The sequence below is a fragment of the Pteronotus mesoamericanus genome, unplaced genomic scaffold, assembly GCF_021234165.1.
Source record: "Pteronotus mesoamericanus isolate MK-2021 breed Mesoamerican mustached bat unplaced genomic scaffold, CSHL_Meso_final contig_347, whole genome shotgun sequence".
In the NCBI taxonomy this organism is placed as follows: domain Eukaryota; kingdom Metazoa; phylum Chordata; class Mammalia; order Chiroptera; family Mormoopidae; genus Pteronotus; species Pteronotus mesoamericanus.
The window spans coordinates 3,394,955-3,539,133 of NW_026555137.1; positions in this window are offsets into that span (position 1 = coordinate 3,394,955).

Below are 144,179 nucleotides of genomic sequence, written 5' to 3' on the forward strand. Positions count from 1 at the left end.
ATGAAAGCAGAAACTGCCGTCCTACCATGAGGGCGAAGGGAAGCCACAGGGCAGAATGAAAACCAACGGACTGAGTGCCTGCCACATGGCAGATTTTTTTTTTTTAACACAAACCCACTCAATCTAAAGTTACATGTTCTAAAACACTAAGAAAATAATGGCACATAACAACCAAAGACCGTGGTTCTGGAGTCAGATTACTTGAATTGGAATCCTCGCTCTGCTCACACACTAGATATGTAATGTTAAGCAAAACACTTATTTTCCCTCTTTTCTTTCTTTCTTTAAAATTAAATTTGTTGAGGCAGCATTGGTTGATAACATACATATTCTTGGCGTGCAATATTGTAATTCGATATCTGTATGCGTGCTCACCAATAAAAGTCTAGTTTTCTTATGCTGCCATGTATTTGACCCCATTTACCCAGCGGCCCGTCCCTCACCCCACCCCACGCCCCTGGTACCCGCATCCCGCTGCTGACTCCATGCATTTGTTTTTGTTTTGTTAGTTCATTTGTTACTTTTTTGTTTTATATTCTACATATGAGTGAAATCATACGGTTTTTGTCCTTTTTCATCAAACTTAATTCACTTAGCGTAGTACCTTCAAGATGCATCCATGTTGTCTCAAAAGGCAATATTTACTTACATGTGCTTGTTTCCTTATCTGTAAAATAATAACACCGATAAGGTTTGTAAGGGTTAAAAGAGTTAATATTGATAGGGCTGTTAGAACGTTGCTGACCACGTAAATGCTAGGCGGATGTTTGCTGCAACGGTTAATATAGGTGAATGTTTCCTATCGTGAAGCAATGCCTCATTCCTCACTATAATCTTAGGAGGTGCTGTTTAAGCATAGCATGAAAGCGAATGTTACGGCTGACTTAGTACCGGTACTATTAATAATGTTATTACTATTAATTGGTAATTAAGAGGTTCGCATCAATGGGACGATATTTAGAAAACTGCTTTCAGTGTTCCAAAATAACGTATCTGTGAGTAACTGGCAACACGTCGCGGCGAGGGAACGCAGGCCGTGCCGACCACACCCCGAGACATGCGACTCCACTCGGCGGGCGCCTGGCCGGCTTCCGGGGCGCGCTGCGGCTGGGCGGCGTCAGGGCAGGCGGGTGCCTGGGACGCTTGGCCCCAGTCCTGTCCCCAAGGCACTTTGGCCTGGGAATCGATGGTATTCAAAGATCCCAAAGATTACACATGAGCAGAGTAGGGTACAAAATGCTTTTTAAAATAAACCGACATGAGAAGAGTTTGCAGATGGATTCCAGAAAGTCATGAGGCCACAACGGTGCTTCTTATAAATATTAACATAAAACTAGAATAGGATCCCAGATAAAATCCCAGTGTAAGAATTTCCCTTCCATAAGTAGGTTCAATTCTATAAGAAGTTTTGCTGGATTCAATGAGCAAATGCTTCTGAATGCCAATGAATATTTAATTTCTGTTCTATTGAACTACTTGCATATATCATATAAAAATGTTTCACATATGTCAAGTTTATATTCTTTTATTTGAAGGCAATCCTTTTTTTTTTTTTTTAGCCCTACATATTATTTCTAAAGTGGGTCAAGAATGACAACTTCAAATAACTTGAAATATGTTCTCCTTCAGATGCCAAATAATGGCTGACACACAATTTTATAAATATACTTTTTTAAGTATGGAAATACACAGCTTTGTAGTAGATGGAAATGGAGTTGTAATGTTTTATAAGCAACTTTTTTTTGTTTATAATAGAACCGTAGGCAAAGGATTGTTATGAAATTCCTTCAGTATATCTGATATTTAGCACATTTGAACATTAATAACTTGTTCCTTTAACTCTTCTGTAGTCTTTTATGTATATGGATTAATTTCTTAACTACATAAAAAGAGATAATAACTATTTTAATAACAATAATGTATGAGTTGATACTTTTCTTGACTATACAGCAGAATTTTAAAAATGATTTAAAACCTTTAATGAAAAATTATATCTGCATTTAATATTCCTTGGCTTGTGCTCCAGTAATTACATTCATTAAAGTTTGAATTTCAAGCAGTATTGCCTGGATAAAATTAAGTAACCATTTTCTGTTATGTTTGTTTATATACTTAATATCCTTGGCTTCTCCCATTATTTCTTGCAATCTCCATTCAATTTTCTTTTATTTTATGCTTATCCATATTGTAATAATGCTTCGTGTACTTCAAAATCATACATAGAGCTGTTAGAAGGGTGGAATATTTATTATACATAGAAAAATAAGGTTTATATATTCATGAAAACTACTGAATTTCAACTTGATAAGAACTATGTCTTCTTTATAACATTTAAATTAATATCCCTTGGGATAAACAGCCCTTGAACAAGTAGCTGTTTTAAATAAAGGTTTACCTATTTATTTGTCAAATTCAGTCAACATTTTTCATTATTATACACATAATTCTTGAGATCCCATTTAAACATTTCTAAAGTAGCTTCTTTCTTCCATGGAGATGAGGCTGGGTGACGACCCCCGGCAAACAAGAGTCATCTCTGAAAATGAGTCAGGCTTATTTTTTTTTTAACCTACATAAAAGAAGGAATTGAGTATTTTAAAATTTCTTTCAGAATCTTGCCCCCTGCTGCCTCTAGCAGTGATACCTTGATCATATATTGTACATTCTACACTCCAGTACATGTGGGGAAAGGAAGACAAGAAAGGAAATACGGGAACAAAGGGAATTTAGATTGAGAAGGACGTCCAATAACCAAAATAATAAAAGTTGGGTATCTCCTCTAGTGACTTTTAAATCAGCTTCATATAGAGGAAACATGGTCAGGAAAGTAAGATTTTACTTATATGTAGAATCTAAAAAAAAAAAAGAATGAGCAAACAAAACAAAACAAGAAACAGAAGCAGAGATCAAACTGCCAGAGTGGAGGCGGGCGGGGGATGGGTGGAAAGGCGAGAAAACAACAGCCGGGAGGGCTGGGAGGCCTGGGAGCGGGGGGACGCGGGGGCACCGGACTCAGCGCGCTGAGCGCTGCGTCCGGCGGCGGAATGTCGAGTTGCTCCACTGCACAACTGAAGCCAATGCGCTATCGTATCCCGAATATATTTAAATAAAAATAATTAAAAATAAAATAAATAAAATGAAGAAAATTTATAATTTTATACCAGGCTTGATTCAAATACTAATTAAAACCTCTAACTTCTTTGGGCTTTTGGTCATTAAGCTAAAAAAACAAAAACAAAACAACAGAAATAAGACTAGAGACTAGAGACTGCCTTCCATGAACTTGCTCAAGCAGATCCATTCGTACTAAATTTTCCATCCAATTCTAATCTTCTACAATCTAGTTATAAAGTAATACCATCTTTAAAGGAGGTATTTTGCTACTTTTTTCAGTGTGATCATTTATGAATCATTACAACAGTCTTAGTTGTGTGACAGGCTAAATGAAATGTGAGACTTAGAATAATTAATCATATTCACCATAGCTACCATATTATTATTATTATTATTATTATATTTTGCTTCTGTACTACTATATCCACAGAATACTGTAGTTTCACCTTGGCAAACATCAGAAATGAGAGCTTTAAAATGAACAATGAGTTTGCATTCACTTTCCCATGATTTTGAATATCATTCAAAATGAAAAAATCTATTTGTGTGATATAATTGTAGATAGACCATTCCCAAATTAACAAGATAAATATAGGCATCACAGATAATGTCATTATAACCCAGAAGTTATTGTAAGTCATCTTCTAGGCTAGATGAGTGACTCTTTGTAAGTTCAGCAATAAAGGAGCAAATAGAAGTCCAATCTTTAGAGAATTTACCATGCAAATAAAATGTCCGATTTTTGTTCCTTTTTTTCTTCATTAAGTCTATGAGCAGATGAAAAAAGGTGAGCCACATACAACCAGATGGCAGAGATAAGGCAGTCTCAGGAGAGGAAAATCATCATGTATTTCATTGTATAGATGTAGTATTTGGTGTGATGGGCATGAGGCGAACGGTAGATTGTTCACTTTCTGATAATTGTTCCCTTTCCTATCAGTGAAAGGGAGGCATAAAACCTACTGCTGAAGGTTTGGAGCAGAGGTAATGAGAGACTCCCTTTAATCGTGGGGTTGTGCCTCCGGCCTCCCCACACCCCCACCCCCAGGGCCAGAGGTTCAAAGTGTCAGTGAAATGGACAGCTTTGAATTTTAGACATGTCGGCTTTTTAAAGGTATTAATCCTGTCGCATGAAAGAGAACAATGAAGAAAAATTTAAAAAGCGACTTGGTAACAAGTGAACAGATGTACCCTGCTAACCAGGATTCCATAACCTTTTTTAAAAAAGAAATTAAGTTGTTCATTTAAACTCAGTCAATGTTTGTTGACTAAGCATGTAGCTGTCTTCCTATTTCTCTATCTTCCTATATATCTTAATTGTATCTATGTCTATATCAACTAACATTTATTGTTTATTGCACTTTATTCTAAATCACTTTGGGGGTTTTTCCCCCTCAATTGATTTTATTTTCCCCATATAAACTTTTTTCAGCTGACGTTATGAGATAGTTCAAATGAGGGAGATAGGCAACTTTTATACGGTAGATGGGACGGACTGGAAGGTCCAGCTGGATCCAGCTCGCTGATTTTCACTTAGATGGGCCCCTTTTCCATGTTCTTTAACTTAAGACCAGTCTCTGAAAGGACTGGCTACACGGGAGTTTGGTTCCTCGCCAAGCATCATCTCACAGGGGTACATATTAATAAATTTACCTTGTTGCTTTTTTTTGCTAATAGTTTAATTTCTTTTTATTATAAAACCTGTTATCCCTTATCTTCAAATTAGAGTTTACTAGAAACCAGAAGGGTGATATTCTGTTTACCTTGTTCATGATATTTTCAACTAGTCTCAAAAGCCAATTGTGTTGATTATTGTAGCAGTTGCATTAGTATATTATTCAATGTTACATGCTTAAATTTTTTTACTGTTTCTCCCACAAATTGATTTTAAACATATCAAATAGTGTCCTTCTACTCTTAGTATTAAATTTTCATTAAAATGTATCAGTTTTGGGAATAGGTTTTATGACATAAATTAAAAGGAAGTCTATTTTATATTATACTCCCATATCCCCATTTATTACATAAAATTAATTCACAAAAGAATTAGAGTTCCTTAAAGCCAAAAAGATAAACCATGAAATGGACCATACCCATTAAATTTCTCAAAATTACGAAGATGCCAAATTCATTGGATAGGTGTTCACTCTCATTTGTAATATACTTAATAAGCCTGTGCTCCCCAAACAAAATCGTATTTTCAGCAAATGTTTGGGGTCCTGGAAGAGAGGAGTAAAATTAAAGAGGATTAAGGAAGTAATTTTGATATATTCTATGCCGATTCATGGGGTTTGGGTATGCGAAGTTCACCGGACTGATTTCTTAGCATATTTTAGCATATAAATCTTTGTGAATTACACTCAGAGTCAATACATCACCCACCCCTGTGAGGGAGCTTTTACGCACACACATATATAAAATAGATAATATAGTACAGATAATGGTATAATATGTACCAGTCCATATTATAACCATCCTATCACGTGCATACAACTACCACAGTAGTGGGTATGATCTGAATCTCATTTCTGATGTTATAATGCTACAAGAAACATTTCGTCCGTCACAGCTTGTTGAAAGTCCTGTTTGCTTAGGGCATATTTCAGCAATAGAATCCACGGAATAAAGAACATGATGAATTTCACAACACTAATTTGTAATACCAGATTGCATTCAGAATATTGGATTGATCTATGCTTCCTTCTGGGCTATCTGACAGTATCTTTTTACTGTACCTTTGCCAACAATGGTTTTTTATTACTATTTTTTAATCTTTGAAAATGGATGCATCTGGACTGTGAGGAGTTTTGTCTCAGTTTGGATGGGGCAATGCTGTGCTTTTATATACGTCTGGAAGTAAATACGATTTCTTCACAACTTGTTTAGTGTGTTCTTCAGAGTTAGGCCCTGTGATAGGCCTTCATTTCCTTATTCATTTATTACACAGGAATAAATCATGGTAACACTCTGCTTTTTCCCTCAAAATTCTTATTTCTTCCCTAATTATTATGAAATATCAGAATAATTTTGGTATTTGTGCAACCTGTTGTTGTTGGAAATAGGGAAAGGAATTAAGATACGACATGGGAGATACCAAGTGTAGCCATGTTTAGACAACAAGTGTTCGTTCCCACGTGGATGGCGCTGAAGGTCAAAATCCGCCTCCCGTTTCTCCAGCTGAAGGCACAGGAGCGCCCTCCCTTCTCCTCTCTCCCTCTCCCTCCGGCCCTCGACCGGCTGTCACCGCGCGCTCTCAGAATGGCCATCACCGCACGGCCCAAACCTGTCTCCTCTCCTCCGTTACTCCACTGTCAGCCGCTCTCCATCAAGGCCAGGTAACCTCCTGTCTACACTGCTTGTAACTAGGCTCATAGCCTCCCCTGGCTGTTTCTTAAAAATCTGTTTTCAGCCCCGGACACAGTTGCAGAGCCACCGTGGCCGCAGCAGACAGACCGGCTCCCCGAGGTTCTCGTCTCCCCACCTGTGACAGCCTGTAACTTCCTGCCCCGCTCCTTCCACGTTGCCCTGGGATTTGCTGTGGCCGCGGGAGTGTGGATAATGCGGGTGTGTCACCGCTGAGAGGCAGCTTGCAGAGACATCACGTGGCTGTACCACGGCCCTGTCCCCTTCGCTGCCAGGACAGTGATGTCCCGGACGGGACTTGCTCCCTCAGCCTGGATCTGGGAGTGACAGATTCTGTGTTTGTAAGCGGAAGCCTCGCTTAAATTTCAAGATACAAAACAAAAATCGTTGCTCTTCCGTTCCAGCCTGGCAAAGGTCTCACCCACTCAGAACGGCTGAAAATCCCTCGCTCGGGCCCCGCCCGTTCCCAGGTGTCACCTGCCGCCCCTCTCTCCTCGGTTCACTGTGTGGAAGCACAGGGACACTCCCGAAAGCCCCAGGACCGTCCGCGCCTGCCCTGCTCCTGTTCTCTTCTCAGGTGGTGTCCTGTCGGGTTCGCGCTCCCGCTTCGCTGGCCCCATTCTCTGTTCCTCGTAGCGCGCCTTAGTGTCGGGGTGTCCGTCTAAGGATGGGTTTCATTTTCCGCCCTCTGGGATCTGAGCTCCGGGAGGGCAGGGGCATAGTACGTCTTGTGCCCACGTGCCGAGGATCGAGCTTGCCCTGCAGTACGTACTGAATACACTTATTTTCAATGAGTCGGTGCCTCTGATGCCCCTGCCAAGCCAAGCTGGGTGCTAGTGGCAACGCCATTTCCCGTCCCTCGGCCTTCCCCCACGGTGTCCCTCTTCAGTGGGCGTCTTTCAGCCCGAAGTCAGAGAGCGTCACTGCGACGCTGTGGCCTCAAGTTTGTCCTAACACACATCATGTGCTACAGCTGCCTGTTCTTGTAGCGCCCTCCCCGCCCCCGCACGGGGGCGGGTGTGTTTGTGCAGAGACAGTGAGAGCCCAGTGTGGTGCTGAATCGCCGGAACCGACACTGGAAGGCTCAGGTTCAAGTCCCAGCGCCGTGAGTTATCAGATTAGGGCCCTTGGGAAATGCCATGACTCCCTTCGAGCCTCAGTTCCCCTGTCTGTGACGTTTAATCTGAGCCGTGACAGCAGGTTCCTTAAAAGTCCCCATGAGGATTCAGAGTGAATACGTGTACCGTGTTTTCATATACTACATGTTGCAAAAGTTTTGGTAAATAAAAAAAATTAAAGTGTCATATTTGTTTTGTGACTACAGTCCCTCGTATTTCACTGCTGAATAAGTGCTTCTTGAAATAAATTGAACAGAGTTTCCGTTTTTAAGTTTTGGGTGGAAACTCTGATTTCCCTGGTAATAAGGTCGCTGTGTTTTCATTCAGACGCCGACGCGATGATCGACCCTGTACCGGGGGCGGGCGGCGGGCAGTGCGGGATGAACTAGGGGGAGAGCGTGAGGGTGCGAATTTCACACACTGATTTCAGGGGCAGAGCCGATGACAGGCCCATGAACAGGATATGGGGCGGTGGGAGGAAGCCAAGTAGCCAAGGTGACTCCTGGTGTCTTTCGCCAGGTGTTTGGGCCGTGACGCCCTTTACTGAAAGGGGGGACGTCTTGGGGCGAGCACGTTCGGGAATGAAAAGAAGTGAGGCTGTTTTGGCAGCAGCAGGCCTGAGATTCTAGTGGGCGTACTTATGGGGGCCTCGAGGAGGCTCTTGTTATGGTTGTCAGGACGAGTCTCGGGGTGAACACAGGTTAGGGCATGGAAATCCCTAATCCCGCAGGGAGAGCTCTGGGCGAAGGCCCGACTGCCTCATTGGTATTCGACGATACAGTTTTCCAAGTAGAGGAAGTTCTTAAACCTCATTTATGTGAATTTTAACTAGTAAAGCCTTGTAAGGTGTTTCAAAAGTTCTACGTTTTGTAGCAGCATACAACACTGGTTTTTCAGTGAATAATTAAATTGGGGCCATAATAATTATTTTCCATACAAGTAAGAAAAATCCCTATTTTCCAGGGGGTGGAAAAAAATCCTAGATGCTGTCTTTTCCTCACTTGTTTCTCAGCACATCCCTGTCCATCTCTATGGTGCTCGGGGCTCTCATTCTTAGATAAAATTGTGTGGTGTCGATCAAGTGTAATTTCCATTTCTTTAACTCCCCACTTCTGGAATCAGTCTCCTGTGAATTTTTCAATTTCAGTTGCGGTCACTGTGGTCTGGACCACATCCAACTCACTACACATGCCTCCTGTCTCCTGCCTGCGCAAGGCTAACATGCGCATTATGCCAGTCCTTTGCCTTTTAAGCACAAAGATCTTAAGTGTGGAAATGACCAGAACTTTTCCTTTTGATTTGCAAACATTTGATGACAAATTCAAAATTATGAATGACCCAGTTTATTCTTGGCATATGTTTTCACATGTTTTCCTTCTCAATGATAATGAGGTCTTGGACCCATCGTGGAAAGTGTTTCAGGGTCTGTAAAAAAATAACTTCTAGTTATTTAAATACAAATAAGTGTATTCCCTTTTAGATATTGTTGTGGACATGAACTAACCCTTATAGTTGAGGACAATGAATATCCATCCTCATTTATGTGAATTCGACTCTTGATTACCCTTGCAAACCCGATGTAAAGTCTCAGGATTAACAGTCAGAAGCATTTTGTTTTTCCCCCCGAGTTAAGGTGGAAGGTGTTTAATATTTTAGAATGCTATTTTTTTAAATAGTGGTCAGAAAGGCGATTAAAGCTGCCCAAATTAAGCAACCCTGTCCCTTTGCAAGTTTATTATGTCAAATAGAGAATTTCTTAAGTCAATTCATCAAGAGTTAGATACCTGGAGAGACTATTTTTAACTGTTAAATTGGCTTTCTCATAGGAGATGGAGGAGAGTCAAGTGTCTTTTTATTTATGAATCAAAACCTCCAGTCAAATTCCTGATTTGCAGAGATTTATAGACAAGAAAAAAAAAACCTTAGAGACTCTCTGGAATTCCCTCTTATTCTCATTCCTTACATCTACTCCATCAGCAACGCCTACGTCCTCTTTCTTCAAGATAGTTCCCAAGTCTCTCTATTTTGCACCAACTCCACAGCTTTCCTGCCTTTCCATAGAACCATCCGTCATTGTTGGGACCATTACGAAGGCACCTCACTGGACTCCCTGTGTCCCCTCTCACACCTGTTTACATACCAGGGTGTGGCCGGAATAATGTTTTTGGACTGTAAACGGTTTACCACACGCCCATGACTTGAAACAACAGACAATTCTAATAGAGTTCTCCATCCTCGTGGCGCTTGGGAGGCCTGCGTAATCCAGCCCTGGCTGACCTTCGCCTCCGCCCCCAGCTGACGGCAGGGACGTGTCGGAGGTCTGTCCAACAAGCCACCACACTCCCTCCCCCAGGCTCTGTCACTGCACTGTCACCGGGGCTCATTGGCTAAAATAATAAGTACATAAAAACTCAGTGTTTTTCATGTAACAGATAGAAGGCTTTTTTCCCCATAGGAATCACGTGGTGAATTATGTTTACATAAAGTGATTTTTTTTTCTTCCGAACCACAGTATCTGACAGGTGCCGGTAGGGCGCCCTGAAATCACTCAAGCCATCTGCAATGGATCGATTCAGTATCAAACTCTAGAAATCATTAGATGGATACTGATTTTAATTGTTCACTGACTGTACTGGTGAAAGTATAAAGCGACGTTTGAAAACACTTCTCGGGGACCATACAGTGCGCCAAGGGATTTCACCCGCGCGCACAACCAGCATCTGTCTGGCCCTGCCGGCCCGAGTGCGCGCAGTGCTGCCTGGTGCCATCCACGTGGAGGCTCGGCCCCGAGCTGTGGACTCCGGGTGTTGTCTTCTGCTTTTGGTTTCTTTCCAAGGATTCGAAGCCAAGAATAATTGTGTAAATAACAGTGCCTTTACGGATCAGAAGGGAGATGGAATTCCGGGCAGGAACGTGCCAATCTTACACAGATAACCAGGAGGAAGGAGCACCCCCATCGTCACACACGGTAGATTCCACGACTGGCTCGTGGATCCAACTGCCACGTGGCAAGAGGCATGGTTTTCACATGGACAAATTTATTTCTATCTATGTAATGGCCTTTCTGTGTTATGCAAGAATAACCACGTAGCTTTTTGACCCAATAAACAACCTACTTTAAAGTGTCTGATCTTTGGATGACATAGCTTTTTATGATGCCAATGCAATGAGCTTCCTCATGTACTCTGTTTATATTTTATAAGATATAATGATGTCTTGTAAAATATTTATGTTTAACTCAATGCCGTATTGGAATATCAAGCAACTTCTTCTCCCTCTAATGAAGAAAATGATATTTACACTCTTATAAATGAGTAGAAAACAAATAATGTGGCCATTACTTGGAACAAAATCAAGTTACCTTTTTTGAACTAATGGATATTTTAGATTAAAATCATAAAATTTAAAACATGTGTTTTGGAAATTTTATAAGACCGTATTTTATGTTAGACATTCTAATAGAGTTGGTTTTCTTCTATTTGCAGTCTAGGAATCTAGTTTAATAAGTGTATTAGTTTTCCATGGCTGCTTTAATAAATTATCTCAAAGTTAGTAGCTTAAAACAACACCCATTTATTATCTCTAGGTTTGTATATGAGGAGGCCAACACGGAAGTAGATTAGAAAGATAATAGGAGGCCACAATACGAATTTCCAAAGGAGTCTGAAATTTGTGAAGGCCCAAAGCCCTTGTCATAAGCGATTTCTCTTTCGGCCACCAAGGGGTCCCACCGAATGGCTGAGTCCCATCACGTCCCACCTCCAGCTCAGGTCTAGCACAGGTGCTCCTGTGCCATCAGGTGGGTCCACTGACCTGGCAGGAGGGGAAGGATGGGCAGGGGATAGACGGTTACCTTGGCACCTGAATAACCTCAGAATGTTCTCTGGCTGTGCTGCTCTGAAGTGTCTGCTGTTTAGCTTGTAACCTTAGTCATGTCTCTTCACTAAATAAGAGCCTAATAGAACCCAAATAAATATGGTTCAGATGTTTATCTTACCTGCTGGGATAGTCCATGTAAGAGAGAAATAATACTTTAAAAAACTAGTAATCTATACTCTTATATAGAGGATCCCACTTCAGAGAGAATAAAATGTCAGTATTACAAAAAGGGGAAAGGAAAACACATTTAAAAAAATAATAACCCTAAATATATTTTCTGTACACAAAATCCCATATTTTATCTAATTTGTCCATATAATGTTATTTTGTATTTTATTTCATGTTTTCTTTCTTTTTGCCACATCAGCTCCACTTTTTTCTTCAACGCATAATTCATATTAAACAAATGCATGGTTTTGAGAGAGATGTCAAACATATACGATTGCGTAACCCACAGCCCAGTCGAGATATAGGATATTTTCACCAAGATACTGTTTGACCATAATCTTGCTAATTAATGACTCCATCCCTGTGTCCTATCACAAGAGATTGATTTTTGCCTTTTCTAGAAAGTCATGTAAATGATATCTTAAAGCGTGTGCTCCTTTGCTAAGGTGGTGTTTTTGAGATTCATGTTCTTCTGTATATTATCACTTTGTTCTTGTATTAATAAGTAGTAATTGTGAATATGCCAAAATTTGTTTCTTCATTCCCTGCAGATAGACAATAAGCTGTCATTTAGTTCCTGCCTGTTAGGGATAAAGCTCTTCTGAACATGTCTTTTTTGTGGAAATGTTCTCATTTCTTTCGGGCAAATACTTAGAAGTGATGGCAGGGTTGTAGGGCACATGTGTGTTTAACTTTAGAATAAAGTGTGAAATGATCTTACAAAATGATTGTAACACTTTATATTCCCACCAGCATCGATCCAGTGTCTGGTAGCTTCATATCTTTGCCAATATTTACTTTTGTCAGTCGTTGAATATTTATCCATTAGAGTGACTGAAGTGCAATACATATTTTCAAATACTTGGGATTTTCCAAATATCTGCTAATTTATGATTTATAACATACAATGGTGCTGCGAATCGAGAACACATGCATATGGATATTGGGAATATATGTAAATTTTTTATAACCCAGAACAGGGTCATTCCCAAAGTGACTGAGACATTCATGCGAACAAATCATTAGGAACAGGGATTTCTTCTTTGATACGCGCGAAGCTTAACCACCAACTTGACCAAATGGGCGTCTGTGGAACTGCCCGCCCCCGGGCGCAGGACAGGAGTGTCCACAGGTGAAGCTGCCAGGGTTTCTGTTACTCCACCCCCGCGGCTCGTCCTGCGAAACGAGGGCCTGTTAGAAGGCAGACCAGCGCAGAGGGTGGCCGCTGCGCACACGGAGGCGAAGCTGATCAGAACCGAGTGAACACGCTGTTAGGGCTTGTCCGCAGTTGCTCCACGCGCAGGCCCGTTTCTCCGTGGCAGAGCTGGCCAGGTGGCTGCGTTGCGCGCCCTTCTGTGCTTCAGTCTCGCGCCCTCGCACATCCATAATCTTGGCAGCTAATCAATGCTTGTCTGGAAGTCATCATCTGCCAGTCTAGCTGGTGCAGCAGGCCTGACGCCAAGGCCCGCGGCGGGTGCGGTGTCTCCCCGACCAGGGCGAGCTTTTCCTCCGCAGCCCAGAGGCCTCGCCCGCGGGTTCCTTGCTTCCAAACGCCCCGCAAAGCCTCGGACGCTAGAACGTGCAAAAGCGGCCTGGATGTCTTAGCTCTGGCCGCTCAGAACTGCTGGTCGCTCCCACGTCAGGATAACGAACAGCGGGGACAGGGGCCGAAGCCATCGAAACGGCCCTCCTCCATTCGCCAGCCACGGTGGGGCGGCGCCGAGGAGGCACAGCCCTGGTGCCACCGGCCCCTCCCCTCGCTGAGCTGCGGGTCCCAGTTTGCCGAGTCCCCGCGGCCCACTCTCCAAAGCAGCTGCGACGCAGAGGCGAGGGTCCCCGAGCTGGGTGTGCACGTTTCTCATTGCGGCGGTACCCATGTGTTTAAAGATTCCTATTTTATGTATGAGATTTTCCATCACATTTTTCAATTAATTGTGGTTTGTTGGAAGAAGGGAATCTTTAATATGTTCAGATTTCTTTTCTAATTCAGTGAGCTTTCCTATTAGTGGATAAATTTCCTCTTGATTTTCTTGGGAGACAAGCCTATTAAATGCAAACAACTGCAGTTTTCTCCTTTTACTTCTAAGAATTCTCTAACTGCACTGGGCAATATTTCCAACAGCAAATGACAACCAATGCCCTTATTTTGTTCAGAAATGTTTAAAACAATATAGAAATCAAATCCTATAGCAACACAGTTATAGAAAGAGAATGCAGAGGACAAAAGGGAATGAAAAGAAACAACTTCATCTCAGGAAATTAAGTTACCATACTTTCAAATAATATAAGAACTTCTACATTGTATCTGCTTAAAAAATCCAAAATAGCCTTCCAGAATCAATATCTTTACCAAAAAGTACCTTACCTCATAGTCACAAGTTTATTCGCCATACCTATATACCTGCTGATTCTGACTTTTCTGTCTATATTATCAATTATCACATACTCTTTTTGTTACTTCTGAATATTTGTGACCCATCACTAGGTTACAAAGTGTTCAGAACGATAAACAATGCCCTATAATTTTGTATTCACCGCAGAATCCAACTGTCTTGCACATAGTAGGTATTCAATGGATGGATGGAGAATATTGTTTGTTGCTTATTTTGCAAAATCTAAGGACAGTCACATTATTGTCATTATCAGCACCGATATCTTTCCATCTAAATATGTCAGTAAGCTAATTTTCTGTGATTCTAAATGGTTCTGCAAATTTCTACAGAAATAGAATCATGGAAAAAGGTAGAAAGTGTAGAAACTTTTGGGCACTATTGTCCTTTTTTCAAATGATCTTTTTTAAAAAAAAATGAGACTTACACAATATATTTTTAAATACTCATATCTAAATTTTTTTCCAAACCATTTATAAACTATTTCTATATAAAACTGTCCAGGGTATTAATTTTAATTGAACGATAAATAAAAGAAGTATCTCATAAGAAGAAGAGACGTTTACTTGGCAGAAGGCATTTGTATTTCCATGAGAGAAGGGATCAGGTTCTCTATTGCTCAGCAGTGTCTTTGTTTTGTCTTTTGATCTAGAGATTCAGGCTGTTCACCTGACCCTGTCAGTGCATCTGAGAGTGAATGGGCGTTAGAAGCAGCAGCCACTTAACATGAAAGATATAAGAAAAATGGGACCTATTGCTCTTCCTCGTACAAAAGACTCAGAGTCGAGAAGAGTATAAAACTTATCGAAATTCTTCAGAGTTAGAAACAACCTGTAACTGCCTTTCACTGACCTTATGACCTTAGAGATTTTCCTGACAAACTGCTTTATTCTGCCTTGTTTACACAAGAGGAATTTGAGTTCCAGTTAAAGTGGCTTGTCAAGTTCAGTAGCGACCAGGGGCTGGAAACCTCAGACCCCTGTCTGAAAGTCACAGCGCTGGTGTTCAGTGATGTCTGCGGGATACTCCTCACGCCTCACTCCTTCACGGGTAATCATACTTGGCGTTTGCTGGGGGGAAATCACTGTGTTAAGTGGTGTACCTGGATTATGTCATCGCATTTTCAAAACAACCTTTGATGCACGTACTGATAGACCACAGGGAGATGAAAACATTTACTCCAAGGACTTTGAGTTAGAATGTTACAAGGTCACATAGCTACCAAGTGGGAGAATTGAGTCACAAGCACATGAAGAGTCAATGACTTAAATATTAAAAGTTTAGAACTGAAGTATATCTGACTTGAGGGGTTTTAATATTAGTTCTTTGATTTGCAAATTCTTGTTACCTGTATAAATAATGGAAGAAGGCCTAAAAGCCCATTCTTTCATGACAGCGCTGCTTTGCGCACACGACTTGATCGGCACGGAAGGGTGTTCCGCGCTAATTCCGCGGGACACCGCTGCTGAACGTATGGGGGGAGCTGAGTGAGCGTAGGCAAGCCAGCCACAGAACCCGGCTCCTCCGAAGGCCTGACGCACACGTAGCATATGGAAGCGTTTTTGCAGGACAAGTTACTCTCAGAGAAAGACGCGTGATTTATAAGTACTGTCACATAAAATACGCATTTCCAAATGCTAGTAACCTAACACAATATATCGTACAGTAGAGACCACGCCCTTCCACCTCCTCCTATTTGTAATCACCTCTGAGGTCACGAACACACTTCGCGGTCGGATCCAGGTGAGTGCAGGTGTGATGGTGCCATTCAGGGGCTGGGTGGCCAGAGGTGAGGTGCCTGCGCTCTCCTGGCCTTCCTTTCCTGTTGTCTCTGAACTGTACATAACAGTAACTTCCGCGTAGGGTTGTTGTGAGATTCAAATCAGTTAATACGTTAGGCGGCTGGCCCAGCGCCTGGGTGGAGTGTCCTGGGGGTCCTGGGCTGAGGCTGGATCCCCAGGCTGGATCACGCAATCCAAACCACACAGAGCAGGGTTTCTGGAAAGTTTCGCCGGCCTGAGGGAAGGGGTGCTCAAGGAGAGGGACCTGGGGGGGGGGGGGGCAGGAGAGGGTTTATCCCGAGGGCCTTTGGGGGAATCTCAACAGGAGCTTGGTTCCAAAGCCTAAAGCATATCCTTTACTGCTCGGAATAGACACAGGGCAGACAGCATGTTTTGATATGCATGAGTCAGAAAACAGTGTAAAAGCCGAACACCCCCAAGATGCCTATTTACTTTTGCCTTGTTCTGTCGGGATAGAGTTGTACGTATGGTGCTTAAAATAAGGCGGCCGCCCGCAGAGGCCAGGGCGTGTGACGAGGCCGCGGACCCTCTCTGCCACCCGCTGCAGCGCGGGCGAGGGGGGACGGCCAGGTCGGGTCCGGGCAGCGCTGAGATGCCCAGCGTTGCGCTGAGTATTTCTCATTCCTCGTCCCTTTTAATCCTCACAGCAGCCATGTCCAGCAACACTTCACTCTCAAGGTAACAAAAGGAGAGTTGAGGGTGAAAGAGGGTCGAAAGCCCTTGTTGTGACCCTGGACCGCAGATTATGAAGCAGAAATTGAGCTCTGTTTTCCTCTGAAGCCTTACCCCTCCCTCCTGTCTGCCCTCCGTGGTCTCTTTGACACCGATGCAACCGTAGGTTTTCCTGATGTTCTACTCAAATGTAAAAACGTATAAAGGATGATTTTTAAATGACCTCGAGTGAACTGCTTATGCATTTTATATTTCACCAAGTAAGTAGAGACCTAAATACAACGCGTTCTCAATTATTAAGCACTAAAATTCCACACCCATTCCTGTGGGAGCTGTTTCAAACTGGGAGCCACTTTTCCCAGGGAACCCGTGTTACAGCTTGGGATTCAGATCTCCGGTCGGGACCCAAGGCTGGCGCTGCCGCGGGGTCACGGGGCCCCGGCCCCTAACAGCCAGCTTGAGGGCAGTTGAGGGGGACCCTGTTTTTTCATACACCAACTGCAGCGTCCTGGGGCTTGTCCTGTCTGCTCCACCCACACAGACATGCAGCGAACGGAAAGGGTGCGCCGATGTCAGGGAGGAGAGGCACAGAACCCGGGTGCTCACACCTGAAGGTGTGGTGGCCGTTTCCAAAATGTCCCTGTCGAAAACCGTGACTATAAAAATGTGAATATATCCCGGAGGATAAGAGTTAAAGATTTCAGAAAAAAATATGCGCCCTCCTTCAGCGAGGGGCCGGCTCTCTGTCGGTGAGCTGTTCATAGGGGGTGGGGGGTGGAAGACCACGTGGGGCTGTTTACCCATTTCAGGGGCTTCTGTCTATTTTATTATTACCCAGAAGTTGTGTCAAGTAAAACAGTTTTATTATAGGTTCCTAAATTTAGCTATTTCCTAGTGAAGGGACATATTGAGGCAATGGAATAGATACATAAAATAGGTGAGAAACGACTCAAAATGGGGGAAAAAAAATGACCTGAAGACGAGAGAGAACAGGCAAGCAGTTTTAAGTGCTGTGGAGTAAAGGACATCAGAGGCATCTGCTTTCTAACCAACGGGGACCTGCGACCAGGGCAGCCTTGCTCGGGCGACGCACCCCGGGCTGCTGCGGAAGCCTCCCGCAGCCCCTGCTCACGGACGGCTCCCCGGCCTCCGGCCTCGGCGGTCATCCTTGACCGGCGCTATTTAAGATCGCCCTGCATGGCCTCGTCCCCTTTCTGGCCCATCCCTGTCCCTGGAAATGCACACACAGTCTTTGCGGGGACAGTCTGGAAGCAGGGAGCAGGGCGGGAGGGGGGGCGCCATTCAGAGCCGTCCGTTCCCTTTGGACTGATCCCTTAGCAGCCATCAGCCATCCTTGCCCTCTAGTCTCTTCAGGCAGGAGTGAGGTGTCGGCCCACGAGGTGTCTCCGGTCATCAGCAAATGCACAGTAAGCGCTCCCAGAATTTGCAGGATGTCTAGCACGTCGAGGCGATGGTGCGATTAGGCTGCTCAGATCTCCTTCCAGATAATAAACTGTGCGGAGCAGGACTGAGCGACAGCCCCTCCTGCTGCCTTTCAGCCACGCCCAACGTTTGTGTCGAGGCCCCTGTGTCTCGGGCTCCTCCCGGGCAGGGGCGGAGCTCAGTGCGGGGGCCTAAGGCCGGTCCCTTCCTGCCTGACAGGGGATTCCTGTCATTAATTGGGGTTGCCAGATAAAACACAGGACACCCGAGGAAATTTCGGTTTCAGATCAGCAGTGATTCTTTAGCATAGGTATGCATGCAATGCTGGGGGAATAGTTCCCCTAAAAGGTATTTGTTGGGGGTCTGACACTGAAATGTATCTGTGTTCTATGTTTTTATTCGGCAAGTCTGCTTATCATGACGATAGCTGCTTGAGCAGCCCCGCCCTCCCGGCTGGAAACCCCTCCTTCCTGACCCTCTCAGGAGAGGCAGCGCACCCTAGTCTGACCGTTCGCCCGCCTGTTCTGTGGGGGACAGGCCTTGCCCCACAGAAGCTCTTACACTTCTTGCATCTTCTTCCCAAAGGGCCTGCCTGCACTTGACACAGAATGCGATGCAATCTGCATCCTTCTCTCTGCGGAACATTCCATTTTCACTCTGTCATGGGAATATTGAAATAGATGGCTGCTAAGGGTCATCCAGCTGGATCTCACATGCCTCTGTGTTGGGGAAGCATTCCAATGTTACTATATGAAAATGAACAGGAGACTAACTTGTCAGAGGCTGACTCCGTACCGCTCCTGGCTTCTCCTCACATCCCATGGAGACTGGCACCAGCGAAATGCTGCAAATGGTCATTAAATGAAGTGAGAAATCGGGTCACCTGTCCACGACACCATCAAAGCGGAGACCCAGGGACCGACTCTCGCTGCTGCTCCCCTAACGGAGTGCGGAGGTGGGAGAGCTGACTCGGACGCCCTGCTTCTGGGATGCCGGGTGGCCCCGCCTCCGGGCCAGAGCTCCAGTCTGCTCACCAGACTCGGGGGGAAGCGGGCTCCTCTCCGGTCACACAGCCCTCCCGTTCCCCACTCGAGGGGGACCTGTGTTGAGTCCTGAGGGACACTAGGTCTCTAGGGTTCCACATTGAATACGTCCGTGCGAAACAGGTGTAGTATTATTTTCATTTCCATTGGTTTTCTCCACTCAAGGCTTTTCAGCAGAAAATAACAATAATAATAATAATAATAATAATAATAATAATGTGTTCTATTTGGCCAACGAGGGATGCTAGACACAAATCAAGGGGCCTGAAGTTCAAGTCTCCCTCTGAGTGGAGAAAGATTGCCTGTGGCTGGTACGTCGGCCAGCACGTCCCTGGGCTGCTACGCAGCTCAGTGCAGTGGGGGTCATGGGGCAGGGGCGCCGAATCCCTGGAGACCGTGTGCTGCGTCCTCCCCAGCCCTGGCGAAGCCAGCAGCTCCGGTGCAGACCAAGCCAGCCAACAGAGCTGCCACCCGGGCTTGCCCGAGAAGATTACTACACTACTAAGTCTTATTATTATTTTAGGAAACAAACACGATGAAAGTGTTGCCCGCAATCAGATTTCTATCAGACCGACCACGTAATCTATAAGGTATCCACACTGAAGAGTTTTCGAGGAGGGAACAGACAATATGAAGGATGGAAGTAACAAACCTGTGCCCCGTCCATATCAGATCAGATGTTAAAGCAGTTGCTACGATGGGTTGGCTGCTGAGGAGCTGTCTCCTGGGACCCCAACCAAGCGGAGGGGCGGGGGTGGGCGGGGAACTGGGCATGTGACACTGTCTCAGGGATTGGACAATAAGAATCTGGAATGGTGGCCAAGAGGCTGCTCCTGGACACGAGTCGGGAGAAAACCATCAGAGGCCGGAGACAAAGCACCATTTGTCATTTAATGGCCAAAAAAAAAATTTTTTAAAGCCAGAATGTTGCCTGTGGCAACGTGGAAGGTAGGAGCCGCTCCATCCGTGTGAGAAGGCTTGGTGGGGGGGGGGAGCCCGGAACGCCAGTTGGCTTCTTGTCATATCATATGGTCATATACAGAAAGAAAGGGACGGTCTTAAACCGGAACCAAGCCTTTCAAGCAGAGCTGATGAAATAATAAGAACCAAGATTGTTTGCACTGGACAATCAAATATCATCACCCTTGGTCTCCCAGGCAGCGGAACAGCGTCACAATAGAAAGAGAGGGACGGCTACAAAGGGATCCAAGGTGGGTCTGTGGGACCTCGTGCTGATCCTTATGAAAGAAGCAAGGTGGTGTCAGCGGGCACCAAAGCTTTCAAAAACGCCCGAGAGTGTTGTCAAAACAGCCCACTTGTGCCTCAAATAGAGTGATGTCCTCTTGGACCCTCTGGCCCCAGATGCAACCCTGGGTGATGCCTGTACAAGAGCCCCCCGGGCTACCTTCCCTCCCCTTCCCTTCCATTCCCTTCCCTCCCCTCCCCTCCCCTCCCCTCCCCTCCCCTCCCCTTCCCTTCCCTTCCCTTCCCTGGACTTTTGCGCCATAAGAGTAACTGGTGTGAGCTACGGGCCGGAATCCTCTGTAACTGGAGGTGGGCTTTACTCTTGATTCAATTATCTTTCTATTTTGTTTATGAAGCACTAAATAACAACCACTTGCATTATATGCCCACCGTGGAAAAAGTAGGCAACGTCAAAGCATCTCGTGTTTTCCTTACAAAACCTGGGCGGAGTTTAGAATTATGTGAGAATTACGCTATTATTCCACATGGAATAAAGGAGAGAGAATGGATTTAGCTGAAAGATCTCTGTTGCTTTGGGGTGTGATTGTTTATCATTTCTCCACTTCATATCCTTTTTAAAATCCAAATATATATATATATATCTATAGATGAGTGTACTAATCTTTCAGAATAATAACGCGGGCCTGACCCCAAGCCCCATTTTTGAACTGGAAAATCGCCTTTCGCTTATTCTGGAGGCGGGGCTTCCTGGGACAGTCTACCCCCCACGGTCACACGGCCAGCGCGGGTCACTCGGGTCTCAGCGCTCGGGAGGAGGGGGCTCAGCCACTACCAGGTGCCAGGGACGGGGAAAAGGAGGGCACTACAGATGGTGCTCCTCAATCCGGGAGAGGCACGTTGGACCCAGACAACACGGAGCTTCCTGTGTTTAGTTGCTTGCGCCCTCACTGCCAGGGAGCATCACACAGCAGCCCCCGGCCCCACATCCCTGTGGGTCCTCTGGCTTAGTGGGGCACGCCCACCCTCACCCCCACCGAGCCAAGGTCGCCTTGCCCTCCGAGGGGGCTGGGAACAGCTGTGGCCTCGCCGTGGCTGGCAGGCTGCCTGCTCAGTGCTGCCAAACCCCCGCGCGCTCTCTGCCAGGGCGCTGAGGCCCGCGACGCCCCTCGCAGACAGACAGGCAGGCCGCGCCCTGTCAGCCCTGCCCCGGGCCGTGGATAGTGGCCCTGAGGGTGAGCAGAGCTTTCACACGGTATAGCGGGGACAACGGCGGCCCCCTCTGGTGTGACGCCCGGGGCTGGGACTCCCAGCAAGCCAGGCTGTTCAGAATCTACGCCCGGGAGCGGCTGCCCCTCACCAGCACAAGCTCTGTTCACCTGTCCACCACCTGCCCCGGGAGGCGTCCAGCCTCGCCCAGGAGCTGCCTCCCGAACCCGCGCCCCTAACGGGCACCGCGGGGTGAGCCCTGCTCCTGGCCGAGGCTCTCATTCTGCTGCCACCGCCCTCATTCCATCAAACCTCATTGCGTCGAACCATCATGGGGAAGAGACTGAGGTCTCCCTCCTTCCCCAGGCGGCGCCCCGCCCGATGCGAAAGCGGGCTCCTCCTGAGCAACACCTGGGCCCCACCTCTGTGCAGAGCTGGAGGGAGCTGGGCAGTGAGACGGAGATGCAAAGTGACCAAAAAAAGAAAAAAAAAAAGGGTTTCTAGTAGATGTGCCGTTGTATTGAAATTGACGTATGATTTCATGACACCTGGAGAGATGGAGCCCAACTGAGTCTTTTGTGCTCTGCGTGGGCTTCAGGTTTCCTACCTACGTCTGAAGTGCAAGAGAAGCAGACACTTAAAGCACCTTTTAAAGGTAGAGAGGATGTTGTGAGGGTTTCCTGCCATAAAACCTAGAGAGGATGACTGTGTTTCTGAACTGTCAGCCCAGCTTTGACTAAAACATTCTGGCAGGGTCCTCCGAATTGTCGCTGATAGTGGCCTTGCGTCTTCGAGCGGAAAGGGGGCGTTAAGAACTTTATTCCCAGCACTTGTCTGACAGGGTGTGGTGCCCCGCTTACAGCAAGAGAGGGTCTGATGCGCTGAACATGTGGCCCACAGTCTGACAGAGCGAAGGGGAAAGGGGGTGCCTATTTACATGTTCTGGTGTTTCCTTATTTCAAATCCCCCCCAACTTTGCGGGACCAAGTCAGTTACCTTCCAGCTGAGCACAAGAGAACAGAGGACCAAGTAGATCGCGTAAATTTCTGAGGGGCCCAGACCTGTCTGTGTCTCCTGGGTGGGGTGCTTTTCTTGCTGACTCATGCTCCTTGGCACACGTCTTGGGGGGGTGTGAAAGGAGGGGGCGTGCGTCCGCCATCCCCTGCACACAACCACGGGGCGATCGCTAGTGCGGCAAATTCTCAGGACACAGGGCGGTGGCCAGGGTCCTTAAACAACGGGATCGTGACGCGGTCACAAACAACGGAACGTCGTCAGAGTTTGGACAGTCATGGGAAGGCCTGTTGCCGCCACCAAGACTATTAGTTTCTTCCCAGCAGAAAATTATTATTTTTAAAAATGTGATGTGTTGATTGTAAAGCCCCCAGGCATATGTGCAAGAACACAAACAGCATTTACGTACCTATTATCTATTAACTGACACTACATTCGCCAGGCATTTGACACAATTAAGCAAATGCTTGACTGAACAGATGGGTCTTATGAGGACCCCTGAGGGCATGTCTGCATTAACCGTGCCGAGGGGGGTTAATGCACCCATTTGGCATCTGCCTGCGCTTTCCCATCAGCGTATTCGCTGCTTCTTGTGGTTGCAAATGGGTCCCTTTTTGTCCCAGAGGACTCAGTGTAAATGAATTGAGCTATTTCCAGTTCCTTCCATTTTTATCTTCTGTCTGAAATGTATCCCCAACAATAGGAGATTATGTCCTGTGATTATTATTCTTGTACTCACTTACTGGAAAGCAACCGAATGTTTTTTATTTGGTTTACTCATGGCATGAAGGACATAACAACACCCTCCTTAGGCAAAGGACATCTCCTCCGAGTCACTTGCTTTGGTTTGTCTGGTCTCTGGTGTCAAGTGACAACAGCTGGAGATGAAAAAAAAAACAAAACACTCAGATCTTAGGAGTCGGGAGGAAGAATTTAACATCATAATACCTGACAAAAGAAGTTCCGTCTTTCCCAAAACTATCTCACGGCCCCTGAAACAGAAAGATCGCCTGACAGACATGCTTAAGTCAGTGCTGGAGACCCCTTCCCTGTCTGTTGGTCATATGCACGTCGCTCTGGATCATGTGACTGTGCCACAGCAACTGGACATGTTTTTGTGATTGCTTTTCGCCGGGTCTCGGGGGCCCCTCCCAGCACTCCCCTACACGAGCCCCGTCCAGGGCTGGCTCTGGGGTCCTCACGCTTTGACGTTTTGTATGCCCCAGAGATGACGCTCCACCACGAAGCAAACAGGGATGGACGGGCACTGGGGGCGGTTCTATCGGAGGCAACGTGGGCTGTGCTCTCTGAGGCCTGGGTCGATCCATAGCTGCGTCAACAGCCGAGTCGGCCCGATAGGGAAGCCACCAGGAGCGAACCGCGCACACAGCAGGTGACGAGGCGAGAGTGTCCCCTTAAACGGAAAACAAACGCAACGGAAAGCACATCGTTTCAGCATTGCCATGCAAGCACCTATGCACCGCGTGTGAGGCTGGCTAAGCGTTCTGTCAGATCGGGCATTAGGAATGGGAATTAAGGTGGTTTCTCTGCTTTTCTCTCTCTCAAAAGACGCTGTCAGTGGTGTTGGACCCACACGTGCACTTATTAAGTGGGAGAGAATCTCACTCTGGGCAGATCCCTCATGACATTTCTTGCCACCGCCTAGGCTTTTATTTCCTTAATTTACTTTAAAAAATTTTGAAATAAAAGTAAAGAAAAACAACATTCCTGCACACTGGGTGTAAATACGACTACAAGATTTGCCTGCCCACACGGCCTGAGCCCTGGGTGCCCAGTGCGGTGGGGCAGCGCAGAGCGCATTTCGTTTCAGAAGCACACCCGCGTGTCACGGAGTGTGCATTTTAAATTTATGCTAATGCGCTACCAGCTAAAGGAGGAACAAGATTCCAGGGATATTTTCCTTGTTTCTACTTACTGTCCACACGACAAGGTACTTCCTACTGTTTGAGTATTTTTGGAATTGCTGATTCTAGGGTGAAGAGAGACATGCAAAGTTTCCTACTACAGCACAATTACTTGAAAAATCTTAGGTTCCTATAGCTTGTGAGTCACTCAGTCAAAAGTGACTGTATCAATATAACATTATTTTTTGCCACCCTGTGTCCTCAATGAATTTGGTTATTTTTCATGACTTAATACATAGAGCATAATACATATAATAAAATAAGTATCACACATTCATATGAGCACCTAACTTACCTAGGACGCGAGCAGTACAGTTAAATAGGCCTTTACATTTCCCTCCGCCACAGTAATTAAAAATGTAGCACAAAACAAAACTGGTCTAGCGGTACCCACGGTTAACAGTTTCATGTATCGCCTCTCAGCCTCCCTGTGTGTGTATGTTTGACTATTTAATTTACAAATATAGTTCATTCCATAGATACTGATTTGCTTTTACACATAACACTATATCATGGATATACTATATTGGCTGTGTATTATGTATTTTTGAAATAACCATTGCAATTCCCATCCTCGTCCACATCTCTCTGTCCACTAGTGCTTTCGCAGGGTGGATTCCTAGACGGGAAGCCAATGCTGACACTACTCCCTTAGCCTCTGTGTGGCTTTTGAGCTCATTGGCCCGGAACAGGAAGCCCGGGGCCCTGTCAGAGCGAGTGCCCAGGGCAGCCCGGTGCTGGGGCTCGGAAGACCCCCCGGCCCCGCCCCGCGCCCAGGGCAGAGGCTGCGTGCCCTGTGCCCACGCCCCGCCCTGAACCTCCATCAGTGTCGGTCACGGTCCCGGAGTGAGGACGGGGCATCTCAGAGCTCAGCCCAGCAAATCGCAGGCCGCAGGAGGCCGGCCTGCCTCGGGGGGCTCCCCGGCAGCGGGGGGCAGATCTGCCTCTGCTGCATCCTGTCATGTCTCCTGTTTTCTGACGGACGCGATGACACAGTTCAGACTGAATGAGCTCTTGGAAGAGAAGACACAATACCAGGCCGAAAGCATGCGTTTCTCCCTCAGCGGCTGTGTTATTATGAAATAATAGTAACATATTACCTGAACCAGGTCTTTTTCTATTAACATGTTTTCCTGTTCCCGGGGCTATATCACAGCAAAGGAGCGACAGCATAACATCACCTACAATACCCTTTCTAGAGAAGTTTAACCATGGTTTATACTCTCTATCTGAACTATATCACAAAGAAACTGGTTATTTGCGGGCAAGGCAAAATGTTTATTACGAGTCATTAGAGCTGGCTGCCTGGAGAGGAATTCCCTTCCGTATCCGTCACGGCTGGGTCGGCGGGGCGTGGATGGGCATCTTGGGGGTGCTTCTGGGAGGATTAGACCGGCCTCTCAAAGGTGCCAGGCCCGCTCCTGCAAAGCTAACCTATGAGCCGCGTTCTCTGCTGCTCGACCATGCGAGCACATTTCTCCTTTTCATTTATCACATTCTACACACACACACACACACACACACACACACACAGGAAGTAGAATACAAATTATATGTAAGAGTTCATGGAAACATTCTTGATTAGCTTTTCAGATAGTAATACCTCAAATCCTGCTTTAAAAAAAAACAGTGCTTTGTTCTACTCTAACTCCGATGGAGCTTTTACTTTTCCCATGGCCAGTTCTGGAGAAAACCCTCTGTTACGGAACCTGCCGGCATCGTCCAGTTTACGCTCAGGTCTGGATGGAAAGGCACGTCCAGGGTCGGCGGCAGAGACGCTTGCGGCCACGCGGGCTCTGCGGGGGGTCATGCGCAGGGGCTCGGGGCAGCGCTTGTGCGGGGGTCAGTCCCTGGAGACCCTGTCACATCCCTCGGCTTGAGGGCTCGGTCCTGCCCCTACCACTTCGATGTCAATCACAAAGGACAGGTCCCCGGGTCACCCACGACTTCTGTCTGCTACAAAGCTGAGGCCCCCTAGGAGGGGCTCTCGGGATGTACAGCGACGTGCCTCCCCGGCCCTCTCGCCTCGGCTTTGGTGTGGGGGGCCAATCCAGATTGCCCCGGGGACCCCTGACATTCCGAACCATCATCGATGCCGCCTCCTCCACTCTGTGCCCCCGCTCGCCCATCCCTCCCTTGTCCGCAGCAGCCGGTGCCCCTGCTTCCGGCTTGCCTGTCTCCTCCCGCCTCTCAGCTTCGGCCAAAGGGACCGTTCTCAAAGGTAAACATGATCCCGTGCTCGGTTACAAGGCAATTAATGATTAATAAAGTTAGCTTTCAAGTGCCTCCTCAGGTCTCCATGCTCTGATCTCTGCCTTCCTCAAAGGCTTCTGATTTTACACTGTGTCCTTACACATCCTTTGTTCCCATCTGAATTCGTTTATTGTTTCACTCAATAGTTAAATATTCATCTTCTTTTTTTTTTTTCATTCGGCAATCACTCATGGAAACCAATGGAACCCAGGAGATTTGCTGGGAGCGGAGGACACAGCAGAGAACAAAGCAGTCACAGTCCGTATTTCCAAGGAGCACGCGCTATAGTGAGAGGGATGGCAGGTAAAGGAGCCTCTGAGGACAGGGGAGGAAGTGACAGGAAGACTACGGGCACCTGCAGCCGGACTGGCCTCTTCACAGAAATGACATCCCTGTGGAAAGAAACTGGATCCTGGGCCATAAATAACGGGGACACGAGACCCAAGTATGAAGGGGACACCATCCCAAGAAGGGACAAGGACAGCAGGGAGACCAAGGCAGGGAGAAACCGGAACCCGGAGCAGTGCCCTGTCTCCCATTCGCTCCTGGGTCGACGGTTTCACGTTTCACAACTTAGTTCAAATGCCCCCGCCTCCCCGAGGAGCACTCGTCGGATTTGCCCCCGTCCGCTGTGCCCGCTGAAATCACCCAGCGAAGACGCGCAGCCTAAACTCATCCTGCGTTTCCCTCCCGCTGGGCCGGGGCTCTCCTTGCTGGAAGGGCCGCGTGCGCCCCCGAGGCTCTGCCCAGCGGCTGGCGCACGGTGGAGAGTGAGTGTGTCCTTGCTCAGGGCGAGAGGGAACACGTGACTGAGCAGCTTCGCCGAGGGGAGCATGGCGCCGTGGGCAATTGAGGACATCCCGTCCTGTGACTCTTACAAAACTGTTTCCATAGCTCCTGTACATCTGGAAGTGACAACAGTGACAACAGAGGCTTCAACAATTGATTGGTATCAGCGTCATACGCGTCCCCAGTTTAAACAATGTATCAGCCTGTCAGTCTCCCTGTCACGTCTGCAACGACTTAAGCTCCCCAAGTGTCCAGAGGCTGAGAATCAAATGGAAGAGGAAAGCACAATTTTCTTCCCTTCACGGACCTCCACAGAAACCAGAGAAACTCTTCCGCGTGGGTCTGCGGGGGCTAAAGTATTGCGAGTGCAGCCCCACGCGCGCCTCCAAGGCCAGCTGCGCAGGAAGAGCGCGCCCGGCGAACGGAGCCGCCTGCCAGGCAGGCTGCTCCGCCCGCCGCTGCTACTTCAGGGCAGGCTTGGGTCTGTTGAAACAAGCAAACTTCATCTGTTCAGAAATGACACATCTCACGCTGCCTCGCCCCACCCTTTGAACTCTTCAAAGATAGAATCGTCTTAGCATGTGAGTGGCTGGTTTCACATATATTAATAAAGTCCTCCCAGTAGTCTGCACGCATTCTTTGCATACATTTCTTACCCATGAATAGGACTTTGACATGCATTTAGGACCCACTGACCATGTGCTCTGCGTATGTGTTTAATCAATCATGGATCGCGCTTAAAACATTTTATTAAAGCACTACAAGGTCTCAGCCTAGCAGAAATTCAGGGAAAAAACACCAACCCATGGCACGGTTTCCATTTATGCTCTCTGGCCTTTACGAATGAAATTTTAAGTTGTTTAAAGTTGTATACTTCAACTTGTAAGTGCATGTATCTCCTTCGTGCTATGTGTGTGGTCTTCCGACGTCAGCCATCATGCACGAAAGCATTCTCAGGCCTGAGAGTGTCGTTGGAGAGTTTGCATCTCTCAGGAGAACACCAGTCGTCAATGAGGGCTGCACAGCCGCAGCCACAGCCGATGCGCATTGCAAACGTGCGTTTCACTGGCTGCCTGCCGGGCTTAGCTGTCTGAGTGGGGTGTAAGAGACTGGAACGGTGGGAATTCCCAGTCCAGGCGTGGGGACTATGGTGGCTTAGTGAGGCCATCCGTTTCCATCGCCCACACTGGATTTGATTCCGTTTCAGTCCCCAGAAGTTAATTTCTTTAAATACTTACATTTCTTAAAAGATATGTGTTCAGATATATTTAAAACACATGCATGTAAATATATTTAAAATATACCTATAAATACATGTTTGCCAAGTAACCACCCAGAGCGATGTGTCCAGAGGAGCCCAGGGCTCGGGACGGGACGCACCTGGTGGGCAGCCCACCAAGCCGCGCGGAGCCTCGGGGCTGCCGGACCTGACAGAACCCCATGCTTGCTTATCTGTTACCAAAATAACAATGCACCTCTCAAGTGACAAGGAGACACTGGCTCAAGTAACAGAACTAAATTACGTCTGCACGTCTTCCAAGTGCCCCCCAACTCCCAACTTACACATTTATAAATAAGCACAGAATTATCGATCTCATAGATACATCAAAGAATTAATTGCATAATAAATGTAAAATGTGCTTGAGCAGAGCCAGCATTTCATACATGTTATCTATCCTTAACAGAGGTAGAAATGGGAGTAAAAATAAAAGCGGGGCTTATATAAGGGGAAATGTCGACCTGTGTGCATTGCTCATGGGCCTCAATAAACGTGATATTCTGGTAAATCCACTGGGAAGGCCTATTGTGCCATGATCTATTGTTGGAGTTCCATCAGCTCTTGCACGGAAAGCACTTGTTTCTGCCTGGTACAGTGAGTATTCTCAATGAAATAGGTTCTCTAGCAAGAAAGGGCTCTTATCCGGAAATCTTTCTCTCCTATCTTTTTTCTAAAAGGAACGATGTTTCCAGATTTGAATCACAATTTTCTTATTTACCCCGTTACCTTTGGCACCGTCATAACCTGCACGAAGGCTGGCTCTGGGAATGCAGTCAGGAGACGCGAACAAAGCGCTTCACCTGGTTCGGCCCAGGAAACGGTAGGTACACTTGCACATACTTTAATAATTGTGCTTGTTATTTAAACAAGCGTATTTAAATTCACTTACGAAACCCTCAGGCTTAGGGAAAATATAAACTCAGGGAAATGTTACTGGAAATGCTCTAGTTCCATACATAGATGACCGATCACTAAATCAAAAAGTTTCTTTTTCCCTTTGTCCTGGCAATGAGGTTCAGAGAGACCGTCCCCTCTGTACCTTATTTCCAGGACCTGATTTCTGCTCTGCGTCCTTGTGTCTTTTCTCTTGCCTTCGCAGCTTCCTTCCCCATTGCCCAGGAACGGCCCTCTGCACAGAATCTTAAACCCCACCTTCAGGGCCCTGGCGTGTGCCTGCCGCCCCGGCTTTCTGTGGGATTCCAGCTGCTGGGTGTTCCGTCGCCTGGTTTAAGCTGTTTGTCTGAACAGGCCTGTTATTCTGAATTTATCTCTTTGACTCTGGCTGCTTATTTTATCTGCCAGATGTGCCATTTTTGCCTGACTGCACTGATTTTTGTGCAGCATTTTCAGGGGCTGGTTTAACGCCAGCCAGCCTACTTTCTGTGTATGTTTCTTCAGTCCCGCTTTTGTGCACATGCATACGCGTGTGTGCCTGTGGGGGTGGACACACACAGACGCCGACACGCACGCAAGCTGCCCGCTTTGCCCAGGCTGACCACCGCCAGTGCGGGAGCTTTTCGCGCAGCAGTAGCTGTCGGCACGTGAGAGCGCTAAGTTGAGATCCTTAGTGGGCATCGCAAGCTTTTTTAACACAAATATAGGTTAATTGTTTAATCTATAGGAAAAGATCTTTTATATTTATTTATGGAAATTCTCAGTTTAGTTTGAGAGAAGTGTGCGTAGTACTTAGTCTGCTCTCTGGGGCAAAGGGGAAACAAAGGATGCGCCCTGAACACGCTCTGGAGAGGGGGACAGACAGGGACCTGGCCAGACCCCCTTCCACTGCGATGCAGATACGGGCACCATTCCAAGCCAGCGCTGGGAACACCCCCTGTCTGGGGCAGCCAGATGCACTTGAAGCTCAGTTTGAAGGAAAGAGACAGAAGCAGGGCTTCTGCAGAATTAAATAAACATCACCACCCCAATTAGTCATTTTTTTCTATTATGAAGCAGGTTATGGAATAAATAGCAGTGACATTAAGTGCTTCCAAACTCCAATTGGATAGGAATAGTAACATCTCATACTGTCTTGTCGTTGCTAACAATTAGGTGAATGTTGATGGTGTCAAAAATTTTGTTTTTTAATTTACTGTTGGACTGTGAAAAAGGATGTGATTTTCAAAATAGTGGCAAAACTCTTTGCTAAATAAGTGTCAGCATGAAAAAGTCATGCATTTTCTAATATATGTAGACAGTTTTCGGTGCCGGGAAACATTTCCTCTCTATCCATACCTATACTCCATCTCTATCTCTGGATATCAACATGTCGTTACATCTCTATTTCTCTCTCTTTGTCATCTGATTTGGGAGAGACGCATCCCCAACAGCAGCATTCCTTAGACGCTCCCATGGCTCTATATCTTCACTTCAACTTGGTATTCTCATTTATTTGTTGCCCCCAGATGTTGGTATAAAATATCCTACTGTTGTAGTTAATGTACAGTTTTCCTTATCAATTAATCGCTTGTTCATGTTATTCCTCTACTGTTATATTGGGTTGACTTTTTCACATTGTTTTGTAATCCTTATTTCATTCAAGATAACAACCCAATATTAATTTTGTGTATTGCAAAGATCTTATTCTAGTTTGTAGCATCTGTTTTCATTTTCATTGCAGGGGGGTTATTTAATCAACATCAATCCTTAATTTGAATATAGTGGAATTTATCAAACTTTTCCTTATTTCATTTTTTAGTGAACTCTTTCCTGTCTTAAGAAATGTGTTCCTATTCCGATTTCGTATGCTTTTATGTTTAATTCTAAAAGTGAAGTTTCTCTTTCACCTTTAAAGGTTTAATTTACCTGAGATTGATTTCTGTGAGAATGTGAGACAAGAGTCCAGTTCCACTGTTTCCATATTGGATAACCAAATGTTTCAGGCTCTTTACTGAAAAGCCCATAATTTTCCAAACATAATAATGCAAGCTTGGTCCTAAATTAAGTCTGCATTAGTGTGAGTTTGATTATGGTCTCTTCATTCTCTTGTCATGGTTTGGCTTTTACATCCCTGCGTTCGCTAGTAAGTCCCCTGTGTCTGTTTTCTTCACCTTTTCACTCTTGTGAGAGACGCCTCCACGTCGTTCGCTGGAGTTGCAGCCCGTCCCTCTCTGAGGCTGGGGAGTGTGAGTCCCTCGCTGTGCGTGTGGAAGTTCATTGTGCAGCTGGCACGCATGCCACACCTTCTAGTTTGTAGCTATTACACACGATGCTGCGGTTTGTGCGTGTCTTTTTTTTTCTTATGGTCAGAAAAAAAGCATTTATTCTGTACTGATAAAGGGCAACCTCTTCCTCACTGTAGAATGACAACTAATTACTACACAAAGCATGATGGAGTTAGACAATCACGATGTCATAAATGTCACAGCGAGACCGTCTGCGCTGAAGGGGCATCAGAGGGGCTTCCCTAGGAGGGGCCGGGGGGATGAGGTACAGGATTCTGCCTGGTCCCGGAGCCGCTGCCTCACCAGTTACCACTAACCGCAAAGGAAAAACGATGATTATGCAGTGGCTGGCAACGATTTATCCAAGTGATCAAAGCCAGCCTCACCAACAAGGGACGTCCCGTGAGGCTGCAGGACCCCGGAGGACATGGCTCACAGAAGTCAACCCACACTGCACAGCTTGAATTTAAACACAGAGAAACACTGGGAAAGCCCACAGCGAGGGGAGTCTACGCTTTAACTGTGCTATGTTCTTCAAATACGTCAATACTACAGAAGACAGAGAGACGCTAAAGGGCCATGATAAAGCAGCATGGGATCCTGGACTAGATACTGTAACAGGAAAAAAACCCTGAAATTGAACAACAGATAAAATCAGAATAGGGACCATAGGTGTATATGTCTTTGGGTGAATGTATATATGTATTTTTCTGTATGACCAAGAGAGATAGCTAGTCCTTGCAGAAGTTGGCTTCAAATTTTAGCTTGTGTAGAAAATATACTTCCAGGACCATGAAATCATTTCACTGCCATTTGTGCTTTGCCGAAGGGAGGGAGGGAGAGAAGGGGAAGCAGGAAGATGAGGTCACAGGGGCAGTAACTTTTTTATGTGACTGCCAGAGGCATCTCTCAATCAAAAAAGAAAAAATGCCACTTGATAGTAAATCATTTTTAGTACATCTAGTCTGGATTTTTACTGTTACCTTTACTATAGTTTGGCACACTTTTACAGTCAGAAAACTATCTTCAGCCACTAAAAATGCTTTGTTTCTCAGCGCCTGGGCCTGTGGAAAGCCGGCACGCCAGCTCTTCGCTCTTCTGCCCAGAGGCACGAGTGCTTGATTTGGGCAGAGAGGAAGCCCTGAACCGTGCTCAAGAGCCGGGCTTCCTGTGGTCAGTGCAAGTTAATGGTGTCTGTGTTTGTTCAATTGTTTCCCTCGTGAACTAATCAGTACCAAATTCCACCTGATTTATAATTTCTCACGTACAAAGATTATTTACTTTACAAAATGACATTGTTTGTTAACATTCTCAGATGAGTTCGAGTCACCTTGTCTAATGCAGCGTAATGCTGGTTCAGATTGGCCACTTTTGGGAAGAGAGCGGGAAGCCACTCTGTCAGCAGCACAGGCTGCGGGCAGTCAGAGCCTGAAGACGAGGGAACCCTGGTGCAGAGGGCTCGTGGGGAACCCGTAGGGGCTGCCCTGTTCAGTCCCGATTGTCTGGCTGATGGCACATACAGAGGAAGAGTGTGCACATTTGTATTAAAATATTTTCTATTACTTAGTAAGAGATGTGCCATGATTTTACTGAGCCCACCAATTTCCAAGCTCAAATGAGAATCTAAAACTAGGATAAGCAAAGAAAGCAAAAATAAAGGATTATAAGAATTTAAATAAAATTTTAATTATCACTTTATTGTTGCCAGTTCCTTCTACATTATTGTTAATCATGAACTAATTTGCAATGATTAACATTTTATTCCATTTCAGGATGGCAACACCACATGCAGAATTGTCTTTGGAATTCAACAGTGATTATATGGATTATTATTTTCAAAACCCCAAAATTGTTGATTTTTTATTCTCACAGAAGAGTATTTATTTTACTCACTAAAATAACAACAAAAACTTTCTATTTGTGCCTCCCTGACAACTATAACCCAACTTATTGCCTATTGTTTTTTGGAATAATAGCAATAATTGTCAGAGTTTGGTGAATAAATGGGCTCATCATTTTTATCAAGAAGGCCAAGGATAGAACACAATCCTTCTAGAATTCTGCCTTTATTTCTGAGAAGTTTTCCCAAGTAATCCATGGAGTGCTGTTGGCAGTGCCTCTCACATGACCGTGCATTTGCACACACATGCACACACATGTTCACAGACATGTATACACACTCACACACACACCCCACACACTCTCCCATGAGCTCACACACATAGTTTATCTTAAGTTTCATTCTTGGCATCATACATTCTAGGAGTTTGGAAAAGTTATGATGGCATGTATCATACCACCATCCAGAGTATTTCCACTAAAATCTCCAAGTCCTCTGTGCTCTGCCTCCGTAGTAGCGTAGTGACACTGGAATGTAACATCTACTTAGTTACTGACGTCCATGATTAATGATACTGTAGACTGATCACTTAAAAAATGATGTTTTTCATCCCTTTAATCTTTTACTTTTAAAGCAAAATTGATTCACTTTCAGAATACATTGTACGTCTTATTTCTGATATACTGAACATAAATGGTATTTTTCTCCTAAGGGTTGCTGGTGATGTAGGGGTCTTTTTTGGGTTTAACCCACATCAGAGCAAGAGGTACGTGAATGCTTCTATTGGCAACTTTCTTTGAACAGAAAAGCTGGGTCGGAATGCCCATCCATCTCTCCGTCCCAACAGTTCATTATAATGCTTTTCCTGCTTGGTTCACTAGGTAGAGTTCCACCAGGCTCCGTGGACTCATTTTTTTAAATTGCAAGTTGAATCCTTCATAGTAAATCATTTTCATAGCCTACTTTTTCCCCTTTGGAGATTAAGGAATACAATTTTGACTCAGTTTGAAGTAAATAATCCTTTTGATGAGTAGATGAATCCAGCCAGCGCACTCCTTTGATTTTGGAGGTGAAATGGCTCCGCGGCAGCGGGCCGGGTTGACACCCAGTTTCATTACACGCCCTTGAAATGAAGGCGTGGGCAATTGGCACGCGGGTGCTCTGCATCCTTCCACACGTGCATTCAGAAGAGCTTTGCGGTCCCAGTAAGAGCTGACAGGATTTCAAGACATGGTTTAACTTGTACTAGATACATCTTTTCAATACGTACTTTTATACATACTTTTCACTGAAGCACGTATAAGCTTTCAGAATTTGTAGGTGTATGAATCTTCTTCAGAAAATGCAAAACTTTCGCTAAAACTGCTAGATGTTTAGAACAACACAAATGGATTAATAGAGCAGCAACATATTTTTGTACTAATTAGAAAAGTAACCTTTTAACATTTTAAAGGCTCAAGGTGACTGACTTCAGAGCTCTGCATTAGCAGCTAAATTAGGGGCTAATATAATTATGTGCTCATGTGCCCAAATATTAAATGTACTTTCAATTGCCTTTAGATTACATTTGAGGAAGTAGAGTTTAGTATCATCGATGAAACTATTGGAATATGTCTAGTTCAGTGTCCATAAAGTGACTTTATCAACTTGTACAGGCCCTCTGTGCTGTTTGTTTATAATTTAGAAGAAAATTTATGAAAATATTTATATTTATTTCATCTTCAAAACCGCATTTTTTCCTGTGCATATCAATAACTTTACTAATAAAAATGTTTGCTCTCCTTGGAAATTTGTTTATACCAAAGTATTACAATGCTTTGCCTATTCTGCTACCAGAAATATTTACTCGAAGTTTAGGAGAATGCGGGAGGATTATTAATATGGGCAGATGATGCAAAATTGCATAACTAAATGACTAAGAGAGCCCAAGATTATCCAAAATAACATAGTAAGGTATGTTATGACCCAAAAGACATAATAGACACTAGAGATTCACAGAAAAAATTCACCCATTTCTTTGGTCAAGAATATACTTTCAAAAAGCTGTGTTACCTGTGCGCTGGCCACCGTGGCAGCTGGTTCCACTTTATTTGAAAATACCGCCCAGGGGACCTGTACTCGCATGACACATGTCCGAAGCGGTCCTCTGATGGAGGAAGGATGGAACTTCACAGCAAACTTACTCCTACCATGGGCAGGAGGCGTGCGCACAGCGCCCGCGGGGTGCCCGCGGCCCCGGGGCCTGGTGCCGGCCTGTTGGCGAGGCCGCGGTGGCTCTGAGCCACTAACAGGCTGCCAGTGGGAGTTTCGGGTTTAAAAGAGTCTTATTGTGGAGAAGTGACTTATTTCCCTGTATTCCTTGGTCATTTGTTCCTTTAATTGGATTTCTTTATTGTCAAGACCATTTATCATGAGTAATGAAATGATATCCATTAATAGAAACTCAGGCTCTAAAGGCAGAAATAGACGTTGCAGCCAATTGTCTGTATTTTTAATTTATTCCATTGGAGAATCACTGAATTTAAGCCTTTATGATTCTGAGAATCACTGAATTTAAGTCTTTATGATTCTGAAAACACTGAATTCAAGTCTTTATGATTCTGATAACACATACACAATACTGTATGTATTATATAAATTATAGAAGACTATATATGATCGCAAAGGAACCACATTGCCCGACGTCAAATGCATTTCCTGGGAAACGTAACTTCCCACCCTCTCTCACACAGCAGCCTGTCTACCCACCAGGACAGAGGTGGTAACTAGGGGCTGCGTGAAAAGTACACTCTGGATGGAAGAAGCCACATCCCGTCCTGCCCTGGGAAGCCTCCGGGCACGTCCCCTGCAAGGGATTCCGCTCCCTGATTTATGGTCGGTCTGTGGAAAGAAGAGGGCTGGGTTAGACCCCTCGGCCAGCACTCCAGCTCCATGGAGCGACAACCAGAATTAAATAGGTTTGTTTAATGTTCCCCGTTGCTTATTAGGTGCCCAGCGGATACGCAGCTTTTACAGGCGTGAGTCCCTGCCCATAGGGAGCTTTAATTTACCTTGTTAACTTCATACTTGGGCACTTTTTTTCGGCGTGTCATTTTAATTGTGAATGAGGGACATACATCATAAAAAAGAATACAAGTGGGAAATGATAACAAGAGAGATCAATGTCTTATGTTTCCACCCTTTTCACTAAGCATATCTTTAAAATTACAGAAATACCGTGAAATAACAAGACACATTTGTAGTCGCTCTGGAAACTGACACAAGCAGAACAGTTTCGAAGAACCCTTGGCAAAGAGGAAGCAAGTGGCATCGTACTGCTGATGGCAGGGAGAGGGGAACAGGAAAAAACCACAGGCCAAGGTGTGTTTAGCAAATAACTTAGAGAGGTAAAAGCAATTCTAAAAGTGTTTAAGTTCAGAAAGAAAGGTTCAGGACCAACTGTCAGAATAATGGATTGGGAATTCGTTAAGGACAGATGGGTACTGTTCTCACCTTGCCACGAACAGCAAGCAGCTGTTAAACTTACTCTGAGGTTAAATTTTGAAAACTGCTTTCAAAAATGTAAACTACTGTCTGAGCAGGGCTCTGAATGTAAATGCTGGGGTCTGAGAACGAAGCAGAAAAGAGGCCGACGGAATTCCAGATCACGGCGAGAAGCAGAGGAAGGGAAGAGGAAAGGGGCCTCCGACCGGGCTCTTACCCACCGCGGCCGCCCAGAATCACCCGGGGGTGGGGGCATTTTCAGGGTGGAGGCCCAGCCCGGACGGAGCTCCCGAACCACTTCCAACGCCGGGGCGGGGCGTGCGGACATCAGACCGGCCCCGTTCTTCTATGACCATAGCACTGGCCTTCCATTATGGTCCCTCGAGAAAGACCCTCTTCTTCGCCCAAGATAGAGTCAGGAGAACTAAGACAAGACAGCCAAGAAGCCATATTGGAAGGGAACAGATCTGACATCATAAATATCAAGACACCAAATTCAGCAAAAGGGACTTAGAAGCAAAGCATGTACACCTACATCAGTCATTACCAGGAAACCCGAGGTTTCCAGGGGCTAAAACAGTGCCGCCCAAAGTACCATTTTTCTCTGGGGGCCTCTGAGCTGTGTCCTCTTCATTCTGGAACCCACATCAGAGGGTGGCGCCGTGGAGCGCCCCCAGGAGCCCACCTGAGGGTCATACTGTCAGAAGGGTGGGCGAGGGAGAAGCTGCCCCCCGACCTGCCAGGCCCCCTTCTCCTGCCTTTACTTGAGGGTGGTCTCACAGCTGGAGAAGCTACGTGTCTCTGAACGTTCCCTGCAGGCTGCCAGGCCACTGACAGAGAGCGGGGGACAGGCGCCCGCCCGGGCAGAACGATGGGACACCCCCGTGCCGCTGCCAAACGGCGGCACAAAGGCCGCGCTTCAACAAATACGTGGCTCTGTGGGGCAGCTTTTTGTTTGTTTGTTTGTTTGTGTTTATTAGGCCTACCCTTGTGAATAAGCACATTAAAAGATGTTAATTTCAAGTAAATTTAGTAATTCTAAAATAGAGCAAAAACACACAGGAAAAAATGTAATAGAAATGCTACTTGCAGTGACTATCTCACCTATCACATTTGATAAATTCATTCTAAAGAAAACCAATGATTATGGTCCTAAATACATTGGCACTTATAACAACAGAACTGCTATTTCAAACACAGAAATGAAAATCTTATAAAATTACATTATTTCAACTCATAATTTAGAGATGTAGTTTGAATTATGATTTGGCCATCTAAGCTGAAGTAGCCAAACACAAGGAGAAAATATAGATGCTAGAGCTCAATCGACTCGCTCTGCCTCTAACTAGTTGTATGAACTTGGTTATTAAATTTTCTTCTTCAATTCCCCCAACCAGAAAATGGCAATAACAACAGTACTCACTTCACAGGAATGTTTTTCAGACCAAATTTAGAAATTAATCTAAGACTAGTGCCCGGCACGTTGAAAACACTATAGGAGGCTTGATTTTTTTATCCTTATCTTCAACCAGTGGCCATCAGACAGAATCCACAGCAAATACGAGACAACGCCAACTCCTGAAACACTAACGGCAAGGCCACAGATATTTAAGTGTGCTCTTTCTCCTGTCCGATCATAGAACTATTTAAAACCCCTGTTCTGTATGTAGAAACACTAGGCCAGGACACCATTGTTCCCATTTAAATTTTGCTTCTAAGTGATTTTAGCTGATTTTTGAAGCAACTTATACAAAAATGGATCTGAAAATCACAAGCAGTTTTGGTAAGGCGTGATGCATGTTTTCTGAATTATTTTTGAATATAGTCCTTCAGCTCGGGCTTGACGGAGTTCCACAGTCACGGGCGGAACCTGGAAACCGAGAGCTGCCCAGGCCTGCTGCCTGGGCAAATGCAAGCTTAGATCTCTCTGCTAATTAAAATCAGCGCATTTGTATTTTAGAAGTGTTTTCTATGTCAGAGACTCTGCTTGGTTATGGGGCTACGGAGATATTCTCCTTACCATTAAGAGGCCTGCTATGCTCCGGTAAAATACAATCTTTACCTTGGTATTAACAATCATCCTCCACTCTGAAGGCTCCTACCTCTCCTTAGGAGAAGGTAGGAGAGAACGTAACAGCCACTGTACAGTGATGATCAGGAAAGTAAGACAACTTACAACATCAGAGTTTCTTAGACTCCTCCAGATTGTCAAGGACACAAAGAAACACCAGTGGCCAAGGCCTGGAGGGGGAGAAGCACTCCTAGGAGAAAAGAGACCGAAGGGCCTTCAACGCTGGTAGAAGGCGTCCTTCCATGATAAGACAGACAGGGGGGCGTTTTTGAAGAATTTGCAAAGCTTTCCGAGGCCCAGCAGGATGACAGAATCGCTAGGGACCCTGGCTCCAAAAAGAGGCTGCGCCCAGCCACAGCGCTTTCCCGGACGCCTTCGGCGGCAGGCCCTGCGCAATGCTCAGGCGGGCTACTGGAGGCCCAGCAAGGCCGGGAGCAGCTCCGGGGCAGGGACGCTGGCCCCCGAGGCAGTGGGGCCGCCCGCCACTGCAGGAGCAGGAGCGCGGGGACCTTGCGTGAGGCGCGGTCTGCCTGCCCAGCGGAGGGGAGGCCAGCAGGAGAGGGGACAATCCCCTGTGTCAGGGACTACGTGACAGAGCCCGGGGGCCGGCACAGACGGGAAAATCCCGAGTCAGGGCGGGCCACAGGCGTTGCTGCTGGGGTGTGTGGATGTACTCTGCTCCAGGCCCTCTCGGACCTGCCGTTGCTGTATGACAGCGGCTTGGGGGACCCTCCGCCGTCACTGCTTCCCGTCTGTCTGCTGCTGCTTTCTCTTCCTTCTTCTGCTGTTCCTGTTCCGCACGCTACACCGTACGTGCTCGACCCACAGTCTCTAGATAATTTTTGTCAGTCTCTGTTCTCTTTGCTTTTCAGATCTTGAGGAGTCTATTGTCCTCGAACTCAGACACGCTTTCATCACCTGTGTCCAGTAAGAGGCCTGTAGGAGGGGGCCGTCATCTCATTACAGGGTTCTCACCTCTAGCGCTTCTTTTCGGTCCGTCCGCAGGATTCCCTGCCTCCGCTCACGCCGGCCTCCATTAGAGGCCCGGACAGCAGCCGCAGTCGCTTTCCATCCCCGGGCTGACGGCGCCAACGCCCTGCCATCCCTGAAGGCCGGCGCTGCCTCTTCAGGCTGCGATCCCTGCCCTTCGGAAGACCTCGCCCACCTTCTTCTCGACGCCCTGGGCGGAAGGAACTGCTGCGCACCGCCCTTCAGCTCCACGGCCGCGTGGTGTGGGGGAGGGGAAGTGCTCGAGCCCCGTGATTAGGTCCCCACGTGAACCTGTGGCCCTGGACTGCGACTTGCTCCTGTGTTTCTCTCTCTCCTGTTCTCATGAGGCGCTGGGTGGCCAGCGCGGACTTGAGTCAGATGTTCTCCTCCCAGGGGAAGGCTGGACCTGGCTGGGACTGGGAACCCCCCAGCCCCGCCCCACCCGCCGCACGTCTTTTAGGCTCAGAGGGAACCCCGCAGGTCAGAGGCTGCGTAATTAGTTTCACCTGCGGGCGCACGTTATTAAGAAGAACAGAGGGCTCAACTGAGTTCCAAAATGGTTCCTGTCCCTCTCCTCCTGCTGGGAGCTTGTGGGGATCTTGCTCCAGCTCCTCGAAGTGCAACTCGCAGGTGCGAGGAGGGTGGCCCCGCTGAGACAGGTCCCCTTGGACTTTCTCATCCGGGGACTGTCTGCCCTGAGCCCCCGCGGTTTGTCTGCCGCAGATTGGGGCCCCCTGCCCTGGACGGTGCTGGCGGAGGGTTCGGCCCTGCGTTTGCTCCGGTGAGTTGTGATTCTCTGTGTCTGCCTGTCTGTCCCTCCTGGGTTGGGTGCAGTCATTTGCTCTGCGACCTTGACTCTCGTAAGGTGTTGCTTTTTCAGGTTGTTCAGTTGTGCTCGTTGTTAGGGCCGAGTGGCGACTTCCAGGCTCCTTACGTGGGCAATTTTAACAATTGTTTTAGATTAGCTAAGATACTTAATGGAATAATGTTTGTCTTTTTAGGGGCTATTTAACATATCAAAAAAATAAATAGTATGTGCTGTGCCTTCTTATAAAGAACTGAAATTTCTCTACTAGAAACAAAAATTTTGTGCTTTTCATGTGGTTCAGCCTAAATGAAATACATGATTTATTTTTAAAAAATGGTATTCAATTTTACTAGCCCTTTAAGATTTTTTTATTAAACACTTTTCATGGGCCTATTCTGAGCATTGTGATTAGTGCTAATATTACCATAATTTGAAGACTAAACTGACTTTTGGTGGCATTTCCAGTATTTTTATTTAATATTTTTTATTTGTAAAATTTCTATCTTGTCCTTTTTAGAACTTCTAGTTCTCCGCCAAAAATTTCTTCTTTTTCAAGTATTTCACATGCGTTTCTCGACCTCACTGAGCGTGGTTCCACTCCACACTCCTCCGAGGATAAGGGCACTATCCTGGCACTTAGAGCAAGTGCCACCCCTCAGAGCCATGGTCTCTCGCTGGCCTTTCCGGTGAGAAAGGCCCACGTTTTCCTCCGTTTTGCTGTGCTAGCTCTGATTGCTAGTGCGCGCTGGACCTTGCGAGTGTGACGTTGTGTGGAGTCTGGGTTTTGTTTTAATCCCCGGCGGATGTTGCCGGTGTGTTTCTGGAGGCGAAGGGCTGGCGTCCCAACCGCCAGGTGTGCCTCGCCTTCTGTCGCAGTGGTGGCCCCTTCAAGTCCCAGCTGTCTTCCCAGAGCCTTGGCCAGGGCTTTGGACCCGCCCGGTTGAAACGTGCGTAGGCAGGCAGCGCGCGGGGCGCCTGCAGGTGGATCAGATGTCGGCTGGGTTCTGCAGGCCGCCCGCCGGTGGGGGCCGTGCCGGGCGCAGGTGGCTCATGCCCTGTGCTGCCAGTTCCGCGCGTTTCCGCGCAGCATGCTGGCTTCTCTTTTTCATCTGTCCCTCCTCTAGGATTGCTGCCACGTACTCGGGGCTCCCTGGCTTTTTTCCATTATTCCCTGGCCAGAAATAGCCTGTCAAAGCCTTAGCTGCACAGGCTGTCAGCGTGCGACTCTCCTTTACCTGGTGCACGGCCGAGAGAAGAGAAACAGATTAACCAAGACGCCCCTCCCCCACCCGGACTGGGCCTGTGAACTCATCTGCATCTCCCATCTGCTTTTGTTTACTTTCGAGGGTGCGCAAGTCATTTGTTTTGCTTTCCTTTGTAATCTCTCCAGATTGTACCGCTGGTACTTGTGAGAGGGGCGGGTCCGCAGAGGCCAAGCCGGTGCCCCCACAAGGTGTCCGTTCTCGGGAGGGAGTAGTTCCTGGCTCCAGTGAGAGAGCCAAGCAGTGAGAAGGCGGCCTTCTGAAAAGCAAGACGCTTGAAGCTCTGGTTCCCCTGGGTCGAGGAGTCAGTCGACAGCACGGGGCTTGTGCAGCTGGGCGGGGTTCAGGACTAAACCAATCACACGTGGCAATTAGGTGGCAGGACCAGGTGAGCAGGCCGCGCCGCCCCGCCCTTGGCGGAGAGCTGGACTGGGCTACAGATGTTTGCACCTGCGCTTTAGAATTTCCCCGCATCTATTGTTTTTGAATTCGAGCTGCTGCTCTCTCTCCTGAAAGTTGAACAAACACATGTCTTTGGGAGCAGCTAGAGCTAAAAACAAAAAAGGTTTCTGTACAAGCAAACGTTCAAAAATAGACGGTCTCCGTAGCTGCTCCAGCTCTATCAGGTGCTCATAGGCAACTTTCTCCCTGACCAGAAAATCAATTCATTCCAATCCTGCGCTTTCATGTTTAGTAACTTACTGCTAAGAGGGGGTAAAAAGACAATAGAATTAATCTCTTCGTCAAGAGCTTAATCTTTAAGTGGAACAGTTGTATCAAACCGAAATTAATGATTAGGTTTCCGAAGAACTTTATTTTATTTGCTTTCTGACGGCAATAGGTTTGGCATCCTCTCTACAGACCCTGTTGTTCAACCTTTTGAGCCAGCTAAGTATTTTAAAACGCGCAGCAGTAGTACTTGGTATTAGCTGAGTTGTTCACGTCCATTCTCGGGGTAAAGATGGGGAGGGGGTGGCAGCGACAGTAAATACGGACCGCAGTCCCGTCCCGCAGCCCTCTGGGGACCGTCCTGCAAGTCCGCAGCGACTCCCTCGTCCCTTCCCCCTCTGTGTGTCCGTTACCCCCCTGCGCTGGGAGAGGGGTAACTGATTTCAGTTCAGTGTTTTGGCTCCCACAGGGACCCCTCTGCTCAGGTGGAGCGTTTTCGCCCTCATTGGCGGTATGGTTTCTTGAAGCCTGGGGTCCTAAAGTGAATAATTCTGTATAAAATTTTAGAGCTCTTAGAATCAGTCGCATTTGCCATTTTTTGTTTTCTAGAACACGGTGGAATTTTTTAAAATTTTTTTCTTATGACTAGGACACCATTTTTCATAAGAGAAAGCTTCAAAAATGTAATAGTTACAAATAGAAGAAAATGTGGGATACATGCAATGTTTTCACTTTTGACAAGGGTTTTTCTTCCTGAAATATAGCTGCTGACTATTCCATTAAAAAATAAATAGTATGAACAGTGAAGCAGTCTTATCTGGGAAAATAAGTAGGCGCCTGGGTGCGCACAGGAACTCGCTGGGGCCGCAGTGGCGAAGTGCCACAACCTGAGTGTCCTAACGGAAATGTACTGTTTTGCAGTTCGGGAGGCTCGAAGCCGAGGTCAAGGTCAGCCGGGCAGGTTCCTCCTCAGGGCCCTGAGGGTTGCTGTTTCTGGCCTCTCCTCATGTCCTGTGGTTTGCCTGTGTGCATTGCTATGTGGTTTTTTGCCTGGGTGACCGGTGCCTCTCCGCTACCTTCATCACAGAGCATCTCCGTGCATCTGTGTCTCTGTGTCCAAATGTGCTCTTTCCGTAAGGACCCCCCTCCCCACCCCCGGTCATACTGCATTAGGACACTCATTCGTGACCTCATTTTAACTGGATGATTCCCATGAAGATCTGTCTCCAGTAAGGTCATCTTCTCAGGTCCTGGGGTCGGGATGCCAACATATCTTTTCTGGGGAGATGTAATTCAACCCATAACAGCACTTCAATTTCAAAATAGCATCCACATTCAGGAGGTATGTGAGCTAGAGATTTATTTAGTAATCATCCCTTGCTTTTGTGTATTTAGGTAATTTCCAAGAATATAACAATTCACTTCTGTTTGTCTCTTACTCAATTCCTCCTTGTTTTAGGGAAAAGAAATACACTGCTATAAAATTAATACAGCATATTATTCAATTCTATAAGGGCTTATTTCAAGGAAAGGATAACTCATTTATTTTCTCTTTCATTCAAATAACAAATATGCTTGAGGACTCTGGGAAAACAGACTTTCACTTAAGAATTCAAAGGGCTCTTCCCTCTAGTGGGCTGGCGTCTCTGGACTTCAATTTTGCAAATTAAGTTGCTATCTAAGCGTGGGGGGAAAATCAAGGCTTGAATTTGCTAATGGTTGCACTTCAACAACAACAACAACCCTCATTTAGCAATGCTTTGAAAACACTACACACAGGCCTACAGACTCTGGATTTTCTCATTGTGATCTGAGCCACATACCGAGCGTGGAGCGGAACTGAGAGTCCCAGTCTACCTCTCTCTCCTGCTGACATAAACTATACATAGGCTTCTATACAGAAAGTCAGCCTCACCCTGGATAACAGTTACTGACATTTTACTGTTCTAAAGACTCTGATTAATACACAGTGATCCTCAGAGTGGATAAGAGAATGAGACATCACTATTTTGCCTACAAAGATAATGAATATGCATAAAAAGACCAGAATACCTCTTGTGATGATGGAGAAAAAGGTCTTCAAGGCCAAGATAAAAGGGGGTATTACACAGTCAGAAAAGGAACAAGTTCTATACAGAAATCCATGTGAATGAGCCTCAAAGCAAGTAACGGAAGATCTTAGCACCCAGTAGTACGACAGAGTCACAAACGGTAAGGGGAGTGTAGACTGTCCGAACAACCCTGGAAAGCCCTTAGGGGACATTTTTAGAACATATGTGCACTATCTGGAGAACACACATTCTTTGGGGGGCTCCCATTATATTATACCAGCTGACTCTGAATACCAGCATAGACTCTGTGCTTGGCTATAAGATAGACCTCCATACATTTAAAAGAACTAGAAATACACAATGTTTTCTGACCACAAGGAAGCCAAATTAGAATATGACAATAAGATATCTAGGAAAATCCAAGTGTCTGGAAATAATATGTTTTTTAAACAATCCAGGGGCCAAAGATGAGAACAAAAGAGATATTAGAAATCATTCCAAAGTGAATGGTAAAAAAATGCTGCTAATCCACATTCATGAGGTACTTAGGCAGGGCAGCTCACAGAGGGACAGACAGACACCATTTTTGATGCTTCTAAACACAGGGACCCAAGCATCCACCCTTCAAAGCTAGTGAAAGAAGAGCAGAGTGGGAGGAAGTAATAAAATGCAGAAATCAATGAAACCAAAAAGCAGACGCATGATGGAGAAATTTAACCAAGATAGGAGCAGAATCTTTGAAAAGATCAAAATTTACACCTCCCTAAAATAACCTGACCAAACAGTACAAGAAAAACCACAAATCAATAAATCATAAATAAAGAGCAAGTTTACCTCAGCAGAGAGAATGAATGCAGTATCATTATGAAAATAGTTTTGACCTCAAAACTATTTTTGAGAGAATCAAGGCTGCAGAATAGTCAGCTATCAATGTAATTGGTTTTTTCATTGTAAATACATCATCTTCCTTTTCTCTCTGAATGCTTTAGCAACGTCCTGTCTTTCACATGTATTGGTATAGGCTTATTCTGTTCAAAATTCGGAGGGTGAGCTATTCTTAGATATTATAATTTTATTGTCATCAGTCACTTTTTCCCCCAAATGCTGTCCTCCCCTATTTCCTCTGTTATTTCCTTTTGAAAACCTAGTTGTGCACTCATCAGACCTCCTCAATATCTTCTCATTTATATTCCGCACTTTCCATCTCATTTTCTCTGTGTAGTGTTTTTGTGTGATGTCTTCATGTCTACCTTTCATCATTTGGCTGTGAATATCTTGCTGTTTAAACTAGACACTAAAATTCTAATTACAGTTACTAAATTTTTATTTCTAAACATTCTATTTGTTTTTCAGATCTTTTTCAATTTTAGTAGTCTATTTTTACTCACACTTTCAAAATATTCTTACATATCTTTAATTTTTTTACTTTATGACTTTCTATGTACAGTTTTTACAGATAAAGGGCCATAATTGTTTTTCTTTTTTTAATTTTGCTGATGATTAGTCATGATGTCCCACATGACTGTATATTTAGTAATTTGTTATTGTCTGTTCAGGTTCCACTGCATTTTCTCTTTGGAGCGTCTTTCGGTCCCAGTTTTAAAACGTGCCTCTGCAGTGAGTATCTGTGTTTTCTTCTTCCAGCTGCAGAAAGACTATTCACCTGCTATTGTGTGTTGTTGTTTTTAAGTTTACCCCTTGTCTTATTTTTTTTCTGTTGATTCGTTGGGATGACATTGGTTAATAAACTAGATAGGTTTCAGGGGCCCGGCTGTGTAACACGCCACCTGCGTGTTGTACTGTGTGTTGGCCGCCGCAGTTCAAGGCCCCGGCTATCACAGTCAACCCCGTCTACCCTCTCCTACCTCCCTCTCCCCCCTCCCTCTGGTAACCTTCATGCTGTTGTCTGTGTCTATGAGCCTGGTTTTTGTTTCTTGGGGTTTTGTTTGTTTTGTTTTGTTTTTGGTTAATCCCTTCAGCCTCTTCAGCCCCCTCCCCTCTGACGGCTGCCAGTCTCCTCGCTCTCTGTGCGTCCGTTTCTATTTTGTTTTCTTTGGTTCACTCGATCCCACGCATGGGGAAGTCGTAGGTGCTTGTCACGCTCACGGCCCGTAGCAGAGCCATCTTGTACTCTTTCTCGGGAATAAGACTGCCCTGCAGTCGGGCTGAGGTGATGAGGTCGCTGATTCAGGCAGCCGTCGAGGTCGTGATAGGCCGCGGGCTCAGCCAGGGCCCAGCACCTCGGGGCCGGGCAGGGGCGGCCGCCCGGTGCGTGAGTCCCCGCTGGCAGTGGCTCTGGTGTCTTTGGGGAACTGCAAATTGCAGCTGGGACGAGGCCCATTGCTGGGGCCTGACGTTTACAGCGTCTCCCTCCTGTGTGTGTTGAGCTTCTATTTCCGCTCTTTAGGATGCAAATAGTGAACCCCAGCATCCCTCAAACCCAGCAGGTGCGCGTGGGAGGAAGTGACTTCCTCCACTCCCCGCGTCCTCCCTCGTTCTGTGTTTAGCCCGGGGTTCAGAGCAGCATCGCTGTTACCTTTGCCGGGGACGAAGTGCTGCCGCCTGACGCTGGACACCCTTCGGGTGCGTCTCCCTGCCTCCCATTTGGGTGGGACTGCCCCTCGTCCACATGAAAGCGTTTTCAGAGGAGCCCATTGCTGGATTTAATAATCGCGTGTGTTTACATTAAAAAATGCCTGCCATGCATAACTGTTGGAAAGCCAGTGGTAGGTTCTGGATGTACTAAGGCCGGAAGTCCAAGCCAGGAAGCAACGCTTAAATGGGAAATGCTGTGCAGGCCAGAGAAAGCCAAAACAGCAACGGCCTCCTTTGAACGCAGCTGCATAAGAGACTCACTTGAGAGCTAAACAAATAAAAATAAAAATAAAAATAAAAATAAATGCCGTGGCTCCACCGCAGACCAGCTGAACCTGGGCCCGTTCCTCCGTTCTGCTGAACTGCCCTCGCCCCCCCGCCAGGGGGCGCACCCGCATACAGCTCTAGCCACCGGTGGATGCATTTCTTATTCAATGTGACGCAAAAAGCGGGGTGGTAGGCGCTCTGACCTCTGCTCCAGGCGGCGGACCCGCGGCCGCGCCCGCGAGTGCCTCCCGGCTGTTCCTCGGGCTCACGGTCCTTTCCAGGCACACCATCCAGGCAGCTCCGATCATCGTGTTACGCATCTGCGGCAGAAAAGTATCAGCGAATAGCGACGACATCGTCAACTTTGCTCCCCTGTCTGACTTTTGAATCAATAAGAATAAGTGATCTTCCATTCATTTTAGCCAGCAGAGATTTCCGCCATAGCTCCTCGTCATTGCTGAAATTCCTCACAAGATCGTACATGTGACAAATGGAAAAATTCAGCCTATAACCGCAGGCTGATGTAAGAATTTTTAGGGGAATTTTAATTACCATGACATAACCACTCCATGCTCTGAAATCAATTTATATGCCCGCAGACGCACACAGAGAGGCCTTGTAATGAGTCACCCTGCTGGACTTTCATTTCCCAAAATGTTGCATCGGCCCCCTGCTAAAATTTGTAAGGATTATCTATTCTTGAGGTTGGTAATTCTGTATCCCACCGTAGTGGAGGGTGATAGAGGCAGGAAGACGTAAAGTAAGGAAGCAAAATGTACTTTAGAAATTATCATCCTGTTTGGAAATTCGCTGTTAAGTCAAATGGAATAAATAAGCAAAGTGTATAACCAAAGATTCAAAATAATTTGGCTCTACAATACTTCACTAGAAAATCACAGATTTCTTCTTAGGAAACTGCTAGAACTCTTAAGCAGATAAAAATGACCTTTTCAATGAATACATATTTAACTACTTGAGGCAATATTATTATGTGTGGAAGAATCTAACCAGCTTTTTTTATACTATTAACTTAAAATAGCCTGCACCTTGTTTGTCTAACTATATGTCATTGCCTGAAATTAGCTATAATTTATATACTTGCAAAGTATATGATAAAACTTCATATTGAGTCTTCGATGATTGATATTTTTAAGTAGTGAGAATGGAGGAAACTCACATGATTTTTTACATTATGAAGTCTGGCTACATTGCTGGACCTGTTTCATAGAAAGGCTGTGATCAGAGATTCCCTTTAGAAAAACCCGTCTTTCTCTATAAATAATCGCTATGACCCTGACTGGGTATAACAAATGCTCTTCTGCAGCCAGTCGGCAACTCTGGTCTTGCCATGGGTCCTGGGCCAGAGACACCCGAGTTACCTGCTGACTTGCATTTCCCCCAGAGATACACAAAGCTGTTTGTGATTAAATATCAGTTGAAATTGTTTTCACATAAATAGCTAGTAGTTTACTTTGCAAGGGTAAAAGTGGTAACCAACCTCATATTTTCAGTTGAAGCTGACATCAAAATCCATGTTTGAAATTTGCTAACCAGAAAAACTTAAGAAAAGTTTTTTAAAAGCTGGTTGAAAAAATAGAAGCAAATAAAACACTTCAGCCAATTCTTGCTAGGAAAGCATTTATCAATGAAGTTCATAGCCAAATATTTTTCTCTATTTTCTACAGTGATAACTGTGGTTTGAGTTGCCCTTGACTAATTCTCAAAATAGGTCAGCTACTGTTTGATTATTTAAATTTAGCATAGATTGCATATTTTCAACTGATTTTTGTTTTCTAGATGAATTCCAAGAGAAATAAGATATAGAAGTTGATACACATAAAACTGATTTAGGAATGCTTTTTGCTGTCCGATCTATCATTATATAATGGTGTATATTTTACTAGGGTATACAAATATATGACTGTTTCTTTCTAGCTTTTGTGAGATATAATTCAAACAGCATTATGTAAGTCTAAGGTATACAACGTGATGATTTAATACATACGTATGTACTGTAAAATGATTACCCCCAAAAGATTAGTTAGCACATTCATTATATCAGATAAGTACAATTTCAAAAAATTTTTTAGCTGGTCATTCTCTCATTATAGTTTTAATTTGCTTTTCCCTGACATGCTTATTGGCCAGTGATATCTTCTTGGTGAAGTCTTTTCAGATTATTTTTAATTAGGTTCTTTGTCTTTTTCTTACTGACTTGTGATTTGCGTTACATTCTACCCAACACACCACGTGTGTAAATGCACTGTATGTATTTGGTTTTCCTAAATACTCGAATAACTTATAGCACGCACATGATTGCATCTCCCGGGCACCCTGCCAGGCGCTGAGCGTAATGCGGTGAGGACCCTCAATGCCATCCCGGCCTTGGGGGCGTGGAACGAGGGCCACTCCACAGACAAATCAGCACTAATTACAACGCGTCCTTTAAAAATGCCTGGGCTGCTCTTAGAATGGTTCCCAGCTAATGTGTCCTCGGGAAGGAGGTCCGGGCCTGACGTGTGTTGGAGGAAAACACAGCGCCGCACTGCAGCTGCAGCCTTGCCGTCCGATGGGGAGGGCAGGCCCCGGGCCGACGGCGGCCCGCTCTGCGCGACGAAGGGCGACTGCGGCAGGGATGCATGCAGGACGCACGCACGTGGGAGGGACAGCAGGCCCAGTGCGGATGGAAATGTTATTCAGCGAGGGGATAACAGCTTAAAAGGATTTCAGACACGCTCAAGACAGTTCCTGAATGTCGAATTTTTATCCGTAGCCTACTTCTCAGCTTTCCCAACTTATTGGATCTACTTTTGGGAAATCTCATTGTCTATAAACTTTAGGTGTTCAGTACCATCTTTCTGGTGGGCTAACAAAAAACACGGGGCGCTGGCCTCAGGCACCGTGCTGTGACTGAAGTTCATGGGGTCTGGGGTGGTGCGCCTACCACCAGACGGCCACGTGCACCGAGCAGACTATGTTAAAGGAATTCCCGCTGGTCTAAATAGATGTGAACGATATGGGTTATTCACTTCAGGGTCTAACATAAGTTTACAGGGTGTTTGTGTCGGGGGCACTAATGGCTGCTGAATAAGGACAGCATTCTTATATATTTAAGGGCCTTTGCTTGAATTCTGCCAACCCCTAAAGAAATGCATGCATGCAACATGCAAGATAAACTAGACCCTGGATTAATCAACTGGGTAAATGCACAACCATTAACTTTTCCACACAAGGATAAATCATCAAAAGCAGCCATAGTTTTGCTTTCTTGATGTCTAGTATGATGAACTGTAATTTGGTGACTTTGAAAAGTAAACTATTCGCCACTGGGGGACCAGCGTTATTGGGGTTTTGAGGCTGTGTGCTGTTTCCCTGCATCTGGAAGTTCTTTAATTCGGTCATGCCAAACTGAGGGCCATATTCAAAGAAGCCTCTCCTCCCGCTCGACGTTTTACATCTGGAAGCAATAATTTCATTATGTAAGATTTCAAGTCATATGAATCATCGTGTAATAGAATTAAAGTGGAATTAATGTTATATGAAGAGAATCTTCTCATTTAAAAGGAGAATTGCCTCCTCAATTCCATGTTTTGAAAATATTGAGTAGTTTTCTAATTCCTTGAAGAATAAGATATTTTTATTCTAAGTCCGTGAAATAGTAGGCAGGGGAGCATAAATAAAATATAGTTTCTCAATTTTAAATGTCAGCTCGTCAGTTTAAACCAGTGAAATATAACAAGCTTGTGCCATAAGGGCGACCGCTTTGAGTGCTTGGATTTGCATGTGTAGTCACGTGCTAGAGGGCGACGTTTCGGTCAGCAAATGAGGGCACATACAGTGGTGGTCCATAGGGTTATAATGCAGCTGGGTTTCCTATAAGAAATGGGGGAGGCATTTTTTCCTCTCTGACGGGAGCAGCACCTCCCTTCATGGCAGTGGACTCCCTGACATACACAGCTCCGAGTGTGGGGATCCCGCTCCCGGCCAGCCGGCCAGTGACCCGCGTTAGCCCAGAGGAGCCCAGGCCCCGAGCACCACCTCCTTGGAGGTGCCGCAGCCCCCAGACCAAAGCCTGCTGGTCTCCAGAGGAGGCTGCTGCAAATACCTACAAGGTGATAATTGCTCTCTTCACTCTAATGGAAGCCAAGGTGGGTTGTGAGTCAAGTTGCCCTTTTATACAAAGAGACGAAGAAGAAAGGAAATGTACAAGCAAGGATGCCATGCGGGTTAGTCGTTTGATGTTCAATTCATGCCATTTTGTGAACAACTTTAAATCTCTGTATAATTTGGAGTTGTTTAATAATCTATGAATCTTTATTAAAGTGCATTTCCAGGCGGTTGTCATTTCAAATACAGTCAAAAATCAGGGTGCTTATGGGACTTCTAAAATATAATTTTTGTTAGGCTCCAAACACGCTGTTCCAGAGAAAACAAGCCAGAATACTCTTTGAAACTTCATTTTGTGCTTACAAAGACCCATCTCTCCTAGAACCTGTGGTTCTGACGTTGCCTTTCTCCACCAGAGAACTGGGGTGGCTGATACATTAACGCTATGCGTCTGTGACCTTATGTAGGCAATAGAGCCAAACTTCTAGAGCTGGGAAAATTTAAAAATAATGATTTTGTTGAGCATCACTTTGCTTACATTAAGGGGTCATTTAAAAAATGCCGTTTCAAACGTACTGGCCAGTTTATAATTGTTTTCAAGGAGATGTAGAGCTCAAACGACAGCCACTGTACTTTTTCCCTTGGCAATTAAGCGCCCCAATATTCTTCTATATGATCAATGTAATACAAATATAATTCACAATTAGGGTTAAACCTTAAGCCTGTTAATATTCAAAATTCAAAACTATGTTTTTCACGTATTTATACCTTAATTGTTTGACATTAAAGTGTTGGATTTAATCTTGTTCTGTGGAGCAAGTTTTAGGGTAGCTAGAGGTTAAGGAATAATTATTTTATGGCTATTTCACATTTATATTTTAGATTTTCCTGACATAAATATATCTTTCTGCGTGTTATCGTATCTCTTAACTTTTCTAACAGGAGCCCCTGGACTTGGGATTCATTTTCTTTTGCATGATGTTTTTTGCCTTGAGACAATCCTTGGCTTTGTCAAGGATAACAGACCAATCACAAAAGCATCAACAAGCAGCTAAGCTCATCCCATTTTTGTTCCTGAAGTTATTTTTTGTACATTATTTTACTTTTTATCTGTTCTGATACCTTTTACAAAATTTAGGTATTTCTACTTGCCAGCCAATTACTCTCTTCAGGAGTCATTTGGTTTCTCATAAACTATCAGGATAATTTATTAAGGCGATTTCACGACACGTATGTAAAGTATTTTGTGGTTTTACATGACCTAATATGAACTGACTTTGCTATAAACTATCTTTAACTTTGAGGATTAGCTATTCTAGTGTATCTCATAACACTCAATAGCCATGCATAAAACATCTAATGATTATGCCGTTTGAAATCAAGCTTCAAAGATTGCGATTGAAATAATTAGAAAATGGGTGAAATATTTTTCTTGCGTGTTATATAAATTTTTTTCTTCCAAACTACTAACTCATTTCTGCAAAGTACTGTAATTGACACCACTAACGCATACCAGGTATCACTTCTGATTCTATCAAAGTGAGGATTTCAGCGAGTTGCCGGAATAAAATATTCTGATGCGCAGTTCCCGTGCAGAGCAATGTTTAGTTGGGTAGAGTGAGACACAGGGTTTCACTCTGCTGTCTACGGCAGCTGACGTGCAATAACTCAGGTGAAAACTGTGGTGATACTTGTGCATTGTTTTAAGACGCTAAATTTGTCCCAGCAATAAAAAAAAAAAAAAAATGAATACGGGGGCCAGTTTTCTATGTCCCATCATCGAGGTGTCCACGAGACCCCTCCTCACCCTCCCCGGGGGGACAGTCATCAGAGCCCCGCCCGGTTTTGGTAAGTTTCACAGTCAGAATGAGGAGAATGGGCCACACCCACCCTTTACTCAAAGGAAAAGACTGAATTAGATTCAAACAGGAGCATCAGATAGATAGATGGGAAAGGAGGCCCCGGCCTTTGCCCGCCCCGCCTCCCACGTCACCCCAGAAGCCAGGCCGGGGTCTGCATTATGTTTACCTCGTAAAAGCGCCTAATCGATATCCATACAATGGTTGGGATTTTGCGGGGGGTGGGGGGGATTGCATTGAATCTGTAGATCAAGGGGAATAACCAACATCTAGACAATATTGATTCTTCCTATCCACAAACTAGGAATGAGGAAAAATTCTAAAGAGAGATGATAGATTGCAAAGTCCATATGAATTGACATTGGTAGAATTTGATGAGTGATTTGATAGGTTGAGGGAGTTAGTTTTCTTCTTTTCGGTAAAAAGAAAAAAAAAAAGTGACATAGGATTCTTGCTTCCCATGGATTTGTACTTAGAGCAGAGGTGGGCAATTGAGAAAGAGAAACAGCAGAGGGCCCAGGTCCGCAGAGCATCCTGGCTGTGCTGCTTTGGAGGTGCCGTGGGGCGTCTGCTTGGAGAATGAAAGGCCATCATGGCTGCGTGAGTAGAGGTTTGGGGGCGAGGCCTGTGCAGGAATGAAAAATGTGCATTGTCAGTACATTTCCAATTTGTTGACCCATCTGAAGTCGGCGGTGTGCACACATGAAGTGGTTTTATTTTTATCCAGTTACTGCTCCATCCAGCCCCTAAGCTGTCCACGGAGCACTGACCTGGAGGTAACATGCGGGCTCATGTTCTGCTGCTGGATAGAACCCTTTCCACGAGCACCACCATCAGCCAAGGCCATTCTGTGACAGCGGTGGAGTGAGGCAAAGACAGGACCCTCCCTTCCCCTGGGCGAGCACAATAAACACAGCACGGTCCAGGCGGCAGAGGTGACCAACAACCCCTCCCGCGCCCCCTGCCAGCGGGCGCCTACTCCTCTCCTACAGATTTTGCCCTGCTCGGTGCGCTCTGCCTGCCAGTTAGAAAATTATTGATACGCAATCGCAGAACATTCATTCCAGGTGACAATATCCAATCCAGTGCCAAACCCTGGAAAGGAGCGAGAGAAAAATGAAAAGGTTTGAAATCTGTGAGAGAAAAAGCAGTAATTGATGCAAAAGGAATCTGGAAGAGAAAAGACAGAATGAAGGATAAAAGTGTAAGTTTAAGTCATCCTGGGATTCCGGAGCAGAAGGCATGAGACGGGTGTAGAAATACGCAGCTTTGTAAAGTGAATGGGTAACATATGGAAGGAGAGCGTTAGATGCTTTAAATTTTCTAAGTGAAACATTCAGATGAACAAAACCACTTGCTGGGAGGGAGAGTCACAGGCATTGAGTAAGAACCTCTGGTAACCTGATTAGGGTTAGGAGAAGGTACTGCCACCGTGAGGCCCTCAAAGCCAGATAGAGGAGTGGCGGGCGGGACCCAGGCTCCGCTGTGATCAGGAATCAGGCTTTTCATTGGTGCCACCTTCTATAGTCGTGGGACTTCCCACAGCAGCCGCGGATCACGTTACGTAGGAAGGCCATGTTCAGCAGTCCCCCTTAGGCAGGATGTTGCGTTTCTTGGTTTCAATTCACTCACGGTCGACTGCAATCCAAAAATATGTCATGAAAATTTCCAGACATAAACAATCCGTGTGTTTTAAACTGGGCGTCACCTGAGTAGCCTGATGGAACCTCACGCCGTCTTGACCCATCCCCCGGGGCCCGACCCGTCACTGGCCCCGTGCCCCCACACTCTGTGAGCAACCGCCCGCTGGGCACGCGGCCGTCTCGGCGGCCAGGTCCACCGTCGGTCACTTGAGCTTGTGTTCGGGTCACCCTGGTTGGCTTTAATCACGGCCCCGCAGCACAAGAGTAGGGATGCGGGCAATTCAGCGTGCCCGAGGGAGCCGTGAAGTGCTTCCTGGGAGTGAAACGGTGAAAACAGTTCAATAAGATACTTGGAAAGAGAGCACTTGCATGTAACTTGTCTTACAGTATCGTAGTAGAACTGTTATATTTTACTGGTGGTTATGGTTGCTCTCATACTGTGCCTAAAGCATGAATTAAACTGGATCGTAGTCTGTACACGGCTGGGCACTGGCTGCAGCCCCAGGCGTCCACTGCGGGCCTCGGGCCGCGGCCCCGCAGCAGGGACGCGTTGCTGCGCCGCAGTCGGGTTTCTCTTCATCGCTGTTTGTGTGGATTATAAGAGAAATAGGCCACGGGGAATAGCTCAGTAACACTAAGCAGGAATAACACAGCACAGAGGAAAAAGGAGAGGCAAGGCCCAGGGAGGGAGACGGGGAGGAAATACAGAGTTAGGAACCTGTGTTAGAAAGAGAAAGATGGGGCAAAGAATTGGGTGCGGACAAACAACCTTGGACTTTTCAAAGATAAGGGCATTGTTTGATTTTGTTGGCATTGTTTGTTAAGAAATTTTATATAAAGTTTTGTTTGCTGCATATGTGATTCTTTCCTAATATACCTATAAAACCTGAAGAATTCCTAAAAATTCAGTAAAATTTTCCCAAAAAGAACTGACATAATATTTAACTTTTTCCATATGATTGTAAATACGCCGGAGCAGTGATACAACACATGCAAAGAAGGTCATATTTCTTTGCTAAATGAGTAGTAAGAAGTGTAAAAACGTGGCACTTGGTGATGCTTGTTTTTTTTTTTTTCTGATGAGTCCATTGTGGCAGTTTTTTTCCCCGGCGGTCAATCTGGAACCTCTAGGCGACAAGGGAGATACTGACAGCGTGAGTGAATTAGCCTGCTTCTCAAATCACAGTGCTGACTTTTCTTTGTACAGTCCATGTCTTTCAAACATTATAAACTCGTATTCTATTTAAGACAATTATTACTGTTTTAATGGGACCTCATGAAAATAGTGTATTTATAAACCCTGCCATAAAAAAAAAAATTATTAAAATATGTTTAAAATAACAACCCCGGATCTTAAATTGACGGGATCACATTGAGAAAGCGTATTAATTCAGTGTCTTAAAAGACACGTTTATGGAAATTTCTGATGAAAAGCAAATGACGACGTTTCATCTTCATTGTGAGAGCTTCATAAATGACAGTTACTTTGTTTGTCAATGAGCTGGGGTCAAAGGGCAGCAAAAAAGAAATTAAATGGAAGAAAATAAAATAATCTGGTCCCTGGAATAATCTAAGAGTTAGTTTCTGAGGTGAAAAAGAAAAACTGCTCTTATTCAAAAGCACATTAACTTATTTGCATGTTTTCTTTTCTAAATCAAGATACAATTAACTCACTTTTGCATAACGAGGACATGTTCTGTTTGCAGTGATAGGACCCTCTATTGGAAATTGGGTCCAGGAATCTAATTTGCATTTTATTACAAAGTGACTAAATGGAAAATATATGCACAACTTAAAAAACTGTTACAATTTAGTAAACAAAATTTACTGCCTTATCCTAAATCTCTAGATCAATGCAAAAGACATTCACTTTTTATCCATTTTTGATTCTGGCACTCTTGGTACCATCAAGATAGGAAACATCAAGCTTATCCTTCCCTTTTTTATTATAATTTTTAAAAAGATTCTTCTGAGTCCCCCCGAATAATGAAATTTTTCTCCTCTCTCCACTTCCCTTTCAATGCCAAACAATTCATGCAGATTCACGCTGGTTGCCTTTAAGACTCTGAATACTGTACCCAAGTCTGCATTTCCTGACAAATCAATGTTTACAGTATTTTAACTATTCATTCAGAAAAGGAAAATAGTGCCTCTGGAATAGCTCCTTCCCACTCATTCTCTCCAATCTCCTAAGTCTATCTTCGATATCCTTACTTTTAAATTTAGAGATCAGTTTTTAAAATTATCTTCTGTACTATATATAGCCTATGCTTCTGTGATATCCATAGGTTTATCCCCAAAAGTTAAAATGATAGTGTTAATAATGTTTAATACTTCTCACTGTAGATACAGATAAAGTTCTTGGCCCACAGAGAACATGCATTCGAATACCACTAAACGTGTATGTTTCCATGAAACAAACAATTCTCACGCAGAATGAACTGACCTTTGAGCACAGGCCACTTGGATGCATCGGTACAACAACAGGGACCATCGTCACGCGGAACTTGACACCAGCCTTTCTCACTTCAGTCTGTGTAACGCCCAATTAAACACAACAGAAACTAAACCAAATGGAAGCTGAACAAATAGTTGTAAGCTAAAATTACGCACGACAGACGAAGCGTCACAAGGATTTGAAAGACTCTAGGACCCAGATGTTTGTGATTCAAGGCAGGACTGTTAAAAAAAAAAAAAAGAACGACCTCTGCGTTGCCTTCACACCGCAGACCGCGAGTCACGGGCACGCCCGCTCCCTCCCGGTCAGCGGGAGAGGCCACGCACGCGCAGCGCCCTAGGCCCCACGGGAGCAGAGCGGCCTCCCGGCTTTCTCAGGTGCCACTCCTGTCTCTCACGCTGTCCGCTGTCAGGCGACTGGCTTTCTCAGACAACGGCTGCGAACAGCTCCCTCCCAAGCCCCGCGAACAGCTGGGGAAGATCTCCACTCCGACACGTTGCTCTCCCGCTGCAGAGCGACAGAGGAGTCTCTGGTCTGAATGTCCATGTTCCCCAATGCACCTGACCCCTCGCGAGGGCTCCACCTCCTGACACCGTTGCGTTTGCCTCTGGGAGGGAATCAGGCCGTAGAGAGGGAGCCTCATAAATGGAATTAATTTGTTTCTCCAGTTCACTTAAAGAATTTTTCAATAACCTTTACAAAGATTAAATTTTATTCCATCGCATGCCATACCCGTTTGGTGTGTATGTAGACAGTTTCCTAACCCTTTTAGGAGGAACTACACATACCAGCCCAGACCAGGAGGGTCAATAGGTTACTTTGTCACTAAGTGCCCACAGCTTAGCAGTGGGAGTACAGAATGATCCATCCAGGACACCCCGAGACAGTGGGCAAGGGTGTGGAGCCATCAGGACCGGCTTAGGAGGTTCCCTGGTGTTTTCCTCCCCGTCCCAGGTGTCAGCCTCCTGCACAAGGGGGCCTTTGCACAGTGTTGGCCGTAAGGAGCCGAACCAGAGCTCCTCAGCCGCACCTGTAAGCCTCGCCTCCCCGGGCCGCTCGAGGATGCGTGCTCTCCTAAACGACATGTCCGGTCAGTGCAGTCCTTCGCATCTAGCAGTAGGATCGGTCTCTCTGTGCTGGACTCCCCTGGTTTTGATGCCCTTCATTGCCCTTGCGAAGGTCATAGTCACCCTTCACCAGCCATCTTATTTTTAAAAATTAGAATGTCCTCTTACTGAAATTAAGTATTTCCTATAAGGCATAAATGAATAAAAAGCATCCCATTTATTTACCATTCATTTTGAAAAATAATGCATGGTAATAGTCCCCTCTCCTACCAAGAGATAAACATCAAGATATTTTGGTATTTATTATTGTACATATTTATTATGCATATTTCCTGTATAAATTCTAACCAAACAATATTGTAATCACTGACAGTGGCTCTCAATTTTTCCTTTATTCTTTTTGTTTTTAGTCCTTGTTTTTGTTTTTTGTCTTTGACACAATGTGAAATAAAAGTTTGAACCATAGCCTTTCAATTCTCCCTCAAGTTTAATCTCTTTGTATATATTTGTCTTTTATATGTTCATAGCCCTTCCATGACATTTTCCCCATTTGTGGTACTTTATAGTAATGGCCAAAATTATAGAAAATCAGGCAGTTATTATTTATGTTCATCTAGTAGATGAGGAAAGTAAGGATTTCAAAAGCTTTATAACTTCCCCAAATCTCTCAGCTAGGAAATTGGGACTTGTGCTAAGATTTCTCTGCGTAAAATGCTTTGGGCTTAACCTGTGTTCTGCTGCTGCTTAGTATCTGACGGTTGTTTATGTGTCACCCTCCCTCCTTCTGAGGCCTGGGAGTGGGGCTGGCGTTATAAACAACTTTATGCACCCTTGGTGCACATCGCTTGTTTTGAGTAGGTGCCTCATGAATGTTACTTCCTTCTACCTATTAATCACTTAAATAAACGGCCTTCTCATGCTTTGTTGTTCAAAAGCTAAAGAGACCTAATAGTACTATTAATCAGAACAGAACTGTCAGGTCGCTCACGGGAGTGCCCTTCCTTTGCCAGGAGATTCAGGGCACGTTGTCTGCCCCTCTACACCGTACCGGAGTCTAAGTACTTGCGATGGAAGAAACACTGCATGGCTATTTTTAAGTTATTTTTACGAATTTCAGGTGTGGAACTTAAGAACTGTTCTTTAAAAATAATAAAACAATATTTATCGACAAGGAAAAAAAAATAAGGAACAACAATCTAGTACTTAGAAACAGACCACAACCACAGAACACAGAAACTCCACATCTAGGATCTAGAGGGAAATTATTTGACCAAAAGCCAAACAAGCAGGAATTTAAAACACGATCTTCCAGAGTAGGGGCTAATAAAAAACAAAAACCAAAAATATTACTAAGAAAGGATGTAGAGTCTTTACCCAGAAAACTAACAGAATAGAAAGAAGCCCAGCTATCTGAGATGAAAGCAAGAGAATGAAAAAAAAAAAAATGCGTCAAACTACACGTTAAAAAAAAAAAAAAAAAAGCTTAGAGAGCTTTGTGTTCACACACACGTGCAATGTTTCAGTTAATTAGAACTAGTGAATTACTACTGCAGATATCAAAACCACAAGTATATGAATGAGTGCATGTTGGAGAGGTTTTATTTAGAAAAATATTATTTAATGTTCTGGGGAAAGTAGGAAAATATCATAGATCCTTGCGCTGGATTTACGTTGTGGAGTATCTTGGCTGTGAAGGGAAGAGGCCAAGTTAAACAAGGAAATCGAGTGCGTGGCGTGAGGCTGAGTGACCAAGGCGTGAAGCACAGGCCCTTGCAGCTCACGACCTGGAGAGTCAGCGCAGAACAAGGACAGCCGTGAACTCATTCACGGTGTGATGGTAGCGGCCGGCTTGGGCTGCAACAGCGGGGCCAGGTGGTGTCACTGTGTCCTATGTGGCCGGCTCGCAAGCTGTAGCGCGGCTCCGAAGCGCCCCGAGGGCGCATTTACAAGGCCGCTGGGCTCTCTGCTTGGATGTCCGGATTCAGCGGGTTCGGGAGGGCACCCTGGCACCCGACAATCTAACTTCCCAGGCGATGCCAATGCTATTGGTCCAAGGACTGCACGCCTAGGACCACTGGTCTCCTCCTGTCCAACTGCACATGAGCGTAGGCACCACTTGAAGATTTTGTCTAACGCCCTTGTCCCACGGCACGGTTTCTCCCTCGTGCAGTCTCACTCGTTAGACGGGGGAGGCTCCAGCAGTCTGTGTTGTCTTCTCTACACCTCAAGTGGTTCTTGTGATGAAGTGAGCCCAGGAGACGCGGGTCTCAGTGCCACCCGGGGGGGCCAGGAGGAGAACCAGGTGTGGGGACCCTGTATTCCCTCGCTGTGTGTGTCAGCCACCCACGCACAGGCCAGCGTCGCTGGCACGTGCTGGCTGCTACCCACGCTGCACCAGCCCCGAGCTCTCCACGGGCCCACGGGGGTGTCGTGGGAGAGCTTTGAGGGGTGACGTAAGATGCTTGAATAAAGCTTCCTTAGGCATTCAGGCCTCGGGCCCTCAGCAACCAGAACCTCTGCTGGAGCGCCTACCCGTCTTTGGAGACAGAAGGTTCACGTGGTGGAAGGAGGTGGTTGGGTTGGGTGTTTTTCATTAGAAATGTCCTCAATTGATGATAAATCAGAATATGTATCAAAGCGAAGCCTGTGTTCTTTGGTGCAACTGCTAGTTAAAGAGACTTCTGTCAAGTGCTAGCGGCATTTGTTTTCTGGGTTCACGCACCTTTCTTTGCTACCTACAGAGCCGCTCTGTGAGACGGTGCAGTTCAGGGGAGAGGCGCCGTCTCCGTCTTGAATGGCAAGATTCTTACATATTTTTCTGCTTCTGATTTAGACTATCCTGAATATGTGGTGAATAAGAATCACTTTGGAAATAATTCAGAGTTCAAAATGTAAAATGGTACTTATGTGTTCTATAACTTGAAGGTATATTTTATTTTCTCTTGATTTGTGAGAACTGAATGCTGATTGAGGAAGAAGTTGCCGCTCCAAAACCCTCACAAATATGCTAGAAAATAGACTATTGGAAGTTGATTTTAAAAGCTGTATGAATGATAAACTGGAAACAGTAATGTAAATGGTCGTTAAATAGTCCCTTTCAAAAACCCGAAAATATGCATTATTTCTGTTTTCTCTTAGAGAAACCGCTGAATGGAATGTTTCTAACAGCTAGTGCGTAACGCGTGTTTCTAGTCATTCTTGCGCTTTGGAACGCCCCCCCGCCCCATGAGGCGCTGTCCAAGTGGACAGACAGAAGGCTGAGCAGACACAAGTGGCCCAGGATGCTGTGCACAATGGCCACATGGGTCTTCGGTGTAAATGCAGCATTTCCATAGTGCCTGCAAGAATAAGGGCTTTGTATATAGCACCATATTATTTCTATGGGAAAAGTATTAGTTTCTGAAGGAAATTCTCCATAAGTCTCAGGAATGCCCTTAGAGTCAGCAAAGAATTTTCACAAAAGGATGAATATCCATTTGAAGTAAAATGGCAGGATTTTACTAGGGAAGAATCTAAATCAGGAAAACTAGGGAAAAAAGTCTGAACAGCTCGTCACGTCAGCCATATAACCTAGAGCACTTGGACCACAAGGCATTCCATAGATGTGTATATTTTAGTAGTAGAGCAATATTTTCAAACCAACAGACACATGGTTAAATGGCTTATATGTCAAATTAATTATTCTGAGTGTGAGAATTCTCATTCTCTAAGAACAACATAATGCATGAAAATAAGGAAGCCAAATCTTCAGATGAATAATGTTACTAGGCAACTTGACGATAACCCTTAATTTACTGAACATTTTTATACACAACTGCAGAAACATACAACATTTTTGTCACCTACACAAACTGTCAAATGAATCCTATTCATACCCATAGGGCTGTCTGATTATGACCATTTTTTAGGCATGTTGACAATCTTTCCGTGCATGTACAAGACGAGGGCTTGTAGAGTCTTGGATTAAGTGAGAAAATGACTTCCAAGAGTAACTGGATTCACATCTAATAGTGAAGTCACTGGCACTGGAAACTGGATGAAATACGAGGGGCGGTTTTTCCTTGGGTAGCACAGGACCGGTCCCTTGGAGGAGAGACCGTCACAGGGCAAGGCCCGCGCCCGCAGAGAGCCACCGCCACAGGGTCTGGGCCAGGCAGGGGGTGCCCGGGGCTCCGGAGGCGGAGAACTGGGTACCGGGGAGTTGCAGGTTGCGTCATTTTTTTCTTCATCTTAGCAACAGAGAATCAGAGAACTTTGTGTAGCATCTGCTAACATCCTGCCTAACAAATGTGTTGGGGAGTTTACGGTGGAAAATTCCAGCATGTGGCAATCTTCCTAAATTATCTTTCAGCCTGATGCCCTGGTCTTAAGAAACGGGCTTCTTTATGGAGCTTCCCCTCTGCATCCACGGAAGCCAGGGTCGGCCCTGAACTCCACGGCATCTTGTCCCACCGGCCTGCCTACTCGTCCTATTTCCCAAACAATGAACTGAGCGTGAGGTCACCTACTTTTCTGCATCCTAAGTACGTCTATTCGTGCTCTGCTTCCCAAGGTCCTCCTGTTTGTTGCGAATCCTGTTTCTTGCTTTCGGACTGAGGCAAGGGCAGAGCTGTGCCATCCCGGCATCTTCAACTGCGGAGTCAGCCACTGAGCCTTCGCACCCCCGAACCTGCCTCATCCCAGGACATGTGTCCGCAGGCACAGCCGACAGTGTTTTCCACTTGCGATAAGAGTTTGGACATTTTTAAAAATATGTTTTAAGTGTTAACTACAGACCTAGCATCCTCGCAGTATTTTTAGGTATTTATCCCAAACAAACAAAAGCACATGTGCTGATACAAACACCAACTGCAGCTTTATCTATCAGAGCCAAACCCTGAAATCAGCCCAAATGTCCCCAAAGAGACAAACAGATCACCCAATTATGGTAAAGCAATACTTTGGCTTACTACTTAGAAATAAAAATCAGTTATTAATACGTGACTCAACATGTATGAATTTCAAAATTATTGCAAGGGAAAGAATACAGGCAGAATCATAATTTATGGTTGCATTTGTATAAAGTTCTAGAACATTCAAACAGAAAGTAGGTTAGTGGTTGCCTGGTGACGGGGGATGGGCGGAGAGAGCTGGAAGGAGGAACAAATGGGCAGGAGGAAACGTCCGGTGGGGACAGACATGTTCTGCAACCACGTTTCAGGGAGGCGTGTGTGCTGAAGGACACACGCGCAAACACTTGAAATGAGCGCAATTTTATTTTGCCAGTCATGAAAGCATTTCAGTTCACTCTCAAGAAAAAACTGTGGGGCCATGTACATGTACCAACTCAGGAGGCTTAAATATTGTTTGTAAAATAATCTCACTCATGTACTTAATCTTTCAAAGGTTCACGAATTCTCAATCACAGGCATCTCTGTGCAGGTATTTAGGGAGATAATGTCATTGATACGATACGTTTATTAAGCCCTATGAGCAATGTTAACAACAATTATACTCCTCAAGCTAATAGGACATTCGTGTTTGATGTTCAAATAATTTCATTATCAAGATGAATAATAGGATTGACTTTGACAACTTTCTTAATTACTGATTTTGACAGGAAGCCAACACTAATTAGAATTTCATTTTTTTAAAAATGAGTACATTGCAATCAGCCAAACAGCCTTCAGTTAAATCACAGCCCTAATATTGCCCATGTTGTCATTTTAATTACTGCATAATATATGTAGGAAAAGAAGTATTAATGTTAATATTAAAATGTTACTTGATAAACAGAGTAATTCATATGTGAATTTTTGGTAGTTTCTGCAAGTTCTGTGTGACAGAATAAGGTACGTGTCAGAGACAAAATCTATGTTGAACACCTCAGTCATATTTAAGAACTACCGTTTCTAAAGATGAGCCTTTTCTAATTATCTTAGAAGTAAAAAATGTTTTACCCTCCTGTGGAAATGGGACTACCACAGTCACCAAAACAAAAACCGAAAGCTGCTGTTGAGGCTGACCCGTGGGACGCAGGTCGACGATGTTTCCAAATGTCGCCTAGCGGATGGCATGGCCAGACAGGGCAGGCAGGGCTGACCTCCCGCGGGCAGCTCCTCTGAAACAGAACAGGCTCAAGCGAACGAGAGACCCTGCGGTCCCCCAGCTGGCTGGGTGGGCACGGCCTTTGTGTGCCGTCGCATCATACTCCTATCTGGAAAGGCCGGCGGTAACTTTCATCCTCCTGAGAAGCAGCGACATGCACTTCGGGGCCGTGGCAGGAGTCCTTCCTGTGTTTAAAATCACGGAAGGCAGCGGGCCAAGAAACGCCACGTGTCTCGCCGTCTCCAGAGGTCTCTAGGCGCCGTGCACCTGGCCGCCGCTCAGTCACGCCGTCCTTTCCGATGCTGGCTGACCGTGTGCTTCTGATGCTGGCGCACTAGCCCTGGTGTCACACCCTCTGCTCTCCGACGGCGAAACCTGTAATAGCATCTCCTGCTCTCAGCTCTGACCTGCAGAGCACACGTGCTTCTCCGTGATGCCGGCACCCGTTCCCCAGGCCTCTTCGGTGCACCCTCAGCTCGCAGTCCACTGGGAGGCTCACAGAGCACATCCACCGGGACGCGCCAAGTTCTGCGTCTCTCTCGGATGCTTCTTCAAGGTGCCATGATGGTCCTAGCGTTTCTACTTTACTTTCTCTGGCTGCCCAGGGCTTCCCTGTCAGCATTCTGCACTGTCGCCCGGTGCCCCCTCCTCTCTGGTGTCCCCTGGGGCACCGTGTCCTGGTGCGCCTTACTCTCCGTTCACTGGAGGTGGTTCCGCACTGGTGACGACCTGAGATGTCCTGTCCTGCTCCTCTTTTCCTGGATCCTGCTGGAGCCACTCTCTCCCACCTCCTGCCAGTACCTGTGGACCAGCCCCTGCCGGTCCCTGACGATGCGGTATTACTGCTCCTCTAGGCGGCACAGCCCTTCCTGCGTCAGGTCAGGCGGTGGCTATTGTGGTTATTGACCTCGTGGCCAGGAGGGGAAGGCAGAGCGGGTCCTGAGCGAGGCATGAGCAAGAGGAGCGCGCGCTGCGGAAGGTCCTGTGAGTGAACGGAGCCTTGGGCTCCAAGAGTCTCAAGTGCGTAGGCCCCGGTTTGCAATCCCTGGTCTCCAGGTCCCCCCGCCCCTACCCCCGGGACGAGGACCCTTAAAGGAGCTTAGCCAGCTGGCTGGGCTGGAGGATTCAGTCTTGGCTTCAGCTCCACTGCTCTCACGGTGGACTTGGGATGGACGGGGTCCATCTAAAGTTAGCTGGGACATAAAGGGATACAACCCAACGGGGGGACGTCTCATGAGTGAGAGGGAGTTCTGCCCGCACCCCAGCAGGGCCTCTGAGAGCCAGAGTTTGAGTTCCGGCTCAGAGCCTAAGATCACATCAAGTTAGAAATGTGGCTCCTCTCCAGATTCTGTGAATGTCGAATTTAGGGCAGTGTGAGGGGAGGTAATTCCGATCTGGCCAGTAAGTAGAAGAGGAAATAGAAACTTTGGTGACACTGAGGCCAGCCAGGACGCTTGTTGGACACTTAGCCACGCGTTTGAGTCATTCTGGCCCAAAATGAACAGGAGGAGCAAGACAGAACTAGAGCGCAGCCCCGCTGCAGCGTCTCGGACCAGCGGGGACAAGGCGGACACTCTCCACTTCTCCCAGGCCGCGGCCGTCGCTGCCTGCCCTTTGGCTGCCTGAAAACGTGGCTGCTCCCTGCTCTCCGTTCCCGGTTTCTGCACACCCGCGGTGTCCTCTTTTCGGGGGAGAGGCTTCTAGCTCACAAGGGGTGGTTATGCAGGAACCGGGGCCGAAGCACATCGGGCAGGTGAGGAATTCCAAGCCCCTGTCTCCAGTCTTGTATTCAGAGGGCTTCTCGTTGGCTCAAGGAGTGAAAGGAATAGGGCAGCAAGTGATTGGCTGCAGACTTTTGGACAATGGGGGTGGAGATAAGGTGGGGGCAGGGCTAATAATCGTTTACCAACAGAGAAGATACTACCTCGGGATCGAGGAGAATGATAACTATGAATCCTTTTATTGGAACGTATTATCAGTAGAAGACAGTGGATAAGGGACAACAGGAGATGATGTATGTGAGAGGAGGCAGGAGACACTAAAAGAACAATAACTTAATTTATTGTTCATTTCTTAGCCTGTTTAAGAAAATTAAATGGAATCAATCTATTATTTGATCAAGAACAGGATGCGGATACAGTGTCTTAAGATAAAAGAGATGAATGTTTAAACAATATTAGCAATTAAAATAAACAAAATGTCCATATTGAAGCCAACAGAGTTAAAAGTCTATTTCCTTTATTTCTTTATCGACTTCCCTCAGGAAAAAAAATAAGACCATAAAGTCAGTAATTGCATGAACATTTCCTTTTAATGTCATAGGGGCTGTTGAATTCTTAGCAACTGGACTGCCTTCCTGTAACACAGCATATAATGTGGACATAAATGTGATTGTTTTCTTCCTCTCTGAATATATATAAACTAACCCCATATTATTAATTTAGGTGACTGTTCTCATAAAGCAATTTCCTTTAAACTTTTTTTTAACTGAAGAGTTTCCTAGTAATAAAATTCTAGTATCTGGTATAGTTTAGAAAAAGAATGGTTGAGACTTGAGAGAATATTATTAACTTTCAGAAAGAAGTTGGAGTCGGTTATTCTCCTTGGGAAGATAATGGCTAATCACAGAAGGAAAATAAAAATTTTGTAAACTTCGTATTGGAGAAAACATAAAAACTCACAGAGAAGGGTGGAATGTCGTGCCCCATTGTCGATACTAAATGTGTGGTGAGGGCCTGTGCAGAGGACCCGTCCTCGGTGACGCAGATAGGAATGTACGGGCCTCCTCTGCAGGGGATTAGCGCAGAGCTGTCAAAGGCCGGTGTCCGCCCGCCCGGGGTCAAGGTCAAGGGCAAGGTGCCCGCACCGTGGGCCTACAGCCAGCCAGGAGACCAGTAGGAAGTGATGCCGGCAGGGGCCCTGGGGCCGGATCGGGTGGGGCGTTTCTGATTCTGTGTGAAGCGTGAGGGCTGGAGGATCGTGAACAGCGAGGAGGCCCCATCAGACCTGCGTTCGAAAGGTCTGCTCAGGCGGATGTGTGGAGACAAGATCGCAGCGGGGGGCACACTAGATTATCATGAGGGACAGGGGGCTATTGCATAAGTAGGTGGGTGACCACAAGGCCTTGGGTCAAGGTAGCAGTTGCTGACACAGGATCAGACTTGGGATGTTTCCTAAAGGCAGGTGACAGATACTCCTCCATTTTACCTGAAGCCTGAGAGGGAAGAGTCGAGACGCTTTCGGTGTGTTTGGCCTGGCGGCCGAGTCAGTAGGACTGATGTGTGTTGAAATAAAGGACTTGGGGATGGTTATCCAGATTTCTGTTTTGCACATGAAACCTTAGTAGAAGGATACATAAATCTATGGTTTGGGGAGACCCTGGAACTAGAGAAAAACTGTGGACTCATCAAGATACATATGGCATTAGAAGTCACAGAATTAATGCAGCTATAGAATTTTTAAATAAGTGAAATAAGACAGCATGCATTCACATATCTAGCTTTTTCCTTTCAATGTTATGTTTGGAGAGGTCTATGGTAATCTACTGTATTTCATATAATTTATGCAGCAATTCTTCAGTTAGTAAAGACTGTGGTGCTTATTAAAATTCAATCTTTATGATGTTAATAAAGATTTAGTCTTTCACGGGACATGCATTAGTATTTCTGTTACATGTATGTCTGGGGTTGGAATTGCTGGGCCTTCTTAGACTCAGTAGACCCAGCCAACTCACTTCCCAAAGATGCCGAACCAGTTTCCAGGGCGGCCATCAGGGTGTGTGCGTGCTAGTCGTTCTGCACTTTCAACAGCCATTCTGTCTCCTGTTAGCCATCTTGGTTGCTTTGAGCAAATATTTTAATTTGCATTTCCCTAATGACTAATGAACTTAAACACATTTCCATATGTTTCATCTGCTATTTTCTGACTTTCTTGTCGATGCTGCCACAGAAGTCCCTGTTTCCTCCCCCTGGCCTCCTCCCCCGCCCCGACGCCCCTCTGGCCCTGGCCGCACCCTCGTCCGCGCCTGCGGGTCAGGCACGCATGTTCTTTCCCAGAAATAGCACCTGTTTCGAAATACTCGTTCTAATCCTTTACCTATTTTTCAACTGTGGTGTTTGTTTTTTTCTTATTTTGGGGGGTATATCTAAGTATATAATCTCCTTTTTTGAATGTATGTCTTGCAGATATCTTCTTAAACCCCACGGTGTGCCTTTTTCACTGACTTCCGGTGATATCTATCAACTGTCTATCACCTGTCTCGTTTAACATAGTCCAGTTTATCCATCATTATTCCTTCCTCTGTGGCTGTTTCCTCATTAAAATATGCATTTGCTCCTGAGATCATAAGTATACTTTTCTCTGTTCTCTTCAATGAGCTTTATCACCTTAACCTTTGCATTTAGATTCACAATCCGTTGAAAGCGGATATTGTGTGCGGTGCGAGGACAACGCCACAGCCTTTTCCTCTTCTCTCACCCCCACCCCACCGTGCGGACGTCCCGTTGACCGCGCCCTCTTGTTAAAGGGGCTCTTCTTTCCCCGCAGCAATGGAGGGACACCTTTCCGTCTCTCAGCCGCACGGCTGCTTCTGGGGCGTCTGCTCTCCGCCTGTGTTCCATTGGTCCTCAGGCCAGTGCCGCGGCTTCAAGGAGGTTCTGTCTGAGGCCAGTCACACTGCCACTGACACTTTAAAATCAGCATTTCAGTTTGAAAATGCTTCCCTTTAGATTGGAATTCTGATGAACGTCGACACAGAGCTTGAGGTGAATTAAGATCTTTGCAATGTGGGTCTTCTCATGTGTCTCAGGCCATCTGCCTTCATTTACTGACGTCCTCTTCAGCTTCTCTCAATTGTTGTGTGGTTTTCAGTGTACAGTATTACAAATCTTGCTTTCCTTTTGTTTTTATGGTTTATACAATTATAGCAGTCTTTCTTTAATGCAAGTATGTACTCAGATTTTGTGTGTGCAAAAATGTCTTAATTTTACCTTCAGTTTTGAACGATATTTTAATGGAGTACGACTTTCCAGACGTAGTGACTAGCAAGAATTTAGGGTCAAATTTTAAACCCAACCCCTCCACTCCTAGTTTTTGTCACTGTACTTTTCAGGTCTAGAAACTGTTTTCTTCTTATGGATCCTAACTCTTCAGATGTGCTCAAAATTGTTATCTATTCTCTCGATCTTTCATTTCCTTGAACTTATTAATTGCAGCACTTTTGAAGTCCTTCAATATATAGATCACCAGTAGGCAAACTTCCATTCCTAGTTTTTGTTGTTACCTTTGTGATGTTCCCTTGTCAGCTTGGGAAAATTTGTATTAAAAGTCAGACGCTGTGTCTGAAGCTTAGGAGGCTCTGGGTGCTGGAGGAACCTCTGGGGAGATTTAACATGCTGATCATTTTTAATCTAGAGGCACTAGTGTTTTTTCATTTTAACTTTGTCAGAGATTATGTTCCTTTGTTTGCCAAAATTTCAAACAATAAAAATGGATAACTTCAGCAAGTGTAAATTTAAACAGCAAAGGAACATATTTTATTTTGATATATGCATGCACAATATGGAAATTAAGCAGCATAATATCTTCATTTGAAGTTCTACACTATTCTTTTATAATGCAATAACAAAAAAATGTATGTAGGGATGTCAAAATATATAAATATTTTGTTTTAATCTATCAGAAATAGCTTTAAATATTACATAGCATCTTAAAACAGTAATTTCATTGCAAGGTGTTTTTGCCTCCACCAAAAAAAAAAAAAAAGGTTTTCCTATTCACTGGATTCTGCATGGCCTTCTAAAGACCAGCTGCTACCTTCATTTTTCCAGGGGGAAGGGAGTCTGTGCCCTTGGTAGTTTAGCTAAGAGGCTTCTGGCTATAGACAGTTGAATTATCTACAAGACTGCCTTTTTAAAAATATGAGTTTGAACCCTATGATAACATTTTCAGAAGAAAGTCATTTAGTAAAGGAATGGGTCTGAAATCATCTAAGTACCTGTGAATTCTTGTGTTCTCAATCATTCCTAAGTGCCTAAGGAGCTTCCAAAATAAATACCAGTTGCGGGCTGGTGTTCATCGGTTCGTGGCTGTTTTAACTCCAGTTGACAGATGCGCTCTATGCATATATTGCCCATCGTATATGCATGTGTGTGTGTGTACACTGTGGCTGTTATAGTTTCAGAGGTGCAAAGACAACTCAGTCAATGTTCTTCAGAGCATTCAGTTTATCTAAAAGATAGTGGCAGAAAAATTACGTTAATTATTTTAAAGCTGCCTTTATTTGAGGGAAACTTAAACTGCCTTCTGCATTAAAGTGACTTTAGAAGTTTTCCACGTTTGCTGGAAGAACATACAGTTAAATAATATGATTCAGCTTGTTTTCAACTATTCTGTTTATAAATACTGTTACCAGGGTGATGCTTTCAGTTTAATGGAAACATCCTTTGACTGAATCAGGTTCAGGAATTAAAAAGTTCAGTTAATAGTAATTGATGCAGTGAATGACAAGACAGAGGTACCCTTCGCTTATGAGGAGGTCGTTAGTCATTTTTGTTTTCAGATGATAGAGTAGCTTTAATGGATTCCCAAAACGCATAATAGAGAAACAAATTAGGTTATAATAAATAAATGAGGATTATTTCCTCTCCAGGGCTTTTAGGAGAAAGGTAGCTGGCCATGGATGTTTTGGGAAGGTGTTAGTACATGACTATCCCATTATGAAAAGCCGAACAGTGCAATGATTAGGGGCTGAACATCAGAAGCAAGGCTGTCTTGGCTTCCATGCCAGCTCTACCCCTCCGTAGCTGCATGATTTTGAAAAAGTCACCCTGTCTTGGTTTCCTCCTCTCTACAGTTGAGGAAACGATAGTCCGGATCAAGGGGGTTAGTACTGGAGTTAAATTATTGTCCATGAGGTTCTTTGAGCAGCGCTCTGTAAGGGTTCGCTCTTCCTATCACGAACATCCAATATCAAAACAGCTTCTGAGGAGGACAGGTGATATATTCACATTTACATGTTCTTTGGAAGCAACAACAGGCTTCAATTTATTATTCTTATGACCCAAAACCCACTTCAAAAACGTGCTGAAAACGAACTTTGTAATCGCCTGTGCCGTCACCCTGTCTGTCTGCAGGCAAAGGTGGTTCTTCTGGAGAGGGTGTTGCAAGGGGCATTCAAGTCCAACCGCGTACGTCCCAGAATGAATGGCATTCCGCTTTGCGGTATAGAAAAGGCTTATGTTTCCAACAGTATGCGCAAGCTCAGTTTATGTCCTTTACATAAAAGTCGCCCCTCTGTCGTCTCCCACTTGACTGTTAATCCTGTGTGCAAGTGGCCCTTTGATGCAGACAATGTGCTTGGTGCTAGGGAACATTTGTTGACCAGGTGTACTCCCTTCCCTCAAAGAGGGGTTTTTTGGGGTGTTTTGTCTACTTTAGGACAGAAAGACACACAGTCGATGAAAACACAATGTGAGGAAAGTTGACAAGCAGATGTTCTAGGTGATGAAAATCTCCCGTAGCCTAAGTGGATAGGTGAGAAGTGTGCATGTCTCAACACTCAGAGCTCTACAGAGAAAATCAAAGCCTTCCACTGTGCATAAATCACACATAAAACTCTCCGTGCTCGGTGCAGTCACCGCCGTGAAGGATAAAGACGCGTCGTTTGCTCGCTTGCGCAGCTTTGTACCAGTTCTACCTTATTTTCTCTTTATGCCCACTCAACTCTATTCCGGTTTGCCTCGCAACTGTATTTTTCTTGGTTTGTTATTTTTCTGCTGTATTTCCTGCTCTTCCGGGGTTTTTTTCCTGTAAACTTCACTAAGGTCTAACTATAGGCTTAAATTTGATCATATGTTCTTGTGGTGGCTCCTAAGTGTACTGAGTGTCTCAAAGCAAAACATTGCAATGTAGTAAATACAAAAGCAGATACAAGAATTCATCCAATTTTTACCAAGCTACAGATTAATGAGGCAGACAAAAATGAGATTAAATGCCAACAGTGTAATCTTTTGTTTTTGAAATCTACTTTTCATAAAGTATAATTTTATATTAATATGTGGCAGGCTTATCACTGCTGTTTTAAGGATATTAATACATATGTGTCTTAAAATATTTGTGGTTCAAATTTACAAAATGGCAAATGGTATGTACATCCTACATAAACTAAATCCTTTTTGGAGACCCGGTGATTTTTATTTAAGACCAACAAGTTGGAGAGACACTAAATTAGGACATACAACAAAAAAATTATATAGATAAGGCAGGAGCCAGCATAGGAAGGACTCTGAGACTACACTGCCCTTACTGGTCAGCGTCTGGCGTCCTGGTTGCCAGGAAACGCCTTGTATCACTTAGGTGGAAGGAATAGTAAACCAAGGCAGGGAGGAGGGGGAGACGTGTCTCACCCGCCAACTCAGCAGCCCTGCGCCGGGTCCGATAACACTGCCAGGTGTCCCAACGTCACAGGAGACACTCGGTTAGCAAGGGAGGAGGGAGGCCTTGAGACTCTAGGGAGCGCTCCCACCGCCTGGGGGAGAAGGCCTTGGAGCTGTGCTGTCCGCCCAAGGCCGGCCACGTGGGAGAGGGCCCACAGTGCCCAGAGCAGCAGCCGCTGAGTAACTTTGGGGAACTGCCCCAACGTTCATGAACGGCCTCCTGCCACGTGTCTGTTTTTCAACAAGATGAACAACGGGAGTCTGGAGCAAAAAGAGGATTCGTGCTGACAGACCCCGCCCCCAGCACACCTAAGTCTGGGTGGCTGCCCCCCCTCAGGGAAGCTGGCACCGCACTTGCCTGTTATTCAAACTGTAACATTTTCACTCCCATCCCACCGACGGAATCAGCCCTCAGAACAAAGGACACGCCTCTTGGCGCACTGGGCCCCGGGGGCACTGTGGGTGCTCTGGCCACCCAGCCTCAGGCCTCCCGGGGAATCGCCACCCCCGCCGTGAGCTGTCCTGAATTTTGCCACCTGCCTTTGCCCTGAATCTCTGCCTTTCACCCATGGCCCCCAAATCATAGCAAGGCCAATTCATTTCCAGGGTAACAAAGCACTAACAAACTCTGATTGCAGGCTCATACATTTGCTGATCTGTCATTCTTTACATGGCCCAGCAAGAAGAACCAGGTCTCTCCCGTCGACAAACTTGGTGCCAAAACCCAGGACCAGGGAGGATCCCAGCCTTCACCTCCAGCCGTCGGGAACGCAGTGAGTGCGGCCTCACCCACAAGGCCATCTTCCCTTTCTCACCTCAGGGATGAAGGAGATGCTGCGCTGCGGGGGTGGGGCATTCAAACGTGCCAGGCCTACATTTGGAGGTAGAAACAATGAAATCTGCAATGAGTGCCTGGGCCCGGCCCGGGCTCCGAAGAAGATAGACGCAGTGCAATAGGCAATGAGTGCCCGGGTCCGGCCCGGGCTCCGAAGAAGGTAGACGCAGTGCAATAGGCAATGAGTGCCCGGGTCCGGCCCGGGCTCCGAAGAAGGTAGACGCAGTGCAATAGGCAATGAGTGCCCGGGTCCAGCCCGGGCTCCGAAGAAGGTAGACGCGGTGCAATAGGCAATGAGTGCCCGGGTCTGGGCCCGGGCTCCGAAGAAGGTAGATGCACTGCAATAGGCAATGAGTGCCCGGGTCGGGCCCGGGCTCCGAAGAAGGTAGACGCGGTGCAATAGGCAATGAGTGCCCGGGTCTGGGCCCGGGCTCCGAAGAAGGTAGACGCACTGCAATAGGCAATGAGTGCCCGGGTCGGGCCCGGGCTCCGAAGAAGGTAGACGCACTGCAATAGGCAATGAGTGCCCGGGTCGGGCCCGGGCTCCGAAGAAGGTAGACGCGGTGCAATAGGCAATGTGTGCCTGGGTCGGGCCCGGGCTCCGAAGAAGGTAGACGCACTGCAATAGGCAATGAGTGCCTGGGTCCGGCCCGGGCTCCGAAGAAGGTAGACGCAGTGCAATAGGCAATGAGTGCCTGGGTCCGGCCCGGCTCCGAAGACTAAAGAGGCACTTCCTCCCTCCGGCCCGAGTCCTCGGGCGTCCCCACGTGAGTGGGGGCCTTGCGGAGGTGTCTGGGGGTCAACCCCTGAGACGTGCAGGGGCCTCACAGGGAACTCCCATCACTGTAATGTAACTCTGGCTCGTCCGGGGACGTGCAACATAAGGGCTGGTCACCCGGCACTCCGAGCCCCCCTGGCTGTTCTAGACAGTCAGGGGAGAAACCGAGACACGGAAGAGAGGTGGGGGCACCCACAGGGGCACCGGCCTCTGGGAGCCCTACGCGCAAGCAGCACACTTGGACCCACTACATGGACTCCTTAGCCTCTTCTGCCTCCAAACCCGGCCGGGAGAAAAGCCAGTGTAAGTCGCTGGCCTGATGTAAGCTCGCAGCATCTCCCTCCGCCCCAGGTGGCTCCCAGCAACTCAGCTGGCACACGAGCACCCCTGGCGGGCACTGTGCAGAGGGGCAGGGCGGCCTCTGCCGGGAAGTGTCTTGCTTTCCCCCCTCAAGAAGTCGCCGCACCCGCGGGCACGGGTCGAGCAGTTAAAAGCCACAAGGGCGCTCGCCGCAACAAAGACTCCCGTGAGAGGATGAGCTGGGACGTGGACCGGGACAGAGCGCCAGGCCTCCCGCCAGCCGCAAGGAGAAGTCCACGCAACGCGAGGCACACTGTCAAAGCACTCACAGCCCCGTCCCCGCGGCACCGGCCCCCCTTAGGTGTAGTTCTTGGGAGGAGAAAGCAAGATCGCGGCCCTTAGGAGAAAGCCCTGGCTTTTCCAGGCCCTGCGCCCTTAACTAGACCTTTTCCTTCAAATGTGCCCCACTCCTAGGTCTTTCTATTTTTTAATTTATTATTTTATTGTTCAAATACAGTTGCCACCACTTTCCCCTGCCCCATTCAACTCTACCTCCCACCCGCAATTTTTCCCCACTTTGGCTTTGTCTGTGACACTTTGTCTGTTCCTCGACATGGCCCTTCCCTTTCTTTTCCCCATTACCCTCTTCCCCCTTTCCTCTGGTTATTGTCCGTTTGCTTTTTCAGTCACTGTGTCTGGTTATATTTTTCTTGCTCGTTTGTTTAGTTGATTAGGTTCTACTTATAGGTGAGGTCATACGGTTTTTGTTTTTCACTGCCTGGCTTATTTCACTTAACATAATGCTCTCCAGTTCCTTGCAGACTGTCGTGAAGGGTAAGAGTGCCTTCTTTCTTTCTGCTGCATAGTATTTCATTGTGTAAATGTACCATAGTTTTTTGATCTACTCATTTACTGATGGGCACTTAGGCTGCTTCTGGTACTTGGCTACTGTAAATAGCGTTGCTATGAACCTTGGGGTGCATAGGCTCTTTTGAATTGGTGTTTCAGTATTCTTAGGGAATAATCGTAGCAGTGGAATTGCTGGGTCAAAAGGCAGTTCCATTTGTACTGTTTTGAGGAAATTCCAAACTGCTCTCCGCGGTGGCTGCATCAGTCTGCATTCCCACCAACAGTGCACGAGGGTTCCTTTTACACCACAGCCTCACCAGCACTTGTTGTTTGTTGGATTGCTAACGATGACCATTCTGACTTGTGTGAAGTGGTATCTCATTGTGGTTTGCATCTCTCTGGTGGCGAGTGATGCTGAGCTTCCTTTCACATGTCTCTGGGCTCTCTGTGTGTCCTCCTTGGAGAGGTGTCTGTTCAGGTCTTTTGTCCATTTTTTTAATTGGATTGTTTGTCTTCCTGAAGTGGAGTTGTATGACTTCACTATATTTTGGCGATCAAACCCTCGTCCAAAGTATCATTAGCAAATTCCCATATGGTTGGCTCCCTTTTCATTTTACTGATGTTTTCTTTAGCCGTGCAGAAGTTTCTTATTTTGATGAAGTCCCATTTGTTTATTCTTTCCTTTATGTCCCTTGCTCTAGGGGATATATTGGTGAAAATATTGCTGCCTGGAATATCTGGGAGTTTCCTAAGTTCTCCTCTAGGAATTTCATTGTGTCATGACTTATATTTGTCTTTTATCCATCTTGAGTTTATTTTTGTGTATTGTATAGTGTCTCCCAACACTATTTTTACTCCATTTTATGCTTCTTCCCCCTTTGTCGAATATTAATTGACCATAGAGACATGGGTTTATTTCTGGGCTCTCTATTTTGTTCCATTGATCTATGTGTCTGTTCTTATGCCAGCACCAGACTCTTTTGATTACAGTGGCCTTGTCATATAGTTTGATGTCAGGTATTGCAATCTCTCCTACTTTGTTCTTCTTTCTCAAAATTGCTACAGCTTCGGCGTTGTTTATGGTTCCATATAAGTTTGTGAAATGTTTGTTCTATATATGAAATACATCATTGGTATTTTAATGGGGATTGTGTTAAATCTATAAATTGCTTTGAGTAGTATGGACATTTCGATGATGTTAATTCTTCCAATCCATGAATACGATATATGCTTCCATTTATTTGTATCTTCCTTAATTTTTTTCTCTAGTGTTGTATAGTTTTCTGGGACTTTAACAAAGCTATAGACAGCAGCACACTGATAGTAGGGGATTTTAACACCCCACTGTCAACAATGGATAGATCTTCCAAAGAAAACGTCAACAAGGATATTGTGGAACTGAATGACGCATTAGATCAAATGGACTTAACTGATATACATATAGGATCTTTCATCCAAAGAAGGAAGATACACATTCTTTTCAAATGCACATGGATCATTTTCAAAGACCACACAATACAACACAAAATAAGCCTCAGTGAATTCACGAAAGTTGAAATCATAACAAGCATTTTCTCAGACCACAAGGGCTTGAAACTAGAAACCATCCTGAAGGAAAAAACTCAAAAACATGGAAACTCATAGAGACTGAATAGCAAGCTATTAAACAATGAATGGGTCAATAATGAAATCAAAGATGAAATCAAAGTTTCTGGAAACAAATGGAAATGAGCACACAACAGTCCAAAACCTATGGGACACAGTGAAGGGAATTCTGAGAGGGGGGAAGTTGATAGCAATACAGGTCGACCTAAAAAAGATGGAAACATTTCAAATAAACAACCTAACTCTGCATCTTCAAGAACTGGAGAAACTACAACAAACAAAGCCTGGAACGGGTAGAAGGAAGGAGATAATCAAGGTCAGAGCAGAATTGAATGACACAGAGACTAAAAGAACAATTCAAAGGATTAATAAATCCAGGAGACGGTTCTTTGAAAAGACACACAAAATCAACAAGACTTTAAGCAGACTCAAGAAAAAAAGGTAAAGGATCCAAATAAATAATATCAGAAATGAAAGAGGAGAAATTACAACTGATACCACACAAATACAAAAGATTGCAAGAAACTGCGATGAACAATTACATGCCAAGAAATTTGAACACCCCAATGAAATGGATAAATTTGTAGGAAAATATAACCTCTCAACACTGAATGAAAAAGAAGCAGAAAACCTGAACAGACCAATAACGGCTGCCAAAACTGAAGCAGTAGTCAAAGTCCTCCTGGCACACAAAAGCCCTGGACTGGACAGTTTCACAGGAGAATTTTACTAAACATTTAAGGAAGAGCTAACCCCTGTCCTTCTTAGACTATTCAGAAATATCTGAGAAAAGGGAAGACTCCCAAACTCTTTTTATGAGGCCAGAATCATCCTAATCCCAAAACCAGATAAAGACTCAAGAAAGAAAGAAAACTACAGGCCAATATCACTGGTGAACACAGACATTAAAATCCTCAACAAAATACTGGCAGACCGCATCCAGCAATATATTAAAAAGATCATCCACCATGATCAAGTGGGATTCATCCCAGGGATGCAAGGATGATTCAATATTTTCAAAGCAATAAATGTAATACACCACATAAGCAAAAGGAAAGACAAACATCACGTTATCATATCAATAGATGCAGAAAAAGCATTTGATAAGGTAAATCATCCATTTATGATAAAAACACTCAGCAAAGTGGGAGTAAAGGGGGCATTCCTCAACATGATAAAGGCCATATATGGAAAACATATAGCCAACATCATACTTGATGGGCAAAAACTAAAATCTTTCCCACTAAGATCGGGAACAAGACAAGGATGTCTGTTTTCACCACTTCTATTCAACATAGTGTTGGAAGTCCTAGTCACAGCGATCAGACAAGAAAAAGAAATAAAGGCATCCAAATTGGAAAGGAGGAAGTAAAACAGTCATTGTTCGCAGATGACATGATAGTGCACATAGAAAACCCTACAGACTCCACCGAAAAACTACTCAACCTACTAAGTGAATTTGGCAAAACAGCAGGATACAAAGTCAATATTCAGAAATTGAAGGCATTTTTGTACACCAACAATGAAATATCAGAATCAGAAATCAGGAAAAAAAAATCCGATTTGCTATAGTAACAAGAATAAAGTGCCTAGGAATAAACCTCACCAAGGAAGGAGAAGACTGTACTCACTGCTTTTCCCCCTTCTCTGAGGGGCCCAGGTGCACCTCTGTCACTCCCAGGTCTGTCTGCTTTACAAAGTGACTGCTGTGTTTGTTTTTCCAGCCCAGCAGCCAAATAATCCCCTGAAACCGAGCCTTTGATCACTATTGAACAGAGGGAGGTGACGCTATTCTTACCTGCTTAACCCAAGCCTTGCATTCAACTTTAGTGTTAGATTGGGCTTGTCCCCACTATGCCCAAATTAAGGAGGGACTAGGGTACAAGAGGGGCAATCTCACCCCGTCCTAGGCTCTAGGGCTTAGAGATGAAAGCCAGATTTTAGCCCTGAGTGGAAAGTGTGGGCTTTTCCAGGTTCTCTCCTAACTATGCCTTTTCTTCACTCAAATTTGCTTTACTTCTCAGTGCCTCCCCTTTTCAGTTCATAATATGCTTCTTAGGTAAATGTTCGGCAACCTAATTAGGCTTAAGTTCTATGAGGCTTATTATACCTGTCTTAGAATGTTAAGCATGTCCATTGCAGAAAGTTCAAGTAAGTCGTAGGTGTTCTGTGGAGTTGAAGAATTGCGTAGGGGGAGGAAGAAAAGAGATATATGCCACATCCGTGTGTGGCATGGGGAGGAAGGGCATTGGCAGTAGAAAGGGAATAAAAGAAAAGGAAACGTGTAAGTCTTTGGAACACCGTAAAATTCTAGACCTAGGAGCGACGAGGTCCTCCCAACAATACGGTAATTAACTTGCTGCCCAAAACAGCAGGGTGCGAGCTTCTCCAACTCTGTTGAAGAAGGAGAAAGTATGACACATTTAAACTCAGACATTTTTCAGCTGTGCCGGAGGCCTGAGCCTGGGACCTCAGCCTGTCCCTGGCTCACACGCCCCTGCGTTTTGAAGAGAGATGGGCTTGGCTTTCCTCCTCAGGCGTCTTCTGTGTTTATTCCAATAGGCCCCAGAGAAGGGAGTGCCCGAGAGCCACGTAGGTGGCAAATATTTCGCCACAGTAGGGACCTCTCTGACTGGACTGAACAGTATTGTATCAGCCTCCAGTCCTTGCAGGAAATATAGCAAATGACTAGTGCTGTTCGCTCTCTCTGAGTCCTCGCTGGCGAGGAGCCAAACTTGCAAAAGCCTTGAGATCCACAGAAAAGGTCCAGTTCCATCCAAGCCCTGGGCTTCCCCCGTAGCAAAGGGGCTCAGAGAGTCCGTGGCAAGCTCAGTGCTCGGTCCTTCGCTGGCCAGCACGTTGTGCTTCCCGTCACGGGACGTCTCATAGCCTTGCAGTGGGAGGACGGGGGACACCCTGAGAGCCACAGTCGGCTCCTGGCTAATCAAGCGGGACGCCTTTGGGGAGCCCAGGAGTTCTAGTCTTCCTTCTCTCCTGTCGCCAGAGGCGTCTGGGAGCTTTGCGGTAGGAAAAACGGCGGACTCCCTATGCCCCGCTAGTTCGCTCCTAGAGCAGAGACGGGGGGTGCCCCTCCAAGCCCAGGAGTCCTGGTCTTTGTTTCCCGGGTGAGCCCCGGGCCAACGGGAAACACGCCCCCTACCCCCCCCCCCCCGCAGGATCCCACTAGGAAGCATCCTCAGAAACTGGGATGCGTTTGACCCTGAGAGTCTCAAGGAAAAGGAGCCTGATTTCCTTGTGTAACACAGCACGGCCGCGGTGTAAGTGGGGAGAGAGGGAGGCATGGCCTGAAAACGGGAGTAGCGATGGCGACGCCGAACTCCCAGGACATCTCTCCTGTCCGGGCTGGGCTAGTGGTCGGCGCTTCCCTACGTGCAAGCTCCTCTCGGGTTTCTCACGCTCCATCGTCGTGTTCTGGGTCAAAGGAAGTATCTTCTTTGGGGTCCGCCGATGACGTTCCAGAGGACGCCCTTTCCCGTCCCACGCCTGTCCCTCTGCGGGAAGCAAGGGAGGCCGCCCCTCCTGTCTCTCAGGGGGAACCTAGCGGCCTCAGAGCCCCGAGACCTCACCCCTGAGCGGACAACGGCAGCGTCTCCTCCAGGCTGCGCGCCGGCCCCCAGCCCAGCAGGCAGGAGGACCCCTGCCCAGGGGGCGTCCAGGGTGGAGCCGCGCGTCCCGGGCCTTCCGTCCGGGCCCTGAGAGGAGGCGCGGGAGCCGAAGGCCTGCTCGGGCCGCGCCCGTCTCAGCAGCTGACCCGCAGCGGCGCAGGGAAGGGCTAGGGGGCTCTTCTGAGGGTCCCTCACACTTCCTTGGTAACTTCCGTATGTTAACCCTCCCTTCGACAGGGCCTGGAGGGGCCTTTACAGAGTCCTGACTCCATGTTACCCTCCAGGAGGAAAACAGCTGACTTGGGAAGGGCCGGCCGACACGCAGGTCCGTCACAGGCTCAAGGCCCTGGTAACGCAAGGCCAGCAGCCGAGGGCGTCCCTGTTGCCGCTGACCCTTATCAGGTGAGCTCCCAAGCCCCCCACTCTCGAATCTCCTTGTCGAACTGGTCACCTCGGGATGCAGCGGTCACTACCAACACTGGCACCCCGGGCTCTGGACCTCTGTCACGGGCCGATGGAAGGACACTTCCCCCACCCCCTCGGACCCACGCACGGCACCCTGACAGGCGCTGACGTTCTCGCCGGCTCCCAGCTAGAACAGGGCGCGGGTTTCGTGGTTCTCCATAGGCAGAGTCTGCCGTCCCTCCCAAGCCTGAAGCAGCTACAGAAGACGGACCTTCGCCCCTCAGCAACCCACAAAGGGGTTTTTGAGAACCACGTCTCCCGGGGGGCCCTGAGGCAGGAGCCAGCGTAGGAAGGACTCTGAGACTGCGCTGCTGTTACTGGCCAGCGTCTGGCGTCCTGGTTGCCAGGAAACGCCTTGTATCACTTAGGTGGAAAGAATAGTAAACCAAGGCAGGGAGGAGGGGGAGACGTGTCTCACCCGCCAACTCAGCAGCCCTGCGCCGGGTCCGATAACACTGCCAGGTGTCCCAACGTCACAGGAGACACTCGGTTAGCAAGGGAGGAGGGAGGCCTTGAGACTCTAGGGAGCGCTCTCACCGCCTGGGGGAGAAGGCCTTGGAGCTGTGCTGTCCGCCCAAGGCCGGCCACGTGGGAGAGGGCCCACAGTGCCCAGAGCAGCAGCCGCTGAGTAACTTTGGGGAACTGCCCCAACGTTCATGAACGGCCTCCTGCCACGTGTCTGTTTTTCAACAGGATGAACAACGGGAGTCTGGAGCAAGAAAAGGATTCGGGCTGACAGACCCCGCCCCCCCCCACCTACCCTGGGCATCACATCTGCCAGGAAAGCTGGCACCGCACTCACCCGCTAATAACAGTTACATTTTCACTCCCATCCTGCCAGCTGTGTCAGCCCTCAGAACAAAGGACTGTCCCTCCTGGTGCTCTGGGCGCTCTCGGCTCTCTGGCCGCCCGGCCTCCAGCCGTCCTTACGTTGCCGCCCTGCTCTGCCCTGAACCTCTGCCTTTCATGCCCTCCCGCCCCCCGCCTTCAGCCTGGCCTGTCTGTTCAACAGGAGCGGGTCACTGATAAACACTGATGGCGGGTTCAGAGACCTGCTGATCTGCAGTTCTTTCCACGCGTCAGCAAGAGGAACCAGGGCTCTCCCGTCCACATGGAGAGTTACCATTTCCCTTCTACCCACCGAGAAATTAACTCCCAGCTAATTCTAGTCATTTGACCAGTGACGCTCAGAATAGAACAGAGCTTGGGTTTTGACCCAGGGTTTGATTTAGGGAATGGTTTTGGGGAGTAACGAAAAGTATAAAAATAAAGGAAAAGGAAATAATAGGTTGAAAACAGTCAAAGAAAGGGTGCATTGAAATTGCATCCTGAGGGAGAAGAGGGATTATGGGATCATGTTATTGGCCTGTGTCTGGAGTCCAGTGCGCTTTCAGCAAATGTCTCTCTTTTCCAATACTAGACTTATTCCGCTGACATTTTTGGAGGATGTTACTGTTATTGCTCTTTTTCATTTTAGATTCTTCTTTGCTATTTTCTGTTATTTTCAGTCTTTGCTTTCCAAGTCCGGGGAGCGACATTAGGCTCCGCTGCAAGAGCCGCCTGCTGGGGCTGGTGACGCCTCAAACTACGGAGGGCGCGACCTCTGCGGTCGCTCTGTTGCTTTTCTCTCCATCAGCTTCTCCTCCCTTGACACCCTCGCGGCCTCCTGGCTCGCGGCCGCCGCGCTCTGGCCGCTGCTGAGGATTCCCGTGCTGCAGCAGGTGCCTGTGAAATTTCAGAGTATTTCTCCTAATTCCGCACTTCACAATGCTGCTTTTCCCTCGAAAAACACTGACAGCATGTTCCATTGTCTTGACATCCTTCTGTCTTACTTTGGGAGTTCAGAATTCGCCATGGGAGATTTCAGGAAAAACAATAAGATAATGTTTGCCTCTGACATAGAGATATATGTTTAATGCATCGTCTAGGTTATATAAAAGGGCAGATCAGGTCGGTGTTTTCAAGGAGCTTACTCTCAGAGATGCGTAGACAAAGAATAAGTAAATGAGCGAACGTTTATTGAAACAAGTATGGTCACTGCCAACATGAACAAGGACTATTGTGAAAGAAAAACAGGAAACAGGCTGTGAGACAGGAGGTAGTAAGTTGCTCTTTTATAGGCAGGACCGAGAAGGCCCCTAAGGAAACGCGAACTGAACAGTAAACGCGAAGGAGCCGGTGGAAGGGCAGGGAAAGCCCGTGGTCGGAGTGGACCCCGGCGTAAAGGGTCTGTGAGCAGCGCTAACTGCGGCGCAAAGGCAGACGCCAGGGCTGCCAGGTCGCGGCGATGCCCGGAAGGGAAAACATCAGTAGCTGGATGAGAGCAAAGACCGCACGGGGCGTCGCAGATCAAAATGCGAAGTTCGACCTCGAATTGCAAAGGGAAGACACGGGGGACGGGTTACAGCTGAGAGAGGCATGATTGAACTTCCAGGCATAAAGGTTCCCCGAGCCACTCGGTGCGTCCGGGGGATATTACTTCCCTCTGGAGGGGACCCAGCGAGGGCCTGCCCCGGGGTGGCCGAAACAAAGAGGACGGGGGGGGGCGGGGGGCGGGGGGCGGGGGCGCGAGTCAGGCCATGTCTGGCGGGGGAGGCTTGCTAAGAAGTGGGCGAGGCGGGGCTCCTGGGCAGCGGGGCCGCTCAGCTGCCGGGTGGGAACATCCCCCAGGCGAGGCAGGGCGGCCTCTCCTATGCTCGTGGGAGCCTCTGCTTATTTTCCTAAGTATTTGTTTAAACACCTTGCAACTTACGGTGATTACTTTCACACCCTGGAGATACCTTTTCTGCTAATTTTCAGTAAAAGACATCCAACTATTGGTATATTGGAACTTTTTTTCCCCACGCTAATACGAGGCTTTTCAATCCTTGTCACGTAAAAAAAAAATGGTTCCAAGATATATTTGATTCTTTAGCACGCAGTTGAGATGTAGTTATCACTTGAAAACAGTCCACATTTTCTTTTTATTGTAATGTAGTTGCTATGGCAACCATGGGGTGGCTTGATATTTCACCTCCAAAAGGAAGCCGTGTCATTTTAGACAGAAGTGATGGGCCGTGCGGTTTCCCGGTCCCTCCGTCGGTGTTTTCTGCGTTGTTCCCGCGCTGCAGCGATGATCGGTAAATCCCGAATGCACAGGCCGACCTGCCTCTCTCTGCTTCGCGCTGCTGACCCGGGAGCGCAGGCCGGCCACCTGGTTTGACCACGTCGGCACCGCCGATCTCCAGGTCCTCCGGCTTCGCTTCTGCGCCGCGGAGGCTGCCGTGTGACCGGGGCCGGAGTCGGGCGCTGCGCAGCCACCGTGTGGCCAGGCGTGTGGGGACGGGGCACTGCTGCCGGCTCGGCCGGGACAATGCCGCCGTTGGGCTGCGAGCCGCCCGGTGACTGCGCCCCTGAACCGGACGCCGTGCCCCGGGGGCCCTCCGTCGTCGGCGAACGCGCGCTCACCTTGGAGCCCCTCCTGGAGGGAGCCCGGTGGGGGTCGTGCCCTCGGCCCCCCACCCGCATGGATGCTCCCCTCAGAACCGTGGCACCTGCGTTTATGCAGTGAGCGACCTCCCCGCGTCTCAGCAGGACCGGCTGCAAAGGAGCTGCCAAAGCAGTGGTGGTGCGTGAGGGCCCGGGGGCCCTTAGGAAAAGTTCTAGCTCAACTGCGAGGCCGCCTCTTCGCCCCCCTCCCCCCGCCCTTCTTGCCCACGTTCCGGACACAGGGGCCGCGGCAGGGACGCCCGCCTGTGCGCTCGGGCGGCTGGAGAGGGAGACGGGGCTGCCGCCCTCGCCCTGGAGCCCCCTCAGGCCCTGGATGTCGTGTCTGGAGAGGAAAACAAGACTCGGGTGCTGCTAAAGGCACCAGAGTCCCTGTGACGCGCGCCAAACACGGCGCCCGCGCTGCGCAGCTGTGGGCGCGGCCGCCTCCTGCGTCAGGCCTGCAGCTGACGCTGGTTCGCCCCGGGGTTTCGGTTCCTCGTTCTGCGGGGTTTACTCCGAATCCCTCCTTCGACCTTCTCGGCAGCTCTGGGAAGCAGGTTATTGTCCCCGCGGCTTCCGTGGCAGAGCCAATCGGTGTGGTGGTGGGTGGGTCGATGCTGCAACCCGCTGGGCCACCCGGCCAGGGGTCTCGTGTTTAACTGCGATAATAAAGCAAAAACAGTTGCCCAACGCACCTAAGGAGAATGGGGCGCTCCTATCGGTAATTCTGACTGCCCACCGCAGTGGCTATTTGGTTGGGACCTGTGTCCGCAGGATCCCCAAAGGTCAAGCCAGTTACCTTCGAGCGTCTGAGAGCGTACAGAGCCGGGAACGTTTCCCCTGTGACTCCAGGAAGCTTGGCTCTCACTGGTAACCACATGTGACGCTGCGGGAGGAGGAACATAATAATACGACAGAGAGGGGAAATTTCAGGGACAGCAAATTCAGATGCTACGCCGTGTCGTGGTGTCAAGGGGGGATAGTTCTTAGAGGTGACGGTGACGATGGTCTTTGGATGGAGCCTTAATAAGCTATTAAGGACCGTCAGAGGTAAGGACTTCAGGGCCCCGATTATTACAGTGACCTGATTCGCGGAACTTCCATAGGTGTTGCAGAAGTGTATTTGACTAAGGCAGTTTATTCAAGGTATTTGCGAGGTTGGGTGTGTGTGTGTGTGTGTGTGTGTGTGTCTGTCTGTCTGTCTCACCTGATCATTGCAAAAGGGTTAAAGAAAGCGGAGGAGAGGTGTGCTTTTCAGGGGATAAAGGCCGTCAAGGCTACATGATAAAGAGAATCTTTGAAGAAACAAAGAGGCAGAGAAGTGGGGGACAAGGAAGGACCAGCACATAATTAGTTCCTAAACGGGTCCTTTTTTCCCCTTGAGTCCTGAGGGTGAGGGGGAAAAAATGAGGAATTCAGCTTTATCCGTGGGTTGCAAAGGAAGTATATTAATGAATACGTTACTTTAGAAACAGTAAAACCCTCGCTTTTTTGTGAAAGCCCACAAATTTCCTTATTTTATGGTCCCTACGAAGGTTCGGGGGTTGGGGATAAACTGAAAGTCGGCTTCTTTGCCCCAGAGTCCGGCCCAGGGCTCAGCTGCGTTGGCCTCTATTCAGAGAAGCGTCCTAAGAATTGCAGGCGCCCCGAGGGGCTCACAGAAGAAACTCATCAGCCACAGTGGCCTGCCCGCTGTTGTGTGCAGAGTGGGCCTCCGAAGTTTGAACAATGATAGTAAAATCAATAGAAATCCCAGGAGTCGCATATTGTTACGTCTGCTCCCTAAGCGTTTGCGACGATAATTAATCTCCCAGTGTGCCGCGGACAGGATGGTCACGCGGCAACGAGGACTCCGCCGTGACACCTATGGGAAAGGTGCGGGTCGTCCCCGTAGGACGGCAGAGCTCTGAGAAGCTGTCACCACTCACAAAGGACGCGCAGACGCTTATTGCAAGGTCAAGCGACATTTAATTTGCATTTGTCCTGCACGGCTTTTGTGTGAGCTGGTGAGCTGCTGGGGTCTTTTAAAAATAAAAACCCGCGCTCGCGCCTCTCCCCACCCACTCTTTCCCGTTAAGCAGGACGTAGAATACACGTTTCTGCTCAGCATGTTCAACCTCAATATCCTAGCAGCTGACACCAGACTGTCCTCCCGCCACGTCGTCCATCAAACCCGCATTTGCTCATCTCTTGGCCCTTTTCACCGCTTGTTCCAACACGCGGTGTGAGGGGGAGTGTCTCTCTGTCACATGTCTAATGTGGGGGCTGAATCCCACAGGGGACTTGACAGACAGCAGGTCCTCCCTTCATGGAGCTGACCATCCAGCTGACAAGTTTTAAACAGAATCTCAACACGTGCCCCTGTGACGGACTCACAGCCGTGTAGGTAGTTAAAAATGTTAATACCGTGTGTGGAGTACAGACTTGCGACAGCTGTTTCATGTGACGTGCCATGGCGTTGTATGATTGATTCGTAAAACATTCCAAGTAAAAGCTGAGGCAGACAGTAAAATTCCTAAAAGTTTTCATAATCCATCATCTGTCCCTGTTCACATTTCTAATACAGTGCTATTCGTGTTCCTAACAGGTGTGCTGGGAGTCTGTCATTCGGGGTATTTGAACTGGGCGAGCCATGGCTCTGCCCCTTCAAGCTTACAGCAGAAATACCTCCTTTCTTGTGTTTAGACCTTCAACTTCCTCTTCCCCGTTCTCAGCACTCGAAGTGTTTTTACGTGGGGAGTCTTTGTGGATACCTTGGGAAGCCGACACACGCCCGAGGTGTATTTATTTTCCTCTTGGCCATTGTGTTAGGAGGGACCTCAGCTGGTCCAATCAGAATGAATCGCAAAAGTTTGCTTCACTAAGATGCTTTCTTTAGTTTAGAAAGATGGCGAGAAGTCCCCTCAAAACATGAATGGAGCCCAGAATCGGATGTTATCACAGCCGCCCTCTCAAACTGCGCCCAGAAATGCCAGCAGCACTTGAGTTTTCAATGTTACTCAATTCCTATCCTGTAACTCATATTTGTGGCGTCAGGACACTTGACTTGGGTTTTCCATAACTCATAACTGAAAAATTGTAACTGAGTTTCTACACTTTGAAAATGATACAGAGGACGTGTATGTTAGAGAGCCACGTGAAGTGTCTATAGGTGACGTTATATGTAGGGTTCGTTTCAAAATAGTTGTGATGAGAAGTTGTCGGTGAATATATAAATTAGGGTAGTTACAAACTGATTACTTCTGACGCTGGGTGATGAGGAATTATTTGGACATTATAATCTACTCTCTGATTCAGTGTTTGTTTCTGAACATTTCCATACTAGAAAATTTAAATATAAGATCATAGAAATAGTTTCTTTTTACCTTCCTTAGAAATAATCTTGGTTGTTTTTTTTTTTTAACTATAGTAATACAGGTGACTTGAGTACTGGGTTACATCATTTTTCAGATTAGGGTTAATGTTTGTTAATAAGATTCTCATACTTGTCAGGTTATTCATTACTTCTTTCCCCTCCTCTGTATTACAAAATTGATTTTTTTAAAAAAATCCTCCTTCTGAAATTTCCTCCTTTAATTTATAAAATCTATTCATTCTGACTAATCTGTTAACTTTTATACAAAGATCCTGCCTCCAGCTATTTGTACAGTATAAAATTGGTATTCGGTTTCTTAAATCTGCTGATAGAAAGTTCAGTCCCGGCCCTTGGTCTTGCGATGCCCAGTATTTCTGGCAGAGCCCCCCGTTGTTTTGGCCCGTGGAAAGCCTGCCACGCCTGTCTGCCTTCACCTGGGAACGCTGGCCGGCACCGGGCCACCGATCACAGCTTTTCTTGGCCACGGGGTGGGGGGTGCTTCCCATCCACACCTCCTTGCGCTCTGAATTCTGTGGTGGACTTTTCATGACGTATGGTTCTTCCTGAGATGAAGCTCGAACAGTTTATAACGGAACCTTAGGAAGAACAGCTTTGGGTCAATCACGTGACACAGAGCCCCTCAAGCCCAGGGCCAGATGGGGGCGTTCCACGGCCTCCCGGTCCAGAGCGTCCTCGCGGGGCCTGAGAACCCTGCCCGGCTCATTTCCGACCTCCTGCGCTTAACGGCCCAGCTGTGTGCTGTCGTCCCAGGCGACCGGAGCAGAGCCAGCTTCTGCAGGGGCCAGGCTGCCCTCGTTTCCGAAGACGCTGAGTGGCAGTTGCCCCAGCCCACGTTTCAAGGCGCCAGACCAGGCCCTGCTGCCGGACACGTGGCTGGGGTGGGAAGGTCAGGGAACCGGTGGTGGCCGGGGGTGCTTTCCCTTGCGTGCCTTTCCTAAGCGGTGCCTTTTATGGGCAGACATGGACACACGGCCTTGAAGACGATGGAAATAAAAATCCTAAGGAAGACATCGCAACACAAGATGATAAAATCCTTAGAAAATTCAGTCAAAGGCAACATCCGCCCCTGGCTCCCTCCTCTCAGCCCCCCACTCCAGCGCCTTCCTGCCGAGCCTGTCTGCTGGGCACGGACACTGGGAACTGGCCCGTCGAGGGGTTGTCGCCGCCTGGCTCTGGGGCCCGCGGGAACAGCCTTCTTTGGCCAGGGGCGAGGGTTTGGGGCGTGAGGGTTCGCCTGAGCCCGCTGCTCGCCAGCACCCTGGCCGCTCTCAACACGCTTGCTGCTCTCGCAGAGAGGTGGTCGCGGGATAAAAGCGTGGCTTTCTGGTGAAAACCTGTACCCGCTGGTCCCAGCCGCACAGCCGGCCACCCTCGCAAACAGGCCGCTCTCCCAACCGGCCCCACGGGACCTGGGGGCACTGGGGTCCGCGGCGAGGTTTTTCTCAGAGTTCAGAATAATAAGTATCAGCAACACCGAGTCATTTTTGTCCAGGCTGAGCTGTGCACAACCCAGGCTTTGGTGTCTGACAGGGTCCTCCCCAACGAGGCGACGTGTACGGTGTGCACGTGTCCTGCAGCCCCATTCAGAACACGTCCTAGAGGGGACAGGTGGTTTGATTTGAGACTCGGGTATGAAATTTGTTACTGGTAACTTCACATGATTGGGGTCAGAAAAATAAAGGCTAGACTTTTTTCTAGGGCTTATACAGTTTTTCCATGTATGTTAAAATGCTAGTATATTTGGATTTTAAGTATGATTGCTGATTAATGTCCTTCCCCCCTCCCCTCCCTTCCAATGACCACGTTGTCCAAGTGCCCTTTGTCTCTTAAAATGAGGCCACCTTCCTATACCTTATATTTAAATAAAATATACTTATAGGTTGTATATGTATGTTACTATACATATGCATTTTTAATATGTAACTATACATATGCATTTTAATATGTATATGCATATACATATGCATATGCATTTTTACCTATGTCTAGACTATCTCACCTGTCCTATTAGTCTTATGTTCCAATAGCAAACAGATAATTTTACTGTAGTTATAATACATTTTCATAAAAACAGGCCCCAATATTTACTATTATTACTCTCTTTAAAGATACTTTCTAATATTTTGGCTATTGATTGATGTTGTTTTTTATAAAATTCAGAATCAACTTATGAAATTCCAAAAACAACACAAATAATTATGGGTTTTTTTTAATTACACGTGCATTAAATTTATACAGAAACTTCAATCAAATTCACATCTCCACATTACTGAACTTCTCCAAGACAAGGTATAGTTTTTCATATTTTCATGCTTGATATAAACATTTTAACAATGTTCTCATAGAGGACCTATCAGTATAAACATTAACTATCTTCCTGAGCTTTGTTTTAATTGTAACATGTATATAAGTAACCTACTGAGTTTTGTGGATTAATTTTTAATGAACTGATGTAATAAATTTCAAATTACTATTTTATTAAAAGTGTTTATCAAAATAGGTAGAATTATATAGTAACATACATATATAACCTATAAGTATATTTTATTTAAATATGTATCTACTTATGTATAAGGAATACCATTGCATTTGAAGTTTTTCAGGTAATTGGTGATGAATTTTATTGATTATTATTTCAATAGAACTTTTAAAGAGAATCAAATGATTATAATATATACTTTGAATATGAATACACACATATACTACATGTATACTGTTCTTTTTTAAAATGTTTTCAATAATCACAACTGTATCAAAGGCTAGTTCTGTTTCTCTGGAATTTGTCATAGTGCTTGCAATATTTTTCATATTAGCATTCTTAATCATGAGTAAAAAACTCCTTGGAATGCTATTAATTGATATATTGATTTTGCCTAGTACAATTGGAATCTATTATCTGTGACTTAGTTCATACTTTTTTATTTATAGTCAAAGTAGATTGGAATGTAGCTGACATTATTTTGTAATCCGTTATTGAATTAGGAAATCAATATTGTGCTGGTTTTATCTCTCTGATGTTTTTGTTATTTTCATTAACTCCTGGAATTGTAGATGGAGAATTGGTACAGTCTATCTTGATTAATGGATATTTTTCTGTGATTAGTATTTTTTGATATGGGTAAACTGTTAGATGAATTAATCATCAACATTTTACATGTGAATTATTTGGTTATATTTCTTTTATTTTTTTAGTAATTGGTATTTCCCTAAAAATCATCCATAGCATGAACATTTTCAAATATGTGTTTATAAGTGAGGTATCATGACCTTATCGTTCTTTATCTCTATGCCAGTCACCATTGAATCAATTTTATTTCCAATTTTGTAAAATTTTTCTTTAGTTTCTTGCATTAACTTGCTTTCCATAAGTCTATATTATTATTTCTTTTTCCTATAATATAATCTTTGGCATATTTCTCAGATTTCATGCTATTTTCACAAATAATGTTTGTGTAAGCTTTGTAATTCCCTTTCCTAGGATTTATTTCATTATTGTACTACAAAAAATTTAGTTGGATGCTTAATTTTTATTCTTGTTTTGAAATATTGATAATTCTTAATAGTTTCTTTGTCCTTTTTTCAAAAACATATTCCTTGTTTGTGACATGTAACAGTGTGACTGCAATTTCATTCTACCTACTTTACAATTGCTATGTGGCTTCGTTGGCCTTAGAGCTGATCAGACTCTTGAGTGTAGTGATGTCATAGAAACGGCACAGCAGAGAGCTCCCAAAACCGTTAGAACCTGCCCTTTCAGATGTCTGTAGCGTCATCAAAACTGGGGTAACCAGGGGAGCCCTAATGAAGGAGGCGGGGGCTCCAGCCGCGTAAATTGGCCCTCCACACCGTCCACTGCCCGGCGCAGCTGGCTGGTGCTGGGCGTGGGGCGGCGTCAGCAGGGACAGCAGTGTGACTCTTGCTCTCACACGCTTGTCTGTGCACATTTTGATGAGTCCGGAGGCCAGTGTGGAGGCCGGGTCTGTCTCACCACCCTTTAGAGCCCAGCGGCTTTCCCAGCAGCAGTTTTAGCAAGTGGTTTTAGATACATCCCCCCTTCCCCCCACCACCCTGCAATAGCTTCCCGAAGCAAGAGCAGGCAGCAGTCAGATCCAGAGCCTGGGGGGAAGGGGCCTGGGAGGGGCTCTTGGAGGGATGAGTGTGGCTTAGAAGGGCTCCCATGTGCCCCAGACACATGCCCAGGGACAGTTCACACACAGAAGGGAGCAGAGAGGAGCTCAGGCTTCCACCAGTGGTTGGTGCTGGTGCCCGTGCAGACAGGAGGCGCAGCTGAGTTGTAGGCACTGGGCTCCCGGTCGCATGTGAGACTGGTCAAGGGCAACACTGTGAAGAATTCCTGTATTTTCTTCTCAGAGTTTTATCTGTTGGCATGTATCTTTAGATTGTTGATTCATTTTTAGTTCAAATATGTTAAAGTAGGCAAGTTAAAGAAAAAGGCTAGAAGAAAATATTTTAATGAAACTATTTTCTGAACATAAGACTTGTGAATATTCCGTAAAAAAGTTGGAAATGACACTCTATTTGCCCCCCCAAAAAATGTTAAATAGGCATTTCTTAATAATGCAAGAGATAGAGCAAGTTGCCTGCCCACAGTCTTTTACTCTTAATCGGATTAGTGCAGGGCACAGAGAAAATCACAGAACACGAGAACACACCATGTAAGCTCGCCTTCCGAACTCCCACGGCAAGTCGAGTGTTGGTTAGTTGGGCTTTTCATCATTTTCTTTTTCAGTTCAACTAAAACACTACACATGCACACCGAGAGAGACGCTCGGCCCTCGCTCACGGCCTTCCCAATACTGTCGGCCTTGTGCACGGGCAGTCATTCTTCCGACAAATGTGAACGCTGGCACGGAGATACTTGGTGCTCTTCTCTTCAAGTCAGCTCTTCAGACTTGCGAGTCCAAGGGTATGTAGCATCATAGTAATAAACCTTGTTTTTATAGTTTATCATTTATTTCATGTCTCTTCAGACATGGGTTAATATAAGATGCAGACTTATAGTAGATGTAATAAAATGAACATTTAAAAATGACCGCAGCACCTGTTGGGATGGCATGTGGTTTTTGGGGATTCTTTGAATTTAAAGATGTAATGTTCTGAGTGACCAGATGCCATCTCTCCAGATGAAGGTGTGCACGTGCCCACCCCCCGGGGGCTGGGCCCCAGGCTGCTGCTCCGTCAGTGGGCAAGATGGGCCAGATCCATAGTATATTAAGAATTTAAGTAACATCTCTACTTTCTGAGAATTCGCTGTACAGAAAATTGAGCCATTTTTCATAGGCCCATGTGAAAAAGGATCCTCATTAGTTAGAGCCTGTGCTAAATGTAATTGTACCAAAATAGATTTTACACAGATTCAAGTTAGAATCACATCCAGTCATTCAGGACACACACGGCGCTCTGCTCTATGATTTTGGAATGTTTTCAGAACAGAACAAACACAGAAACACTGTTCTGCCATCCCCAGTTGTCCTAATCACATTACAAAGTCAAGACGCATCCATAACCGTCATTAGTTTTAGGGGGAAGTGGAGTTGTGTCCTTTCATGAAAATCTTTCCCAAAATGGACAGGGAAATTCAGTGTGATGCGCAATTTGCAGGCACATAAAGCGCTGTCATTATCTCACAGCGTCATGCTTCTCATACCCGAAAGTGCCCTGAAAAATTGTTTTATTGCTGGAGAAAAGGCAGATCGACTTTCCCAAGTCATCTTTGTATTATTGAACTGGTCTTTCAAACACTTAACGTGGACACAGGACCTAGGCGCCTCTGGGTTCAAGGTCACTACAGAACCAGGAATCCAGAGCTCCTGAAAATTGAATCAAAACTAGTCACTTTGAAGGCGGCAAGGCGAGCGTTGGCGTGAGATATTGATCCAAACAGAAAATGCTGTTTGAAATTGGCCTTCGTGAGGGGAGCAGAGGGAAAGTACTGGGAGGACGCTGACCGAAGGCCCCAAAGGGCGCCGACCAACCTTGGGCTGCGCGGCTCACACGGAGCGTCTCCCAGGACCTCCTGGTAGGAAGCCCGGCAAGGCGCTGGGGCCTCTGGAAGGGGGGGTTCGCAGGTCTGCCCAGGGTGTCCTCCAGTTTGCCACGTCACGTGGGCAGGAGACCTTGACAAAAACAAGGCGGGTCTACGTGGGTGGCGGCAGGGTCAGGGTGCTGCACGTGCGGTTACCTTCTTGTTTGCTGATGCTCTGCAAAGATGGCCGAGCCTCACAGATTTAGAGGTGAGCAAGGATGACGGGGACTTCTCAGCCTGAGTCAGTGCAGCAGGCCGTGCCTGGGCACCAGCCGGACGAGGCGACAGTGAGGGCGTGGGTGCGGCCCTGGCGGTGACTCACGGAGACCCCCCTTGGTGTTTGGTGTCTGCAACGTTTCACCTTCTCGTTCTGCTTGTACTTCTCTGATTATTCATCCCTCCACAATGGGGTATCCCTTCTTATCTTCTGGAAGGGTGTTATCTCCCCAGAATTTGCCAGGGTCCAAATTCACTCCTCCTCGATGTAATTTACCAAGTACTTGCGTCTTACTCTTCCACTAATCTCTCTCTATGTATCTGTCATTCCAAAATTCCAATTTCCTGCTGGATTATTCTTCAAGAAAGCTTGAATACAATATGTTCAAAACGGAACTCACAACCTCTGAATTTTATTATGATTTTGTGTCCTTTTCATTAGCTGGCAACATCAGCCAGTCGGGTGCCTGAGTTACCTAGGCCTCTCGGGCTCTCTCCTGAACCCCTATCTTCTCAGCTCGGAGCCCTCGCAGCTCCTCCCCTCGTCTCCATTGCCGTTGCCCCGGGCGTCGCTTCCTCTGCCTCCGCAGCGCCGCACTGTGGTGCTCAAGATTAGCCTCTCTGCGGCTGCCCGGCTACCCAGCATCTAGGCCGTAGTGGGGGCCCATGCGATTGGAAGGTTTGTCCTGGGTTTGAGCGCCTTGGCACACTCCGCCCTGCCTCCCTCTTGGTTTTGTTTTCTGCCACTTCTTCCGTGGAGCTCGGAGGGGGAGCAAGAGTGAAGCGTGGGTATCTTTTCCCGTCTATACAAATGTACAGACAGACTCTCTGCTCCGAGGCTCCGCTCGTGCGCTCTCCAGGACCGCGGGCGTGCCTGGGACAATGTCATCTTCCCCATGTTTCCAGAAAAGGCAGGGCTTCCGTTAAGAATCTGGACCAGCTTTCCTCTTTCAGAAAACTTCTTCAGCCCTAGGGGGTCACCACGCCTCCTATTTGGTATTACCGATGGCCGGTACACTCAGAATAGGTCGTGGTTTTCTTTTACCAAATCTATGCAGTGATTTTTAATCATCTGTTTGTTTTTCTGCTCTTCTAATGTGGCGAATTCCTTAAGGACAGGTTACGTCAGAAAGCATGCCTTATTCAAGTTATAGAGTTTTTTTGTGGGTTTTTTTTTTTTGTCTTTGTGTAATGCAAGGACTAGTGCAGGCTCATCCAATTAAAAATATGAGTAGTTGAGTAGCCCTGGCAGGGTGGCCCTGTTGGCTGGAGCATCGTCCCGCACAGCAAAACGCTGTGGGTTTGAGTCCCCATCAGGGCACATGGCTAGGCTGTGGGTTTGACCCCCCAGTCGGGGCACATAAAGGAGGCAACCGATTGATCTTTCTCTCTGACATCGATGTTTCTCTCTTTCTCCCCGCCCCCCAGTCTCTATAATCAATACACATATCCTTGGGTGAGGATTTTCAAAGATAGTTGAATAAAATGAACAAATGCAAGGGGGTCCTGTCAGTGTCTGTATGAACCCATACGTGTGCACACACCGACATGCAGTGGGGCACCTGCCCGTGTGTAACTGACCCAGCGCTTGGCTCTTCAGACGCGGTACTTGTCAAATGACACCGTAGCTGTCTCTGCGTTGCCCTTTAGCAGAGGCAGCGGAATTCAGCGTCTATATTTAGCAACCTGGCTCCAGAGCCTGTATGACGCTACTTCAAGTTCATTTCCAAGTCATTTACTTCCACAGCAAGAGCGATTCTTTATGCCAATCCTGCCTTAACTTAATGCTTCCTCCAAAGCCAGCGTGGGCTCTGCACTAAGGATAATGTAGCATCGCCCTTATCTCCTGAGAACCAGCTATTGAATGAGTAATTGATGGATTCTTTTCCACTCTTTTGACTGAACATTACCATAATAATTGAAACAAAACTACTACTGAACATGTGCACTAAAATATATGTAGATATTGGTAATAAAATATATTTTGCAACCTTCAGGCATTATTATAACACATGTATGTAGCATTCCCAATAAGTAACTGATATTTAGCACTTCATCAAGACCAAGCTACAGGGTTCTCCCTTCTGAAAGTAACTATTTCATGATACCTTCTCTTCTGTTCTGAGATGCCAAAAAAGTCCATGTTATCAGGGATCTATGAATAGATAATATGATATACAGCTTATATCTTTCTACATTAAAATATGTTTGAGAACTTCATCTAGATTTCAGCCACACTTCCAGCTCTCTTTGGGGGCAGCAAAATTATGGCGACAAATTAAAATGCTACTGACTTTTTAAAAACAAGTATTAGCCAGGCATTGTTTTCTCCAAAATCTCAAATCATGAGAAATAAACGTTGACATTCTTTGACTCTCACTTTTCTTTACAGCTTTGCACTGATCCCGAAATAGTTCACATTAAGACCAAATGGGCATGATGAAACAAATATGAAAAATATTTTAACAAAAAAAAATTGAAAATGATAATAAGTTACAGAGTAAGGAGTTGCTTCAAATATATAATCCAACTAGACTTCTCTTTAGATATGTGTGTTTAAAATTATTTATAAAGACATATACATCATTTAAAAATATATAACTATTACTAGGTTAAAGATACTAGCTGTTTAATTATTCTTAAATATAAATTCCCGCTGCTTAGGTATCACTTTTTAAATGTTTTTTGAGATTTTTTTTCCTCCTGTGTACAATGTTACCATCTTTTGATATTTCAGTTTTAGAAACTTCGTTAACTTTTTATTTTAAAAGATGATCCTCTAAGTGGAACCTAATCAACAAAACAAACGAGGAAGCAATATATAACCAGGGACATTGAAATAAAAAACAAACAGTAACGGAAGCGAGGAGGAGGATAAGGAGGCAAAGAAGGGGAAGGGTCACCAGGGAACGTGTGTAAAGGACACAGGGACAAAGCCAAAGGGGGGCAGGCTTGAGGGTGGGAGGTGGGGGCGAGCGGGAAGGGGGGCGTGGTGAGGGGAAGATGGAGATGACTGTACTTGAACAACAAAAAATAATAGTTTTTAAAAAGATGAGGATTCCTCATCTATTATATCTAGGTCCACCGTTGAACCCCCCTCTCTGACCCCCCCATTATGGTAGTATCACCGTTTCCACCGCAAACAACACCGATTTTACATTAGGGTCATGTGACCGTCACTGCAGCTAAGACGCACAGAGCACGATGCTCACGCCGCATTTCCCTTCGACGGCAGAATCCACATTTCCCATCCGGCTCCCACGTGTCTGGTTGTCCTTCGAGCCCACTGCACATCTGCTCCCCAGGAATGTTATCTGTGGTTCTTTTAAAAGTAAAAATACACTTTAATGAAGCCTAAGCTTCAGAGACAAGTGGCGTGAAGATGTAAAGGCACCTCTTGATGAGTATCCGCACGTGAAACAGTCTCATGCAGTGAGCACCAGGTCAAGAGACAACAAACACCTCCTACATCCTGGACGTGCCCCCCACCCCACCCCCACCCCGTCACTTGTCTCAGCCTAACGTCTAAGTTCTGACATGAGATTAGGTTTATCTCTTTTGTACTTTCATAAATGAAATGAACTGAGAATATATACTTTTTTTTTTTGTTAGACTCTGTTTCTTGGAATTATTTTTGTGTGGTTAGGGTGTGTGGAACTCCAGCATGAACTTTGTACTGTAGAGCAGTCCATGGGGAGGCTTATCGCCCACAGTATTGATCCGTTCCAACGTCAGATGGCAGGTGGCCGGCAGGTGGCCTCCAGGTGTTGTCTTACTGGGAGTGGTCCTGGGTGGAGACGTTCAGCGTTAGCGTTCTGTGGTCTCCGCATCTCGGGGTTGCTGTTGAGAACTTACTATTACTCTGATTCCTGTGTTCCAAAACTTCACAGTGATTCACAGTGGTGTGTTTATTAGTTATGTGCAGCACACAGGAAGTGATTGTAGAAATCATCTGATGCAATTTGTTTGATAGTTTATGCCCATGTCATCTCTCCTTTCTTTGTAAATGTCTGTGACTGGATCCTGGGCTGCTTGGAATAATTCTTTGCATTCAGTGTTCCTTTCACTGATGTTTCACTGCTTTTTAATTCGTCTTCTCAGAAGATTTCCTTAATCTTTCTATTCCTGTTTTGAATTTTTTGCGCTCATATTTTTATTCCAAAAAGCACTTTGTAATTCTAATTATCTGGTTTTCTTTTTTCAGTCACTCCTCTGTGTTTTAAGGATGCAAAACCATCTTTTTTGTGTGTGAAACATATATATAAATATATATTAACTTCACGGTATTTTTTTTCTTTGTCCCCTCTTTTGTTTTTGGTCTTGACCTGTCATGGTAGAGACTTTTTACAAATATTTGTGATTCTTTCCTATTCATATTTAAAAATCATGTTGCTAGTTATGCTAATTGGAAATCCTTTGCGCAGGTCTATGACAGTTTTGTGTGTATATTCTTGTGTTGTTTCCAGAGGTTGCAGGCAACCAGCATGCTTAGCTGAATGTTCCCTTTTATAGGCTAAGTATGTGCAGCTCCTGCAATCATATGATAGACTCTACATTTCCTCATCGTTGTAGCTCATAACCCTTCAGACCCCACATTTTCGGTTCTCTGTGTTTTCCCACCACAACCGCATGAGGGGGGCCCCAGGCTACCATCCCGCACCCTCTCTGCCCTTCACCCACCCTCAGCCAAGCGGCTCCGATGTTCTTAGCTCCTTGAACAATGCCAACCTCTTCCCAGTTCCACAGCCTTTGTGATCTGTACTGCGGTGCTGGAATGCTCTTTGTCCCATCTGTCATGGGGGGGGGGGGCCCAGCTTCTTCCCAGCATTTAAAACCCACCTCAGCCGCCGCCTCCATGGGGAGGCGCTCACAGGCCTGCCAGCAGGCTCCGCTCACTTGGCGCTCCCGCGTCTCCTCCTCAATAGTTTTGGTAACGTTCAACTATCAGCTTTCTGGCGGCTTCCTCACTGATGTGCAGTTTCTGTGAACGCAGGGTCTGTAATGGCATTCAAAATTGTCGCTTCTCTAGTACTTCAATCACTAGGTTGCACATGGTAGGTGCTCCATTAATATTTGTTGAATGAATTAATAGATTGAGTGGGGTACTTAAACATGAATTTTTAACGCAAGGTTACAAACAATTCCCTTTTTATCAGTGGAGGTCTGTGGTGTGATATACTCTTTATAAGCTCTAAGTACGTTCTTTAGTTCTCTCACATTTATTCATCTGCCTTTGAATCACTCAATTAAGATATAATAGTCATGTTAATCTAGAATGAAATTGCCCACCTGCACCAGTATCCAAGCTACTGATTCCATGAACTACATAGAATTTCAGAAGGAAGCAAAATTATCAGAAAGTTTTTAATTTCCTTCCTTCATCATCATGGGTAGAACTAAGGTCAATTCTCCTGGCTTTGGGCCATGCGTCGGTTATAAGTGGCAATTTTCATCTTTGCCTTGTAAGCCGTATCAGCTCCAGTCACCCATGCAAATTCATTCTTGACTGTTTACATTCCACCTGAAGACATTTCGGGAGTCAGTGCTGGAGTTCGGGTCTTTGAACGTGTGACAGGAACATCAGGCACATTAGGGTTCTCACTGCAGAGGCAGATCTGCCTCGGGGCTGCCAACAGGTGCCAAAGGTATTGAGTTCTTTAATGTGCTTATATGTGCGACTTTGCAAGTGTCTCTCCATGTACTTCTCCTGTTGGAAGCCACGCAAGACCCAGTAATCTGAGGTAGTGTCTGGCTCGAGGCGTGATAGGCAAACATCACAGGGAAAACGAAACTCCGGCGTGCAGCCGTGTGCGGTGGTCGTATGTGGCGTGGGCGTGGCGGTGGGGGACGAGTGTGCGGCCCAGGGGAGGCCGCTGGCGGGAGAGTGGGGTCGCCTCGTGTGAGCCCAGGGAAAGCATAAAATCGACAGCTAGCGGGCCGAGGTCAGGGCTGGCAGAGACTGATGAGGGGCCCAAGGAAACCAAAATAATACGCGGAAGAGATGCAGAAAATAGCCTCGTTGCCTCTGTGTGTGGGCGCTGCTCGCCCCCCACCCCGGGCAGGGTCCACCCGAATTCTGCAGCTGCCTCCCCGTCTCCGCCACTCAGGAATCGGACACGGGGTTCAGGTCCTTAACCCGTCAGACAGTCCCTCGGCCTCCTATTTACCTTCCAACCTGCCAGTCAGTCGACGTGGCCAAGAGGACCCTCCTAGGTATTCAAATACCAACATCTGTTCTCTCTCCATCTCTCTAAGGGGCACAGTTCTTTAATAAAAATAATCGCTAGTCACTTTTGGTACATTTTAATGTGGTAGGAGTGGAATTTTTAAAGCCTTGAACGAGAATAACACATGGAAACACTTTTTTTACATTATCACGATCGCCCTCATCCTTTAAAAAAGACTGGGGCTCCGTAAGCCATGACGGTTTGCATCTTCTGGTTAAGGGAACGCGTGCGATTTTGTCTGGGGAACTTACCATGCAGAGAACAAGGCTGTAATTAAGAAACGTCTCCTGAGTGGAAGTGTCCCATCTCTCTCGCTTTTTTTTTTTTTTTTTTTTTTTGGCCAAATTAGAGCGCGTGTCCCTCCGAGCAGAGCAGCAGACGACGCTCTGCTCTCCGGAGCACTTCACGCAGAGCTGCGGGCTCGGGGGCAACGCTCGCGGGGCTGCAGGCGGAGAGAAGGGGTGCCACCCCGGCCTCAGACTCTGCGTCCCCGTAACTCCGTCTCGCCGCTCTTTTCCCTGTGGCTTTAGACTCTCCTATTTTGGGAGGGTCGGCAGTCATTTTGGCGCAAGGAATCTGTGCTATATGGTGTTTCAGTCCCGAGTCTAACGTTCAGATTAGAATAGTTCAGGGCTGTCATGAAATGAATTGAGAAGAGGTACATAATTTATTATATAAAAGTAATTTTATTGTAAGAAATAAGTGCTTATTTATTTAAAAAAAGACTTGTACAAAATAAAAGGTAAAATTTTCCAGCTCACTCCCATGTAGTCTTCCAGATATACCTGTTCATTTACATACACCTGCATTTGTGAACTGTGTATGCAAAACGAATGATATTATATATATGTAACTCATTCCTTCTAACATTCATTTAGGATTCTGCTGTAAGGACAAACTAAAATTTATTTAACCAGTCCTCTACTGATGGGCATTGAAGCCACTTCCCACGTTTTTTATAAACAACGCCAGAATGAATGCACTTGTACATGTTATGTACTCATGCAACCTTAATAGTAGACATGCAAGGTGACCACATAAGGTGTGTGCTGGGCCGGCTCGGGGAAATCAGGTATGTGTTCCCCTGAAGTGGAACTTCTGCGGAGTCAAAAGCAGTATTTGACACGCTGGTGGTGTCAGCCTTGGTCCCACCGATTTATAAGCCGCCGCCATCGAAGGGCTCCCGTTCTTTCGGGCTTTCCAAGTACTGGGCAGGACACTAATATGCGTTCTTGAATTTACATAAATCTATTTTTTAAAGTCACCGTGTAGCCATTGCACTTGATGATGTCACAAGGACACGATGTGGTGCCAGCGCACAACCAGCGACTGACAGCAAGGGGCAGTCTCGACGCTCCGCGCCACTCCCTGCCCAGCTCCTGCCTCACCCCTGTCCCTGCAGGAAGGCCGCTTCCTGCCCCAAGGAAGCGCTGGGAGTGCCGGCTTACGGCCTTTCCTACAAACACGAGGCAGAAAGGACACGACCCGTGCGCGAAGGCGAGTCAGCCGGCCGAGCTGCTGTCAGCGCTGTGGCGTGAGCTGGCCGGTGTGAGGGGCGGCTGCCGCGCCGGCCTGCGCTTCTCCCACGTCTTCCTCCTCGGCCTTGGCCTTCCCGTCGCTTGCTTCTGGCACGGGTCCTGATGGTGAAAACCAAAGCTAAACTCAGTTTGCTTTTTTTTTTTTCTGGAAACGTCTTATTCGGTCTCAATATTCAATGACATTTTTTATTTAGAATTTTACAAGAACACTGTTCATTTTCTTTTTACATTTCAGATGTTTATGTTTTTCAATTGCAGTCTGACCCTTCTCATTTGTTAAAAGTCTTTTCTCTTTTAAGAGAGAATATACCTTTTTTCCTGGTGGCTTTTATAATTTTATTTTATACTTTGATTAAAACTATGGTAGAAATTTATAGTGGTGGTGTTTTTATAATATTTATGCTGCTTCTGGAATCTCTAATATGCTGTTGAGTCCTTAGTACCAGGTATTATATTTTTCTACTCTTAGAATTTATAATTTTTTCTAGATTCTAAACACTATTGAAATTTTCCATACTTTTATGTATTTTCATCATTGTCTTGTTTCCTTGAACTTACTAACCTATCACTATTTTGAAGTTCCTGCATTCACATCTTTTATTGACTTGGTTTGTTTCTTGATTGTATAGTCTGAAGGAGATCATAAGGTATAAACTCGTCCTGGCGGTAAGACTCTGAAATTTTAGATAAAGGCGCCTGAAGCACTGCCACTACCTCGGGCCTTTTCAGCTCTGGGGGCGGAAATAGTTACGATGATCTGTGGCCACAGGCCCGATGGCCACAGGCAGGGTGCACGTTTCCATCCACCAGCCGGGACGTCTGAAGTCTGCTCTAAACCGAGAGCATTACAAGCATGTTCCCCGAGAGGAAGATCGGGACATTGTGAGCCCAGGGCCTGGCCAGAGACGTCTGCTGTGTCATCACGCTGACCCTTCTCTAGGAGGGACGCGCCTCAGGCTGGAGCTTACGGGGCAGGTAGTTGACTCCAGACACTGGTCAGCGTCGGCCCCCGCTTGCAAAGCTGGAGCACATTTGTGTGTCTCTCTCATGCCCACCGACTGCGCCTGCTCTCTGGAAGCCTGTCCACTGGCGGGAACGCTGTGGCCTCGTCCTCAGGAGAAGCCTCTGGTAGAGGTTGCTCCAGACCTGGGACTCTTTTTTTTGTTGTTAATTTAAACTATGGGTATGATCACGTTGTAAGTCTGCTTAGTGCTCTGGAACTTAGAAATGCTTGCTTTTTCTGGCATGAAAGATTTGGCGCTCAGTTACATTCTTTTTATATTTTTCCCTTCTGGTGGTATAGAAACATTTCACCAAGGCCTAAAGAGGGAATTTAGCCACAGCTAATACTTGACCAGAGTAGGAGAAAAAAGTTAACGGAAAGCAGATATGTGGCCCATCTATACATGTCTAAGCTTACTAAGGTTTTAAATCTGTCATTGGGAAAGGAATGTTTTTGAGAACTCTGGCAATAAAAGGAATTTGTAGTTAAAGTTTCGTACTTTTTCTATGAGTTAGATGGCGCCGCCACACGATCCCTGGTGTGAGCCTCCACGCTGGGCCCACCTCTGGGCTCCGGCACTCGGCGGCCATGAGCCGGTCCCTCTAAGATGGGTGCTTTCCATGTGCGTTTTAACTGGCTGAGGCCTTGCCCGTGAAGGAAAGTTCTGCGTTCTAGGGAGAATTTTATCCTGCAGGGACGCTTGCCTGCACCCTGGGGGTGTTCCAGAAGCAGCTCAGTTACTTCACTGGCGATCAGCACCCAAGGCCTCCTACTTAATGAAAGAAATACTAACAATTAGCTTTTCATTGGTGAAATCGGTGACTCGTGTGCTCGTCTCGTGAATGACAAAATGGCACCGTATGGATAAGATAAGCAGCAGTCACGCTCGGAGGGCTGACCGGGCCGGTCGGGTGTCGCCCCTCCGCCTGCCGGGGCACAGTGAGCCCTGCGGCCCGAAGCTTGCTCCTCCCTGGTCCTGTGCCTGGCTGTTGGGTGGGAGAATATCGGAGGGGAGAGTTGTCCAAAGATAGGGTGATGGAGCCCTGCCTCTAGAAAAAGATGTGTTCTCTTATTGAGCAAACATTTTGGTCGAGATAAGCAGGGTCACCTAGCAGGTCAGAGAGCTGGGAACTCTTCTGTGTCCGACTCTATGTCTTGGTGATACCAAAATTTTTAGTGGTTATACTTTTAACAAAAACAAAAGGTAGTTTAAAGGTTGTACTTATCACATTATTTTAGTTCAGATAAAAACAATGGTTATTCCAAAATTACTTATTTCACAGGGTGGAACTAAGGAAGATCAAGTACTTAACGTGCCCAGTAAAACGAAGGCATTCATGTGCTCTGCCAATAAGAAGAGGGATCGCTCATTACAGGGTCGCGTCCGGGAGCCTAGGCTGGGTGGGCAAAAATCAGGAAGGGAATTAGCGCAAGTGAGGTTTTGCAAACTACAGCACTAGAATAACCTGGCTTCATCTCACAGCCTCCTGAGACTAGTATCAGGAAGAAACCTCTTGAGTTGAGCCATCCATTTACCTGGGCACTTCCAGTGCAGTAACGAGTGATGGAGTCCGCCGTTCTCAGGTGGGGCAGGGACTGTGCTGGACCCACCAAGGACTCCTCCCGCGGGATGGCCGGCGCTTGCCTTTTCAGCCTAATGAAAGAGCGTGAAGGACTGGCCCTGGGGAGGCCTGGCGCCGCAGAGAGACACCCTTTGATCTTCTTCTCCCTCCTCCCCACCAGGGAAAGTGGGCAGCCGGCCCGGGGGGCTTGGAGGAGTCACTGTCTGTCCATAGACCAGGTGTTTCCTGTGATCCTTCAGAGCGCAGGCCAAGGGACAGCAAGGAGCGGGCCCTGGCGTGCCCCCTCCGCAGGCGTCACGGTGCGTGCGCGCTCCTCATGAGTACTGTCACTTGGTTATTGTTTGAGTCTGTCTGGGAGTCTGGGAAGAATAAAATCTCCAGTCTGGGTTTAGAAAATAGATCTTATCTCTGTGTACTCCGTGCAGAGCTTACTGGGGTTCTTAGCAATTATTCCGTGGAAATGTTAACGTTACATTTCACAAATTATGAAGCTTCTGAATATATATTAGGATGCTTTATTCTCATAAAAATCCATAAGTTTGTATAAATATTATTGAATTTGATCATAAATATTTAGCAAAATGTTGAAGTAAATGCTTGCATCTATATATTAACAGAACAAGGAATGTATAATACAGATCAGTTTTCCTCCGAGTATATTAGAAATTTAGAAAAGGTGGTTAAAATTTGTCATTTCACCCAAGTTCACATGATTTCAAATGCTCTTCGATGCTGTCAGCAGGAGGGTTAAACCTTGTTCATCAGACAGCCGCCACTTACCCCACTTGGGGGCTTGTGGTCTGGCAGTGAACGATACTCAAGTTCCCAGGGGAAAACAACGTTTTCCACAATGACTTCTCACACATGACAACCGGTGGGGCCACCTCTGCAGGACTGGAACACACAGAGCAGGAGGGCCCCCAGAAGCAAGTCTAGATGCCCGGCTGCGAGGCCCCCCTCTGCCCACCGCCCCCTACGCCTGGTGGCTTGGCAGGAAGTGCACTCAGACGGCCCTCTGGCTTCAGCCCGCTCGCAGGCCCGGCCCCGGCGCTCTCTGGTTCTCTTTCATGCCTCTGGAAGAATCCAAGTAGATAGACAGTGAGTGAAAATATACATGCTTATTACTCCTCTATAGGGTAATAGTGATTAAAATAGAATTTGTCTCTCCTTTGGATGAATGACACGCACCTCTAGAAAACATGTACTTTTACCCTAAACTGTATCCTAGAAAGTGAGATTAGATTTAGTAACAGGCCTGGAGGAGGATGCCAGTGAGAATTCAGGACTCATTGCCAGCACCGATCGCAGCGTCCTCTCCAGGACAGCGGGCGGAAACCACGTCAGAAATGTCGCACCAGGACAGGCAGATGACACACAGTAAACCAGTGCCGTGGTTGTATTACACTGGCCAGATATTCTTCTGTGTGAGTCAGACTGTATGGTTTCGCTGATGTTGCATATTCTTTGACTTGCGAGTGAGGTCAGGCACTGAAGTCGGGGGGGGGGCGACCGAGAGTCTGGGACAGAAAGGCCGCAGACAGCGAGCGCGTGGTAGACCTGGGTGCACGGCTTTGTTTCCCTTACGTTCCCACAGCTTGACCCTGGTTTAAGTTTCCTCTTAAAGTTCTAGAGAAGGTACCAAAGACAGAAAAATGTAGCCTTGGAGTGTGAATAATTCAAATACAAGTGAATTTTAAAGAAACTTAACACACACTCTACAGATTTATATTAGAAATGATAAAGTGGGAAGGAAACGTGAATGTTCAGCGTGTTAACCTGGGGTCTGGGTGTCGAAGCCGTACAAGGTGAGTGGCCCTGTGCGCAGAGAGGGAAGGCAAGAGCCTACGTTATCCCAACTACAGAATTTTTGCATTTCAGATTTTTCAACAACCTGCGTGCCTAAGGGTCGTACTGTAAAAGTGCTAACTGAGGCCTTTGCGTTTGTTTGTCTGCTTTCTGGAAGGCGGGCCTGCCCTCCGGTGACCACGGCCGCCCAACTCGGTCGGGTGACCTCCTCTGGACTCAGAGCCGCCCCTGTGCCCTCGGCGGGTGGGGGGTGGGGCACGGGCTGGCTGTGCGAGGCAGGAGAGTCCATCAGTTGGGTCAGAAACAGAGACTTCTTGAGAAAGACTTCCCATGTCTTTTCGGGGACACAGAGAACGTGGGTTCTGGCTTTATCCAAAACTTCAGCCCAGCTGGTATTTCTGAAAGAGGGCATGACCGTTCGTGCTGGGCACTAGAGGGAAGCGAAGGCTTTACTGTCCTAACGCCGAAAGAGCCCTGTCCCCCGTTAATGAGAGAGCTGTCTCCGGTTTTGTCGCACGTTGCTCTGTTTGTGAGGGTGGCCTGGATGCCTTCTCTGTAATGACACGCAAGCCTGGCTGTCCCCTCCCTTGTCTTTGATGACTGAAGGAGGGAATCCAGTTAGGATGGTCTTGGCAAAGGTAAACTTCCAAAGGAACCTAGTTCACCAACTAGTGTTTACGCAGGTTTCCAAGGAAGTCTGTCCCTGGGGTCAGAAATGGGGTTTCTTTTTCTCTAGTGGGCAAGAAGCGGCTTTGCGCACTGATTAAACGCGTGTTTCCCCCGATTTTCTTTACTGGAACCTCAGCCATGTTTTCCAAGCTTCCTCTCAGTATTGCCTTCCTGTCCACTATAACAGTGCCTAATTCATTAAGAGCGAGTATTTAAGGGAAAAAGCTTCTAAGGGAAAGAGCAAGAGACCACAGCCTGCCTGTCCAGTTCATGCTGCGCCGATTCCGGGCTGCCTGTGACACACCCTCTCCCCAGAATCAGAGACTGAGCGCGTGTTAATAAAATACGAAAACGCCTGCGACACCTGGCGGCCGCCCCTGCGCGTTAGGGAGCACATAGCAGGCCCTGCAGTCACCCGCCACGTGGGCTGCTTACAGAAAATAGCCTGCAGCTGCCGTCTCAGGGCACCGAATATCCGTTTCTAATTTCGAATATTTAAATAGCTTCACCCCCGCCCAGGGAAGGCACACGGCCGGGCAACGACGGTCGGCTGACCGCTCGCTGGGGGCGGGGCCCGAGGCCGCTGGGCACAGAGCTGGGAGCCGGCTGCAGAGGCGGAGCTGGTCCGGAATGTGCGCTGGCAGGAACACGAGGGGACGGAAGTGAGAGCCGCGCGCGCTGTTCTCATTTCCTCGTGGGTTCCTGCCTCCCTCCGCCCGAGCACCGCCGGTAGCCAAAATGCTGTTTCAGTGTGGCCATTTGTGATTATTATACAAGTTGCCATTGCAAAAACTCACATCTGTGCCACACTGAGAATGTAAATGCATTGTACAAGTATGACTTTACACCAGCAGACCGGCCATCGGAAGGGCGTGGTGGCACGAAGACACGTGTGGCCGACTGCTCCGTGTTCTCGCACAACAACTCTTTGTCCACCACAGGGAGCCTAAGACTATACGGTTGTACCTGTGCAAGAGAAAGAAGCCGAGGGGCACATCTAAAAATAGATGCACGGCCAGAGCTCTGTAAATAGACCGCACTCCCTGGGGGAAGTCCCGGGCTCATATACGCAGGAAGACTGGCATTAATCAGGCACATTTAAGAGAAGAAAAATTTAGTGTATATCTACAATAACAAAAACCAGAAATAACAAAATCTTAGAACCTTCGAGTCGCCCAGTGTTACTCTACTCTGTCCCTCCTACATCACTCGGAAATCTCAGCTAAAGGAGGGGCCGCACCCCCAACACTGCTGGTCACCAGTGAAGGGGCCGCCCCCCGAACGCTGCTGGCTGTGCCGCCGGAGGGCGAGAGCACTATGATTCCCACCCCGCCACCCCCTCCGGCCTCCGGCTAGAGGCGGCGCGCGGCCCCGGGCTCGCATTCCCGGAGCCAGGAAAGTCTTGGCCAGCTCTCAATGCACGTCAGTGAAATCGTTCGATCCTGCCTATACAATTTTTTAATTCAAGGTAAACCAAGGGTTTTCTTAACCCCAACATCTTTTTAAAATGACTATACAAAGAATAAAATCAATGATAATGTGAGAAATTTGGTACATTCTAATTGTATATAAATTATATGATTCAATGTGTTTTTGAAAAGCATGTGTATAAATGTACAACTACCATCACAACAGAAACCAATTGCCACACCCCCAAAACTCCCCTAGGGACCCCCATCTGCCTCTACATACAAAGCTGTGCCCAAATTACAGTGTGGCTTTACATTACTGTGGCTTTATAGCAAGTCTTAAAAACATGTAGTAAAAGTCTTCCAACATTCTCTTTTTTTCCCCCAAAGTTATTTAAGCAACTACATAAAGGCCCTTTTCATTTCACTATTAAAAAGTCTATAAAGAGAGCACTGACCCTCAGTCCTCTTATGTCATCTTGGATCTGCCTCCTTGGTGAGAATTTGCGACCTAATTGTTTTATTTTTCTGGAAGGAGTGATATGATTACTTATTTTTCTCTATATTCTTCTAATAAGGTGAATTACAGTAGTTTTCAAATCTAAAACCAACCTTGCCTTCCTGGAAAATGAACTCTACTTGATCACAATGTATCACCACATTTATTATTGCCGAATTCAATTTGCTGTTTTTTTTTTTAAAAGGATATTGGTATCTACTCTTTTCTTGTAATTTTTTTCCCCGCATTCTGTATCAGCCTCCTAAAATAAGATAGGAGGCACTCTCTGTTCTCTCCAGATGTTTGTGCAGGGTTGCTATTTTTTTGTTTCCTCAGCATATGATAAAATTCACACGTGAAACCATTGGGATCTACACTTTGTGGGAAAGTTTTTGTTTAAAAATAAATTGATTACTATGTATGATGTTATGAGATGAATTGTGTCCCCCCAGATTTCTTACATTGATGCTTGAACCCCCAGCGCCTCTGAATGTGACAGCATTTGGAGACAGGGCCTTTGAAGAGGTAATTAAGTTGCAATGAAGCCCTTAGACTTCCTCAAATATGACTGGTGTCCTTACAGGAAAAGCAGATGAGGACAGACACAGAGGAGAGACCATGTGGAGAGAGGAGACAGCCACCCACAGCCAAGGACAAAGGCTTGACAAGAGATTGTCCCTGCTCTGCCTTGTTAGGTCAGCACTAGCGCGCACACACGTCTCTCAAGATCTTCTTCCTATGTCAGCTGGGAGGTTTGTCTCTTTCAAGAGTTTGTCCATTTCATCCGAGTTGTCTATTTTATTGGCATATAGTTACTCATAATAATCTCTTATTTTCCACCTAGTGTCTCTGTAATCTATGGGAATACCCTTTTCTCATTCCTGATATTCGTAACTTGTGTCTTTTTTCCTCACCAGTCTGGCTACAGGTTTATCGATTTTAACTATCTTTTCAAGAACCAGCTTTTTCTCTCCCCTCTATTTTTTATTTCATTGATTTCCCTTTTTATTTTTCCCAACTTTTTTAAAGTGAATGATTAAATTGCTGATTTTAGACCTCAAGGACCTTGTACGTAAGACCTCAAGCACATAAGCATTAAAAGCTGTGAGTCTGCCCAGACAACGCTTTACAACTGCATTCGTGGCTTTTTGATATGCCGTGCTTTCATTACCATTCAATTCCACATATCTTCTAATATGCTTTTGGCGTCTCCTTTCAGCCACGGGTTGCTCGGCCGTGCTTTCTAAACTGGACTCTAATGGTTTCTGGGGTTTGGTCCGCTGGTCAGGTTCATCCTGCTGTGTGATGTCCTCCTGACACTGGACTGGACTTCATGCTCCATGGGATACAGAGAGTGGATCTGGTCCCACAGTGCCAGTTACACTAATCAGAGTGGCTTACTCATGGGAAAGTTTGCCGGGAGACTAAATGTCATAGAAACAATGGTGACTCTTGTGGAGACACGGTTCCCCGTGGGTCTCCCACGTCTGTGCAAAGCCTGTGAACGTGTCACAAGGTCGGGCTGCCTTTCCCGGGCCGTGTCAGCGCAGCCGACCTTGGCAGCTAAGACGGCCTCCCTGGCCACTGTGAGAGCGCGCGCCTCCTTCTGGGGCTACCTGCGGTCGCACGTATGCCCCCACAAAAGACGCAGCCTCCCCAAGCTCTGGGTTCCTCTCCGCTGACACGCCCACTGTTGCACACAGTTCTTCGCATCGCCAGAGGATGGAGACCCAGGACACCGACGCGCCCACATCCGGACCCTGTGACTCTGGTCGCTATGCCCGCTGCAAGCAGTGACCTGTGCTTTCCTCGGCCCCAGGAGTCTGGCGTCTCCTGCCAGCTTCCCCGGGCCGCCGCCGGCCGGCTCGGCAGCACACAAGGCGCGTGCAAGCGCCCCGCGACCCTTCGGAGCTCCTGACAGGAGCGCGTCGCCAATCAGCCTCATTTTCAAAGGGCTTGTTTGTGAGGTGCTATTGGCGTGGGCGCGGAGCGAGCTCAGCCCCGCTGCGGGGGACCATTCGGGGTCCTGAAAGGCCTGCCGTAGTGGACACCCGTCCCCCAGGGCCTCTGAGCCTTGGCAGGTCCCCTCCGCTGCCGCCTGAGCTCTGCGCGGGAGTCCCAGTGCCCTGACGCTCTGCCCCGCGGCCCCACCGCTGCGGCCACCCCCCGGGGCCTCCTGGCCTTGGCTAGACCGTGGAGCCCCAGCCGGGCCGCCCGCGCTGCCCTCCCGGACCCCTGGACCCGAGCGAGCAGACCACGCGCGCCTGCTCCCCGCTCGCTCGGGCCGGTGCTGGCGCAGACTGTGCCCAGTCCCGCACATGGACCGGGCACTGCGCCTTTGCTTCCGTTTTCTAGGCGATCGTGGCAGAAGGTCAGTCCCCCGACATGACAGCGAAATCCCGTGTCGCAGCAGCTGCTCCCTCAGTTTCCCCTTAAATGTCTTCTGCAGTCATTCAGCCATGTTTTCCGCATAGAACCTGTGTTTTCTAATTTCAGTTTTCTGTAGATCTTCTCCCTCCAAATACTCAACACAATGCAATTTCCAGCCTTCCGTCCTTAACATAAATATTGTTTCTCTTGCTACAAGTTTAAGCTCACAAATTATGACGTGTATTAAATAGTGTATCTTAACTATCTAAGCATTCTTTTAAATATGTTTTCCATCTAAAACTAATAATTTGCTCCAGTTCTATGAATAATCCACATTCTATGCTCCACCAATAATTCCTTTATTTTCTTAAATGAAGGAATACAAATTTAATTTAATGCTCTGTTCAGTTTAGACTCACTCTATTAAATTCCACATTTAATTTTCACAGAAGTAGCGCTAAAGCGTACGCTTTCATTAATTCAGCAAACACTTCCTCAGAATCCATGACGTGGTGCTGTCTATACATTATTAAGGGCACGGGGAAACGCCTGATTTCATCTGCAGTGAGCAAACAGAATGAGCTATCCATTCTTTCTGAGCAAAGATGAAAGTAACCTCATTTGACTACAAATATGTAACTTTTAACTTTGTCCAAGGGAGGCACTCACCAGAAACTTAAATCCTGCTTAATAGGAGAATGATAGTGAGTCTCTGCACTATATTACTTGAGAAAAAGTGTATTTAAATGGAAATACTTTGTCAGACTCTGCCATTATCAAAAGTCACCAGAGATCACCCTGTTGAAAATGATGATATCGTTTTTCACAGCTATGTCTTTCTTGTTCCAAAATCGAAGTTGGAAGCATCCATCTGAGCCAGGGTGACGGCCAAGGACTCCCGCCAACGTCAACTGACAACGCTAATGTTCCCTCCCACACGTTGAATGGCACCCCAGGGGAAAAAGGTCATCTGTGTTTCTACTCCAGCCACACAGCATGTTTTTCTTACCAGCAACTGTATTTTTTAAGGAAAAATATCAATGCTACCTGAGATTGAAAAAATAATTCTACGTGACTATCTTAGTTCCTAAAAGACAACTGCCACACAAATAGAAATGATGAAAACAATGCATTCAACACTAATGCATAGCCTCATAAAGCTCCTCATATTGAAAATCAGACGACCATGGAAGACTTGTTATTGTTAAAGTGTCCTTGCTACCCAAAGAAACCTACAGATTCAATGCAATCCCTATCAAAATTCCAAGGGCATTTTTCACAGAAATAGAACAAACAATCCTAAAATTTGTATGGAAACACAAAAGACCCTAGATATCCAAGGCAGTCTTGAGAAAAAAGAACTAAGTGAAAGGTATCACATTTCCTGATTTCACACTATAATACAAATTGCAATCAAAACAATATGGTATCTGGCATAAAACAAATATAGAACAATGGAACAGACTAGAGAGACCAGAAATAAAGCCACACATGTGGTCAAATAATTTTCAACAAAAAAGCCAATAATATAGTCAGAAAAGGACAGTTTCTTCAATAAATGGTGTTGGGAAAAATAGCCACAAGCAAAAGGGTGAAACTAAACCACTATCCTACATCATATACAAAAATCAACTCAGAATTAATAAAAGAGCGTAAGACCTGAAATCCTAAAACTCCTAGAAGAAAACATAGGGGGTAAAATTCTCAATGTTTAACAAAGATTTGACGCCAAAACCAAAAATAAACAAGTGTTATTGCATCAAACCAAAAAGCTTCTGTACAGCAAAGGAAGCCATCAACAAAATGAAAAGGTAACCTATGGAATGGGAGAAAATGTTGGCAAATAGATATCTGATAAGGAGTTAATATACAAAATATACAAGGAACTCATATAACTCAATAGCGCAAAACCAAATAACCTAATTCAAAAGTTGGCAGAGAACCTAAATATACATTTTCCAAATAAGGCATATGGGTGGCCAACAGGAACATGGTATTCAACGTCACTACTCATCAGAGCGATGCTAATCAAAACCGCAATGAGATGGCACCTGACACCTGTTAGAATGTCTATTACCAAAGAGACACCAAGTGCCAGCAAGACTACGAAGAAAAGAGAAAACCCTTGTGTACTGTTGGCAGGGATGCGAACTGGTGCGGCCACTTAAAAAAAAACAGTACAGTGGTTCTTCCAGAAATTAAAAACAGAAGCACCCTAGGATCCAGCAACCAAAATTCCAGGTATGTAGCCAAAGGGGCTGATACCATGGTCTCAATGATGTGCCTGCACCCCCACGTCACTGCAGCATCAGCACAACAGCCAACGCGTGGAAGCAGCTGAAGGGTCCACGGAAGGCGACTGGATGAAAAAAGTGGCACATTTACTCAAGGGAGCATTAGCCAGTCATGGAAAGGAGGACACTATTTCATTTGCAGCAACACGGATAAACCCGGAGGGCGCTCTGCTAGTGAAGCAAGGCAGAAGAGAGAGACGACGCCTCGCGGTATCACTTACGCCTTCCGTGGACCCTTCAGCTGCTTCCACGCGTTGGCTGTTGTGCTGATGCTGCAGTGACGTGGGGGTGCAGGCACATCATTGAGACCATGGTATCAGCCCCTTTGGCTACATACCTGGAATTTTGGTTGCTGGATCCTAGGGTGCTTCTGTTTTTAATTTCTGGGCGTCTAAAAAAATGAAGGAAGCTGGAGGTATGGGAGATAGGGAGAGGCGGGTAAAAGGGTAAATGCTGTCAGTTATATGATGAACAGAGTAGATAACACCAAACTCTAAGATGATTAAAATGTGCTAAGAAAGTAGAACTTACATATTTTAACTAAAAAAATAAGATGAAATAAAAAAAGAACATCGTCTTCCTCAGAAGTACTAGGACGACTGTGCATGTATCTGTAACACTCTTTTACTTCCCACTGTTGACCAACGATTCTCCCAAATGACAAACACATTTGTTCTATAAACAGATTAGTGCCTTCATATCAACTCAGTCTCCACTCTAGCTCTGGCCATGAAAGCCATGCTGTTTCCTAAAGCTAATGTCGGATACCACTGTTCTGATCGATGAGGCATTGACTATGTAAGTTAGCCGACAGGAAGCAACCTTAATTCCATGTTCTCACAAGGGATATCTTTAAGTGTAACTGTAGCTATAAATTTACACTGACCCAGTAGCTACCCACAGCTCTGTACCTGCCCAACCCTACCACAGGTGCCTGACTTCTGCAGAGCCGCCCTGTCAAAGAAGAAAGGAGTCCAAGTCCCTGGCCTTGTGTGTGTACCTCTTGCTTGTACCGGGCTCTGCACAATGAGGCATTGCATGTGGGCACAGTGCTACAGCCCCGGAGCGCTGTGTGGACCCACACTGACCGTGGGGGGAAGAACCAGATTCAACAGTCAGTAAACACTCCTTCCCTGGCCATTTTACTCTAAAAGGTTTCCTTTAGAGATTTCTAAATCGTTTTTTGTTTTGTTATTTTAGCCTACTGAAGTTCATCCAACTATTTACATTAAAGTGCCATTTTTGCTTCTTGAAATAAAACTTTTAGTGTAGTGGAAGGAACCCAAACCCAAAGATCTGGGGCAAGACTCCACTTGGACCACTCAGGGTGCACACTAAACGTTACCTACCCTCTGGGAGCTGGAACATGTCCTTAATCTGTAAAATGAGAAACCTGTACCAGGTGGCATCTGATTTATTCCGGTTTTTTAACACTATGCAAAATGGGCCTTAGAGTGAAAGCCACTGAAAACCTTTTAAAATGCAGGCCTCCATAGTAGCACTGTATCACAAGGGGCATTTATCCGCGACACCATGTCCCGGGCTTACTCGTCTATCGATCCAGCCATTGTTTAATCCCAGCACTTATTTATGAAGAATCCACTAGAGGTGGAAACGCCTTCCCTGCGCGGTAGCCCCCCCCCCCCCCCGTGGCCAGGGTGACCCCACGCGTGCTCCTGCTCGTCTCTGTTCCTGTCTGGGGCTGCCCCGCCCCCAAGCCCAGTCCTCACGCAGCCTCCTCCTCCCGAAGCCTCCTTTTTGGCGCTCATTCCTGTGGCTGGCCATTCCCTCAGTGCGACTAAATTATACTCAAGGGCTAAGAGGGAACCAGGATAAGAGTGAAATAAAGATCATAGTTACTTTTTCAAAAGTGTCCTGTGCTGAGAGCGCAGAGATAGATCCTTACCTACACATTCAGCGGACAAGGTCACCCACCGCAGGAGGCGAGCTCTCAGGTAAAGGGCGCTGGGCAACGGCAGAGCCCCGTGGGAGAAAACCAAAGCTGGCCTGACCTTTGCCACACATACATACGGAAATTACCTTAAAACGGGTCACAGATCAAAATGTCAAAGTTAAAGCTATAAAAAATAAGGAACAAGAGCAAAATTTTGCAGCCTTGCAGGTAGGTAACCAAAGATATTTTAGAGGTGACTCAAAATCTGTAATCTGTAAATCCACACTGATATATGAGACTTTATAAAAATTTAAAATTTTAGCCATTCGTTATATACTGCTGAGTAAGTAAAAGGTAAGCTACGGCCAGGGAGGAAGTATCCTGTAGATACTGATTGAAAGATTTGAATCTAGAAAATACAAATTCTTACAAATCAACAAGATGACAAACACCCAAGTAAAGAAGAGCAAAACATTTCAACGGACGCTTTGCAAAATAAGACCAAGTGACTAAAAGAATGTTAAAAAAAAAAAAAAGATGTTTAAAACTATATAAGAGAACTTCAGATTAAGCCACAACAAGGTATTACTACACACTCACTAGAAAGGCGAAAATCTACCAGATGAATGGAGACCAAGTGCTGGTGATGTTGCAGAGCAACTAGAACTTCCTCTGTTGCTGGCGGCAATGTAGCAGCAAACCCTCCTTGGAAGGCAGCCTGGCAGGGCCTTACAAAGTGGAACACACACTGGCCCTGTGAGCACCCAGCCATCCCAGTTCCTCAGTATTTACTCCAACGAAATGAAATCCTATCTGCATACAGACTTATACACAAATGTTCATAAGAGCTTATTGATTAGTCATGAAAAACTGGAAGCAACTCAGATATCGATCGATAAACAGCCTGTAGTATAGCACACAATGGGATATCTGTTACCAAAAAAAATGGCAAGCCACTCGTGCACGCATGTAAATTAATCTCTAAAATATGCCAACAAGTGAAAGAAGCAGTACCTGGAGATTAAGGCCCTATAATTCCATTCACGTGGAACGCTACGGCAGGAGACATGACCAACGGCGGTAGAACAGGGATTGGCGGCTGCTGCATACGGTCAGGACTGGGGCTGCCGGTCACCGGGGGAGGGACCGGTAACACTTCTCAGGTGACTTAAACATTCTAGATCTCTGCCGAAACGATGGTCACCTGGTATGTATCTTCATCAAAACTCACACATCTCTACTGAAGGTGAATGCAGTTTATGTAATGTGCATTATACATGAAACAGTTGGCATTTTAAAAACTAGAAATAAGAACGAAACTTCACCTAAATTAAATTAACATGTGGAAGAGAGATAATAGACATGAGGCTGCTTTTCTTTTTTCAGAACTTGCTGATCTTTGCTCTGAACTGCAAAATTTTCTTTGATTATTTACCCACCATAACTTCTTATACACCTTTCTACCAAGAAATTCTGTCTAGAAATCAAATTTAAGACCTTGCTGTTTGAAATGACTGAAAACCCTGTAAAGACAAGTTAAAAAGTGATATATGTATCCCAACTGGTAAAAATAAGATGTGTTCCATGATCTTAGGATAATTTTGTCCTCATATATAAAATTTATTAGATAAATGATTAAGTTTTTGACACACCTATGAGCAACGCCATAGAACTCCAACCAAACGACTAGAACGAGAGCAGTAACTTAGGATGGTGGACCCTCGTGGCACCGTGACTCTGAATACGTGAACAAGCCTCATGTTAGGTCCATCCAGGGCTCCCCCTCAGCACATCACTAAAGCCTTACTCCATAACGCAGTACACTCCATTATTTAAACATAGTAATAATGCAAGAGCTCATTTCATAGCGTGTCTGATGATGTATAGCACAGACATGGTTAAGTATTCATGGAATATACTGAACCACTGTGTCAGCCTTCTAGTGCTCTGTGACAAAAAGCCCAGAATAGAGGGGCTGAAAATCACCGCCCTTAAATTTGTTCTCAAGTCTGGGGTCAGCAACAAAGGCCGGGCAGGTGCTTTTGCCTGTCTCACCTGGGGTCCATGTATGATTGGCAGCACTTGTGGCTGCATGGTCTTACTTGTGGGGGTGTCCAGCCTGTGGCCCACGGGCATCCCAGTGTGGCCGTGTGTGCGGCCAAACAGAAAATTGTAAATTTACTTAAAACATGAGATTTTTTTTGTAATTACGTGTCACAATGTATTTCATGTGTGGTCCATGACAACTCTTCTTCTTCCAGTGTGGCCCAGCGATGCCAAAAGGTTGGACACCCCTGGAAGTGTCTTCCAGCACATGCCTGTCTCCCATGACCCCTCGCCTTCAAAGAGGCGCACTGGTGTCTCCGCCCGTGGCTCCTGCTCTCGTTCCCGTGGAACTCGTTGGTGCCCTGGCCGTTCGAGACCTGGGCTTCGAGCTCCAGCAAGGCCCTTGCTGCTCTAACTCACGGACCAAGGCAGGTTACAAGGTCGGCAAGGGTGGTGGGCGTGCAGACACGGACCCGCCTCTCCAGGGGAAGGCGGTCACAGTTGTGGCTCAAGGGCGTGTGGAGAGAGGCAGGGGGAGACACTGGCCATTGCAGGCCGCCTACACAGATACAAATGGCATAAGAGGTGACAAGAACAGAACTTCTGACCTAGGTACAGGTGGCATCTCCTACCCCATCCTGTACTGATCGCCTCTACCCGGCTCTCTGTCTTCTAGAATTAGTAATAGGGCCATTCATATTTCTTCCCTAAACATGATACCATCAGAATACAAAAATTTCCCTCTTCCGGAAATGATTACATAAAGTTACAGGAAGAATTTTTTTAAGTTCCACAAATACCAATTTCAGGCAGATTTAAACTTCAGACTTCAAAATGTAGAAAGGAGCAGCATAATGCATCCCAGATCGGGCAGAGTCCACAAGGAAAGAGGTTCAGGAGATTGTTGTGTGGAGAGTAGATTTCCAAAGGTGACAACGAATACACACTTCTTCTAGATGGCGCGGGGAGGGGCTAACCTTAGAGAATGGGGACTACATTTTTAATAAAGTGATGTCAAAATTAAGTATGTTTTACGAATTTTCTTCCATTTCATTGTAAGATCTATGCTGGTCTTACTCACCTGCACTCTCCGTTCCGGCCCGGAGAGCGGCCAGCCCCCGGGAGCCATGCTACGTCATCGTCCGACTGTCGGTGGCCGCTTGCTTCGCTGCCGCCCAGCGGCCTTAGCCCGCCACCCTCGGCCTGGCCTCTGTTTTTCCTTGACATATTCGCTACTTCGCTACTTCTTTTTATAACCGTCAGCCACCAACTAGTATTAACCCAGTCACAGGGACCGCTGAGGAGGAGTTTAATGACAAGTTTGAGAGCCTCCTTAGCCCGGCATTTCACATCCAGCCCTGTCACCTTCGTCACTCGGTTCATTGAAGACAATTCGCCATCCAGTCGTGGCCACTAATATACATTAATCACCTTAATCGCCCCATGTAGCTTGCTCGCCTTATTAACAATGAACGTATACAACCCATATCACGTGGGATTTGAGACCCTGTAAAAGATAAGTGCGGTTTCTTTATCAAGGGAGGTTAAAATTGTTCATTTGCCTTGTTTTAATCAGAATCAAGTATGCATGACAAGCTGAGGCCAATCACTGCTGCTCAGGGGGTTGATGAAACGCACTTCTTCCCACCTCAGATTGTTTGTTTTTCAGTTCATGAGGAGGCTCTCAGGAGCCGTGCACATACACTAGCCGCCCTTGACTCGAAGCCCCTGCATCAGCGTCTCACAGTTCACCAACGCTGAGGGGAAGAAACGCGCCCATCCCTCTCCCCACACCGCTGCTCGCGGCGCCTGCCCAGAACACACCTCGGCGTTTCGGTCCCAGGCTCTCTGCTCAGAGCACGTAGCCAGGAGGCCTCTGGCAGGGATGAATTTAGGTCCTGTAGTCCCGACGATGGTATTAAGACCCTCAGGAAAAGTGACGCAGTCCACAGACATGGTGTTTCTGTGACAGGTTGTGGGCACCTGGGGCACTCGGTGATCGGTAGTTTGGAAACAGAGAGAAAAGGGGTATTTCCACTAACAGTGGCCAAGGTCAGGGCTCAATGCCAATCTCTGGTGTCCTGTGCACCTGCCTTCTCATCTGTGAGCTGAGAAAAGTAATCAACATGGAGCTCACTCACAAAAATGACCCTTAAGAGCTGTAGAGATAAAGAGCATTCCAACTCTTGTAAAAAAATATTCTGATCATCTGAGATAATACTCAACTATCTTTCTATGAAGAGAGGTTGGCATTGAGACTTTCTACTGATCCTTGTGAATTTTAAAGTTTTTGTTGGCTTTGTTTTGCTTCTGTAACGTTGATGTGGACCTGGTTAAACTTATTTCAGCAAGCTCACACTCAGAGTAAATGAGAGCAATTTGCTTGATCTGGCAAAGTAACTGAATAATACAAAAACAATGGTTGATTTGATTGAAATAATCAAAAACTGAGGAAGACATATCAAACCAATAGTATTAAAAACTTAAACAGCCCCAGCCTTTAATTAATCAGCTTTTGAACAGAAATAATACAGTTAGAAGCAAGTAGTTCTAGCTACACACAGGATCTCCTCACATTCTCTCTTGAGAAGGAAGCAAAAATTATATGAGAATCTCAAATCAGAGAAGGACACAGCTAGCTAGCACAGACAGGTAACGCTGAAAGATCGAGAAGTGACCAATGACAAACGGGAGAAAGGTGCAGGACAACTCAAACACAAACACGCAATAGTTAAAAAAGCACAGGCTTCGGTGTAATACAACATAACCCCATATTCTTCAGCAAACTCCCATAATGATGATGTCATAATTATTCATCCTACAACCACCACCATTTATGGATTGGTTCTCATGTGTCAGATACCTTGCTAGGTGCAGGAACAACCGTATTTATCATCTTAAAAGGATGACAAACAAGTAGTTACAACACAGCGTCACAGGCGATGGGAGGCGGGTCCTCAGTGTCTGGGCGCCGGAAGGGAAGAGGCGGGAAGGAAGACACATTTGCCCATTTAAATTCTTTTATATTTAAAAGATAATTAAGATTTAACCAAGCCAAAGTTGGGAAGAGCAATCTGGCCGCACACACATGCTGACAGAGTGTGACAGAGACAAGTGCTTGACAACTAGACCCATGTGACAAGGGCAGAAGGCGGCGCGGTGACAGGGCCGGGCAGGGAGTCTGCAGGGACTGGGCATTCACAGCTACCTCCCACCCGGTAGAGCTGGGGCTTGACCCTGAGTGCTGAAGGAAGCCAGGAAGGGGGCCTCAGGGGGTTTCTCCTTAGTCAAACGTCTCCGAGAGCCTTGGGACAACTGTAGCAGAACAAGGAAATAGTCAAAAACAAAAAACAAGACAAAATGTAAGCAAAAAGGTCCCGACTGCAGACAGGACGGACTCCAGGTCCAGGGTCATCAGGGAAGGATCAGTAGACTTTAAGAAGGAGTGCGGCAGATCCAGAATTGTCCGTGTTAAATCTTCGGTGCCAAGAGTGTCGCCGCTCAGCCACTCAGAGCCCTCTGGCTCTTAGGAGAATTCACCGCCAGGCGCGCCACTTAGCTCTGCGGTCACGGGTGTAACAATCCCTGGAGTTAACAGGATTTTATTTTTGATTTTCACCCTTTACTTGTAAGTAAAATAACTCCCTTTATAGTAACTGAATTTTTGGCATTCTATAATAGTTTTATTTTTGTAAAAATATTAGGTGGCCATTAAAAAGATATCCTTTTCAAGAAGATGATATTCCATGACTGGCTTTGACCCTTGAACTAAACCAAAGCACTTCTGTGCCTTTAAAACATTCCTCCTCCTTTTATTTTTAAAGTCTCTTTCTTACTTTCAAGAATATATAGTGAAACCCATAAAACTCAAGCTTCCCGAATGCTTTTGTCCTTTGGAGCTTTTGCAATTGGAAGTGAAAGTGCAAGCCCTGGTTCCAGTTCTCACCCACCCTTCGCACGGCCTCCCCTCCCGCCCCGCCCCCGCCCCCGCCCCCGCCCCGTGTCTGTACTGCGGGGAATCACCCACACGCTCTGCCACCGCCCCCCGACCCTGCCGCACGGGGATCCAAGGACACCCGGCTGTCCCAGCGGCATAAATAAGCGCCCGGAGGGAAGTCTGGGCAGCCGAGGAGCAAAGGGAGAAGGGAACTCTCCAAGGAGGACGATAAAGTGGTTTCTAGGGAAATTTTAGGCGTGGCACCAGTTTTTCAGATATTACCACAATTGGGATTATTACAACTCATTGCCGTCCCACGTGATCCGCAGTCTGCATCCAGCAGTCCCTGAACACACATTATCCGGGCCCCTTTGTTTGTGTGCAGTGAAGCGAACATGCAGGCGTTGACGCCAGCGCGCCCTCATAAACCTGGGAGCATCTCCCGCGGAGAAGCCTGAGGCCATGTGGGTCACAGAAATAAGGGGTCAAGCAACGATGCTCCTCTACCCAGAAGCGCCACCGAGGAGCACCGCGGGGAGCTCTATGCCAGCCGCTCTTAGCCGACAGGGACTTTCCAGGTCCGTTTGGTTCATAAACAGACTTACTAAAAAACTGAGCTGACAAACGTCGACATAGCTGCTCTGGATGGGGCCTAATCAGCGCAGAAGCACTTGAGCATTAAGAAGGTGCCTGGCACTGCTAGGGTTTGTGTTTTTCCTGCATTAATTAAAAGTTGGTTTTCATCTAAGTATCAAAGAGAAAGAAGAGAAACAAACACTTTAGAAAATAATTAAGGTCATTGAAGGAGTCCTGTTATAGAACCTTCCTGAGATGTCGTTTTGAAATTTTTTCCAGTGTTTTTTTTTTCCCCCCTATGGAAATAAATATGATGGCACAACTTTTCCAACTTGATAAAAAGCATACATTCTGGAAACATTTTCTAATGTATGTGCATATTTCACCCCAATGTTTTGCTTTTTTAAAAAATAGGTCTAAACGACCATTTTTGTGGCAGAAAATAGCATTCTACACAATGAATAAAATCCAGACTTGGAGAAACAGGAAAAATGGCCCAGCTTCATGATCAAAACAAAGAAAGGGAGGGCATGGGGGGAGAGAGGCTACAGATTAAAAGATACTTGAGAGAGAGGACTAACCACCCTACATATAGACATTACCTGAGTCCCAGTTGGAACAAGCGAAAGGTAAAAAGTGTGTAAGACAAGCGAGGAAGCGAGCACTGACTGACATGAAACGGCACTGAGGAGTTATTAGGGTGGGGCATGAAGGGGACACCAACGGTGCTGTGGATATTTTGTATCATTTAGGGCTAAATACTGAAATGTTTATTAATGAAATGGTACGATTTCTGGCATTTGCATAAAAATAATCCAAGGACATTAAAGGGTACTGATAAAGCACACTGTTCATGAGTCGAACATGCCTGAAGGAGACGCTGATGAAGACATGGGGTTTATTATACTATTTCCTCTACTTCTGGAAATGTTTGACATGTTCAACAATAAAAAATATTTTTAAAACATATTCTAGTGCTAGTTCTGTGACTGACTATACACAAAATCATGAGAAAATCAGGTAACAAAAGTTAACCCTTTTTGTTTCCTTATTGGTAAAAAAATAAATGGAATCAGTTTAACTGACATTCATTTGATAAAGATATATAATATTCATTTCAACTCCAAATAATGTGATTTTCAGTTTCTCAAAGTTTGTCAAGATTAGTACCAAAAAACAGACCCATCAACTACTAACTCTACAATACCATTTTAAGAAACACTGAATAATTATTCATTGATTTGTTTGTTCATTCATTCAACTAATATTGAATGGTAGTCAATGTGCTGGAAGTAAAAACATGGAATTGTGACCTCATTGTCTAATAGTGTATAAAATTAACACAATTGATGCAGTGAGGCGAAACTCATCAACTCGAAGTATGTGCATGAAATTGGCCCTGTTTTTCTGCAGTATAAAAACAAAATTTTAGACACGTCCCCCCGAAAAACACCCCTCATTCATGGTAAGTCTCTCTTCTCCACTAAGAAGAGGCCAATTCTCTTTGTTGTTGGCCAAGGATGAAAGGACTCTTTCATAAACCCTGAAGAGTCCAGCCCTTGACCTTCGGGCGAGATGCGGAGGGGCTGCCAGGGACAGAGCGATTCAACAGCGGGTCTCTGCCCTCCAGTCCTCCCCTTCCTCCCGGTAGGAAAACGAAACCTTGCTGCCAAGGAAACACATGACCGAGGCAAATGGAAGGCCCTAGTACGGGAAACGCTGCTGAAGGCACACTGCAGAGGGCGGGCTCGGCCCTCTTGGGCACCAACACCCTCTGCGGCTGCTGCGGGAGGCGGCCCTGTTCTCGGGGACCAGCAGCCAGCACACAGGGCCTGCACAGGCCGGGTCTGAGCCGCAGCCCTGCGGCCTGAACCCAGGCCACGAGCAAGCAGGCCCCTGGGTTTGAAGATGCGCACTTACTGAAGACACATACAACACCGTTTTCTAACTCGTCGTGATTGTTGATAAAACAGGGTACATACTGATCCCCTTCACCACTCCTTCTTCCTGTCTGCCCTGACCCAATACACACCCCACGTGAGAACTTTAAAACAGTTGGTCACGTAGCCTAGCTCCTACGGCTGCCCGCACACAGAGACGTTCTCTGATTCCTTAGACCTTATTGAAATGCAAGACGTTCTCTTAGGAGGCCAAGAGACGTTACATCATCCTCACTAAGCTTGTTTTCCTTCGCTATTTTAAGAAACGTTTCTTTACAATGTCATGGCTTGTGGGTGGAGACAGGCATAAGTAGGGGCCTTGTTAAAAGCAGTGTGTGATAAACAGATTTCAAGAACTGGAGAGAGACATTAACGTGCATGCCTCACAGACCCGAATTACCAGGTGCGTCTTCCAGTGCCTATTGAAACTTCAGCTAACTGTTCTCATCCGCAGTCTTTCAAGTGTCCTTTTTTTTTTTTCCTCTGGGTGGATTGAAGGCTCCAGAATTTGTGGATATATTAGTCTGTATCATTCTCTACACTCCAATGTAGGTTAAAGTTGTGGCGGTTTCTTTAAAGCTTCTTTCGCCAGAGTCACCATTTGTTTCATTACTGCTTACAACACAGAGATGTGGAAAAGAAGGAGACACCATGCTTGTTCATTTTAATTTTAAGGAGTTCAGATGCTTGTCACTGATCTGATCTGCTCCACTCAGCCTTCCTTGACCCCAGGCTCTGCCAGATGTTCCTATTTTTCCTTGTTCTTACAAATTGCTGCCCTGTATCCATCCCCATCAGCACCTCTCCCCGGGACTCCTGATTATTCAGCACCTCGCTGTTCTACTAGTGATGCGCAGTTAACTCCTTCTGAGCAGAACCACTTATTGATGCAGAGAGCTGGGTGCAGAGAAGGGAACTGGGCCGCTGTGGAGCGAGAATGGTGCACTGACCTGTCATCCCAGGACCCGCCCCGACATGGGCTTTCTTCCTCTTCCTCAGTGGCTCTCCCACGATGGGGCTCATCACAGCCCCCGGAGAGCGTGTTGGACCACAGGTGGCGGGCCACACCTACCCCAGTATGTGTGGGACGGGGCCTGAGGCTTGCAGGCCTGATGAGCTCCCGGGGGCCCGAGCCACCGGGCAGGACCACACCTGGAGAGCCGGTCTCGGTGAGTCCCCAAGATCCTTGTCTCTTTCCTCTGTTTCCACCCAACTCACTCATTCTTACTGCTCTTTTCTCCTGGATCTGCAACACTTCAACAAATTCTAGTGAAAAAGCGGCCACACTCCTCCAAAAAGAATAAATAATGAGAATGATGGTATGAGATTTTTTTTTTTCAATAGAAATTGATAAGGTCCATAGACGATTATCTCAATGAAAAAAAGAAGCGTTCCCTACATTTTCTGTTGTTTACAGCTTCCCTGTTAAACAGGTTCGACTCCCCAGGAGAGCGGTGTGGCGCTCACAGAGGGCAAGGGCGCCGACCCAGGCGACTCCGCAGGAAGGCAAAACCAGGACTGGACCTCGGGGTCGGAGACGGTCCTGGTCCCTCAGCCCCTTCCTGCTCAGAGTATGAGCCTCAGACCTGCGGCACTGGCCTCCCCTAGGAACTTGTTAGAAACCAAGACTCCGGGCCCAGCTCGGATGTGACTGAATCAGCATCTGTATTTTATCAAAACCCGGAGAAGCACGCAGGTTGCAGGCAACATGCACTGCAGTCGGGGAAGCGCTCCCCCACGCTTCCCTGCATCCCTGAGGGCGACACCTTCAGGGACTTCCTTCCCCAGCCCACTGGAGCGAGGGTGTCGCCTTCCTGCCCCCACCTGCGGCTTTCTCGGGCTGGCCTGTGGTTTTTCAGGAAGCCTCGTACGTAGCTTAATTTCCTCCCCGCCAAAACAACGTGCAGGCCCCATTCTACCTGTCACGCTGAGACCTTCCGCACAGGTAGTTATTTGGAGATTAGAGGTGGGCATTAATGTCTTCAGGTGATTTTAATGCAACCACAAATGAGAGACCAAGGTTATGATTCTAACAGAAGACTGAATGATTTTGGCTTTAGCTTTTTTACTGGGGGTACTTCATCCTCCAAGGCGCCGCCCAAGGGGTCTAGCCTGAAGGCGCAGCCCGATAACACCTGTTTACGTGTATTAAATGGAACAGATACAACATGCAACTGTAGTTCATTCTTGAGCACTTTACAAATTAAGTAAAATTGGATTTATCCTCATTTTCAAATAGCATCCTTCACCAAAGATCAGCTCAAAAACCTTACGTGAACAAGTGTTATTTTTATTTTTCAAGCTAACAGTCTCAGACTAAGCAAAATGATACCAATATTTTGCCAGACAACTTCAAATAGGCACGCAGATCCACAGAGAAAATTAAATTTTCTGTCGCTATCTCAGGCTCATGACCCTCTCCCTCAACCCTTCATCGAAAATTGCTACCAAAGTTCGGTAACTGGGTCAGGGCACACTTGCTTGGGGGAAGAAAGACATATTAAAGAACATTCAATTATGTCTCAGACATAAGGAGCAAGCGAAGCAAATATAATATCCTGTCATCGGATCCAAGCATAATTTTCTGCTGCGCCCCGGCTTTCATCCTCCATTGTCAACGTGCGACTATCTTCCCTGACACTCACCAGGGACACTTAGACTCAATCGCCGGAACTCACTTTTATTCAGAATTTGTTTTGTCCTGTATATGTTATTTGTCCTGTCTATACAATCCGCCCTCCCAGGAGGCCAGCAGGGCTTCTCCGTATTCGTCCGCGATCGCCACGCTTCCAACGTCTGCTCTCCCTCAACGTGGCAGCTCGATTTCCCCAACAACCGCCGAGGACTTACCAATTTCACGGAGCTGCACGAGGTCACGCGGAGCCCCGCAGGTGAGAGCTGAGCGCCCCCTGAGGACTCAGCACTCGCTCAAGGTCAGCTGGAGAGGCGGGCGCGGCAGCCAGCAAGCCTCACCTCATCGCTCACGACTCCAGTCTGCCAGCCATTGGCTCCGTGCTGGCTCGACAGCAGTTTCCCACGTCGAAGGTCCCAAAGCACAGCCTCTTGACACACACGTGAACCTAGACGTGCAGGGAGCCCGAGCGTCCAGGGAAGGCCAAGTGCAAGAGAGACCGGCTCTGAATGCGAGGCCTCCGCATAAAGTGACTTGGCAAGGCTGACTTCGTAAACCAAAGAACGCATCTCATGACAGTACGGATCGCAGGGTGCAGATACGAATGTGGATACATACGGAGACTCAACATGCCAGGTTAAATTAAATTTGGCAATGGAGCTTGCCTCTCATCATTTCCATGAGATTTTTCTTAATAACACCGGTCTTTGGGTCAGTAATACCATCTCATACAGCCCTGTTAGCAGAAGGACTAAGAGAAAAGAACTGAATGTAACAAATGAGACAAAAGATAATCTATAAACAGATGATTCACCATGGAGCGGCATTCACGCACCGGGAGGCCCGCCTCCAGGGGTTACGGATATGCCCTGAGTGCTCCTGGCTGCCCCCTAACACCCGCCTATGAATAGGGCACTTGGGGTTTCGCTTTTAAATTTTGGCTCCTTTGTATTTTCAGTCCGCAGCCGTGTGCACCTGATACACAAACCTTGCGCTTCTGTTTGGTCCAACTCCGTGAAGGAAGCCACCTCCTTTTCTGTCGTGGACTCACATCACCTGCTCTACAGACACCACCACCCTTCCCCGTTCATCGTGACCTCCGATGCTCTCATTTCCCAGAGCTGTCCTGACCCTCTTAGGAGGAGCCTCTTTAGAGACTTTTTTTTCCTTTTTTGATTATTCTCCCCAACTGCGGGCACCTCCCAGGGCAGCACCGCGAGGTGATGCGGAATTAGAAGCGCATAATTTAAAGCCCAAAGTATCATCCGTTAGTCCCGCGTGAGCGCGGAGCATCAGGCTGGACCGTGCAGGCAACCTCAACGCTGACGGTCAGAATATTCAGGAAACAAGCTCCTGGCTTCACTACGTCGCAACGGTCCAAAGCAGCCTTTCCGCGGTTAGGCCATTGCGCAAAGACTTCAGAACCGCCACGGAGAAGGACGGGGCTGCCGCACATTGACAGCTGAAGGTGGGCAGGTGCCCGCGGGACTACGTGGGAGAAGCGAAACAGCAGCTGCTTGTTGGCACTTCAGGACCCTGTCACTGAGCATGACCCACATAACTGACTCTGTTTAGTCTCAGAAATTTTAAATCAAGGAAGGAACAGTGTCACCTCATCCCCATATTAATTTCATTACTCACCAGAGGCTGCAATAATGTGCAAGAGATTAGCTGTCAGATTACCCTAGGACAGAGCACGCACGATTGTGTTTCAAATCTACTGTGGGCAGAAATGGCGAGAGTCTGAAAAGCACGCTTACAGAAAATAATGAGTCCCATCAATCCTTCCACCTAATTCTCTCAATGTTAGAGTGTACACACTAACTATTAGGAGAGGCACTAAGGAGCCAGACGGGAAAGACTGAAAGGCACAGTCCTCTGCCATGAAATCTAAGTCACAAACGACGCTCCACTGTAACTCTCCTCACCTCTGAAACTGGATAATGATGCTCATTCTCCAGTGATGCTAACTCGTTCTCGGCCCAGCTACGTGATCGTGGACAAATGACCGCAACACGCCTGCCCAAGTGTCTCCATCTGTCACAACGCAGCGATGAGAGCACCTCTCCCTGCGGTTGTGGGGGGCACATGCAGTGATGAGCTACAGCAAGGCCACGGCACGGAGTGAGCGCTCAGTACACACGTATTATTGATCAGAGACCCGGGTGAGCACACACCCAAGGCACCTCCCAGAAGCCGTCTCTGCCACACACAATAGGCTGCCTACCAGGACACAGCCCGCCTATCAAACTCAAAGCCAGGGGTGTCCAACCTTTTGATGTCTCTGGGCCACACTGGAAGAAGAGGAGGCCTCTTAGGCCACACATTAAATACACAAACACAATCGAAAACTGATGAGCAAAAAAAGGTTTTAAGTAAATTTACGATTTTGTATTGGGTCACATTCGTAGCCACCCTCGGCTGCGTGCGGCCCAGGGGCTGGGCACCACCGCTGGGGCCTGCTCCCTGCTCCCTGCTCCCTGTTTCAAGCGCTGAATTATATTTGACATTTCCTGTAAAAATATCAGAGTAACTACATGGAAGCCAAACCCTCACACTCAGTGAGATGCTCTGAAAGGAAATAAGGTCTTCCCCATTATTATTTAGACAATACTAAATTTAAAATAGATTTCTGACAAATTTTTCTTGTATGATCTAACATTTTTGCAAAGTTACATTATTCAGGATAATTTAATGATATCTAAGAGGTGATGAATACCATTCTACATGGTTAAAATTCTACAGAACTTTTACTGACACTGGAAGATGGACTTTAGAATACTGAAGAAACGTGCGGGGAGTTTCAGTTAGCACGAACTGGGGCCAAATCCCTACTCTGCCTCTCACGGCCCCTGCGTTTCTAAGACTGTGTTTTCCAAAGGCGCTTCGACAGAACCCCCACCCCGCCGCACTCTTCACACAACGCACCTTAACACCCGTCTGACAAAACAATAATTTTGCTCCATTCATACTGACAGCTACTGTGGTCATTTTTTTATTTGACAATCTAAAGGGAAAGAGGTCAGTGCCTCTGACTAGTCAGGTATGGCACGTTTTTAAAAATTCTCATGGCACACTAGTTGAAAATTGCTGCTCTGAGTGACCGTGCTACCCAGCCAGGGCCTTACCTACCGCTCTCGACAGGTATGGGCAGATCTCAGGCAGACATCCAAAGAGCGTCCACACAAGGCGATGACGTATCAAGGCCTTTTTACACATCTTGGTTACTTTCACACATTCATCTCTGCTTTGTTTCTGCCATGTACGGGGAAAACTAGAAAAAGTGACGGCAACACCCCAGAAACAGAGGGTCAGCTTGTCCTGGGATCAAAACTAGAAACTATCCCAGTTAGGGACGCAGAGCCGTGATGTGATCCCAGGAAGGTCACAATTTCATGATACGCATTCGGGCTGCTGTATAGAGAGAGCTTTCTGATAGAATCGGAAGAAATGAATGGGTTTGGATTAAAAATGACTTTCTATATTTAGGACTGAATGTAGGTAAGTGTTATTGTTTTAAATTGTGTTCTATATATGCCCTCTGTTATATAAATCATTAATGTTAATGTTTAGCAAATTTAATAAAGAACTGTGAATTGTGAATGCTAAAAAATTTAATCATCCCCTTACAACACACATGAGACTGTTCAATGATCACTACCAACTGGATGCAATATATCGGGGCGGCCAAAAAGTTCGTTTAGTTTTTTTCTGTACGATGGCTCTCACGGTGCTTAAGTGTCCTTAACATCATTAGAAACAATTTTACTGCATTGTACTGTGGCAGCTGTCATATCAGCCTGCATTTTAAAAAACTTATCAAAATGGGTGAATTTTTGTGCAGCCATTTTAATACTGAAGATGGAAGAAAGTACACAACATTTTCAGTGTCTTATGTTTTATTATTTCAAGAAAGGTAAAAACGCAACAGAAACACAAAAAAGGGTTTGTGCAGTGTATGGAGCAGGTGCTGTAATGGATCGAATGTGTCAAAAGTGGTTGGTGAAGTTTCTAGGTGAAGTTTCTTGGCACTATCGACATTTTGGCCAAATAAGTCTTTGCTGCGGGGCTGCCTGATGTGCTGGAAGGTACTTAGCAGCACCTCTGGCCTCTGCCCCCAGAAGCCAAGAGCAGGAGACAGCCGACACGCTCAAAGTATCCAGATCAATGAAGTTACTGGTGAAAGTGAAAAATGTCTATTTTAAGAAAAAAGCTAAAAAGACTTTTTGGTCAACCCAGGAGTTAATTGTATGCCATGGAAATATGCATCATAAGTTAAACTCAGAAAACTCCTCAATTAACGTCATCAATGTCACAAATGCTGAAAAGAAATAATTTTTTCATAAAAATTTCCACATAGTGGAGTCATCTCATTCAACACCATTTCACATTCCTCTGGTCTATCCCCTAAATGAGGCTATTTTGAAATGCTAACAGCTTGTATTGAGTTTCATTTATTTGCACATACACACGCACACACACATGTTGTAGACATGCTCTACTTAACCCTTTCAATACATGCAGCGCTCCATAAATCTGGAAGCAAGTTCACATTACCCACTGATAGACCCTTTCACGCAGACACTGAAAATAGCACCAACATTACTTTTATCTCCAAGTCCAGTAAGTGCTTAGTATCTTTGACTGCCTTCCCTTACGCTATCATTTCACATTTTTGCCATTTCACCAAACAGCGGCTGTCGTCAAATCAGCCCGCTGTAACGTATGCTCCGAGACTAGCATGTACACGCACACGAGCAGTCTCGTCGGAGCAAGTCTTCCTGAGGCTGCGTTAGACGCCTGGAAGAGGGAACGGCCTCCTCAGTGAGAGTCAGCAGGGACAGCAATGTGCCAGCTCTAATTAGAAGCCTTCAAAGCGCTACCTGCGGCATCTCAGGGAAAAACAGCACTTTCAATAACTCACCGGCCATCACACACGTAAGTGGCGAGGGCGGCTGGCGAGGCGGGCGGCGAGAATTTGACCTCTCCTCAGCGAGGTCAGAGAAGCAGCTCATCCACTGAACTGGAAGCTTTTAGCGGAGTTACTGGAAGACAAAGCTACACGCTTGAAAGCAACCAAAATTGCCTGCTTCGGTTTTCTCAGAGAAGGTGCCTCAATCAGTTTGCTTTTGATTGACACTCCAAGCATTCCTACAGGACCACTAAGCAGTCACCGCTGAAATTCAGCGATGCCGCATAAATTTCTCCACTAAATTCAACACACACAGAAAACTGAAAAAGAAAAAAAATGCATTAGGTCCTGCAGAAAACATTAGAGGGTTACACAGCCTATCAAAGCCTATTTAAACATCCCTAGAAGAGGAAACAATAAAAGAGTTCGTGAGGTGTGAAAACAGCAGCCTCTCCTGCTCTGAGCTGTGCTCTACCGATGCCCCTTCCTCTCTCCATGTACCATCGCTTTTTCCCCATTTCACCGGAAGCTTTTGGTGTTAGGAAGTCTCAGGTCTACCTCCCACAGGAGCACGTTATTTGACGTGACCATGAAAACCTCCGTTCCTAAAAAGTGAATTTTCAATTAATGATGGTGTGAAAAGGTAACGTTCTGAAGAGTTTAGATGAGGTGGCTTTTTAGGTTTGAGGTAAACTTTTTCTAAATTAAGTGTTAACACTTATTCGGGGTGTCTCTCCTTTATCATTTTAACAAGGGTGACTATACAGATCAGAGTGACTAGGGGTAAGTAACGGTCCCTCAACCTACATTCTGTATCTCGGAAATACTTTTCAGTGATTTAAAAGGAAGCAAACAGAACTAGTCTGCCTCTAAAAAATCTGCTGTGAGTCATCGGTCATTTATTGTCTTTTGCATGGCGTCTTATACCAAATAAGCAGCAAATATGTTTCATGAATGAATAATAAAAAAGAGGCAGGTGACTGACTCATGCTACTACTCATCATGACAACGGACATATTCGCAAGAAACCCACCACGAACCCCTGTAAGATCAATGGCACGGTAAGACAAAGCACTAACGAATAGAAGGAAAAAACAGCATAAGTGAATAAAATGCACAATTAGGAACTAAGTAAGTAAAGCAATGACTGGGTATGGTCACTAGAATAATAGCTTTGCAAAGAGATGTACATCCTAAACCCCCAAAGCTCTGATGTTACCTTACAGTGAAAAAAGAAGGAAAGGAAGGGAAGGGAGGAAGCGAGGGAGGGAAGGCAGGGAGGGAGGAAGGAAAAAGCAGCATTAATTTGCTGAAGTAAGGATCTTGAGATGGGAAGGTCAACCTGAATTCTGCGGAAGGACCCTCTGTAACCCCTGGGATTCCTTCGGGAGCAGGGAGGAGGGTCGAATCAGAGCAGGCAGGGCGGCGTGACCATGAGCACAGGGGTCTGAGGGATGCTCTTGCTGCCTCTGAAGAGGGAGGAGGGGGACCAGGAGCCGGGCCAGGACCCTGGGACGGCAAGGACACGCACCCCGGCCCGGCGCTCCAGCACGAGTGCGGCCCTGCCAACGCCCTGAACGCGCCCTAAGCTTCCAACTTCCAGAACAGCAGGACAGCGCGCGCCTGTGTCTTTAGGCCCCTGCCATTGTGGCAGTTGGTTGCAGCAGCAAAAGACACTACACTGGACTAAACATTACTCCTTAATTTCTGAATCTGCTTTCAATGGAAAGGAGGCGTTTTCATTTAAAACCAAGGAGCTGTGCGCCAAAGAACACAAAGAAATAAGTGAAATTTTATGCTCCGTCCAGTTTAAAGGCTGCTCCAATCAGATGCGTAGCGCCGGTAAACTGGGCGGACAGAGGGCGTGGCTTGTGCTGAGGGAGACTCTATTCCCCGCGAGTCCTAAATCCAAGTTAATTAAGCTGAAATGCCATCTCACCATCTCAAAGTTGCCTATCTTGCTGGTCAAAATGTGGCAAACAAAGAATATTTCAGATTTTCGATTTAGAAATGACTACTGTTTCTTCTTTTGTCAGATCCTAATCAGCATGAGAATTCATAATTAAAAATAACTCTAAACCTTGAGAAAGAGGAAGCCAGTAGTCCTGTGTTTCACACAAATAAGCAAATTTCCTTTATGTTTCTTCTAAACGAACCTGCCTCCTCTAGCGTGCAGCCCGGTAAGTATCCTACGGACTAAGAACCCTTTACTGTTATTAACTGTGTTTTCCTTTTAGGTCCAGAGTACCTGGTTGCTGGCTAAGAAAATCTCTTGAGAGGAATGGTTCCTAAATGGTGTTTGTTTCTATAAACACAAAATATGTCATTAATCTGGTTTTTATCCCAGAGAGGATAGTTGTTTACATGCATTATGCTGATTTTTATTGTATCTTATTAAGGAATAATGGCAAACTAAAGCAACTGCGTTAACACAGCTTTGTAATAAAAAGTAACGTTTTTGCTGTTCTAATTAGTTACACTCCTTTTATGAGAGACCAAAGCCAGCCATGGCTGGTTATGTTTGAGCTGCAGTCGGACCGAGGCGGCCTGGCGGGGCTTCTTACACAGGTGGCCGCGCATGGCCGGCCACTGGCTGGGAAGCGCTGGGCGCACCGCAGACGGTTTCCCAGCGACCACGTGTGCAAAAAATAAATAAATAAATAAATAAAAATTAAAAAGGCCTCCCATCAAAGTGTGCATCGAACTAATTGCTCCCTTGCGTAATTAATTAGGTGTGTAGTTGGCCACCTGCCTTGCTTAGGACCCGATAAAGGTACGATTAGTTGCACTTGAGCAGTTACATACCTGTGGGCTTGGATTCGCATGCGTAGGAACAGTAGGGGCTTTGAACAGCGAGCTCTCAGCAATGGGTATCTCCCTGCCAACTGAATGGCCACCGTGGCCATGTCCACCGGCCGCCCTGCCCGCCCCGCTCTCTGGGCAGGAGCCCCGCCTCTCGCTGTGGATCCTTCTGTCCACAAACATGGGGAAGACATTTGCATGGAAACGGTGAACCTAGATTATTGCAAGTATCAGCTTCCTTTTCTATAAGCTATAACTCTATGAAACTGCATTCTTATTTTTAATAAAGGATTTGTTTATTTTACTCTAAGAGCAACAAATGCATGCCACTGACTGAATGGGAAATGTTTATCATCTTGACTGCATTCGCAGAAATTAAGAGCCAATGAACCATGCCGTACAGGAGCCAAAGCAGGTGCATTCAGCTTCCAGCTCAGTCGGAGGTTCGTAGCTTCTATCTTCCTCGGGGCCCAAGGCAACCAGTGGGCCTCTTCAGGGTCGCGGTCACTAGGCCTGTGCATGAGGAAAGCAAGTCCACCGCCTGCTGGGGGACAGGACACTCAAGAACGGATGAGGAAAAATGCCCTAACAGAACTGAGCTCGGACGTGGCTTTAGTGCCTTCCTGACGTATGACAAGCAGGTGCTATTATGTGCGAGCAAATCACTGTTTGCTTATAATCTCCGGTAGAAAACGGTTCTCAGGAAACTGTCAGCCACCCAGGGATGTCAGGAAGAGGCGGGAGGCAAGCCTGGTTCTCAGCCACTCAAGTCTCTGCAGCGGAGGGAACGTCACAGGATCCAAGTTCCCGCAGGACATGGGTGGGGGCCGTCTACCTCAGTTCCCTAGCTGGCCAGCGCACTCCCAGCCACCAAGCACACGGTCTCATCCGTGGTCACTGTCTGTGGAATGAATACAGTGTGACTAATTCAAACAAGGGCCTGGGGACTGCCAGCTCTTCACCACCATCTGAAACACCAGCTTCGAGCAGAGCCGCGATCATCAGACCCGCCATCCGCCGGGCAGGGAGAGTAAGTACCTCTGTGACCAGTTTGTAGGCGTGTCCAGAAAGGCAAAGTCCAAGGACATTTTTACAGAGTCCCGGCCTGGACTGTGATTTTAACAGAATCTGCCAAAGCCGTGACCCGGCAAGACTGGGTAGAGTTTATGACATCATGGATTGTTTTGGATTTGTGGGTGCAGAATGGCAACCGTCTTGAAACAAGTCTCAATGAGCAAACCACTCATCTTGATGCCCTGGTCCAGATTCCCCAGAGAAACAGAACCTCTGTGGACACAGGAAGAGGTGTGTGACAAGGAGCAGCCTTACACCACGACGGCAGCTGGCAGGTCTGCAGGCAAGGACCCTGGCACCGGAGGCTCAGCGAGTCCTGAGGCCGGGGCGCCGGGGGAAACAACGAAAGCCAGCAGGCTCGAGGGCCCCGGAGAGCCAGCCTGTCCGCTGAGGCAACGGCAGGAAACAGGCCAGTGTCCCTGGCAGAGGCCATCATGGAGAAGCAACTATCTCACTCGGGAGAGTCACCTTTTTCTTATTCTCTGGCCTCCGACAGATGGAGCGGGGCCCACCCTCGTTGCTGAGGGCAGCCTGCTTCATGGGCTTGACAACGTGAACACTCCGAGGCCCGTCTGACTGAACGTTAGGGCGCCCAGGGCCCAGGCCAGTCACATAAAACGAGCCACCACATGCTGACAGTAAGCTACTTGAGTTGGTTCCCACTGTCCCAGTTCTGGAGCCAGTAGCTGAATCACATCCTCCCCCAGGACTGTTTAATTATGCTGGATTCAGTTCCCCAAACTTTATCATACCTGCTCTTAGCAGCTTATGTTTAAGAAGAAAGGTCCTTAAACCAGTGCAGTCGCAGCTCCTGTCCATTGGAGTTCACAGCGACCTCGGGGCGAGGAAGCGCGGGGACGCGCCTCCTGATGGGAAGACTGTGCGAAAGGTGGGGACGGCCCAGGCGCTGACAGTCTTCTCGCACAGAGCGCGCCGATTGTTGCGGGGAGACAGGAGAATGTAAAACACCGAGACAACAGAAAAGCCAGTCTTTACAACACATCGTGGTGAAATTTGGGGATCCCCAGTCGTTGCCAGCAAACTAGAACTCCTAACCAGGCAGGAGGAAGACGAAGTTTCTCTTCCAGTTGGGCACAACTGTGTGTAAATCAACTCACGAACACAAGCAATAGTAAAATGCAGTAAAAAAAAAAAAAAAAAAAAACCTAAATTTTAATTTTGTTTTTAATATGATTGATTAAGTTGTCAAGTTATTGCTACTCCTTATTCATGGCTCTGCTTCACACCAGCTCACAAAATTCCTGGAAAGGTCACAGTCATCTCCTTCCCGGTGGCCCGAGCCAGCTCCCGCCCATCGCTGCTGAGTCTACATTTCACATCCGCTGTTAACTGTTGCCGCTTTCCTTTCTTATTTCATTTCTTATGAAAGAGAAGTCTCTTTGTTACTGCTAGAGTCTAAAACAGCCCCCTCACCTCTCACCGGGCACACATCTGCCATACACAGCACTTTCCTTCCTGGGTTTCACTCTCTGCAGCGAAGGCCACCCACCCAGTGGTCGGCGCTGCGGACGTGACGGTCAGTTGGAAACGCCCAGGTGTTTGTATGGGCCGAATGCAAAACATCGCTACTTCCTAGTCTGGGCTGAGGCATCTTGTATCTCATACTGAAAATCACGTACAGACGGCCTGTGAGTCAAGATCGGGATGTGTTAGCAACCTTTGCAGACTCGGGCATAACATCGGGCTCTAAACATCACCCATTGCTCAGTAACTGCTTGTTCCGTGACACACTGAGCAATTAGTTAACATTGCACTGCAAAATGTCCCGTCTTGTTCCTACCCAATTTTTCAGAAATAAATATTCAATAGCAGAATATAGCTAGTTGTTTTGGAAATTTGCAATGGAAATATTTTATCCTGTACCAGTACAGATTTCAGAGATAGATACAAATGATTGTTTAAGGATTTTTAAGGATTCTATATACTTCAAATGTTCAATTTAAGATTGAATTTCCTAAACAAAGCACCAAAGCCTAACTTTGCCTAATACTGAAAATTTTACACTTTCAAGAAAAACCCTTATCTTGGCTAACCAAGTCATGGCATTGCTTAATAAGAACTCTAAAACTTTTCAAGATTCATCAAGGAATAGAAAAATTAAGATGCAATCTGGCCAGGTTCTTTTATTTTGCCTAAAAAGTAAGATTCAGTAGACTTGGTCAGACTATTATCAAGTTTTAGAAACTTAAATCATTTTTTTCCCTCTCTGAAGAAAATTTTTCAAAACGTTTTGGAATTTTTATGAAGCATAACTTAGTCACTGGGTGCAAGGTACAGGTAGGGAGTCGAATAATGATATTTATGTTACTCAGTAAACACTGAACACGAGGTATATCACTGAGGGTTTCTCAAAGTTAAGGAAAGAACAGAGACATCAGCCCACGAGACTTACGGAAGACATCCACCCCACTATGGTTCCTGGACGGAACTGTGGACTCTGAGGTCACAAGTCCGTAGTAGACTTTCTGAATACCACAGCAGGGTTTTTTGTTGTTGTTGTTGCTGTTTTTGTTTTTGGGTTTTTGGGGGGGGTTTTATGGTGAGTTTGATTTCTACACCTCTCTCCTCCAGGAAGCCCTTCAGAAACCCAGATTTCCTTCCCCTCTGATTTTTTCCTCTCTTCCTGCTTTGAGCTTTGCCCCTGATTTCTTCTGCCCACAATGTTAGCAGCCAATAGCTTTTTTCCTCACCAACACTCAGCTCCATCTCTGACCTCCCACACACCCAGTCCAGTTCCCCAAGTAGGTTCTCAAAAGTTTGTTTGCTTAGAGTTGCAAATACTTAAGGGGGGCTGTCTGAGTTATTTACAATTCTACAGAACTTGGGCACGCATACAGGGCCACAGGCCCTTAAAGACACCATTAAAATTAATTGGATTGTTGGAAGGGGAACACATTCCAGCATTCAAAGAGAAGGACCATCTGTTGTCAAAACAACCACAATTCAGATCAAAATAAAAGGAGTTTTTTACTACCAAAATCTATGCCTGTTGAGGCATGTCATACTCTTGTTCCATTCAGATCCATTGTAAGTGAAACGCATCATATTCAGGTGACTTTAAGTAAAAAATATGCTCCCTTAAATTGGAGACTATAAATCCATAATATTTGGGTGTAGTAATTTAAGAAGCTGCTTTATTACCTTTCTATGATGTGGTGGAATTCTTTATTACTCTATTCACAAAGCTGTTAACAGAAACCTTTGAGGCTTATAATCAAGCCAAGCAAACAACAGCCCAAGTATGAGACACTTGAGAAGAATTGTACTTTTCACCGCAACACCTCTGACAATACAAAGTTTGCCTACAGATTTCACCCAGTGCCTGTTCTTTGGGAGTCAAGTTTGTGGGTAGCACCGTGCTAGGAACCAAGGCCACAGCAGTGAACAAGACCAAAACAACAGCCTGCATGATGCCGTACCTTCAGTTTGCCACACGTAAAATAAGGAACTTGAGAGAATATCCAAGATCGCCTCTGCTTCCAAAATATTATATTCTATGAACTAGAAACATGGCCTCTCATGCCTTTTGGAAACCATGTAACAGACACATGAAAGAGTAGATGATGCCATTGATTGGATTTTAATATGTCATTTGGTAAGGGATCTTGCACAACATGGATAAATTATTCTTTCTGGTCAACTGTCTAGTCTTCGTGGAGACACAAATAGACATCTCTACGTCAAACAGAGATCAATAATGTTAATTAAAAGTGGTATTTTTGGTAAGCATTTCAAAGTGTTTTTATATACATGTTTTCTGTACACAACTTGGTTATTTACTAGCTGACCGACATGAAAGATAAAGATCACAATCATAGTGACTAAGTGACAGAATTCAAATCATTTGACCAAAAAATCCCTGTGGTTTCCATCCTGCCACTCTTCATGGTTCCTGTCACTGTCCTCTCTCCAACGTCTTTACTCTAATCGCAGAACACGGCAGAAGGATGCCAAACAGAACAGACCTGCAGTTACAAAATAACTCAGTCAGTGAATGCAACGTACAGCACGGTGACAGAGTCAATAATGATGATAATTTTAAACATAGGAAGCGACTTAAGAGTAATACACTGCCTGGCTTATTAAACATGTTGCTTTTTAAAAATCCAATTTAGGATAATGGTTTTTAAGGGTCTCTTTAAAAAATATGTATATGTTTATATATATATATAAAATTGAAAAAGAAAATACTTTACAAAAGGATAATATGGATAGAGAAAAGTTTACAAATCATCCAGAAATTATCACAAAATGAATAAAGCTACGTACCACCACCCAGATGAGGAATGCGGCCCAGGAGATGCCTTTGTTTCCCCTCCCCATCATTACGGCCTCCCTCCACCTTAACGGACACATGAGAACTTCCGACATAGCGTCATTGGAACGTTTAAACCAAAGTGTGCAGCGTGCATTATTTTCGGTCCTCCTTTGCTCAAAAGCACATGGGAGAGATTCATCCACATGGTCGCTTACATCTTTCGCTTGTTCATTTTTGGTGCGCAGTGTCTTCCATTGCATGAACACAATTAACTGATCCACTGCATTTTTTTAGGAACATTTGGGTCATGTTCAATTTAGGATTAACAAGAAAAATAAAGTTATGTCTGTTCTTACACAAATATTTTTGATGTATGTGTGAGCACATTTTTCTTAGGTATGTATCAAAGTCTAAACGTGCTGGATCATTAAAGCCATTTAATGTTAAGTTAAAGAGCTTCCTGTCTGTGACAGCTTTTGCTCTTTTTGTTAACTGACATCCTAAATACATTCCTGACTTCATGTGTTTCAACAGATGAGTTAAAAAGTAACATATAAAAAATTAAATAACGATTTGAAGACAGGACAGTCACCAAGCCTGGAGAATCCCATATAGTGGTGACAGATGCCTAGAGGAAAAAACCCAGAAACACACCTGACTTTGACTCGGCTCTAAGGTATCACGGGTATTGCCTTAAAATAAAGTCGCCCAGGGCCAAAAATTAAAACTACTCTTGTAAGCTTCTTAAAGCCTACATTTGAAGTAATTTCAAGGTGACCCAGAATTTCTCAGAACTGCCCTTTTCATTCCCACAAGTCCTGTGACCTTGACTTTGACCACACCCACCACTGGGTAGAAATGCCTTGAACTTTTGGTTTCCGTATGTTCAAGAGTTTTAAAGAAAAAGTGCACTTGACTCTGCGGGTATTTTTTTAAAAAATGTAATGCCTACAATAATCAGACTCATTCTCAGCCCCACCTCTAGAAGGTCTCTTTTTAAAGTATCCAGAAAGGAGCCGCTGCAGCCACATTCTCAGCAAGGACTCCGCTTCCAGGAGCTGATTTCAGGGCCTCCTGGCGTCCGGCTCACAAATCAGGCTCAGTGACCCAAGCGCTTGACTGTGATCGGCCCTTTTCTTTGCCTGTGTCCACTGTGCTGAGCTTCTACTGTTAAAACAAGAATGCAAGTGTGCACACAGGGAAATCAGAATGCTGGGGCTTCTTTCTTTCTTTCTTTCTTTCTTTCTTTCTTTCTTTCTTTCTTTCTTTCTTTCTTTCTTTTTTTAACATGAGTTTATAATGGCTCCACATATTATCATCAGGCCAGTGACCACGGAACTTCTGGGTCCTACCAACCATGTATCATATGATTCCATTTTATCACCCAGTCCCTAGCTGTAGCAATTTCACTTATTTCTTTTCTAGAAATTAGCGCACTCCCTGGAGTGGAACACCAGAAGAAAACAGAAGGAAAAGCCAAGTTTATGCAGGTGGCAAAACATCTGATATTTTCAAAATCCTCCAAGTTGGCCGGGAGCCGCTGGAGCTGGGGGATCAGGCTTCTCAGTGCTCCCCGAGGGAAGGGCTACCACCTAACTACTCCGATTAAGTTAAGGGACTTGTTTCTCAAGGCGCTGCCGGGAACCTGGGTCCCCCAATTCACAGGACGAGAAGAGGCGTCGCACATCACCAATCACTGCGACCTTGCGCACCAGGGACAGAGAACTGAGCATAACGCAGTCTAAGTGACAGCCTGCATTAGAATATGGACGGGATGAGACGTGACAGCAAATTGATCATTTTCCAGAGTTTACGCCAGTCCCAGAGCCATCGGTCAGACCCTGTACAAGTGACGGCATGCGGAGGTCAGACGGTCCACATAATGAGGTCCTCATTGGCCTGCAGCTCGCCCGGGGAATTCAGCCATTATGACAGCCGCAAACGCGTGATTGATTGGGTGAAGTCCAGGTCGGAGGCAGTCTACAGGAACCCCACCGCTCACCAGTCGGGACATTACTTCCCCTTTGAAATGAAACTGCCTTGGAGTGAGGCGCAGTTTTTGGAGCTTTAACAGCCACGCAGCGAGCGTGCTGGCTGGAGAGACATCACGGCAGCTTTATCCCGGGACTGTTTTGCCCCACCCCGACGTGTGCTTTGGTTTCAAAATAATTAAGCAATACAATGGGACAGCACGGTACCAGGGCAAGGATTGTTTCCAATGAATTGTGCAAGGAAGGGAGAATTCCCACCTTTCTACTGATTGATGAAAATCAAAATTAAGTTGGATTCAAGTAATCCAGACCTCCAAGGGTGCTCCGCTGTAAGGTAGTCTAGGGTCTCTTTCAGTTACTAAGACTTCCTTAACAAGATGCCACTTCACCCCTGAAGAGAACTTCAAAGGACCTGCACTGGGGAGAAGGAATCCAGCAGGAGCCAGATCCTGGCAGAAGCGCTTTCAGCAGCACAGGTGCGATAGCTTGAGATGGCCCGTGTCCAGGGTGCGCTCGGTGCGCCTCGGCTGAATGTGTGCAGGGGACATGGCCACAGAGGCAGGCACCTGGTACAAGGAACCCGGGCACCTGCCGTCACCTGTCTCAGACCGCGGGGGCACGTCCCTCGGAAGAGCAAGTTTCCAGTAGGAAGGGGAAGGGGAAGACCTTGGACAGACACGGGCCCGAGGCAAAGAGTAGCACGCAAGTGGTGGTTAAACGCATACGGATGGGAACTGTCACCTCGGGAAAGCCTACGGGGAAAAGAAATTAAAAGCTGGAGCCCTGGAGAAGAACACGTAAGGCCAGACGGCACCAAAGTGAGACGGCTGCTTCAGCAGAGAAGCCTGGCCGTAACCAGAGCGGTGGGGGCAAGCAGCTGTGTTGACAGCCACCATTTCTGATCGCTTAGGTAACTGGCAGGCCCACACGACCGAGCAGCCAAGGGGGAGGAGAAGAAGCGCCGCGGGTCGGGGCAGTGAGCGGGGCAGTGCTGTTGGGAGGCTGGCATGACTGAGATGCGGGGCCGATTCAGCGGCGGGGGGCAGCCGGACGTCCTCGTAATACTAAAGGGGCCCTTGGTACAGGTTAAAGCGGGGCCTCCGGAAGATACGCGGAAGCCCTACCGTCCAGCACCGCAGAATGTGATCTTGCTTGGAAACAGGGTTGTGGGAGATGGAGTTTGTGAAGACGAGGTCCTATTAGATGGGGGACAACCCTTATGCCAACATGGCTATTGTCCTCATAAGAAGACAGAAGTGGGAAGGCACAGGCAAGGAGAACACCATGAGAATGACAGAGGCAGAGACTAGATGTCCTGCAATTCTACGATGTCCAATGAACCAATTAACCGAATTTATATTTTTCAAAAATATGTTCTTCTGATCTTGTGTCTTATACAAGCAAGGTTAACTGAATAATTAAAGTCATTTCCTGGAAGATTTGGTCAAAAAATAATTAACCTGAATTATCTAGGTTGCAAATTTTAAAAAGGTAACAAGAGAATAGTAGTATTTTCTCTTGACCTGCATATAATAATGCCTACTCTCCATGTGACTTCTGATACATGGGCCCTCCTCCACTTGAAAAAAATAAAAGTAAAAGATTTCATATAATGAA